Source organism: Suillus subalutaceus, assembly GCF_016647625.1.
Source record: "Suillus subalutaceus strain FC151 chromosome Unknown DFJ58scaffold_151, whole genome shotgun sequence".
Lineage (NCBI taxonomy): Eukaryota > Fungi > Basidiomycota > Agaricomycetes > Boletales > Suillaceae > Suillus > Suillus subalutaceus.
In genome coordinates this window covers 1-127780 of record NW_024540400.1, presented here as the reverse complement: position 1 = coordinate 127780, position 127780 = coordinate 1, and the positions used below count along the sequence as shown (strand labels likewise).

Sequence of the window (127780 nt, the reverse complement as noted above, 5' to 3'; positions counted from 1 at the left end):
TTAAGAATGGTGTAATTGACCAATTCTCTGTGAGTCGTCGATAAGGATGCTGAGTCGTACTGGAATCAGGCGCTGAAATTGTACACAACGCTTCAAGCGTTCCCGCAGCCGCGACCCTGGCCAAAGCGTCAACATGGAGGCGCTTTCAAATCGACCCCGAATATCGAGGTAGTTGGTCAAACTTGCGTTTCAGTTTCAGTTTATGCGCTGTTTCTGATTTCTGATGTCGCAGGTTCAAAAGAATACCCTTTGCTGAGAAAGAAAATGTTGTTCCTAAATCGATGGCCGTGCAGGATCAAAACACTCTTCCTGATGTGAAAGAAGGCTGTTCCTATTGTGGCATCGCAAGTTCAAATACTCCTGGTGTGAAAGAAAGTGATGTTCCCCCTTCGGCGTCTCGTGTGGTAGATGGCGCTGAACTCCAATCGGCGGATGTGGCACTTCAAGCTGCTCGTGAAGCTACACGTAACCAAGGCACTTGGGGACGTGCGGAAACGTGATCTCCAGAGCCAGAGATGGACCAGCGGACCTCGATACTGCAGACAATTTGCAGAATACGTATCTCAAACCCCTCAGGATATTCGACTTTATCATCGAAGAGATATCACGGATGTACGAGCCCTTCTTCTGCATCGGGACCGGGCTGATCCCATTCCATAGGTGCACCCATATGCAAAGATGGCGTTGGGCGCGTTGTCCTGCGCATCAAAAGTACGTTTGATTTTGCTTTCATTCCTATCCCTTGGTCAACTATTATCGTGCAGATCATTTCGGGCTCAAGTCGTGATAAAGCAGTACTTCCGCCTTGTCGACAAAGTGGCTGAAGTTTACGATTTCATGCTTCAGGACAAAACACTTAGCCAGATTTCGTCGATGCGTAACATCGTTGGGCAGATCTCTCAACAGACCCTTGATTGTGCCCATTTTATTAGAGACTACTCGAGGACCAAGAACTTCTGTAAGTCTTGAACAAGGTATTGCACTTTGCATATGCTGAATTCTCTTACTATATCTAGGGACGAGAGTTGGAAAAACATTTTCTCGGAAACAGACAGCACAATCCAAAAGTACATTGACAATTTGGACACGCTCATGCAAAACTTCCGGGATCAAACTTATCGGAACGTGGCCATCTTCGTTCACCGTACTGGTAAGGATTCGGACATACCTTTGATTCGACAAAACTCATACCTCGTCAGGTGATGAATTGAACCTCATTGGGATGACTTATGCAATTGGCGCAGGGTTAGATACCGGGAAACAATGCCTACCAGGGACGCGCAAGGAGATTATCTCCCAATCACGGAATGGATCTATAAAAGTGGAGATTCTGCTGGACGCGTGCTGTGGCTATCTGGCACTGCTGGGACGGGTAAAACAGCCATTGCTCACACAATTGCTAGCTCATTCATCGGTGTGGGGGGGCTTGGGTCTTGTGACTGTTTCGACCGCTACCGAAGTGCCGACCTCCGCCATCAAAAGGTTTTCTCCACCATCGCGCGCGACCTGGCTGACCGTCATCCGCAGATGAGACGAGTCTTGGCGAGTGCAGTTCAGAACGACATCGCGCTCAAGAATACGGCAGATATCGTTCAGCAATGGGACAAGCTTTTCACGAAACCACTGGGGAAGCTCCCTGAATCAACTGTAGGCCCTGTTGTGATCATTATCGACGCGCTGGACGAAAGCGGCAAAGCAGACACACGGAGCGACCTTCTTCGCATTCTTTCTGGGAAGCTTCAAAACCCGGATGTTTTAGAAATCACGAAGCTCCCAAACAACTTCCGCTTTATCGTTACCTCACGCCCACTGCGCGATATTGATGCTCAATTTGCCGATGCACAGCATATCCAACGAATGTCCATGGACGAAATTCCACCAAAAACTGCGGAGCACAACATCCACACTTACGTGTCGAAGAAGCTGAAAGGGCTGTCGAATTTTGGGGAAAGAGAGTTTGAAATCATCGCTGAGAAAGCTGATGGACTTTTCGAATGGGCGCGTCTTGCTTGCGAAGCCATCCAAGAACCTCCTGCTGGCGTATCTCCAGACGAGTCCTTTGATGCTGTGGCATCCCGTGATCCTGCTGAGCGAGAAAGTCTGCTGTACGATATGTACCGCTTCTTTTTGGAAGGGATCATGCAAAAGGATGGACATAGTACGGCGATTCAGCCCAGACAGCTAACAAGGTTTCGTTCCGTGATGGGACAAATCCTTGGCGCAGCAGATCCCCTCCCTATAGAGTCTCTGAATGCTATGCGGTGCCAATTTCCAGACGAAAAGGAGCATTACAAAGTGGAGTTTATAGTGGAGCATATGGGATCCCTCCTCAGCGGCACCACCAATTCATTAACCCCCGTCCGACCCCTTCACGCAACCTTTCGCGATTTTCTCACGGACAAATCTTGCAGTGGGATTTTTTTCGTCGACATATCCAAGGTGCAATACGACCTTGCTTTTGCATCACTTCGAGTGATGAAACTTGGACTTTCTTTCAATATCTGTGATTTAAAGACATCGTACCTCCCCAATTACAACGACAACCGGGCTACAGGGACGAGTCAAAAAAAGCATTCCCCCGCATTTGTCCTATTCCTGTCGATTTTGGGCTACGCACGTACAAAAAACAGTCTTCGACACGGCTCTCGCAAAGAAAGTGAGAAATTTCCTGCGTCATGAGCAACTGCTCTTTTGGCTCGAAGCACTCAGCCTTATCAACGCACTCAACCGCGCAGGTCCTGCCCTGTCACTCATTGTCCCGTGGCTGAAGGTAAGCACAGTTACTACTAGATGGCGTTAAATGAAACACTGACGCGCGAGCGCAGGGCCATTCCGGATACGAGGATGTTTCGTCGACTGCAATGGATGTGCAGAAATTCATCCAAATCTTTGGCAACATCATTTTGCACAGCACGCCACATCTATATGTATCAGCGCTGCCGTTCTTGCCCGTTAATTCCGTGATATCTGAAATATTCACTGCAAAGTTTCCGAAGACTCTCCGTCTGGCAGCTGGACGTGATGTGAACTGGACAGCTGTTCAGAGTGTGCTCCGTGGACATACGCGAGGAGTTCTGTCAGTCTCGTTCTCGCCGGACGGGACTCGCATTGTGACCGGTTCTGAGGATATGACTGTCCGGTTGTGGGATGCAGCGACAGGGCAGCCAGTTGGGCAGCCCTGGCAGGGACACACTGGTTCAGTTAACTCGGTCGCATTCTCGTCAGATGGAACTCGCGTCGTGACTGGTTCTTCGGACAAGACTGTCCGGCTATGGAATGCAGCGAAGGGACAGCCCATCGGTGAGCCCTGGCAGGGGCACACTGGTTCAGTTAATTCAGTCTCGTTCTCGCCGAAAGACACCCACATCGCAACTGGTTCTTCGGATCACACTATCCGGTTGTGGGATGCAGCTACGGGAAAGCCAGATGGTGAACCCTGGCGGGGGCATAATGGTTCAGTGAACTCAGTCTCATTCTCACCGGATGGGACTCGTATCATGACTGGTTCTTCAGACAACACTATCCGGTTGTGGGATACAGTGACGGGGCAGCCAGTCGGTAAACCCATGGAGGATCACACTGATTCAGTTAACTCAGTCTCATTCTCGCCGGATGGGACTTGCATCGCAACTGGCTCTCGAGATTTCACTGCCCGGCGGTGGGATGCGACGGGGAAGATAGTCGGTCAGCCATTTTTGGGGCATACTCGTTCGGTCAACTCAATCTCGTTCTCACCGGATAGCAGTCGCATTGTGACTGGTTCCTCGGACAACAGCGTTAGGCTGTGGGACGCAAAGACGGGACAGCCAGTTGCTGAACCCTTGCGGGAACACACTAGTCCAGTCCAATCGGTGTCATTCTCACCGGATGGCACTCGCATCGTGACTGGCTCCTCGGATGGGACTGTTTGGCTGTGGGATGTAGCGACGGTACAGCCGGTCTGCCAGTCCTTGTGGGAGCACACTCGTTTTGTTAACTCGGTCTCTCTTCTCTCCTAATGGGGCTTACATCGCCACTGGTTCTTTGGACACCGGAATCGTCCGACTGTGGGATGCAATGACAGGGCAGCTAGTCGGTCTGCCCCTGGAGGGACACACTTCCTCGGTTAGGTCACTCTCATTCTCGCCAGATGGAACCCACATCGTAACCGGTTCTTGGGATAACACCGTTCGGCTGTGGGATGTAGAGACGAGGCGGCAAGTTGGTGACGCCTGGTGTGGGCATGATGGTCCGGTCAACTCGGTCTCCTTCTCGCCAGATGGGATTCGTGTTGTGACAGGTTCTTCAGATAAGACTGTCCGGATGTGGGAAGTAGAGACGGGGAAGCAAGTTGGTGAACCCTGGGAGCACCGTGGTTCAGTTAACGCAGTATCATTCTCGCCGGATGGCACTCACGTCGTGACTGGTTCTTCGGACACGACTGTGCGGTTATGGGATGCAGCTGGGCAGGCAGTTGGTAAACCCTGGTGGGGACATCGTGGTTCAGTTAGTTCAGTATCATTCTCTCCCGATGGCACTCGCGTTGTATCCGGTTCTTTGGACAAGACTGCCCGGTTGTGGGATGTAGCAACTGGGAAACAAATCGGAAAGCACTTGCAGGAGGACACTGATTCCATCAACTCAGTCTCTTTCTCGCCAGATGGAACTCATGTCGTGATTGGTTCTTCGGATCACTCTGTCCGGCTGTTGGATGCAGCAAAGGAACAGCTGATTCAAGTTGGCGAGCCCTTGCGGGGGCACACTGGTGTGGTGAACTCCGTCTCACTCTCGGCAGATGGCACTCGCATCGTGTCTTGCTCGGCAGATGGCACAATCCGGCTCTGGTATGCAGGAGATATCAATATGCCAGAGCGCGCCGTGAATTTCTCCCCCGATTCTACCCATCGCCTCTGCAACACTGCCGAGTTAATCGCAAACACCTCCCATGATGAGCCCAGGTCGACCTCCTTTTTGCTGAGAGATGACGGATGGTTGGTTGGACCAAACAATCGGCTCTTATTTTGGGTACCGCCCGCTTCCCGACAGGCATTTTATAGTCCCTGGAATGCCTTGGTCATACCTAGGGGATTTGTTGAGCTTGATTTGAGCCGCATGGCACATGTATCACGCTGGCAGGATTGCAGAGGTCCGACTCGGAGAAGTACGAAGGAACGACTACCTTCCTTCGATTCGTCTGGCTAAGGGAGATTAGGTCTGACATGAGTGAGTTTTTTACCTTTTCGTCTGTCGCAGTCTCTAAATCAATATTTCTAGCTGCACATCTTATTCCAATGATTGATATGTGAAGATGCCGTATACAATGTGATATTGAGTGTGCAGTAACAGGCGCTTGTGGACTGAGTGAACGACTTCCGGCCAGGTGATACTCGCCATTTCCCTGTTAGTTTTTAGGGCATGTACCGAATTACTGATGGACAACAAATGAAGTTATAAGGGATGTGGTTGCGTGTGGGATGGAGAGAGTCTTACATGGGGCGGGGTTTGTAAACTCCGCCTAGAGTGCCGTTGGCCGCCGTCGTGTCCCAGACTTTGGCCCAGACGTTATCCGACCGGCCAAATCTTTGACATTCTAGATGAATAGGGCGATTGCCCATAGGATGGGCGAAGGGATATTAAAAGGAAAAATCCCGTGGGAACGAGATCATTCAAATTTTATGTTTAGCTTGTTCTCGATACACTAGGCTAGCGAATTCCTGGCCTCTGAGACCGTTGGACGAAAACACTTCATCATGATTGAATCGAGATAATTTTCAATGGTAGTACAGGCATGACAGCTGATTTGCCAAGACCTCATTCTATCTCTAAATCACTCCGGAACCACAACGAAACTACACATCTCCACCAGTCAATGTATCTCGCAGTCAACGCATCTCCACCAGCTGGAAATGAATGGTCGTCATGGCTATTCCCTCCTCGAACCCTGGCCACTAAGCTCAGCGTGATATTCGCGAATGCTAAGGATCAGGCGTGGTCCCAGCACAAACATCTGCAACACCTGGGCAACTTGGAGCACATCGGAATAAAGGGCAGCTCCTACAGACGGTTGAAAACTGTAGAAATGAATGATGATGAGCGGACAGGACACATATTCGCAGGTTGGCGCACCGTGATATTTGGAGACAGTGAGCCTAGGGTGAAGCAAGTTACAAACAGCAAAGCTAACACATGCGAAAACTTCAGCGAAACAAGATAACAACATCCAAACCACCAAACTCACGCTACAAAGTAGTAAAATGCGTGACTTTAATCAACGCCATAAAACAGTCCCCAATGGTCGATCCTGTCGAAGATTGTCGCAGTTCACGGAAGTGTTTTTATTGACAATCCGGACTGCCAGAACGGAGGCGAGGGACTTCCCATATAGCGGTGGATATCACACTCTCATAACCCAGATTCATTTGGTATGTGCCAATTTTTCGAAAAGACAGCATAGGGGAGCCAAAAAGGACGAATTCCTCTGGTATTTGTCCATGAGTCCTATGTGCCTTGAGGGTTTCATCAATAATTAAAACTTACCCACTAAAATACCGGTGTTTGACATTACTGTGGTAATGACGGAGGTGATCGTGGAAGCAAGCAAGACTATAACGAGAAAGATAAGCATCTTTTTGGATCGTCCATACATCGCATGTATCCGAATCAGCATGATGACTTGATGTCACGATTCAATAAACCATTATCTTTCTTAAACACTCAGTAGACACCGCAGGTGAGCTCACCGCCCAGCATAGCATTGACGACGACAGGGTCAATGCCCATATGAAGTAAAGAATAAGGCCTGAAAACGCAGGTTATTGGTGCGCATTGATGGACTCGATGCTTTGAATGAACTTACAGCTGAAAATATAACTCACTCCTGTGTGGAGTGCAGTTAGCAAATGAATGGGAATGGGAGGCATCGGTACAGAACACCCCTACGTCTGTCATTGAGACTGGGATATTCCCTACATGTTATCAGTTAGAAGAAAAAACAGTGTATTTGGGGGGATACATACATAGTATGAGGGTCCTAATTGTAAGACATGGCTTGTTAGTACAGTGCAGTGTCAACTTTTAGCCTCGAAAATTTACACAGAATATAGTATTCCAATGTAGCGGACCTAGAATAGTTGAAGTCGACTCAGCACAACATGTCAACTGCGCTCATGACATAACGTACACAGATATAAAAAACGGTCATGAAGGACCAACGTTGCCTCTGCTCTAAGTCAACCGCATTATCCAGTCTGCTCTATAGGACCTTGCTTACCCAGACCAGTTCGAACTGTCGAAGTGTTCTTAGTGAGACGGCTGCGCCGATGATGACATCAACTTACCTCTTGTCCGAACTGTAAATACTTGCATACCATATAAATATTAATGATACCCTCGGAACGCATTATTGATCACCCCAATCATATACAACAGCGGCCAGAAGATACAACTGCAAAACAAATGAGTGACTGTGAGAAATCACGATCTTCATCCACAATGCTCTCTACGGACCTGAAAAATAGCTGATAAGACTAACAGTACTGATAAACGGCAACCAAGCGGGATCATTTGAGACTGCAGTCATATCTGGATGGGGCGTTATGGCGTAGGTTTTGTGCAGACATATCACATCCAGAGGTTTTATAGCGATCAGTCTGGATATCGGTTCCTCGAGTGAGAATCTTGCTTGGTCGTAGCAACTTCTTGTCAATGAAACGACGAGAACGGGGGAGGACGTTCCATGATCAGGAGCCCTCGATCGAAGCAAAGTAGTACATGATTGCGGGATTTTGGATTTCAATGAAGCGTGCGAAATATTTGAAGGCGCTGAAAATCAGTCGGTAAAGTAATATGTTCCAAATTCAATGCTGTTCGGCACGTTCTGCATCAGTTTCATTCAGCGGTCATCTAATCATCAACCTAACCTAGACTAATTGTAGAGCCTCATTAATATTGCATGGACAGAAAGCATCGGTGAAGGAACGTGTTCCAATATTCTGTTCGGCACGTTCTGCATCAATTCCATCAGTGGTCATCTAATCATTAATCTAACGTGGACTCACTGCAGAGCTTCATTGGAGAGCAACATGACCAGCAACACCAAGAGTCAGACCGCTAGGAACAGCTGAGTTAATGTCGTCTTCGACGCATCGAGACATTGATCATTATTCTGTTGCACCATCCACTCAGAAGGTAGCGACATACCAGCAAGTGCAGCCTAATTCTCGGCAAGACTGTGCTTGGGAGGGCAATTCGTCAGGATTTCATCAAGAAAGGACCTTCAGAAGCAATGTTATAGGTCGCAGATGTGTACACTGGTCATCGACAGACTGGACGCTAGAACTTCTCAGTGGAATCCGCCAAAGGTGTTCCAGCTGCTAGCTCTCGACTGGCTTGATGTCATATGAGTCGCACCGATCATGCAGGGCTTCATCATACGACCACACTGCTGTTCATGGGATGCAGGATAATCGGAAACCTGCGGCATGAGCTCATTCTTCGTGTTCTAATGATCAAGAAAATTCCTTGCCTGAATGGTGTGATATGTATTGTGCTGTTCAAATATATTACTTGCATCAGTGAGACGATGATGTAAGGAGACAGAAATGAATTACACCCGCGTCTCGAGAGCAGAGATAAGAATGGGCAACGTGCCCAATCATCAGCGGCCTGCAAACTGTTAATATCGACAAGGATCTCTCCTGGCGCCATCTGACGGTAACGTAGTGGCGTACCAGAAGGTTTTCGCTTAAACAATGTCATCTTGATGCATGAGATACTGCTGCTTCAAGGGTGGATAAGGGTAAAATATTCCACCCGCTGCTCATCTGTCGTCATCACTTCAGGGCCGAGAACCAGGTTTTCCGGGGAACGTTTCTGACCGTGTCAGCAATGCCCTTCAGAATCAGATACGCGCGAGGTCAAGAATGTACATAGCAAGCTTGAAGTTGATATAAATCGAGAGTTGGGAGAGCATTGAACAGGGTGCGCATGTTCGATTCTACATAGCGAGCTTCCAGAACGCATACATTGGAAAGTGATAGAGCATTGAACAGGCCAGACATTTTCCTCCTGTTCCCAGGGTCATGAGCAACACGTAAATGCAGGAGACGGTGGAAAAAAATGTGGGATAAGGCTGATATATCGATATATTGGACCTTGGTAGACCTTGGTTACTGACACGAGGGATCCAGGAAAGATTGAAACTGTAGAAGAGGGATTAGACTCGTGGTGACAGTCGTTCCTTGTAATAAGCACGAGAGATTTACTGGTACTCTCGGTCTCTGAACTGATAGTGATAGCCGCTACCATTCAGATGCACCGGGTTCGAGTGCAGCGGATTGGTCGTCTGCACGCATAGCCATCAGAAGGTTAAATTTGACGTGTTTGTGATGGCGGCCTGTGTCAGACTCGAGCCTTGTCAGTAACGTCACCTTTTCTTCTTCGACTCGCACACTAAGCGGCGCAAAAAAGGCGAACTATCACGCCGGTGGGTCATTTGGTTAAATCCAGGATGCAAACTACTCACGTAGTTGCCGCAGCACTGGCTACTTTTACGCAAAAGACAGGACAGTTCTTTGTCAAAGCAGCAACGACCTGAGCGAGGACAAAGAAGAAACGCATTGTTTGTGAGGATGTAATAGGGGATCAAATAAATCTGAAGAAGACAGTAGGAAGACACCTTGCTTTATATGCTGAATATATTGGCGAAGGAGGAACCTATCCACCTGGAATTCCCTTTCGAACAGTTGATATCTGCAAAGCCGACGGATTTCCACCACCTTGTGAAGCAAGTTTTGTTGGCGATTTGGCGTGGAATAATATATCATCTTGCGAATGCAATCAGCAGATTGGGTAGATCCTCTGACTTGATCACGTTGGCTTAAACAGCAGTTTGAGTTTCCGGAACTTTGCCTCGAATGCGTGACGCTCGTACTTTATCAGCAGAAAGATCGAGGAATTCCAGGCCCGGTAACTCGTACAAACTATACCGCGATATATGCACCTCCGCAGGGAAGTACCATGAGAATGTCGTGTAAAAGGGTATGCGGGACACCCTAGGCCACGACAGTCAGGAACATTTTCGATGACCGGGGTATCTTGGCCATCCGCCGCGTGGTCCATTTCAGCACAAATTGAACTTCAGTAGAAGGTCGCCTCCACATGAGAAGACACTGCAGGATGGTAATATGGTATGGCCATGCAGATTCATCTTACTATCAAAATATTAATTTCAATTTCCTCTGACCTTGTGATGATGGTGGTTTCAAGAGTCGGCCATCTCCGGCATCCGCGGCAATTCGGAACACTGCACAGTGCACAGCGAGCAACTCAGCCTTGGCCCTTGGCCAAGTGGTCACTGGTAAACTTTGGCATGGCTGGTGCATTTAGGTGGGCACAGTTCGATTCTCGAAGAGTTGAGCATCTTGATGTTATGTAGTATCATGTGAGTACATCATATTCAGGAATTCACACCCAAGACTTCGGCTGACTTTTCGAAGTGACTGAATTCGGGCTATGTCCATCACAACCCGAGTTATCGATGGCCGTGTCGGCACTGCTCTTTTCTCATCACCATATGATCACCTGTCATCTGTGTAGACCGGTCTTCTTTATATGCGTGCGGTTTTCTGATCCCGCGGCAACGAACAGGAAGTAGCACTTAGTATCATATACCGTCATACTTATGCTCGTTCATGCTGGGCCGCCATGATTAATCACCCATACGGCGCCCCGTCGAGTTACTTGTTTGCTAATGTGGTGAGTTTTCATGTTGTTCGAGTAGAGTGTTCTCAGTCTTACGTTTCGGGAATTCTTTCAGAACGATAGTTATAGTCAAGTCTCTTATGTGTCGCCTCCCCCGGATCGCCTCTATAGCTTCATCCCGGTAGGCTGTCTCACGGTCTTGTTTAACCAATGTTGAAATTGCAAATTCGAAGAGGTTGTCAGTCGATTCCATGCCCTGGTACGGGGCAACTGAGTACTCAGGTACAACTTCAAACAGAGACTATGACCAACGAGATTCTTTGCCAATTCGATGGACACCTCGGGTATGTCTCTAGAGAACTTTATAGGACCTGTTTGGAATACTGTCTCCCCTAGGAACGTGCTTGTCGGTTTTTTAAAGGAGTGCAGTCGAAAGTGAGGAGTAGATGGCGACCGCTTCATTTACGATCCCTACTTTTACGCCCTTGTCACAATGACGTCCGTGATGACCCAGGTGAGTTTATGCTAGGTATATTTGGCTCTATATCTCATTGGAGGCAGATATATATATCTAGTTATTTAACGATGTACTCGAACTTCTACACTCAACTGTACTAGTAAAACATATCTTTATTGTTTTGCCCTGCTATACATCGCCGCTCAGGGCTTTCTTCCTGTTTACCGGACGTCGGTCCCTTCGAAGTCCCAATACTGTTCTAGGTATTTCCCAAACGACAAATGCTTCAGCTAGAGGTTTAGTCGATAGTCGTTGAACTATTTCTCACCGTTCTTGCAAGTTGTACATGCCATCCTAGAAAGAAAAAAAGGTGTAGGTGCAGACAGGCATGTCATTGTGATCGACAATGTTCATGTCGGCTAGCCTCGACTTAGCACATGCATACTTCTGAGTCAGACCTTGAGCTCTTCAAGTTGGACCTAGTAGTTACGTACAGGACATGCATAGGCTTGTATGACGTAATAATATTCTTTCGATTCTGATCTCCGTTCTTTCGTGCCTGCTCGTGCCAATGCCTACAACACTCATCGAAGACCTGCATGCCTCAGTCGAGGCTCATAATGATACCTTCGAGGCTTTACTAAACTTGATACCCGCCAAGTACTACCTGGCGAAAGATGATCATGATGCAGACAACGTGCGTTATTGAAAATTTCAGTCGTCTATTGATGAATCTGAATAGCATGATGCGCGTCGAACAGATTCCGTCCAAGTATCAAAAAACACAGCAAAAACCAAAAGGCACCCAAACAAGCTGCGAAGGAGGCATCAAAAAAGGCTCGCAGGGATAAGGTCTTCTACTATCATCACTGCTTGATGTTCCCTTCTAAGTCTGAGTTCTTATTTTCCTAGCTGGACCCAGCCAATCAAAAGTCGGTCATTGACCTTCAGAATGAAGCTGCTCTTGAGCTGGAAAAAACCAACTCGAAAGTCAAGGGGAAACGGAAAGCTGCGGTGATCGGGTCCGATTCTGATGCCGACGACGACGATATGCAAGTGGATGATGTGGATCTCAGCGATGCCGTTGTGACTGCCCCACTCGACTCCATAGTGCCCATGGCTACACCAGAGAGCATCGCTGCTCTCCGAGATAAACTGCATTTGCGCATGGCAGCTCTCCGACGTGGTGGACAAAGTGGCGGAGAACCGGGAGACAAAGATGAGCTTTTGGAGGAACGGAGAAGGCAACGTGCCGCGCTTCGTGAAAAAAGACGAAAAGAGACAAGAGAGAGGCGCAAGGCAGAGGCTGAAGGCAAAAAGGGAAGCAAGAAGGAAGCGACGAAGGGTCTTCCTGTCAAGGTATTTTACATCTTGCAAGGTTCCAGCTTGAGTTCATCCCTTTGTGCTTGACCAACAGAATCAGCTACTTGTTCCGGACTTGCCGGTCGCTTCAAAAGGAACTGCGGCATCTCGTCTTAACGACGGACCCTTGACTAATGTATCTTTTTCTGTGGTGGCTGGGAGTTCGAGCAAAAAGGCCGCATCACTCAAGACGTCTTCCAATCCCAATCAAGCTTTGTCGCAGCTCGCTGCGCGGAAGGAAAAATTGGATTCGATGCCGGAGGACAAACGCAAAGCTATAGAAGATAAGAGTCGCTGGGCAAAAGCGGAGGCGCGTCTTGAAGGCGTCAAGGTCAAGGATGATGAAGTGCGCCTCAAGAAAGCAGTAAAACGGAAAGAAAAGGAGAAAGCGAAGAGTAAGAAGTCCTGGTAAGCCGTTAATGATACATCCAAGTTCTTATTGATACTCACCTCGTTGCAGGGAGGAGAGGAAAGACCAACTCACAGCTTCCATGGCTGCAAAGCAGAAGAAACGTTCAGATAACATCGCGATGCGAAACGAGCGACGGAGCGATAAACGAAAGTCTTCGTCGTCAAAGGGGAAAGCTAAAGCTCGACCTGGTTTTGAGGGCAAGACTTTCCATAAGGGTAAAGGGAAAGCTACGGGCAAGCACAAGTAGCGTAGGTATTGTAGCCTTGATGTATGGTTAGGGTTAATTTCATTTCAAGTGGGTCATTCAACTGGACACTTCAGTCGATGCGTGAGTCCTAGGATTCGGGGTGAATGGAAACATGACAAGGCCAGCTTAATCTCTACAACAGTGTAGATTCTCTTAATCGGCGGCCTTGCGCTTTCAGGTGACAGACTATTTGTCACTGTTCTGCACAGGCGAAAATATTTGTGTGGCTGTATTGAAAGGGGCCAATTGCCCTGTGCCCCAAGCGTTGTGAGTACAACTACTAAGCAACTCTACCAGAAAGGCAGTTCCAGCTTACAGTTCAAATTGGCCAATTCAGTAAAAAGTCAAAGAGGGGACGTTGTTGGCTTGGCCAATACAGTACTGACTTCCGAATTCAAAGAGGAGACGGTTATGACGTCTTCGAACCACGACAGTTTATATACCGCTTACCTCGAGTCTCCTCTCTAGTCTTCCCCGACTGTTCAACAACCATCTACACTCGCACTCAAAGCTTATCCACCACAAAATTCACCATGTCTTCACCTTTGACCATCGATTTTTCGGGTATGTCGCCTGGGCCATCAGTGTCGGTCGTCTGACTCGTCCTAATTCTGCCTGCAGGAAAATGCGTCATTGTAACTGGGGGTAACCGCGGAATTGGACTCGCGTATAGCCGCGCTCTCGCTAAGGCTGGTGCCCGAGTGGCAATCGTCTACAGGTTAAGCTTAGCTGCTTTGATGCTACAATCGCTAATTTTTGGCATGAATGTATGTTAGGAGTAACCCAGATGCCCCTAAAGTCGCTAAAGAGCTTCAAGAGGAATACAAAGTCAAAGTCCAGGTATGTAAACATTCTAGTAGAAATGCCGTACTTCATCTAGACCCCTATCCTCCCACGCAGGCTTACAAGTGTGACGTCACCAACGCTGAGCAGACAGTTAACACTTTTGCTCGCATCGACAAAGAACTTGGCCCCGTCACAGGTCTTGTTGCAGTGAGTAGAACCGTTTCCCGCCAGATGATGTCTCAATACGATCGGTTTGATCACAGAATGCTGGGGTTTTCTGCCGTGAAGCCTGCTTTCGATCTGACTACGGAGGATTTCAATAAAGTGTACGGTGTCAATGTCCTCGGCGTAGTTCAACAGCGCCGTGGCTGCTGCAAAGTAAGCTCCACCATGTATTTTGTGGAAGGTATGACCTGACGAATATGGCAGGCTTTGGAAAGGCAAGGACTTGAAGAACCTTTCGATCGTGATCACGTCCTCCATGAGCTCGCAGATCATTAACCAAGCTTCGACAAACGAACCCTTGACACAGGTCTTCTACAACTCCTCCAAGGCCGCCGTCTCCAACCTCACAAAGGGGTTGGCTGCTGAGTGGGCTAAACACAACATTAGAGTCAACGCAGTGTCTCCCGGCTATGGTCAGTGTTTTTTTCTATCTCCCTCTCCCGAGCACGACGTCCTGAAAATACGTATCAGTGGAAACGGATCAAACTCGTGATTTGCCCAGAGACGTCATCGACTATGAAAGGCAACACATTCCCTTGGGAAAATTCGGTCGTGTATGTACCGTGTGTTCTATTTGGCTTTCACTGATTCACTTCATTTTATAAACCATAGCCCGATCAGATCTCAGGCCAGGCACTTTTCCTCTTGTCTGAGCATGCCAGTTACATGACTGGCGGGGAGCATTTCGTTGACGGGTATGTCTGCCTGTTTCGCACTGGTCAACATACTGAGCCCTTTGCATTTGTATAGCGGCCAGCTTATCTGGTAGATTCACTTGCCATCGTAAGGGAGTCGTGATCAATGGCGCGGCTTAAGAGGGAGTGGTTCATTACAATGTATGGATGTAATGTGTGTACAATAATCTCAGAGAAAGTCGACGTTGCTGCACCGAATGAGAAAGGATTGCGACGAAGTCGACTCTGTCCGCTCAATCATTCATGTCTATATTAAGACAAATGTGTACTGAGATCTATAGCTATAATCTCAGCAAGCGAGGCTAATCAAGCTGTGTTGGACGACTGGATTGTTAGTGGTGCAATTAATCGACGGGTCTCTTCGAGTCTGGGCGCCCGCGCTCGTCCTTGTCAAGCTCAACAAACTTTCTGTGCGACATGGTCACGGCGAATAGGCAGATGAAATAAAAATTACAGATCGGTTTCATCAGCGGGTGCAAAGTCGTGCCGCCTTGCTCACACCGATGCTCTCTTATGCTGGTGAGGGGGGAAGGGTCAAACAAGTAAAACCATCATTGCTTCTTGGACCTACACCAAGTGGCACCCCGACTAGGACCCCGGAAACCAAATTTTCAACATCGCGCCCAACAGCGCTAAAACGCCTCCAGGCGTTTAAGTATCTCTCTGTATACCCCATAAAACTCACAAAAACATACAAATAGATATCCAAAACAGACTAACATGCCCGCACCAAAGGGGGCGAAGGGTGGGCCCACCGGCTCAACCATTACCTCTCCTTCTGCAGGCCCAGCTACTCGACAGTCTACCAAAACTCCATTATCGCAAAGTGAAATCGAAGCAGTCTCTAATGCAGTGTCTAACTACACCTCAGCAACGAAGTATCTCAACAAAAATCTCCTCAGCCTCCCTGATGAACCATATACCCTAACGCACGTGATTTCCATTCTTTTTCAGATCACCCAGATGCGCGACAATACTCCTCTCCCGGTCACTACTGCAATACGAGCAGCTGCTTTCGTTCTCAAGAAGCACGTAGCGTGCGAGATGGCCACTGAGGTAGCCCAACAACTCACAGACACACTTACTCCGCGCATTATTGAGCACGTTGTGGGAGCCATAGCCCCTCAGATGGCTAAGTTGTTATCTACTTCTGACCAGCTCTCAGACACCCTAGCTCAGACTGAAGTGGTTCGCAAGGCCATGGCAAACGACAGGGACGAGATGGATGACGGCCTGCAATCTCAGCATCGTGCATAGAAACAGTGGCAGATGAGCTTCATGCGTCAGTTGAAGACTGCCAGAATGCCATAAAGCTTCTATCCCCATCCCTCGACACCACTCAAGAACGCCTCAACACCCTATCAACCCAGCTGCTGACTCAATTCATGCCTACCCCTTGCGGCGGGGATACCGAGGACACCAACATCAACATCGACAAACACCAATGACAAACCTACAGTTCCATTGTGACCTCTAACCTATCCCCCTCAATTGATAAGGCCATCGGACGGGCAGCCATCCGTGCACGCCAAATCCTCCTGGACCCCACACCGGGCAACACTCTGTTCCCACCAGGCACCTCACATGGTGACATGGTACAGAAGGCGAAATCAGCTCTCGCCAACATTCGTGAGGTCGACACCCCAGTTGGCGATGTCAAATCCATCACAGCACTACATAATGGCGGATTCATAATCGAGCTCGAGTCAGAGACACTGGCGGAATGGCTCCGCAAACCTGCAAGCAAGGAAGCTATGAAAGGACAATTTGATAATGCTATATCGTTTCGCACCCACACCTTCCCTATCGTCGCTAAATACCTCCCCATCCAGCTCCAGATCCAGGACGAGGCATTCCTCAGGTCAGTAGAGCAGGACAACAGTCTCCCGACCAACTCGATCACATCCGTCTGGTGGATCAAGCCTCCTCTACGTAGATCTGCAAACCAACGCAAGGCCTTCGCACTATTCCATATTGCAGACCCTCACATGGTGAATCTCATTCTCAAGGAAGGTATATGCATTAACAACGAACAGATAGCGGTCCCACAAAGACAAGCGTGAGCCTATCCGATGCGCCAAGTGCCAGAAATACGGACATATAGCATGAAACTGTCTTGTGGACGTCGATGTATGCGGCACATGCAGTGGCCAACATCGCACCACCGAATGCGCATCCTCACGCATCACCATCTGTGTCAACTGCTGGAGTCACCACCACACCAGCTGGAACCGTTCTTGTCCCGACTTCATCCAATGCTGCCAACTCATTAATGAGAAATATCCGGAGAACTCCATGCCATACTTTCCGACAGAACTATCCTGGACGCATGCTAATCAACCGCCACGCTCTCTCCCGACCTCATATCCTGCGCCTCGAAGGGCTCAAACTCCTCAACAACGAATCTCCAAGCAAACCACCATCCCCTTCCATCCACACACTGCACCTCACCCATGCACTCCTCAAGGCCCACAAACCCCAGCTCTCACAGACCTCATCAACCGTCTTGCATCCGTTCCTCCTCCCAATTCCTCTGACTCTGACTCTACTAACCTCACTAACCCTTCTTCCCCCCCAGACAGCTCCACCCACCCCGTGTCTAATGTCTGAACACTGGAATGAACCCACTGTCCATCTGCGTATTTGGCAACAGAATCTTAACACATCCATGACCGCCCAGGCCTCCCTTCTCAACAGCCCAGAAGCATCCAACTGGGACGTCATCCTTATTCAAGAACCGCACATCAACTTCCTCCGCAACACCTCTGCCAACCACCACTGGCATGTGATATACCCTACGCAACACTTCACCCATCCTCGCCAACGAACTCGCGCCATCACATTAGTCAGCGCATCTCTTGACACTAACCTATGGAAGCAGATCCCCTTCCCCTCCTCCGATATCACGCTCCTTCAATTATCCGGTCCATACGGCAAATGTACAATTTTCAATATCTACAATGACTGCCACTCTCAATCGACACTCGAAACCCTCAACACCTTTATTGAACGCAACATCACGACTCTACGCCCCACTATAGACGACCATATGCTCTGGATGGGAGACTTTAATCGCCATCACCCGCTCTGGGAAGAAATGTGCAACCGGCACCTATTTAACTATACTACTGCTAACCCTCTCATAGACTTAATCACTGACTTCGGAATGATACAGCTGCTACCCTGCAACCTCCCAACACTCCAATCCTCCAGTACTGGTAACTGGACTCGCCCCGACAATGTTTTTGGCACGGTGTCCTGCATGATTTGGGAATCATGCATGGACATGACTACTAGGTATCCCCTAAAAGACAAAGTCTGTTAGCTTAGTCCTCAGACTAGTCAACCCATACCTTGGTATCAAACCTTGGTCCAATAGTTTCAGTTTTCCCTCAGTGATTCATGAATCCACCATGTTTTGAAGAAAAGTCATATGTGAGATGGGAATCACATAATGACCTAGTTGATATGAGAAGCAAAATGAAGGTCAATGTATTGCCTTTCATTTGGCTTATTCACTTTGGCTAGAGAAACCCATAGAGAAAAGTTCAAAGCCTAACAAAAACCTATCTAAAAAGCCCGCGTATTGTGTACTATTATTTGTTCCATTATTTCTGAGTTGTTTTCTCTAGTGTTTCTTTACTTTACTTTTCTATTAGGATGCTCTGACTAATCAGATGCTTCATAAAATTGTACCTACAGGGTATGATGTCATAATGATGTCATAGGACTTCACCTACACTCCTGCAGGTATTTTGGTTGAAAGATATGATATCATAGTGATGTCATAATGATGTCATGTTCCATGGAATTTGCTAGAACATTCCAATGACTCATAATGACTCAGAATGATGTCATTATCCCACCATGAATATTCTGGAATGTTCTTTTGCACCTGCTAGAACATTCTGCTCCAGTTTTTGGAATATTCTTCTCACATTCTGAAGTCATTACATCACCTTTTTACTTACATAATATTCCCACACAAAATGTATATAAGGAGAGCCCATTCTCCCCCAAAAAATAGATCTCCCACTTGTTGCATTCAAGAACTCCCACTTGAGCAAATTGAACTCTCACCTAAGAAGCTTCAGTCTGAACAAATTGCTGCTTACAAAGCCCATTTCCTTTGTAAGAACTGTCCAGACAAGTGCAGGGAAAGTGTTTCCCTTGAGATTACGTAAGTTTCTCGCGATAGAAACCCAGTTTTGTGAGACCAGTGTTCTCACCACGTAGTGTTTACTGACCAACACAAGCTTTGGTCACCGTTGTTATTTGTGAGACCAGCGTTCTCACCAGGTATTTGTATACTGACCAACACGAGCTTTGGTCATTGTTGTTATTTGTCATTGTTTTCTATTTGTCATTTATTGTTATTTGTGAGACCAGCATTCTCACCAGGTATTTGTATATTGACCAACACGAGCTTTGGTCAACGTAGTCACATTTGAGACCAGCTTCTCAACAGTTAATCGTATATTCAGGAAACCAGTTCAAGTGTCTAGACGGTATATCCTAGACAATCCCATAGTTTCAATCAGAGATAATAAAGCTCCGGCTAAGTTAATCTAACTGATTGGTTTAGCGAGCCTCCCAAGAACTCACACATTATCTACCACGAAAGAAGAAAAGTCATAGACCGTGTTAATTGAGGACTGGCAAGAAGTCTTATCCAGTGTAATTGTGGTGTTATTACATTCTTACACGTATTTATATAAGACCCTCGGTTATTAAGACAACGGAGCAAATCCTCGATGCAATCATCACCTGCACCACAGCGCCAGAACTAAGAGGCCCGAAGACCGACCATGTCCCCATACACCTTGTCCTCCAACTAGAGACCCCACGTGTCAACATCACGCCACAGAGGAATTGGAGAGAAGTAGACTGGGAACAATTCGATAAGCACCTTCAAGACCTTCTAACTCCCCATCCTCCTCAACTGCTAGCCACTAATGATGGATTTCAGCTTGCCACTCGTCGTTTAATGGAGGCCATCACCTCCACCATCGGCGTCCATGTACCGATCTTGAAACCCTGTCCCCACTCCAAGAGGTGGTGGACCCGGGAGCTCACTGTCCTGCGGAAGAAGGTAAAAAGTCTCAGTCGCCTCTCATACCAAATGCGCGCCCTGCCTCTCCATGAGTGTCACGAGGAGCTGAAGGCCCTCAAAACTCAATACGCGGACTCCATTGCCTCAACCAAGCAACAACACTGGACAGACTGGCTCGAAGACTTGGAAGGCAATGACATCTGGACCACAAACCGCTATGTAACGTCCGACCCTAAGGACGGGGGTAAGACTCGAGTTCCAACTCTCTCCATCACGCGTCCAGACGACTCCTCTGTTGAAGCGTCAACTAACCACAAGAAAAGCCTACTGATTGCAGAGACTTTCTTTCCTCCTCCGCCTATCATTGACCATGTACCACCAGACTGTATCTACCCCGACCCGGTTACCCCGCACACCCCTTTCACTGCAGACCAACTCTCCCGTGCTATTACTAACCTTAGTGGCTACAAAGCTCCAGGCCCTGACGGCATCTGTAATATTGTTTTCAAGCGCTGCGTGCCCACCTTGATTCCACACCTCTTACATATATTCAACGCCATCTTCACTCACAAGACCTACTATGAACCATGGCACCGCTTCACAACTGTGGTCCTACACAAACCTGGGAAGCCCAGTTATGTGGCCCCAAAGGCATATAGGCCCATAGCGCTTCTCAACACAACCTGTAAACTCCTGACGGCAGTCGCCGCTGAACAACTGACCTACACTCTAGAACACCACCAACTCCTGCCAAATACGCACTTTGGAGGTAGGCCAGGTCGCTCAACTTCTGACTCCCTTCATCTCCTAGAAGCTACCATTAAGGACGCCTGGCGCTCTCACCGGGTGGCCTCTGTTCTTTTCCTGGATATCGAAGGGGCATTCCCCAACGCAGTCACGAGCCGCCTCCTCCACAATATGCGGATGCGTCGCATCCCTCGCGAGATGGTAGAGCTCACGGAGCGAGTACTAAAAGACAGATTCACTCAACTGCACTTCGACGGATACACATCGGACTGGATCCCAATTACTAACAGTATAGGACAGGGGCAGGGGGATCCCCTGTCCATGATTCTCTATATTATTTATAACTCTGATTTGGTAGAAGTCGCGAAGCAACGGCGAGGGAGAGAGACTCTGAAGGAGTTGACTCTGGCATTCGTGGATGACGCAGCATTTATTGCAATAGCAGATGACTTCGAAACAGCACATGCCATGCTAACTGACATGCTCGAATGCCCCGGAGGTGGATTTGAATGGTCATGCGATCACAACTCACGCTTCGAAACCAATAAATTTGCACTGATGGACTTCTCTATGAACAAACGCAGATCACGCCCCGACATGATCATCCAAGGATCGACCATCCATCCCACTGCATCCCATCGCTTCCTTGGTATCATCCTGGATCAAGAGCTTCGATGGTCCGCTCAAGTCGATAACGCAGTGGCCAAGGGCACAGCATATGTCTGCCAGATCCGTCGTCTCTCCACAATGGCCAAGGGAATCCCACTGTCTCTCATGCGTCAACTATATCAAGCTATCGCCATACCGAAGATGATGTATGCGGCCGACCTCTGGTATACACCCTCATTCAAGGGAGGCTCTGATGTCCCTCAGCGAGGCTCGTTGGGGGTCGCCAAAAGACTCACATCTGTGCAGAGACTCGCTACCCTAGCCATCACTGGAGCCATGCGGACCACCGCAGGAGACGTCCTCGAAGCTCATGCTAACATCCTCCCTATCACGCTTGCCCTTCATAACATCTGTCATAGAGCCATCGTTCGTATCACCGCTCACCCAGCAACACACCCTCTATACCTCCCAGTTAGGCGCGCTGCCAAGCGCTATGTATCATCTCACCACTCCTCACTGCACAAACTCACCCGTCTTTTCTCCATTATACCAGATGAAATCGAAACCCTAATCCCCGCAAGACGCCCACCAACCACAAAGAACCCCTTCAAGACCAACATTGCACCCTCACGAGAAGAAGCCACGACACTGCACGAACAAATGACAGAACCAATTCAGGTCTATTGTGATGGCTCGGGCCACGATGATAAAATTGGAGCATCCGCAGTGTTATTTCGTGCAGGCGCAGTACCACGAGTACTACGTTACTACTTAGGCACCAAGGACGAGCACACCGTCTTCGAAGCTGAGGAGGTAGGACTAACATTAGCAGCAAAACTAATATCCACAGAACGCAACATTCAATTCCCTGTATCCATATCCATCGACAACCAAGCGGCAATCCAATGCGGTAACAGTTTTCACACTCGTCCCGGCTCATACCTGGCAGACCGTTTTCGGCGCATGATGCAGACACTAGCTAACGATCGCGATGATTTTAACGTTACAGTATATTGGGTACCAGGCCACTCCGACATTCATGGCAACGAGGAAGCAGATAAACAGGCAAAGAAAGCCGCGGAGGGCAGTCAGAACAACAGCCCTCGTGCCAGGCTACCTCATTACCTTCGTCAAGATTCACTTCCTCTGAGTATCTCGGCCCTCAAGCAAGCACACCGTAACTCCACTCAAGCCCGGTGGTCAAGAATCTGGGCTAAATCTCCCCGTTATGCACGCACGCATAGTATCGATCCTAATATCCTACATCGTTCCTTCATTAAGCTAACCAAATCTTACCCTAAACGCCTCACAGGACTCTTAATGTGCCTCCGCACCCACCACGCTCCCTTGAACCAGCACCTTCACCGCATCAGCAAATCTCCCAACTCCTCCTGCCCTCACTGTCCACATATCGACGAGAACATCCATCACTACTTGTTCACATGCCCTAAGTATAGCCAGGAACGTCACACCCTGATCTGCGCACTGGGCCGCAAGGCCACATCCATCCAATATGTCCTGACAAGTGAAGAAGCCATCCCGCACCTCGTAAGATACATCAACGCCACTGGTAGAATGAAAACCACATTTGGTGAAGTGTCCATGCTATCGAAGCGTCCGAATTGACAAACACCTCTCAGCTACAGATCGAACCACTTGTACACATCATCAACTGCCAATCAACGCTGTACCTTATCCTACCCCATCCATATAACACGACCTCTACCCCGGCATCTCCCCCCCGTTACCATTACCGCTACGACTCAATTAATCCTCAAATAACCCAAACCTATAATCTCACAATCCAACCATATTCACTCGCCTATACGGAATCACGGCCTCCACTGAAATCAGTCAAATCCATCAGAACCTTCCTCTCCGTCGCTAGAGGAACCATTCTTTTACCATACTTTGCATTCAACCAGATTCCTATACCAGTCGCTTCGGCGGCCGAGAACGCGTCCAGACGATCCTTATCTGTCCAGTTACTTACCTGCGCGATCTTCTTAAAGTCACCTTTCCTTCGTTAGATTGCATGTCTAAAACGCGCGGCGGGAACGGCGGACCGGTGGAGGCAAGCCTCACACCGGGGCATTCATGAATCTAGAGGTGCGGGGGGGGCACAGGGGCCCCCAAGACTAGATAGTATTGTCTTACATAGAGTTACACTCTCAAAGACACAAATTTGGATTTAAAAAAAAAAAAAAAAAAAGTAAAACCATCAGTAACAGAACACTTGAGCTGCACATGTGCGTCAACAACTCCGCCGCGCATCTGACTGGCGAGTCTGTCTAGGGCAGAGCAGGAGATACTGCACTCACTCGCAGAGGGCAGAGGTATCACTCAGTATGACGGTATTGGGTTGCTGGAGTCATAGAGTCTGGGGTCTTTTCATTGTGAATGACGTGAGGGCGTCCGGACTTTGTTTGCTCCGGGTTTGAACTTGAAGTCGTTCAAAGGAACCGAGAAAGATCCGAATAATAACAGGTTACCAGATACCACAAATCATCTACAAGCAGTCTTAAGATACATCTCAAACCTCACTGAACCTTGTCATTCACATTCCTAGCCCTCAGCAGGCCTGACCCTTAGCATTCCTGACCCTTTTCCTGCCCTTTTCCATGGTGTATATCATATGACATTAGTATGTTCGTGAATATCATCTAATCATATCTCTCACTCAAAAGGGAAGCATGCGAGTGCAGGGAAGGCTGTAACATCGTAAGCGAATGTGTCTGGGGAAGCTTCCATACTATGGAAGCCAGGACCACCGCGCTCGTTAGTCAGCGCCACACTGATCGGATCCACAGTAGGCAGCCAGGCTTCATGCACACCCATGATGTTATTATGTCTTAACACCGAACGTGCGACAGTCTGTCTGTTATATGATTTGTCACGGTGAGTACCAGAGTGCGGTGCTCCTGGCTTCCATACTTGAATGCCGTGAGGGTATTCGAAGGAGCCGAGTGAAGCCTGAATGATCATCCTAGGGTACCGTGAACTCGCCGCTCGCTTCAAGCAAATTCTTAATATTATGATCAACCTAACCAAACAACTTGCTCTCCCTATATAATGTGCAGTGTTCCAGCGACTCATTTCAACCCAAACACAATCAACAAATCATCTCTCCTATTGAACGTGCAATCATGGTTTTCTACGCATATGTAAAACAGGTACGCACAAAATCCGTTCTTCAATGTCTGCAATGTCGCGCTAAATCACCATTCAGGTCACCGACAACTCGACCTATCGATACGTGATTGTCTTCGCTAGCCGTGCAGTTGCGGATGACTGGTGGCGCGCCGTATCCACAAGCTCCGTCGTTAAGTTCACGGAGAGTATTCGGCGTGTCAATGCCCAGTTCTACACCCATGACGTGAACCTGGCCAACGCTGCCAACTCCCTCACCACGACTGGGGTTGCGACCCAATTCCTCGGCAAGGTGTTTTTCACGTTGCAGTACGACCTAGGTGGTCGCATATTGAGCATCATCCCGCCGCTTGATAATAATTTTGTGGACCACATTAGTGGGAACTCGTGAGTTAGTTCCTTGCCGGATGGTCCACATTTCGCTGATGGCGCCCCTACCAAAGTTTCTTCATTCGCTCTAAAGCCTCTCCTAACGAGCACTGGTACTGTCCCCTCCAAGGGACGAAATCGGTCTATGTTTCCAACACCGAACGCACTCGTTTCCGTATTAGTCGCACCAGCAGCAGTACTGCAGGGACCGTCATGGTTGGCTCTGACGAGATCGTTATCACGTTGACCGCCGTCAATCTGTCCATTAACGTCCTCCCTGAAAACGGTCAAGTGATAGTTTCAAATGCTCCTAGGACGGGGTTGAAGTTTAGTGACTTTTTGGGCAAATTCAGCACCGGAGCTATCTTGTATAAGGACGGTAAGAGCTTGGGCTCGAGGGAGCTCTTCTACATGGAAGACGGGGAAGAGTGGGAACTCGTTTGAACTGTTGTCATTTGACATTAGCAAAGGGCTTGCATTTGACACAAAGTTGTCTTGTACTGTTAGTGATACCGAAGCAATTGCATTTTTGTTGAACGCCTGCAACCACGTGTACCTGCCACTGACGGTCCATGTCAAGTTCGGCAGACTTCCCGTGCAACATGTTCATAGCAAATAGGAAGATGAAATAAAAATTACAGACCAGTTATTTCCATTAGTGGGGGGGAAAGCCATGCCACCTTGCTCACATTAGTTTTCTCTTACACTGGTGAGGGCACGAGAGAAATTGTCAAACAAGTAAAAACGTCAGTAACAGAACACTTACGCGGGCTTCAACAATTACGCTGCCGATGGTCATGACGGCTGCGCTCGTCATGAATCCGATAATGACCGGTACAAGCGAAAGCAGCATAAACTGAGGGTTGCCACGAGAATTCTCAATAATGTAATCGACGATGCCAACAGCAAAAAGAATAGATGACCAGAGGGCGAATATGACAGGGCTAGCGACCGCAATCGTAAGCAAAGCTGAGTTGATATAATTACCATCTTTCACTAGCTCTCCCATGTCCTCGTCCGAAATAGAGAACGCCTGGATAGGGAAGTACTGAACGATGAAAAGACCGCAGGCGCTCAACCCAGCTGCTCCCAGCCAAACAGAGAAAGCGAGAGGGGGAGTGGGTGGTGAAATCGCGAGCACTCATAGTGGCAAGAAACGCGAGCTGCACAAGCATGGATTTCATGTGATATATTAGTGAAAGTTGATGATTCGTTTGAGCATATAGCTTACCGGATTTGACAGTGTCAGATCCCACTCTGCTTGCTGTTCCATGCATGATGCACCGGCACTCGACTGCCTGTAGGCTGTCTATTTCAGCGGCCTCGGTAAATTCATGAAATCGGGCGAGATAAGTGCGACCCATCTAGAGCAAGAAAACATGTTCCAATATTTGGAGATACAGCAGATGGGATTTGGAGAGGGAGCGAGACATTCGAAGCACTGCTGGTATGAGGCGCTCAATCATTTCACCTCAGATTTGAGGCAGAATCGAACCGCTCGAGGGCTCGTTTCAGCCATGTTTATATGGAACGTGAGGAAGGGTATATGCGGCTGTACATCACACAGGAGCCGTCAAGGCTGTGAGCGAACATGAGGTATTAATTGTGAGCAGGGCTTGCTACATATATAACGCATGGAGCGACAGCTTCCAGAGCATGCCACCATGACTAGCACTACCTTATTCGATATTGAGTCAGTCGATGAATTGTGTAAAATGGTCTTGGGAAATTCAGAGTATCAGCAGGCGGGGAGTAGTGGTGAGTCCACAACAAAACTTTGATTTCAAGTACTTGGACGTCATGTTAACAAGTTGACAAGTCACCACCATAAAATATGAGACTCCTGGCACCGCGCCTACTGTCAAAACCAGCACCTCGAAATATGGCAAGGCACTGATACACAAATTGGAATTGCTCAAGGATACTCGACTCTCCCACTGGCGTCACGAATTCATCGTCCTTACTCTGACTTACGGAAATGAAAGGCGTCTGCTTTACTTGGAACATTCTTGGCATGGCACAGGATTAGGAGAACGGATACCTGTGACTCTTAGTAGTCTTATTGGCAGCCAGAAAGATAGCGCAGATGAAGCAATGTTCTACAAACCAAATGATCCTCACGAAGAGCACCGGAGGAGATGCACCATGACCGTCTTCGAAATCCAGTTTTTCTGCTCATCCCAGCTCATAGCCCTGTCACTCTTCACTCCATTGCCCGGATTTTAAGGCAGATGGGAACAAAACATGATGCCTATGCGTTGTTCAGTGCCAACTGTTGGGCTTGGTCTCGAGGCATTGCTATGGCCATTGCCTTCGAGTCTGGTAGCAACGTCGAGACAGTGACTATGGCAGGGAGGGATATAACATTGCTCCAGCTCAAACATTACCTGGTGACCGAGTATGGTGCGTTTGGGGGTCTGCTCTTGCATTGCATAGGTACGTCTTATACATCTCAACGCACTGTCCTGGCTGATAGCCTGAAATCTCAGAGAAGGGGAGGCATGACCTACGTTGGTACGGAGTATTGCACCCTGCGATGTGTTTACTTCCTTTATGCCTTTATTGGCCTCGGACTTTGGTTCAATCATATCATTTTCGGTCCTCTCAACTGGACACTACGCAACAGGGAACTATGCATTCACGAGGACCGGACAGTCAACACGGATGGTCAAGACCACACATACACTATCCTGCCGCCCGACTTTACAGATTTAATCCCCACATTTCCGGGTATTTCCACCCACATTCTGGGATCCAATTTCTGCGGACCAAGTAAATATCTATATATCCTGGCTCCCCCAATTGCAACCTCTGGGGCAAGAGTGACGTCGGTTCACATATTTATCTATGGCACTGTGGAGTTGGAACCAGGCCAGGAACAGTCTGTCTGTATTAACGAGAGCATTCTTAACAGAATGGAATGGTTTCGATGCGCTATTCTTCGCCAAACGCAGGACGGAAGACTCATCGAGGTCTCTGAACCCGTTTGTTTTGCACTCAGTGTGCAGTTCCGTGGCGGATTGGGGAGGAGATCGTATGGCGCTGTACATGTCATGGAACGCCATCACCCATTGACTCTAGGGCTACGCCAAGGGGATTTGATAGCAATATGGGCCCTCGGAAGAGCTGGCTATGTCCACAAACCAGCAGGCGCTTGGATCAAGGTAGGTTGCTTCATATGTCATAACTACTCGCATGAACCAGAGGACACACATTTAGGTCGTGACGAATCACCGGCTCGGATTTTTGGATTGGGTTGTTGCGATGGACGTGGCGAGGACGATCGCGGGACTGATCATATACCCTCGTGGTCATACTTGGCCAGAGATAGTCGGAAAATATTGCCATAAGCTGATGTTCCTGTTTTTCGAGATTCCATGGTGCTTGAACAGCTTGTGAGTCAAGCTCCTTCACGATTTCTTGTCCAATGAATCGTTTCCCAACGAAATCTAGGTGTAATGATTGGCCTTGGTCAAGAATCAGCATGGTAGCATCACACATGCTTTCCACTGTCACGCCGCTCCAGCTACCTGAAGATGGCAGTGACGAGCAGCCAGTCGAAGTAGCACTGTCCAACTTCATAGAACAACTTCTCTCACCGAACGGCGGAAAAGGGTCGCCATTCTGTAGAGCTACAATACGCTCCATCTCCCTCGGACAAGCCGAAATTGATCTCTTCAAGATCATCGTTCTGCTAGTCACCCTCGATAACGTGGAGTATTATGTGCATATACGTCACCCCAAAGACGAGGAATCTCTCTGGCCCCATTTTATCACTTGCTTTTTGGGCTATCATGGGCTCGTGAAAGATATAGTGGTAATATATCGGCCAGGAATAATGCAGAGAGCCGCTTGGGAAGCCTTGGATGTCGATTTCACAGTCGAGCTGCCTAGTGGCGATACCGCAGCATCGCAGAATATTCGCTCGGTTGCCTTGCATTTACGCGACTTACGGAACAGATACTGGTTGTCTTTCTGGCTGAATGAAAATTGGCAGTGGCCTATATCTATCGTGAAGGCGATACTGAAATCCGCCAGCCAGACTGTCCGTGTCCAGCTGCAATGCGACGAAGAGCCGCTGCAGATTGACAAGTGGGAGCAAACTAACGAAATGCTGGGAGACAAGGTAGAAGGGTGGAAACATGCAGAGGGGAGAACTTATGGTGAGAGTTCCCATTGTCAGTGATATCGTGCTGACCGCAGAGATAGGGAACGGAATGAAGGAGGATGTAGTTTTCTTGTTTACGCATGCACGGGGGCGCTTCTTGATATGGTCAATTGTACTGATCTCTTTCATTCTCCATGTTTACTATCACTTCTAGTCTTATACCAGGCTTTTGCTGTAATCATATGTTGAAGCGTCGATGATATTAGTTGCCAGTTTGTGACGATACTCTTCTTGTCAAATAAAATATTGATTTTGGGGATTGGGGGTTCCTCAGCACACCGGGGGTTTTGACATTTTACCACATTTTGCCACTAGTGAAATCACATTCTAAATGCAATCTAGAGCGCTCCAGAGCGTTCCAGGCTGGGTCTATTAATGCTCTAGCTAGGTCTAGATCTGCTTTTGATTGAACTTTTGCATAAGGTAAAATGTCCAAACTTCCGATGTCAGCTCCACAGATTGAGGTAGTATATATATAATCATCCTTTACCTGGTCAGCAACTTACATCTCCAACTGCGTATATTATACAAATACATGTCAGCCTACCAAACGCTTGCGCTGCGTGCGCGCTCGCTATCCTTGATCAACGTGAGTACCTGTGACTCAGTACCTACGAGAAACGCAATTTCACCGAGGTGATTATGACGTCAGTTCTTGAAGCTCGGCAGAATAAAAGTTCGGGATCTCGGACCTCTTAGGCCTTACCCCTCTCTTTTTTCAACACTACAAACATCTCGAATCAAAGACGCTAAACCTCGTAGACTTACGCAACGTACCATGGCTTCGAAAGGTTTCACCATCGACTTCTCTGGTGCGTCTACTGCGATCGTGCATGCATCACTTTTCACTTAACATTGTTTGCTTCGCTGTAGACAAATGCATCATCATTACAGGGGGCAACCGCGGGATCGGATACGCTTATAGTCGCGCTGTTGCTCAGGCTGGTGCACGAGTGGCCATTATTTACAGGTTGGCTCCGAGTCGGGCATCTATATTCTATGACTATATGCTGATATTTCTGGTGTCTTTCAGGAGTTCCAAGAACGCGCATGAAGTAGCTGAGAAGCTTGGAAAAGAATTCGGCGTGCAAGTCAAGGTTTGTGAAATGTTTGGTAGTTGACTTATTGGCTTCACCCTCCTGTCTTTGTACGCAGGCTTATCAATGTGATGTATCCGATGAAAAGAAGACAGCTGAGACGTTTTCTCTCATCGACAAAGATCTCGGTCCGGTGACGGGACTTATAGCAGTGAGTGGAACGTTCTTCGGTCATGTCATTTTTCGAAACGAGCGGCTTGGTATCACAGAATGCCGGTGTCTCCGTGGTGAAGCCTGCACTCGAGCTGACCAGCGAAGATTTCTATAAAGTGTATGGTGTCAATGTCCTTGGTGTATTCAACAGCACCAAGGCTGCGGCAAAGTGAGTTCCATCATGAAGTAGTATTTGGAAAGCGTGACCCAGACGGATATGACAGGCTGTGGATCGACAAGAAGTCTGGCGGTTCGATCGTCATTACATCCTCCATGAGCTCGCGGATCATTAACCAAGTCGCGCCAAATAAGCCATTGACCCAGGTCTTCTACAATTCATCCAAGGGTGCTGTGTCCACTCTCATGAAAGGGTTGGCTGCGGAGTGGGCCACTCATGGGATTAGAGTGAATGCGCTATCCCCCGGTTATGGTCAGCATCTTGCAATAATCCCGTTGGTCCTAACTTGTTGAACATTTGACATCAGTGAACACGGATCAAACCTCGGGTATGGAAACCAGCGTCCTCGAGAATCAGGCAAAGACCGTACCGCTCGGACGCTTCGCCGAGGTATGTACTAAATAATTTTGATTCGATAGGCACTCACCACCTCAAAAGCCGCATGAGATGACAGGTCAAGCACTGTTGCTTCTGTCTGATAATGCCAGTTACATGACAGGCGGAGAATATTTTGTTGACGGGTACGTGTGGCATGATCGTCTGATGCTCATTATCAGATTTTGACGCCTTTTTGAACATTAGTGGTCACCTCATTTGGTGAACTATGATATTCTCAACGAGCGATGTATTTGATTGTACGTAGTGTTGGGACTCGGATAGAACTTCAAGTTGCCGCGAGACAGGAAGACGCGGAAGAACTGACATGGACAATTGAATTGTAACTGTAGCAGCATTGAATAAGCGATCGTTTCGTGAACCTGTGTGATCAGCATGCATAACTAGTGGTGCCGTGCGTCCAACCCCAACTTTTCTGGCTCACAAAAATAAGACATCTCCTACGTGGACGAGTGGTAGCGGTTAAGCATCTCAAATAGAGATCTGATAAAGCTTGTCAGTATGCTATCTTGACGATAGACCTACAAGAATCTGTCATGCTTGTGACAAGGCGTGAATTCTAGTGATGGTTGCGATTCAAGGAAACACGCCCACACTTTGATGGACCGTCAGTGCGCCCGATCGCGATAGGACTATTGTAACTGGTATAAGCAGCAACCTTTACTTTAGTACATCATTACATGCAATGACTTACATCGCTCTGGGACACGCAGAGTTTTTCTGCCTGCTATTCTATGCACCAACATTCGAGTCTATTGCCATCGTTTTAAGCCGATGATCTACTTTAGCGGTCTAAGCAAATGCACGAAATCGGTCAAGATAACTGAGACTCATCTGAAGCAAGACAATATCGTCAGGGATTTAGGAACAGAACATGGATCTTGGAGAGGAAACAATAAACCTGAGGAACCGCGGGTATGAGGACCTCAGACTTTGAGGTAGAATTCGAGGCCACACTGCATGCAGCCATATTAATATCAGTGGGACATGGATGAAGACAACTGCGGCTGTAAGTCAACATCACAAGTCAAAGAGCCTCGGGGGCGTTCAAACTTCAAGCTTCAAGTGTTAGCTTCAGGCATTTATGGAACGGTTGCCACGGGGTGTCACTGCATGACTTGCACTACATCACTCGTCTTGATGGACTTTGGAGAGAATCAGTAGGCTGCGGTAGTAGCGAGCCTGACGTTAGCCTAAAGAGCAAACTCTGACCTGCAAAGTCTCCATAAGAGTGATTGATCAACTTGATCAAGAACTTCGGCGCGAAATTAAATTTGCGTGATCGGATTATGATCAGATTCTAGACCGAATTGCATCTTCGATTCAATGAAGCCTTTAGGGAATGGACGGAGATCATCTTACTCAATCAAGAAACAATGAAGACCATTATTTAGGAATCCCGACGGTTATAGTACGGTCTCATCGTCTTACGGGTATGCTGTATGGGCATTGGGTACATTATATGCCCGGAGTCCCTCCAAAGCCCTCACCCCCGGAGAATCGGTGATGGTGGGTACAACGTTCATCCATTATATCCAACGATGTCTCGCTAGGTCCGGGACCACATGCGTGGATCGAAACCGTCTATAAACTACAACTCAACTCAACAGACGACCATTATTTTTGCTGCATTCTTGGCTGTATTAATAATGTGGAAATAAATAAATGACGGACACACGTTTTCTCTATCTCCGTTACATCACACGGAAAGAGCCGGATTTGTGCTCTGAATGTGACTTTGAGATGTCATTCTCGACGTCGTCCGGTAAGCCGTCGGTATGAGTATGTACAGATTGCTCCAGCGAGACCTGAACACTTCCATACTGGAATGGCGGAGAATAAATCGGCTGTTCGCTATTGGGTAGCCTGGAACTCGCACGCGTCATCCACTGAATGTTCCGCGAGGAAGACAGTGTGCCATTGGCGCGATGGGAATCGCCGTGAGATAGACCCAGACCGACGCGGACAATAACGGAAGAGAACTAGAGGAACGGTCACATGAGAAAGGGCGGAAGAAACAGTCAGAGGGAGTCGACATACCACGATACCCTGTGTCGGACGTAGGGTGAGCAAATCGAGAAAATAAAATACACAGAACTCACGATGATTGGTGACATCTTGATTAATGTGCTGTTAGTTAAGTCTTTTTGGAAAGAATGGCTAGACATACTGAATTCAAAATGATGAACATGGCTGGGGAGTTAGAAGTATATGTTCCAATCATAACCACGAGTAAGGCTGAATACGCAGAACCTATCGGTACATGAACACATGAACACATCAGAGAAGGTATTGCTAGAATTTTTACCAGATTCAACTATGATTGGTACCAAACGAGAGATTTGGTCATCGTTACCCTTTTTGAAGGGTGCAACTACTTTTTGGATTTTCAAAATCTTGAAGGCAATCAGCACTGAAATGCAAATTCAGTCTGGGCCCCGAATGTAGAGTAAAAAAACAAACATGTGCAGATAACATTCATGGCCAGAGTAATTGAGTAAAATGTCTTGACGCGGACGGAGAGGGCATCTGCGAAGACGTCTTCACCCGGAACAACAAGGCTCAGAGTGTACACCCAGAAAACACCGATAGCTATATTATGTGTTAGCCGAAGCAGTGGGATGGCAGAAGGAAACAAACCAATATCCGCGATAAATAACAAGAAAGGGAATGTAGCAATGAGGTAATTCCTACCCCATAGAATGAAGGAGCGGTATAACTGCAGAGATGCTCAGATTTGGATAACGGCAAGTTCAGGATGCGTACAATGAATGCGTCGGACACCAGTGTAACAGCGACATACAGACTACTCTTTAGAATGTTTTGCCAAGTGTCAAATGTGCCATAATATATGGATGGATAATTTGGCTCTGCCTCGTCTGTGGTGAAAGCCTGCATATTGCGCAGGATATCAACGACAAGGTGCTAGAGAGTTATTCATAAGATATGTGGACATTGTTAAGTAGAGGAGACCCGTACTGCCGTAATGAGGATGAAGAGTGAAACTGCAGTCCCAACCAAGTAATCACTTGGTCGCGAATGTCTCTTCCTGAGTACAGACATGCATTGATTAAACACCATCAGATATATACCTAGGCAAGGATCAGCATTGGACAGGTATGGAGATGGGTGACCAAACCATATGCCAACGACTCCACAAACACGCCAATGAGCTCGGCCATAGGGATTGTCAACGTCATGATAACTCAGGTTGCCTGCAAGTCGACATGCAATAAGTGAGACTTCGGAGGAACGTAAAATGGATACTCTCGTGCTGGCGTGTCTAGTAATAAGCGATCGCTGAGTCTGTCGCACGCGCTCCAAATTGTTACCACGATGAGTGATCCTTTGTGGACACACGAAACAGTAAGATGAATTTACTCTGTATTAAGGTATTTGATCAAAATAAACATACAAGCACCGGCCCATAGCTTGACCGGCGGCTCCAAGATGTTGATTTGGGTCTAAAGTGGGAAAAGCAGATTACGCTTCTCAAACACGCCTTAGGAAACATCCGGCAGGTACTGACCTTGCCGACACAGGCACTTGAACAAGGTTATTATGATTGTCGGTTATCGCTATCAAGCAGACACGGTGGCCTACGCTGAGCGTCAGCTTGTGTGCCAGCAGATAACAAATACTTACCCCATGACGTGAAAACGTATGTACCTTGATGTTGCAGGTGTGCTGTACGAGGGATGAAGCTCTCAGGGGGCAGGACCTGCTCTCACACCGTTGCTGTTCTCCGCACCATTGAGCTGGCGCGATTTCAGATTTAGGACATCCAATGGTAATTGAGGTACATACTATTCGATGGGGAGAGCCGATACCAACAAACAAGTTGAAACAACCGTGTGTCAGGACTCAAGAAGCCCAACTGCGCCGCGCCAGGGCAAGTACTCAATTGGTCCATGAATGTATGACGCATGATGGATGATGAATTGATGGCCACAATGAATCAGCGATCACGTGTTCTGTTGATCACACGAGTCTGTTGTTGGCGGCGACTATCATCTATGTGACAACCTGAGAAGAAGTTCAACCTTGCCGTAGGTGAAAAACTTTAATGATGTCCCTGATACAGCAATTCTAGCATGTGGCGGCCGGGGCCGCATCACCATTGACCAATATCAGTACTATTATTGATGTCAAGTTCGAGTCTGCTCCCAGTGACTCCCGAGACGCTCCCATAATGTATGCCGTACCACGGAGTTATCGTTAACGTTCTGCGGAATGCCTTATGGCGGCCTCGCTGCCTCGGCCAACCTCTGGTGCACACTTTGCACATCAAGTGACAGTTAGTGGTCACGGTAGGTACGCCACTCCTTGCCACTCCCGCAACTAATTATAACTCGGTTTCAGATACCACTTGTTGGAACGCCTGATGCAGAAGGATGGATATACTGCTGTGCAGATATTTTGACCTTGGCGGGACCGCAAGTTTTGAATTGCAGCTGAAGCATGAATAGCTGGCATGCCACAAGGATAGGGCTGCTTCTCAATAAAGGTCTACTTCTACTTCCCATGACTGGTTTAGTATTGACAATGGGTGGTCTGACGCGGGTGGCCAAGCTTGACGACAAAGCTGTCACGCTTTGGCGAAGTATTCGCTGAACACTTTTATTCCGCGGTGTTTATGCGCCATTCGCCATTTTTGCTCTATACCTTCGGTAATCTCCGACCCTGCAATCTATCAGGATTCAGCTATGTAGGTATCATGCATCAGTTTTGGCTGACCACTTAATTACCTTTTGGGCAACTTTTTCGTCGCTAACTGTCCAGTCACAGGCACAATATACCATGCTTCGGCTTTCGAGACATGCAATATGAATTGCGTAATATCCTGCTGCAAAACAGAATACTTCCCTGCTTGAAATCAGTCACTCCAGAGCCCATCGATGTCCTGGATGCCCAATAATCAGTTCAAGTCACTGCAATCATGTTCTTCGTCCACTCTGAGCTGCAGTCACTGAAGCCTGGGCTCCTTGCGAAAATGCTTCTTGATAGGCTGACATAATTTTTGGTGGCAGTTGTCATCCGTTCTGCTGCTCTTTCTCACCATCGTCTCCATTCTTCGGCGCCGCTATTTCAATTCACCGCGTGCAGCTTCTGCACAGATACCATTTTCTTGATGCTTGGTGCCATGATAAACTAGTGGGTTTTATGCAGTCTGCTACTCCACGGGTTCATGCTGATACAGTTCGACTGGGTGTGGGCCTGTCGTGTGGTGGGCAATATACATTAGTACTCAGATCGCCGAAGTACTTGATAAGAGAATCCGGAAAGAATTTTGAATGGTTGCTCAGATTATACACCGTGAAAAGACTTGTAGCTATAGCCGTCCTTAAATGAGCTTCAGTTGGTTGATCAGATCCAATTTCTGAATTCAAAACTTTTGGGCCATTCATACGTAGTCGCCTCGGGTAAATCCGACATTAGTATGGGATCTTCCTTGACTTGGTACTACGATGTCGATTACCTTCGAGATTCCAGGCAAGCGTGTCTTGTCTAGTGCTCAGTTGACTGCGTTTCAATCATCTGCTACTTACAATACCATCACATCATACATCGAAATTCTGAATGCTTCTGTAGTGGGTGCGAGGCTCACCGACGCGTGCTCGGAATCTCTAGTGCGTTTCCTCCTCGAATTCCATCCTTACATCTAATCCATTCTTCTTGCGTAAGCTCAGGGGATAAACGCCATCCTCCACTTGTTGGATCGAATAGAGCAACTAGCTCATGAGACTCCCCCGATTGAGAACAAGGCATCAAGATTCGGCAACCCTGCTTTCAGGTCGTTCTACGACAAAGTTGAAAGTGTTGGTCTTGCAATTCGTCTCCCTTCTTGTCTCATACTTACTTCTGCCGTATTCAAGCTGGCACCGTCGTTGCATGCTGACCTTCCCGGCCTAGATCAAAATGCTACGCCCGAATTAACTACCTATTTCTCACAGGCTTGGGGGAATCGAGAGCGCATTGACTATGGGAGCGGTATGGAACTGAATTTTCTCTGCTGGCTGTAAGTCTTTTTGAATTTTCGATTCACTTGGTTCTCATGTCACATCTCACAGGATATGCCTAGATCGCCTGCAGGTTGTTACGGCAAGTGATCATACCGCCCTTGTTACTCGTGTATTTTGGAGGTGCATTTTCAAGACGATTATTTTGTACATTGCTCATTCCTCCCAGATATATTCAAATCATGCGCGTACTTCAGTCAACGTATTGGCTAGAACCCGCTGGATCTCATGGCGTCTGGGGTCTCGACGATTATCATTTTTTGCCTTTCCTCTTTGGTTCTGCACAGCTACGAGGCACGTCGCAATTAGTTAGTGCAACGAGTCCTGACATTTTCTACTGCAGGACACAAGTTTGTAAGACCGAAGGCAATACATGATCCAGAGATTGTAGATGAACTGTCGAAGGATTATATGTACTTCTCTTGCATAAAGTTCATCAACTCCGTTCGTATCTTCTGCATCGCATGCCTGGTTTCCATCTTAAGATCTGGACATAGATCAAGACAGCCTCACTTAGATGGCACTCACCAATGCTGGATGACATATCGGCAGTGCGTATTGCGGCCCTCAATAAATTGACCTGCCTGACCTCTTGTGTAGGTGAAAACTTGGGAAAAAGTTAACTCCGGAATGATCAAGATGTATCAAGCAGAAGTTTTGGGGAAGCTCCCTGTCATTCAACATTTCCTGTTCGGATCTATTCTTCCATACGAAGGACCACCGCCTCCATCTTCCGATGAATCGCATCACGGAGATGGTCATGTACACGAAGGTTGGGGTGACTGTTGTGGTATACCCGTACCCAGTGCCTTTGCAGCAGCCCAAAAGGAGCGAGAGCCGGGAAATAGGATCGAGGGTCCAGGCATCCGTCCTGTGCCGTTTGATTGAAACGAAATTCGCGAAGGTGGTTTCCAAGTCATGACAGTGCCTCCGGGAATCATAAACATCAGTAGGTTCAGTACTACATAAATGTGATAGCAGTACTCACAGACAACTTGATTGACGCGCGTGATCAGAGGTCGTAACTTTCTATCATTTTCCAAGTTGCCAAAGCGATTTCAATGGATGCGACATCACGGTTGACTTGATTTTGTTGTCTCCACCGCCATATGGTATCTGATCTCATCAGATTCATCTGAATATCCTACTTGCGATCCTGTGATTACTTTTTCTGAACCGGCTGACTCAAAGACCTCCAAAGAGAACTACTTACGGATTAGAGCAGGCTGCAATAATCCATGAATGTCATTGACCTTTGAAAGACTAGTTAACCTGTCACGATCTGCCTTGTTGAACTGGCGCGGTTGGTAATGTGCCTGCCTCTGGCAGACGGAAACTGGTGTGGCAGCAACCTAATGATGAATCCTATCTGCGACAACGCCGATGGCTTTTACCCCTACTGCCAACTAAGCTATGCAACTAGAGTGGCGAATACCCACCTGGGTCCTGCATCACCGGTCACCCCCCGCTGGAGGGGTACTCACTCCACCGTCTGTCGGAAGTATATATAATTTGCCTGGAAAGGCCTAACCAACTCGTATCCGCCCACCAACTCGTATCCGCCCACCAACTCGTATCCGCCCACCAACTCAGAATTCGGTCACGACTTTGGGGAAGTTCGCATCCTTCAACCTCGAGTCCTTCCAACTCGATAGCTGGCCTGTCCGACCTACGTATAAAAGAAGATCATGGGCATTCTCCGAGGTTCAGGACTTCACGCTACTATGCAAAAGTTCATGTTCCTCTCCCTGACATGTGTCGCCTTAGTGCGCGTCACAAATGCACAACACGTTTTTGCCCATTTCATGGATAGTCTTCAAGACACTCTCCGACTGTATGTCCTGTTGACAACATCGTTGTACAGGCACAAAACTCGTATTCGTATGCTGAAAGTGATTGGACGAATGATATGACAACTGCTCAGAATATTGGCATCGATGGCTTCGGTATGTCTTTCTCATGTCTCTCGTTCAAGCTTTCAAACACTCATACACGGCTCATGCTTAGCATTAAACATTGCCGCAAATGACTATGAAGTCGACAGGATCGTCGATGCATATGCAGCCGCAGAAGCCTTAGGTTTCAAGCTCTTCTATTCCTTTGACATGTCATACACTTGGCAGCAGAGCGACATGGTCAATATCGTCGGCAATCACTCGTCAAGTCCAAGTACATTTCTGTGGAATAATACTATACTTGTATCGACATACTCAGGGGAGAGTTATGGAGAGGACTTCTGGGCTAGCTTCAAGAGCGCACTTCAGAGCCAAGGCATCAACATCATATTTGCACCCGCATTTCACAACTTACCGTGACCCTTCGGACGCTGCTTCACTCGTGTCTACGTTCCCCTCGATTGATGGATTCTTCAATTGGTGGTCTTGGTGAGTGAGGTCGTAAAGAGCATGGTGATCCTCTCTACCAAATGTATCGCTAGGCCTGCCGATGTTGATGCAAACTTAACGACAGCCACTGATTTGGCCTACAAAGCAGCTGTCTCGTCGCTCAGTGGACCGTATATTATGTGTGAGTAGTTTGGTCCGAATCTCCGTAGCTTTTATTGATATTCAATCGAGCTGTCTCGCCTTGGCAGTTTAAGAACCTTGATGGCGCTGGCGATTGGGTAGAATACAGTGACACTCTCTGGAACTACCGCTGGCAGCAAGCCGTGAATGACGTGAAGCCTGATATTATTGAAATCGGTACTTGTAGCTTTATTATTGTGTTGGTCGGTAGCTCATCGTGCTCTAGCAACTTGGAACGACTATGGCGAGTCCCATTACATTGGTGATATCAATCCAAATGTAACCCCTCATACCGTCACCGAAGTTATGGCTCAGAGTTAACATGCGATCATGTAGGTGTACCTTGGGACGCAAGCCCCACTTTACGTCGATGGTTTCACACATGCTGCTTGGCGAGATGTAGCTCAGTACTATATTTCATGGTTCAAGACTGGTTCTGCACCGACCATTACGGTGAGTCCATTTGTAAATTGCTCTTCAATTCGATAATCTTGACTTTCTTTTATCGCATAGAAAGATGAGGTTGTCTTCTGGTATCGTGCATGGCCGAAGGCCGTCAATTGTAGTACTGGATCCCTACCACGCAATGCTGCATACCCCGAGGACGCCGTTTTTGCACTCGCGATGCTAAAAGACACTGCAACTATCACACTTGCCATGGGTAGCAACACGGTAAATTTCACCGCTGGTGCGGGTGTGACTATGGGTTCTGTACCGTTCCCTTCAGAGGATTCACAAGTCCCCTATATCGCGATCAGCAGAGATGGGACAACGGTTGTCGACACCCATGGCTCGATGTATGTGAATCAAAGTGGATGTACGTACTACAATTTCAATCCTTTCGTTGGGAACATCAGCCGAGTGATGTATTGTAGTTATTATAATGTAAGATGTTGCAGACCACTGAGGCATGAGACGCATCGACGAATGGTCACCACGCCTTTTTGAGACTTGCAAATATTTTGAGCTTAGCGCATGCACTAGATAAGTCGGCCGTGCACGTTGTCTGTTTCCCGTCCGGAGGGAATCCTAGGGAGTCGTGTTTGCTGTCTGGACCGCCGGACCTCACCGACTAATAACACACGTGTCGATGTCGTGCACAGCTGATGAAGCTCGTATCCCGTTCTAGAGCCCTTTGCTCCGATTTGAAGGATGCTATCAAGGTTACGATGGATCCATGGATGATATGGATCATGACATTGACGCTCCTCGTTTATGGAGAACGTGATTGACCATTTAACGAGTAGATCAAGGTGAACACGCCTCTGTGCCTTAGCAATACCATCACCAGTATGGACATCTTGTCTCCTAACTGTGGTTGAACACTGCGACTGTTACTAATGGAGTTACTCTGAAGTTATTTGGCGTCTAAAAGGGCGTCTCAGACTCTATTCCTATCCTAAACACCGGACAAGTCAAGTAGTAACAAGCTCATCTTAGTATCTTAAAAAGAAACGTAGTGCAGAACTGGTTAGGCCCAATGTGTCTGACTCAAGACCTTGTGCCAGGTGACGCCGTGCGGGTCAATATTACGTCCAATGCTCTATGCAATTTCGTAACTAAAACACATGCGGATTATAATTATGCAACGTCCAATGAGAGGAATGGAATATGAACCCAACAGCAGAGCAAGTAAAGAACGTCCTATGGTATTTAAAAGAAAGTCAAAAGAAAAAAGGAATCGTCCCAAAGGCATTCCCTGTCACATAAGTTTAGGTTCATGATTAGATCCACCATCGAAACATAGAGTTCTGATCGCGTTCTGGTACTATGTAGGAGTCCGTCCGTCCGTCTCGTGTCTAAATACCACCGTCCCATTTCATGCTTGCCTCAGTAATACCCGGTCAATCGAGGCATTGATCGTCCCCTTTCGTGACGCCAAGTCCATCCCAAATTGATTCTTCAAGCTGACGCCGTATCTCGCGCTTTGTCACAGAGTTAAGGTCGGCAGTGCGGAGGACCTCATGGACGGCATGATCAAGGTCAGCATCACTAGGAACACCTGGTGCCAAGTCCATATCCTCATGACTGCGCGTGGTCGGTAGAGGCATTTCGAGATAGTTCGTTGGCGGCCGCGACGGCATGGGTTGGTACAACATGCCAGCATCGCTCATGGGCCGCAACTGTGACATCGGCGTGTTGCGACCTGATTGGTATCCAGGGGGTGGCATCATGCCAAATTGTGATGGCGCAGGGGAATGGCCGCGTGGCTCGTAGTAGGTCTCGCGGCCGTACAACGATGCAGTAGCTGATGCCGCATATGCTTCCTTCTGGAACTGATTGGGAGGTGCCCAAGAGCCAATACTGTGGTTCGACTCCTTGTCCCAAAGCTCGTTCTCCTATAAACCAGGTAAGTAACATGTCTATAAAGAAGCAAAATCACGCACGTAATCATTCCAAGACTTGAGAGGAATCGCACGCGGGTCAAATTTGCCTTCGTCCTAAAGAAACTTCATCAACATCGATCCAAATAACAAGAACCAGAAAACACCTACATGAACAATAATCTTCTTGCCAGATTCACCCAACACGACACGGGTAGCACCCCAAGAGAAGTCATCCATACGCCAGAACGAATAGAGTGGGAGCATGAGAGAGAAGATCGGGATAGCCAAAATGTAGAAGACCATCCATCCAACCATGTCCCACTTGCGCCGGAGGATAAACACGGCGGCTTGTAAACCATACACGGCGCCAATCATGACGAGCGAGATGATAGGAAGAGTCTCCTGATTGGTGGTGACCTCCACGATGAGATACACGATCTATAACTTCAAATCAGAACCCGAAGAAAACCCAAGAGAAACCAGACGCACGTAACCGACAGTGATAGGCTGGACGATAGTCGAAACCAAATCAATCATGACGATAAACCGCATGGAGAAACAACAGAAACCACAAAGCTGCTCCAAGAACATCAGCTCTCCAAGGTTGTGAACTGTCGAGTTAATCCAGCGACGACGCTGAGAGAGTAGAATCTGCCAGTCATCAGGCGCTACGGTAAATGCATGGGCGTCGCGAACGAATTGGGTCTTGTACATCGGGAAGTGCTGCAGGAGGAGCGTGGTCAGGTATCGATCTTCTCCGAGATGCAACAAGTTCTTCATGTGCAGGGTATCGACGCGGTTCTGCGAGTAGTCCTGGACCATCTGGTTGGATATCAAAAGTGGTTTATGGGTATCGGGAGTCCGCAAACGATATAGGGTGAAACAACCAGGCAAACAGGTAACAGATCCGAACAAACTCTCGAAAGCCTTGGCCATGTGGTGCGAGATGAAGTATTCATAGACCTAGACATCTATTAGAATTTCCAACCACTTCACAAATATAAAACAAACTTGCCTGCATCATGGTGATAATTGACTGCTTCGCGTTTGCTAGCTCAGTCTCACCACAAACACCAAGCACCTTCTTGTCATGAACACACCTACAGAAAAAACATCAACTCCAATTCCCATAGTGACGGACACCGACTTACGCAGAGATCAACCGGTTGACAGAATAAGGCTCCACCGTCGTATCAGCATCGACCGTAAACAGGTACTCAAAGAACGTCGGGTTGACACCAATCACATTTTTGATCTGGTGGTACATCTCCAGTTCGAGCGGGTTCATAGGCGTACTGAAATGAACCTACGCAGCTCAAGTGTAAGCGCCATTTCCCATCATTTTACGAAAGACCATCACCTTGTTCAAGAAATGCATGATCACCATCTGAGAATCACGCTTGCCACGGTTACCAGGCCGCGAACGCTCAGACGGCTTGCCTATTTTCACCACGACCAAGTAAGGAACGACATGCCCAGCGCACTCGTACAGACCAGAGTAGACCTTGCCCATGTTATGCTGCCTCGCACCCTCGCCCAACGAGACGAAACTGAGCGGCTCAGGGTCGAGATTAGGATCAGCTCCAAGGATGTCAAGCACGATGCGCGGCTGTGGGACGGTCATTCCCAGAACCAACGATATTCCCATCACAGATAACAAGAATGAGTTTCCGCTTGTCGTCATATTTGAGCTGCGCCAGCGAGTCGATGGTCTTCCGCAATGAAGTCTCGCCCTCTGTATAACAAGGAACCTGGCAAATAACGAACTTGTCATGGTCTTCAGGCGCACGAGGAGAAGCAAAGTTGATGGAAGCGATGAACTTGAATCCGATGATGCTGACCATCAAAATCGACAGTGCGAGCAAGATACCCTCCGCGAACTGGCACTGTGGCGAATCACGGTTGTCCACCATACCGTACAAAAACAAGTTGCGGAGACAGGTACGTTGACTCTCCAGCGTAGCACTATCAAGATTGAGAGAATCGAATTGCTTTGTCAGATCCTGCCCTGAGTTGTACTTGAAAAGGTCGACGACGGATGTGTCCATGAATTGATCGTTGGTGCCCGCAGGAACCTGCTCGCCATATGGAGCTTCGACGGCAGGTCCGTAGTTGACGTAGGACGTGAGGTCGTAAATCAAACCGTTGTAGATACCGAGTGAATTGCCAGAGCTGGCCAAGTTGCTGATTTCCTGTGGCGTGTAACCCATGTATCCGACGCGATTGTTCCATCGCATGATGGTCATACTCTCAAAGTACCAATCTGGACGGGAATCATTGGTGAAGGCGCGGAAGTCGTGATAAACAGCATTCGGATCGGTGTCGTTGGCAGAGCTAAGAGTCACGTAGGGGCTGACGGAGCCACTCACGCCGTTACACAATGCAGAGACCTGAAGACTGGTTAGAAAGAATCAACTCGTGAACAAATCCTACTGACCTGAACAGGGAAGATTGCATCTGATGCAGTACCGCCATACGTCTGAAGGATCGTCTTGACAGGCACAACACTAACAACGCGCTGATGCGTGGACGCAACAGTCGTAAGATCAAACACCTCCCCCCGAATCGACGTATACACATTATTTGGTGAAGCCGTATACGAATGCGACGCCAATTCCGAAGTGCTGAAAACATGCTCCGTGGGGCAAATAATCTCGCCCAGGAAGACGATGACGAAAACAGCGCATGAACAGAAGAACCAAATGATGAAATTGATTGCGAGCTTTTCTCTCCATGCTTGTCGGACATCTTCACGCTTCATTCGGCCAATCCATTTAAGGAAGATAGAGGGCATCCACCATGTCAAAGCCCAGCACATCCCGACCCAACGACGACGCGCAGAAGATTCCTTAAGCACTTCAGTCGTCTCGCCATCTCCGATCTCACCAGGCAGTGCTTCTTTCACCATGAGACCCTCCTTGTCCGCGTTCTGGAACATGTTGCGAGAGGGCGCATAGGACTCAGTACCGTAGTTGGAGTTTGACTCGTCTCGGTTACTCGTGAGGCGGCTGCGATTGTCAAAGTCGTCGCTGCGGAAAGACTTGCGCTCGTCGTACTCGTCATCGTACAGTTCAGCGCGGTGGAAGGGGGACGCGTTGGAGACAAGAGGAAGAGCAGGGTCCGAGAAGGCATTGACGAACGGCGACTCCTCGCCATTATTAGCACCAGGCGAAGAGTAGGGAGCATAGGGGTCGCCGAAGCCACGGGCATCAAGTCCAGCCTCAGCCTCAGCATCACGAACACGGTTGCGCTTCTGTTCCTCAACATCCGATGCACGAATACGGTCCTCGAGCGAGTGGAACGCCATTTGTGATAGGAAGACCTACAAAGACGTTTAACACGTCTCAGCTACGTTTTCAATTCACTTGCCTTGTATTGCCCAAGGACAACGTCTCGCTCCTTCAACGATAGCGCAGTCCGCGTCTGCTCAACACGCTCCCTCGGACTTCCCTCCGAAATGCCCAAAGCTGAAATCGGATCCCTATACCGCTGACAAAACTCCTCTGGTGTCATCCCCACCTCAAACACATTCGCGTTGCGCTTCGCAACCTCCGTCATGCCCAGACTTCGCACCTGGCCCTTGACAGAACGACCCTCAAGCTGGTTGGGCAGCTGCGAATCATTCGGGTTGATGCAGAACACGTACCAGTTCTGCGTGTCCCCTAGAGTCTCGAAGAGGGTGTCGAGCGCGGAACGGAACTCGCCTGCGACGCAGGGTGTGCCGCTTCCGGCAGATGCCGTGATATCGTCGTCGTCTCGATCCTGTTCTTCAACACCGTTTTCCCGCAGGGTGGGCATGCGCTTGATTGTGCCCTTGCGGCGGGTAGAAGGGGCACGCATAGGTTTGACAGGCTGCTGGGCAGCGACAATGGTGTCTTCATTTTTGGGGTGGGCTTGTGTTGCAATAGCCTTGCCCGAGAAGAGGCCTTTGACGAAGGGGTTCATTGACCCAGCACCCTCTGCGCCATCAGATATCCCCAAAGCTGAGCCACGAAGAAGAGAGACGAAATCAGGGTTAAGAGCATCGAGGTTACGGTCCAAGAAGCCCTCAGCGGAGTAGGTAACAGGGCCGTTGAAGTGATTGACGGTGAAGGTGGGGAAACCAGAACGATCTATGGCACCGACTTTGAACGACGAGTGGTTGCCCCAACGCTTGCCAAAGGCTTCCACCATCGAGTGATCAGTCTTCTTATGCGAGCGGCGAGCCTGGTCATCCATGATGTGGATAAGACCACCCGGCTTGTTTTGAAGCAGCCGCACGCACTCAGCGTTGTCGAAGTAGGCGACAGTGGGGATGAAACGTGAGATACCCTCGTTCTGGTATTCATCTACGTGAGCCTCGAAGATACGTCTCTGGACGAAGTTTTGCAGGCGCTCATTGGCAAAGTTGACACAGAACTGATCAAGGGAGTTGGGGCGACTGGTCATGTTCTGTGGCCCGGGGAGATCAAAAAGGCCGATGAATGTGTCAAAGTCTTCGCGGCACAGCCGCTGGTTGATATGCTCGTTCAACCATGCGAAGAGAAGGGAATATAGCGTTTTTGCGAGGTCGTCTCGGTTATCAGATGCACCATCGGGGTCAAGGAAAACAGTGCAGAGCTCCTTCTTCACAAGCTTGGTCTTGTAGGACATTGCCCCCTCCAAAGCGCCCACTTGGACACCCAAGAATTCGGCAACAATGCCAAGAACGTCTGTGTTGCGCACGACAGCAGCGTCAACGTCACGACCACGGTCAATGGTGAACTCAAGGTTGCCAAGGTGAAGAATGGCAGCGAGAAGCTGGCAAGTCTGAGCGACGTGTCGCTTGGACAAGCCGATTGTCTTGAGAGCGACCTTCAGCTGCTCAAAGCGGTTGGCGTCATCATCCCGAACGCCGTTTTGGCGTGCTGGGATAGCACCACGCTGACCAAGATAACGGTACTGAATTTTATCCAAGAGGTGGAGGTGCTGGCGCTCTTCCTGAGTTGCACCTGCCACGAGGTAGTAGAAGATGTGGAAGTTACGCTCTCCGGATGGCACGGAAGATACGCGGTTGCGCTCGAGGTAATAGTCGAGGGTCTTTACACCGGAGAGGCGGCCACGGTCAGTGAACTGCAACTCTGTGTATTTACCGAAGCGAGAAGCATTCGGATTGAACAAAGTGCGGGCGTTACCAAAGGACTCGATGACAAACTCTGCGGCGGGTAATTGGGTAGCGAGTTTGGAGCCTTTCTTTCCTGGATTGGAGACGGAAAGTTCAAGAATGGTCTTTATGGCGAGTCTGCGGTTCTCTGATTTTCCGCTGCCAGTCTCGCCACTAGAATGAAAGCGGTGTTATTTTAGATGATGCAACGCATGTATTGATTGGGGTTACTGACCTGATGAGAATAGACTGGTCCTGGGTAGTTCGTTTCATGTGGTAATAGGCATTATTTGCAAGCTGAAAAATATGAGGAGACATTGGAGACTTGTTTTCCGATGTGTCACGATAGTCTGAGGCATATTTTTGGAGGACAGAGTCGGCGTTGGAAGAGACATACTTGTGGGGGTTCACGGCGACGAGGGAATTGGTACCGATATTGGTATAAATTGATTCAGACATGAAACGCTCACGAAGACATGAGACAATGAGATCGTCTGATATGGAAGACAAGCCAGAGAGGTCGTTGGCGGCCTCAAGCCTCTGGTGGACTGACATGCCAGCAGACTGGCGGCTCATGGCGAGTGCGTTGTTAGCCAATTACCCTGCTAAAGAAGAAAGTGAGAAGAATTGGGTAGGAAGGAAAGGAAAGAGATGCTCTGGCAGACGCAGAGAAGACGATGATGGATGGAGCAGGGAAAGAAGCGAGTGAGACCCGTTGAACGGTTGTAACTGAGCAAAAGGGAAACTGTCCTAATTTCAGCTAGCCTATGGTTTCCGGTTTTCTCACGACGGGCATCGCTCGACACCTGGCATCACACAGACTAGAATAATTGCTTCAAAGTCGTCGTCGTGGGTAGTGAACTAATAATCGTCGCAGCAGGTAAGCCTAAAGCATGAAAATATTTGATTGAAGTCTTCGTTAAACCAAGTTTGTGTAACAGATACCAGGTCAAGAGGAACTCGGAGACAAACAGCAGTGACTAATACTTAGCAGATCCTCGCCATTCCATCCTCAGTCTCCGTACTAGCCCTCTGCAGAACACTGGGCTTCCTCCCTTTTCCAGCTCTCGCAGCTGCAGCACGCATGCGCTTATGTTCCTGTTCAACGCGCAGTGCATGGGACTTTGTCACATCTCGAGCCAGTGCAGGAGGAATCCCACCCCTCGGCGGTTGCGCGTACCCACAAGACACCCGCGACTTGGCTTTACGGTCTCTGCTCTTGCTCTTCGCTCCTGTGCGTTGAGTTGAGGCGAGTACGACTCGTGTTCGTGGAGGCTGCGCAGGGGGATGTGCCGATGACTTTGATGTGGCTCTCACGTCTGTAGGCCGTGTGGCTGGGTATGTTTGGACATGCACCGGTTCATCAGATGCCCGGGGAACGCGGTGTAAAACTGAATTTGAAATTGGTGAAGAGCACAGATCCTCATGACCGACTTCGATGTCTTCGCAACCACTGGGAGGTATCCATCCAAGCATCGGAGAGGCATTCGACTGCACGGGTGAATGTGGCTGAGTGATCTCTTCCTCATGTTCATCAAAGTAGTTGAGGTAAACATCCATATCCTCGAAGGACGCTAGCGGTGGCTTCTTGATAAGCGTTTCCTTCACGATGTACAAAACACTTACCTGCAGGCTCATCCCAGCTTGACACCTCTCTCCCAGTGCAGTCCCACGATGGTGCAGAAACATTGTCCTTGCTCTCTTCTACCGTTGCTTGGCCCGGAACAACTCCAGGATTGGGGCACAAGATGTGCGCGAGGGACATCACGTTCGGCCGACGCAAGGGTATAGGCTGTACGATTGCATGCGCTACATCTTCTGTCATGGCCTTCCTCTCGTTGGCCTCATACTCTCTCACGATCTCTACCAGTTCATCGAAGCTCGAGGAGGAAGCGGGATGCGTTGGCGGAAGTGTAGTATGAAACGGTCTCGAAGCTAAAAGAGTGGAAGGGTTTAAGGAGTGCATGGTATAGAAGTGCTAATCGCTGAAGAGAAGAATACTGGAACCAAAGCCCAATACGATAGACTTTAGCATAACTCGTCAATGTCAGCCCAACGTCAGCCGAACGATATCACAGTGTTGCCCTTGCTGAACAATATTATATATGGTCATATCTGGGTCTACATCAAGGCCTTGTAGTCTAGAGGTACGATACTTGCTTTGGGTGATCACAAGTGCAAGTGGCCTGGGTTCGATTCCCAGCAAGGCCCAGATCTTTTTCACATTTTGTTCTCCATGCTCAGCCGCATAACTAGGTGTCGGCGTTGCCGACTTAATACCTTGCGAAGCATTTTTTCCGGGATAACTGTTTACATACACTTGTTTCTGCTGTCTTTTCCTTGTATTGTGTTTTTCTCTCTCTTTCTGTTGTCAAATGACGCAGTTCGCAGATTCTGGAAGTCTATATTCGCATCAGTCCTTGTAATTTGTTTTGGACCAATAAATCACGTGTATATTTTGTCTTATTTAGTACCACTCCATCGAAGATAGAACCTTGCTCTGCAAGGTAATCAACAAGGCAAAACAAGATCGTAACCTGTGTCGAGTTTGTCGCTATCTCGTTTCTCAGCTGGGTTCTGTTTCGTCGTTTCGGCAGACATATTTGTATTTATATATCTCGGAGTGTCGATGTATTTTTATTTTTATTGATTTCAAGGCTGGTAAATTTGATTGGGTTTCAATTGGGAAAAGATTACGTGTTTGTTTGGTCTCGCTTGCCATTACATATTATATCACGCTCCTTGCTCCGCAAGGTAATTAATTAGGTGGGTGGTATGCAGTTGCTTTTAGATAGTTCACTGTTTACTATTTCTATCCAGCCTATGTTTTCCCATTTTGTTAGGTGCTCACGATGTTCTACTAGCGTATGCCATGAAGGTTCCCAGAAACTTTGTCAAGCAAGATAACTATAACTTGATAAAGTCTTTTTTTTCATTGGCCGGAGGTCAGGTCATTAAGTATTGTCCTGAGAATCCGCTCGGCATCCGAGTCCAGTTCTATCGACGGCTTGCCTCATAGACGGGTTGGTCACGAGTCCAGAGGACCCGTGTTACCGTATGAATTGGGTGTTGGATAACTAGTAGAGTGCCAGACATCATAAGACGTTGGACACTCCCACACGCACGGCTCATAAGACCAATTCAGACACATGTTCTACGTCGATGACGCATCTAATTTTCATTCCTACTATCTTGTTCCAGCCCACTTGACATCATGATGGAAACCTTCATCACGAACGCCAACTATGCCGCTGGTGTCGTCGCAGTTATAGTGTTACTTGTCGTGTTATACAACACATCCCCCTTAGCAGGTAGGAAGGGCATCCGTCTTCCACCTGGACCTCCCGCTCGTTGGTTCTGGAGCAACGCTTTGCCTGCTGTGAAGTGAGTTTTGGCATCCTTATTAGAGATATCAGAAGCTGATGCAGATCATCCGCTCAGCATTGCCCATGCACTGGCCGATTTAGTTCGAGAGTATGGGCCGATTGTGTCGTTCCGACAAGGTAGCCAAGTGATAATTGTAATTGGCGGCATTGAGGTATACTGCCCATACCTTGAGCTTCCTCCGACAATGACCAGACCTCGGCCCCTTTACCAGGCAGCCACAGACATCATGGAGAAAGAGGGTGGGTCACTGGTAGATCGACCTCGGTCCATTGCTGCGGGTGAGATGCTCTCAAATGGAATGCGCATAGTCCTGGCTCGTTCCGGAGTTCAATTCCGGCGCCTTCGAAAAGCAGCACATACCCATTTACAGCCAAAGGCAGCAGAGGCATACAAAGATATACAGCGCAAGCACGCGATGGATTTTATACTGGACATGCTGAATGACCCGAAGAACCACCAGGAGCACGCACATCGGTACGTCACTACCAAGGCCTTTTGTGATCATTTTATACGTAGGGTATCTCAAGGTATGCAGCATCAGTCATTCTTCGGGTGACTTATGGAAAGTCTGCGCCTACTGCCAACACCGATCCCGAAGTTGTCCGTATCCGCAGAGCTGTTGAACATTTTCAGGCTACAATTCGCCCAGGAGCTAATCTCGTCGATCGTGTGCCCCTTTTGCGCTACTTGCCTGGTTACGGAAAACAACTGGATGAGTGGCATCGTGAGGAGCTAGAGCTATACAGGCATCAACTAAGACGCGTCAAGAGTGAATTGGTGAGGAGCTCTATTTCGAAAAACGTATGTCACTTATGTCATGTTGTACCCAGGATCAAAACATAGCTGGCTCCTCTTTCGTCAAGACACTGTTGGAGAACATAGAAGGACACCAACTCTCTACAGACGAGATGTCGTATCTCGCTGGATCAATCTTTATGGCGGGATCTGATACGGCAAGTCATGCAACTTATTAATCTCCGCGACCTTACTCATTTTTGGTCCAGACTGCTGTTGGAATAACCGCTATTATCATGGCTGCGGCGTGTCATCCACTGGCTCAGGCAAAGGTGCATGAAGAGCTCGATATGGTCATCGGGTCAGACAGAGGTAAAGGGTTACAAAGAGTTTGATTTCTCGATTCATTTTCCATGGTAGCGCCGACATTTCAAGACTCAAGCTCGCTCCCTCAATTGCACGCGTTCTTGTTGGAAGCTTTGAGATGGAGACCTATCGTTCGTATAGGTAAGTTTTAAATTCGGCCCCCTCCTGCACGATGCTGACATGCATCTCAGGATTTCCCCACCGTGCAACTAAGGATATTTTTTGGGTTAGTGTGTTAATTTCATTGTGATCCACGTTGTCATTCTAGTCTGTGCGATCAGAAAGGATACTGCATCCCCGAGGGTGCAATAGTCTATGGGTGCCATTGGTAAGGTGTTGTTTCACAATGTACATCGCTTCATTAAGCGCACGTTTTCAGGGCTCTTTCTCGCGATCCTATCGCCTTCCCAGATCCCGATATATTCAATCCCCAGCGTTGGCTTGATTCAGAAGGACGCCTTCAGGACAGTATGAAGTTCATCGTATATGGCTTTGGTAGACGGTAAGTCGCCTACATCGTTTTTTGACATCGATCAATCAGGTTCACGTGTCATTGAAAGTGTATGTCCCGGCCTGCACCTAGCAAACCACTCATTGTACATTACCCTCGCACTTCTCTTGTGGTCTTTCCGCATTGCTCAACGACCTGACGCCCCGATCAACACGCACGCTTTCAGTGACGTGATTATTTCCCATTCAGCGCCATTTGAAATTGATGTTATTCCCCGGATGGAAGTTGCGAAGCTGAGAGAAATGATGACGACCAATGGGCGTATGGATTGAAGATATCATGTAGGAATTTGTCTCCGATGCCCCCACTTTTTTTGAGGACCCCGTCTCCAGGAAATTTACTCCTTCAAAAATCTATAACCATTGTTCATCAATCTGCTCGGCATCATCATTTCATGACCCAGGGCTTGCAGTAGGAATCAAGTAGGAATTCCTTCGGTCTATCTATGTACCATGTCTTCAATAGTCTACCATATGTAAGGAAACGGTGGGAAGCAACTCCCATGTGCGAACCGCACCTGCAGAGCGAACATCCACACACATGTAACTTAAATATCTTGAGTGTATGCGGCACTTGAATTAGCGCTCAGGCCTCCTCCACTAACGTGGGAGTAGTTAGCCTCTTGGTAATGTGGGGATCCCGTTTACAGGGGCTTGTCTGAACTTCGAGCACGTACGGATGAATTGACTGTTGAATTTAGTGGGGAAAGCGCAGCATGCGCTCGAATGTGCTGGGCATCTTCAAGATCATCATTATCAAGATCAAGTCATCAACTCACTAAGAGAAATCAGCGACGGTTGAGAATATCAGTTGACATATTGATGAACATAATCATGATGGACATTATGAGTGATGTGCAGCCCGGCTTCAAGCTGTGAGCCGGCCCAAGCCCATTCCCTACCGTCCTGCACCATGACTCTGCTCTTTTATCCAGCGTAACAATCCTTTCGTCGAATAAATTCACGATCTTTACAATCATCGCCGAGTGGTCATATGTATTCCTTCGTCTATGATATGTCCCAACTTCAGCAAGGCGGAGGGAATAGACACTGCACATGGCTGCACATCTTGGTGAGATCCATACAATTATAATGTCACCATGATGCCAGTGATCTCTCAAGTTATTCCATGCCACAGAAGACGAGTATTCTTTTTCAAGGCCTTGCCTCAACGATGCGATCTCGACTATAACGGTAAATAGGGTCTACATTATCTGAACGTGAATGTAGGACTACCTTGTGTTACCACGACTAGGCGTCTAGAATTCCAAGGATAAATTTTTGACCTGCATGTCAATTTCTTTCGGTGATTTAGCAACACAACTTACTCTCAACACCATCGCTACTTCGAACGATGGGGACGAATCAAAATCCAGTCTAGTTCCGGTTCATGCATTAGCCTAGGATGATATCCGCGGCTTTCCGAAATCCTTTCGACATCGAGGCATCCTGCAAGCGTCTCCGAAGACCCTGTACCTCCCTCCTTATGTATTTTCATTCGCTAGGAACGCGAGAGCAACGACAGAGGTAGGAAGGAGGGTGAGTGATGCAAGAGGAAGATGGGACAATATTACTGGAGATGAGGGGATGGAGGATAACGGGGGCGGGGAGGAGGACAACAGGAGGGGAGGGGAGGGCCTGATTGTAAGGACTGCTTGAGTTGCTAAGTGAAATATGATTGTCCTGTTGATTAAGATTTCGAAGAAGGCGCATGATAGCAAAGAAAGAATAATCGAATTATATCTCGACTTTCATCTCAAATAGCAGGTCGATAGAGAGATAACTTGAGACGCCGAAAGTAGAAGTTCTAGGTGATATAGGGCACGGCCTATAATCATCGACAGAAGATGAAATAATGTTTACTAGAGTATTTGCTGGAAGCCTTATGTAACAAATTAATGTTGGTGTCTACGCATGATCCTACCCTACTTGTTTCCCACTCATCGTTACAGTATATCATAGCGGTCCTGGTCTGCTTGCTGAGGATGGACACGCTAGTGGTCAATAACAATGGTGGGCAAGATCAACAACCGATGCGGAAATGAGCCCACTTTCCATTCCACGGGATCACCTTCACTTCAAGTTGTAGTAAAAATGACAGCAGTAGCGCCCAAACTATTTACTTTCCCATCCATCCATTGCTTCTTCCTCCACCTATGTCCACTACAGCACGTAGCATGCACAGCACATCCCCACGATCCAGTCCCGCACATGCCGATACCGACCTCCCGACCAACGAGTGAGTGGAAAGTTAAACTGAGCTGACCATAAATTTATGGACGCACAGGAATGCGATCGATGCGAATGCAGTGACCGAGAAACCTGATATGTCCATCAAGACGGTCGACTTTCATGAGAATATGTGAATGTCGAATGATCAGCACGATCATCATATACTTGACTGACTCTATTGTCTCAAAGGTCAAGCACGTCGGAGCAGGCCCCGGACAATGGGATCGAGCCGAATAACACGAACGAGAATCCAGCGGTGTCCATCGAAGGAAGCCTGGCTAAGAATATGTGAATGTCAACTCATCAGCACAGTACACTTGACGTCTAACCATATTTTCTCAAAGGTCAGACACGCTGGGGCACATTCTCGATGTCCTTAAAGGGTCAACGATCGCTGAAGAACGCGGAAAAGATGACAATTCAAAGTTTTGGGCGACGTACAAGAAAGTTTCGACTGAGTACGACGACGACTTCCTCGGGCGGGCCAATGACGATATGGGCATTATTCTGACATTTGTGCGTTTCTTTCTACGTCTCTCAGTGCAAGTCTCACGGTCGTATTAGGCTGGTCTATTCTCCGCTGTCAACTCCACCTTCATCGTCGGGATGCAGCCTGATCCAGGCGACACTACCAATGTCCTCCTCCTCTATCTAATTCAGATGACTGTCAACGGCCCAAATTCCGTACCTGACATCAGCACTCTTTCCTCATCTACGGGATATTCCTCTTCGACTGTGTGGGTACAAACACTTGCCTACGCTAGTCTCTCATTTAGCGTCTTGGCCGCGTTCGGGGCTGTCTTGGGCAAACAATGGCTGAACTCCTACAAGTCAGCTCGAGGACGAGGGACGCTCGAAGAGCGCGGAATAAAGAGGCAGATGAAGCTAGACGGAGTAGAATATTTTCACCTGCAGACCGTCTTGCAAGCATTTCTGGTACTACTCCAGATTTCGCTCCTACTCTTCGGCCTCTCGCTAAGCGCCAACATGTGGGCCCGGCAAACCACGATATCCAGCATCATCATCTGCACTACAGCTTTCGGCGTCCTCTTCTACGTGGGCACTATCCTCGTGTCGGCATTGCATTCGGACGGTCCTTTCCAGGTACCAGGGCCAGGGTTATTTACGGCTATCTGCAAAAAAATTCTTCCAAACAAATCTCGTCTCACATTCGGCAAATCGTCTGCCATTCGCTGGATACTAGAGACATCGACGAACCCGGAAATCGTTGAGGCTGCGGCTGCGATTGTACCTTGCGTGCAATGGTCCCCGAATCTTGATGCTTCAGCGGCCTTCGCACGTTTACGGGATAATTTTCAGGCGTGTCAGGACAGAGATGAGCTATATGTGAAGTATGGCAAAGCCATGGCCCATCTTTGCATCCAGCCGGTGAAAATCGATTGGATTCTTCATTCTTTTGGGAATGATAAATTTCGGTCAACCCGAAGTCGTTTCATTCGTGATGCGTTCATGGCTGGACGTGCCGCCTACGATCAGCTCAAGAATACTGAGAAGAATACGCAGAAGGACACGCAGAAACAAAACGCTCTACAGAATTATCGGGCCAGTGCACGCACTGCTCTGAGAACAATCGTTGTCCACGGACGGTACGATCGACTTTCACGTCCGGACGATGCATGTTTGATTTGGGAAGCTAATCTGCGCTGGTATCACGGCGACAAGCGTGAGCCCAGCTGTGAAGAATTTGATTGGCTCGTTGATTACGTGAGGGATGCAGAGGACAGCAAAGACGATGAAACGAAAGGTGACGCTTTGCTCGCACTGAGCGCTATGCGTGGACTAGGGAGCTCTGCCAAACGATGGTCCTACGTTAGCTCGCTTATCCGCTGTATACACTCCACCAGACGTCTCCGAGTCCAGCATGCCGCGCTTAGAGCTGCTTTTGAAGCTCGAGAAGAACTAGCTTCTATAGCCGGTGCCTCAATGCCGCATGATGTCGATGCGCAGCTTCTGAACAAACTTTCCCGCGCTCTTTTAACTGCTGTAACAAATGGCGACCAGCTTGACACTGGACCCAGCGCTACTACTCTCTACCAAAATCGAGACTATTATTACCTCCGCCTCATCTATGCCCTGACAAAGAACGACGAGTGGTGTCAACGTCTGACCCGTGATGGTCATCGCGAGCAGTGCATTTCTCTAATCAAAGGACCCAGTTATGATCATGCGGTAGATGTATTCTACCTTCTTGTGATCTTCGGGCGCATCAAGTTCTCAGGCGAGGATTTTCTTTTCGATCCTGCCAATGAGAGGTGGCGGCTGCTCCTCACAGAAACATGGGAGTTCGTACAATATAACACAATAGGCGACGACGATGTCGATGGAATACCAGTCATTGTGACAGCGACGAGGTTGAATTTTCCAGCCTCGGATAATAGTATTCCGGTGAAGTGGTTGGTAGATCTCGCTGCAAAAGTGCATCAAGCTTCGGTCAGATTGCAGCAGAACCAAGCGTACTATATAGATCGTGGTATAGCTCAGGCTGCAATTGACGTTGCACTATCCTCTACGCAGGGCTTGGACGACGAACTGAGTCGTATGGTCGAGCAACGGAATACATCGCAAAGGGACGATAGAGCTTCCGGATCATGAAGGACATACCAGCGTCAGTAGTCAAGTATTTTGGTACACACGTTGCAGTTCATTCCTATGCATAGATCGGCGCCTGAAGGCCTGATCCATGAGATGGATGACATTTACATAACTGTAGTAATTTTTTACTTACTTTGTGCATACCATGATTGTAGTCCTGCTCTGTCTGTCAAGAAGTCGGCGACTTGCGTTTTAATCTTCTCCAGCGGCAAATCGAGTTGAACTACACGTCGAGGGGAGGGCAGACTTCCATTCGGGTGTCAGAAATATCATGGACAAATACACCTCAGTTTCTCACTACTCAACACGGACTTTCTTCCTACACTCTGGCTATGACGAAGGACAGTGTGTATGTATGGTTGTTGTAACATGACTTGGTCAGGACTGGGTCGGGTAGTAATCATCTGAGTTAAATAGCCCACGACTTGCTACTGGGTCTGGGCGGTACAGAGCAATAAAATGTCCAAGTGTTGGCAGTATGAACAGTATGACAACACCCATCAATACTCGTAGTTAAAGTCAATCCACGCTGGTGTACCAGCAAACACTGACTCCAATGTGAAGTTTTCATTCACCTGCGCGTCGTTCAAGATAAATTCTTGGGGTACACGTTTTGACGTGTCCCCTCCAGGACCTGCGAGTGACATAAGGATCCGATACTGGCAGCATAAGGCACGAGGCTTACCAAACGAATTATACTCTGCGAAATATGTGGTTTTTGGAACAGACGTTCTGTCATAAGCAAGTTAGCGATTGGTATCATTATTTTGCAATGGTGCTTACTCTCTGGACCAGGGTCTGAAACCCGCAGGATGAATGCTCTCATCCATGTATGTACGCAAATATACGGCGACAGCCAGGGTATTCCACGGGCGTCCTACATAGAAAAGAAAGTGAAGCTTAGTGTTATAATTAAAGTGTGTTCTCCATTTCTAGCTTACCGAGGTAGCATCTACCATCAGTCACGGTGGTGATATTTGCTTCTGGGGACTGAATAGTGAAGTTAAATCAAGTAATCACCAGAAAAATTTCTGACCCGAATGATTTTCGAATCGGCGATGAATGCCCCATTCCTGGTGCCTTCTGTGCTTGACCATGCTGTGATACCACCACCACAAGCTCGATTGGCCAAAGTCACGTTTTGGAACCAGCTATTCCAATTAGTTACTCAGGGAATTTATACATACATTGATGCATCCTTACGCAGTGCCAAATCCGAAAAGATCTTGCCAAGATGTCAGCAACCGCAACCCACATGAATCGAGGCCACATGACTCACAATCAGTTTGACCGTATATTATGCTGTCAGTAGCATATGAATATGCGCCGGGGCCGGTGTACCACGTATCCTGCCAGCTAGCAAAAGTACAGCCATAGAAGGAAGCATTTGCAGAGCTGAAGGAGACGGCGAGAGCTTGAGAAATCGAGTAATTGGCCTGAATCGCTGAGATTGTACGGATGTGAGTAAGAAAGACGTCGAAACTTACAGCACGATTTTCGAAGTTGATATTATACGCTTTGAAGTCAGTGTTACCGAACATCTGCCCATGGGGTGCGACAGTGAGAGTTGCAGTCTCCTCGTCGGTCATCCCACCGTGGACATATAAATTGTTCCAAATGTGAACAAGGTTGCGCTGAGAAGCATTCCCCGCTGGGTCGCGAGCAGTGTCAGAATCAAGTTGACCCTATACAAAGATGTCTCGGCAATTGAACTTCACGGATAAAATGACAAATACCAGAAGAGTGAGCGGCGCGGATCGCGCAACATTGACCATCTCAAAGTATTCTCCCGCTCCAATCAGGATTATTGCGTCGCCCGTCTCTGGCCTGTGCGAATATCAAGACATGAGACAAAGGAGAAATTCTGGCTGCTACCCACAGGGACTCCACAGCAGCCTGGACGGTCTTGAAACTTGCTCTGCTATCTATGGGCGACACAAATAGCGTTCCGTCTGGGCACCCAGTCAAGGGGGAGGTTTCTGCATTCTGTTGTAACTGGCATGCAGAATAGTCCGGGGAGAGGGCATGGACTTGCACACCCAAGCTAGCCAGAAATGCGTACAGCACTGCAAAGCGTGTCAAATATTGCCCCATCGGTGTGACACCTATGGGGGAGTAATGTTATATGCCTACCATCGCCCATCGCACTTATAAACTCTCATCAAGAAAATACCCACATCCATTTCCAAACCATGGGATGAGAAAAAGGCGGATCCTAGATGGTGATCATGCGAGGTAGACATGCCGAATCCAAGAAATTTAATAGACATTTGTCCGACAGAATCCCTACGCCGATGCAGCGTGGGAGAGCATCGAAGTCAAGATCTAAGCAGACTCATCACGAATGAATTGTTAACGAACTGGTCTCCCCAAGCCAAACCAACTGCGAATAGTCATTCCTTCGCATTAAGCCAACCCTGATGGCTTGAAGGACTGCCGTTACTTGGGCAGTGGAAATTTTGATGATGAGGTAGGACTCGTGATGGGGCGTGTGGATCGACCATCATGATCGCCGTCATGACAATGTATACTAACTTGAACACTGGACCATGCTTGCCATACCGCGGCATATGCTAAAAAGTGGGAAAACGTGATGGTACATCCAGCGTGATTTATTGTGACCGAATCGTTGACAACTGCTATCCCCGCCACCTACCGTGACGGTGGTACTGAGATCGGCGGCGACGAAGTTCGGATGTTCGAAAACACATGAGGATATCGGCAACGGAACGACCATAGAGCCATCCGTGATAATGTAAGCACTTTATGGTGCCTTCCTGTCGTGAAGGTGCTGTCACCTCATATATCATGGCAGGCTACGCCAACAAGAGTCAACCTCCTCACTCACAACTGTCTCCACACAGACTCGTGTACCATCAGTCTCTGAGCTGCAAAGCTCTTTCTTTTGCTCTATTGATACACCACAACAATGTCTCTTCCGAGATCGCGCCGCCCGACTCAGTAATGCTGATAAGTTCCCCTCGGTCATCTACGATAACCGTCAGCGTCACGTCCATCAGAGGCTCTTCGAATGCAGTGAGATCTGAGAGAATGTGCGATCTAGAAGTAGAGGATGGGTGCATAAATAACACGTATTTGATAAAGCGAGCAGAGAACGTACGTGTCTAACACTCCAAAAGACGTCGAAGCAAAATTTCGAGTCAATTGTACCGGCGATCGAGTTTTCCGCGCACACGTCGTGCGCCCAGTTTCTTCGTTGTGGGTGGCTTTAGGCAGCGTAGCTAGCTCGTGTCATCAATTATGCGGCATCCATCTAGCATGTTGAACTCACTATTTCTAAGCGCGCCCAACATGGCAAGCAGTGCAGCGTCAAACGCATTGCCATCATACGTGCAGTCCACATAAAGCGCCCAAACAGCTTTTCCGGGGTGAATGCACAATGAAGATAATGAAAGCGCGCCCGAGCTGTGTCGAGGAAGAAGAAAAGACATGAGTTCAAAGTTGAACAAACACATAGCAGCGATGACTTACGCGACGAGAGCTTCGTTCAGTCTATCAGATAGGACTTGGGCTTCTTCTGTTGGAGGACCTGGTTTGAATTTTGGAGAGCAGATTGCGGGCAAATCGATGTTGGGTACTGCGCAAATTCCGAACTAATTAGCTCCTACCGTTATGTGTAGAAGGAAGGAATGAAAGAATCACCTAAAAACCCTTGTTCAGGACGATCGAGCTCGGGCTCTGCAATTTCTGCCTTGACGCCGCAAACAATCGTAGTATCTCCCATGCGTACAAGAGCAGAGCCATCAGCCGTTGATATCGATCCTGCAGCGAGCATATCATGGCGTAAGCACTGAAAAGCCGGACAAATCGCGTACCGACATTCACAGAAACGTGACGGTGCGCCATTCATCAAACGTCCGTCCATTTGGTCTGATTTTCTCGGCGATAAACCTTTCAAGATAAACGCGAGGGTGTAATCTCTGGAAAATTTGAGCGCGGAGAGTTTCATCCTCTACGGAGGGATTCAGTGGGCCGGCATCAGGAAAACGTAATTCGTTACAGAGTGCTACAGAGCGCTCTGTAGCACAATTGAACCCGCTGACTCGGATGTGAGACGGATGAAGACATGAAGGAGTGCTACATACTATATCGATTTGGAAATTCCGGAACAGGTTACTGCGAGAACGTCTGAGAAATGGCCACTAGCTGGGGCTAGTCTAGGGCTTTGGCGGCTGACTTCGAACGGAATTTAAACGCTGCTCGACGGAGCTGATCCAAAAATTTAGCGCGCACTCATCGTGATGAGTGGTGTGTAGTTACGGTCTTATCATATCAATAAATTCTCAAATTTTGTCTGCTTAAGTCACTTGGTACGAAATATACAAATATATTATTACTTCTCCATGTATGAACTAATTTAAATCATGAATGTCACGATAGAGGACAGGCGAGGAGCACCGAGGAGCTCACATGCACATCAATGGGCGGGAGATATCGGGACACAAGATAGTTAGACATGGGTGTGCAAGAGTGCAGATCATGGCGGCAGGTACAAGGTGTAGGAGGGCTCATGTAAGACGAGACAAGAGCACGCGAGAGGTACTCGATGGTTCCATTAGTTATAAGGGGAAAATATTTGCAAGTACTTGAGAGGACGGGAGGTGCAGGAGAGCGGTAGCATGTGACAACAGGCGCGAGAAGTTGGCGAGAGGTGTTAGAAAATGGCAGGAGGGTGCAGCGGAAGTACCGTCCACTGAAATTAATATTAATGCAACGAAACAGCAGAAGAAACAAAAATAAAAAATAAATGTCATGGTTGGTGGCGGGTACAAAAACAGGGGTAGCCTGCGTTGACTAGTGTGGACAGTGCTAGTGAGAGTGGAGGGTGTACAATATTCGGAGCCGTAGGATAGTGGCTGTAACAGGTTGGGGGTCTTATTCAGATGTGGCGAATCCTGCGCAGATGTCGAACATAGTATTCGCTGAGTAACAATAAACTAGTTTTTTTTTTAAAAAAAAAGCAGGCGGGAGGGCGGGAAGCCAGTAAAAGCACGGCTGGCGGGAGGCGCGATGATGATGAGCACATCAATATTACAACTCCGCTCGAATGCAGCCAGCCCATTAGCTAACTAAAATCTATAACCATTGTTCATCAATCTGCTCGGCATCATCATTACATGACCCAGGGCTTGCAGTAGGAATGAAGTAGGAATTCTTTTCGTTCTATCTATGTACCATGTCTTCAATAGTCTACCCTATGTAAGGAAACGGTGGGAAGCAACTCCCACGTGGGAACCGCACCTGCAGAGCGAACATCCACACACATGTAACTTTTTTTGTTCTTTTTAAAACCCTGTTTTTTGTCCATTGAGAGTGATATTCTATGTAGGAGAGTGCTATCCAGTCTTCGAGCCCCGTGCTCCTATGCTCTCCACATGTAACTTAAATATCAGAAGAGCTCTCGAGTGTATGCGGCACCTGAATTGACGCTCAGTGGTGCAGGCTGTAATATGTATGGGTTTGGGCGCTCGAATAGGCAAATGCGCTTATGCAGCCATTATTCTGAGGCTAATATTGCAGTCAGCCTCTTGGTCATTGGTACTGTGAGGATCCCGTCCGCAAGGGGCTTTTCTGAACCTCGAGCACGTACAGACGAATTGACTGTTGGCTTTAGCGGGGAAATTACATCACTCACTCGAATGAGTTGGGCATCTTCAAGATCATGTATCGACATGAAACCATCAGCTCACCAAGAGAAATCAGTGACGGTCGATAATATTACTCGACATATTGATGAACAAATATACCTGGGTTTCTTACCACTCAACTATGGCCTTTCCTCCTGCACTCTGGCTGCGACGAAGAAGGACAGTGCACATGGACGGCTGTTGCAACATGACTGGGTCGGCCAATCATCTGAGTTAAATAGCTCACGACTCACGACTGAGTCTGGGTAGTACAGAGTAATAAAACGTTCAAGCGTCGGCAGTATGAACGGTATGAAACACCCATCAATACTCGTAGTTAAAGTCAATCCACGCTGGTGTACCAGCAAACACTGACTCCAATGTGAAGTTTGCGTTCACCTGCGCGGCGTTCAAGATAAATTCTTGGAGTACACGTTTCGACGTGTCCCCACCAGGACCTGCGAGCGACATAAGGATCCGACACTGGCAGCATAAGGCACGAGGCTTACCAAACGAATCATACTCTGCGAAATATGTGGTTTTTGGAATAGACGTTCTGTCATAAGCAAGTTAGCGATTGGAATCATTATTTTGCAATCGTGCTTACTCTCTGGACCAGGGTGTGAAACCCGCAGGGTGAATGCTCTCATCCATGTATGTACGCAAATATACGGCGACAGCCAGGGTATTCCACGGGCGTCCTACTATAAAGAAGAAAGGGCGAGCTTAGTATTATAGTCAAAGCATGTTTTCCATTTCTCGCTTACCGAGGTAGCATCGGCCATCAGTCACGGTAGTGATATTTGCGTCTGGAGACTGAGTAGCGAAAGAAAATAACAATTAAATCAAGGAATCACCAGAAAAAACACTGACCCGAATGATTTTCGAATCGGCGATGAATGCTCCATTCCTGGTGCCTTCTTTGCCCTGCCATGCTGTGATACCACCACCACAAGCTCGATTGGCCAAAATCACGTTTTGGAACCAGCTATTCCATTAGTTACTCAGGGAATTTATACATACATTGATGCATCCTTACGCAGTGCCAAATCCGAAAAGATCTTGCCAAGATGTCAGCAACCGCAACCCACATGAATCGAGGCCACATGGCTCACAATCAGTTTGACCGTATATTATGCTGTCAACAGCATATGAATATGCGCCGTGACCGGTGTACCACGTATCCTGCCAGCTTGCAAAGGTACACCCATAGAAGGAAACATTTGCAGAGCTGAAGGACCCGGCGAGAGCTTGAGAAATCGAGTAATTGGCCTGAATCACTGAGATTGTACGGATGTGAGCGTAAGAAAGACGTCGAAACTTACAGCGCGATTTTCGAAGTTGATATTATACGCTTTGAAGTCGGTGTTACCGAACTGCTGTCCGCGAGGACGTGCAACGGTAAGAGTCGCAGTCTCCTCGTCGGACATTCCGCCGTGGGCATGTAAATTGTTCCAAATGTGAACAAGGTTGCGCTGAGAAGCATTCCCCGCCGGGTCGTAAGCAGTGTCAGGATGAAGCTGGCCCTATACAAAAATGTCTCGGCAATTGAACTTCACGGATAAATTGACAAATACCAGAAGAGTGAGCGGCGCGGATCGCGTAACATTGACCATCTCAAAGTATTCTCCCGCTCCAATCAGGATTATTGCGTCGCCCGTCTCTGGTCTGTGCGAATATCAAGACATGAGACAAAGGAGAAATTCTGGCTGCTACCCACAGGGACTCCACAGCAGCCTGGACAGTTTTAAAACTTGCTCTGCTATCTGTGGGCGACACAAACAGCGTTCCATCTGGGCACCCAGTCAAGGGAGAGGTTTCCGCATTCTGTTGTAATTGGCATGCAGAATAGTCCGGGGAGAGGGCATGAATTTGCACACTCAAGCTAGCCAGAAATGCGTAAAGCACTGTAAAGTGTGCTAGATATTGCCCCATTGGTGTGATACCTAGGGGGGAGTAATGTTATGGACCTACCATCGCCCATCGCACTTATAAACTCTCATCAAGAAAATACCCACATTGATTTCCAAACCATGGGATGAGAAAAAGGCGGTGATCATGTGAGGTGGACATGCCGAATCCAAGAAATTCGATAGACAATTTGACGCCAAGCCGACTGACGGATAGTCATCTCTTGGTATTAATCCAAGCCTGATGTCTTGAAGGATCGCCGTTACTCGGGCGACGGAAAATTTGATGATGAGGTCGGACTCGTGGTGGACCGTGTGGATCGACCATCATGATCGCCGTTATGACAATGTATACTAACACTAGACCATGCCTGCCATACCGCGGTATATGCTAAAAAGCGGGAAAACGTTGTAGTAAGTGATGGTACATCCAGCGTGATGTATTGTGACCGAATCGTGAACAACTACTATCACCGCCAGGTACTGAGAATGCGGTGACGAAGTTCGGATGTTCGAAAACGCATGAGAATGTCGGCAATGGAACGACTATACATCCATAACAATTTAAGCGCTTTATGGTACCTTCCTGTTGTGAAGGTGCTGTTGCCTCATATATCATAGCAGGCTACGCCAACAAGAGTCAACCTCTTCACTCACAACTGTCTCTACACGGACTCGTGCACCATCAGTCTTTGAGCTGCAAGGCTCTTTCTTTCGCTCTATTGATACACCGCAACAACGTCTCTTCCGAGATCGCGCCGCCCGACTCAGTAGTGCTGATAAGCTCCCCTCGGTCATCTACGATAACCGTCAGCGTCACGTCCATCAGGGGCTCTTCGAACGCAGTGGGATCTGAGAGAACGTGTGATCTAGGAGTAGAGAATCAGTGCATAAATAACACGTCTTTGAAAGAGCCAGAAGAGAACGTACGTGTCTAACACTCCAAAAGACGTCGAAGCAAAATTTCGAGTCAATGGTACCGGCGATTGAGTTTTCCGCGAACACGTCGTGCGCCCAGTTTCTTCATTGTAGGTGGCTTTAGGCAGCGTAGCTAGCTCGCGTCATCAAATATGCGGTATCCCTCTAGCACGTTGAACTCACTATTTCTAAGCGCGCCCAACATGGCTAGCAGTGCCGCGTCGAACGCATTCCCATCATAATTTATACACGTGCAGTCCACATAAAGCGTCCAAACAGCTTTTCCGGGGTGAATGCACAATGAAGATAATGAAATCGCGCCCGAGCTGTGTCGAGGAAGAAGAAAAGACATGAGTTCAAAGTCGAACAAACACATAGCGCAATGACTTACGCGACGAGAGCTTCGTTCAGTCTATCAGATAGGACTTGGGCTTCTTCTGTTGGAGGACCTGGTTTGAATTTTGGAGAGCAGATTGCGGGCAAATCGATATTGGGTACTATGCAAATTCCGAACTAATTAGCTCCTACTGTTATGTGTAGAAGGAAGGAATGAAAGAATCACCTAAAAACCCTTGTTCAGGACGATCGAGCTCGGGCTCTGCGATTTCTGCCTTGACGCCGCAAACGATCGTAGTATCTCCCATGCGTACAAGAGCAGAGCCATCAGCCGTTGATATCGATCCTGCAGCGAGCACATCATGGCGTAAGCACTGAAAAGCCGGACAAATCGCGTACCGACATTCACAGAAACGGTGCGCCATTCATCAAACGTCCGTCCATCTGGTCTGATTTTCTCGGCGATAAACCTTTCGAGATAAACGCGAGGGTGTAATCTCTGGAAAATTTGAGCACGGAGAGTTTCATCCGTTATGGAGGAATTTGTGACGGATGAAGAAGACATGAAGGGGAGCTACATGTATCGATTTGGAAATTCCGGAACAGCCCACTACGTCTCGAGAACGTCTGGGAAATGGCCACTCTGGACTTAATATACGATTCTACGTAGACTCTGGCCCAGGGCCAGTCTGAGGCTTTGGCGGCTGGCTTCGAACGGAGTTTAAACGCTGCTCGACGGTGGTCCAAAACAGCGCGCGCTCGAGCTCGTCGTGACGCAAAGTTGATGAGTGGTGTGTAGTACGGTCTTATCATATCAATAAATTCTCAAATTCTGTCTGCTCAAGTCACGAAGAAATCTACAGATACAATGAATTTGAACTGCACTACGTATGGACTAATTTAAATCATGTATGTCATGATAGAGACAGGCGCGGGAGCACCGAGCTCACATGAGTGGGCGGGAGATGTCGGGGAACAAGACAGTTGAGAAATGAGCACGCGTACATGAGTGCAGATCATGTACAAGGCGTAGGAGGGCTCATATGCATGATGCATGCAAGACAGTACACTGGCAAGAACACGTGAGAGGAGGCGCTCGATGGTTCCATTAGTTATAGAAGGAAAAAGAAAAATACTTGATGCAAGTGAGAGGACGGCAAGGGGAGCAGTAGCATGTGACTCGGACAACGGGCGGACGCGAGGAATAGAGCTCGAGTGAGCTGCTCGGCTCGGAGCGGTGGGCGGGAGGCGTGAGGCGCGATGGTGATGTGCACATCGATATTGCAACTCCGCTCGAAGGCAGCCGCCCAATTCATTAGCTAGCGCCTATAGCAGTGGCTGACTTTCATGTCACTGCAGCTTCATTCTATTGCAATTGTACAACATGTAAATTCTTTGATAGTAACTACAGTACAAATGAGTAAATGAATGATTGTGGTAGTACTACAAATGCGTAGTCGTGAAATGTCATTTGCGCCCAGTCAAAAAGCAGAGAAAGAAAGAACAAACCACAGAATATAGAGCGAAAGTCGAAAATATAGTTATCACGGCAGTAAGTTATATCCGTTAGAAAATAAGAAAATCCAATGATAAAAAGAAACAAACACAGCAGCCAGCAAGCCTTTACTCGCTAACCCACTCTCCACCATTTGCAAGCCTGGCAAAAAGACCCTTGCCCTCCACGAGACTCTCATACGTGCCTTGCTCGCGCACCTGGCCATCCTCGATGACAAGGATACGATCGCACATCTTCATTACGGGCACCTTGTGTGTCACCATGATAGTAGTCCTCCCAACCTTCGCAGCCCGTATCGTCTCAAGGACAGCCGTCTGGTTGGCAGGATCAAGCGCTGAAGTACATTCGTCCAAAATCAGAATCTTGGCAGGTCGTCCAAGTGCGCGTGCGACTTGCAAACGCTGAGCTTGTCCACCTGAGATGAGAGATGCATTCTCGCCGATGAGTGTGTCATAGCCCTGTGGCAGTGACATCACGAATTCGTGGACGTTCGCTGCACGAGCGGCGCGCTCGACGTCTGCGTCGCTCATTCCGTTATCCTCGCCGACTCGTCCGTAGGCAATGTTTTCTCGGATGCTTGCGTCGAAGAGGTTGGGCGTTTGGCTGACGACGGCAACATGGTCGCGAAGATATTCGATATCCGTTGCACGGAGTTCATTGAGGCCCACTGAAATGGTGCCCGAAGTAGGCTCATAGAGACGTTGGAGGAGCGACGCTACAGTCGACTTGCCACATCCAGAAGTGCCTACAATCGCTACGCACTCTCCATCTGCAATGCGCACCGACATCTTGTTCAAGACAGAGACATCAGGGTTGGTGGGGTAAGAGAATGACACATCTTTGAAGACAAGATCGCCCTCGATCCTTGGACGGAGGATACCCTGAGACTCGGAGCTAGTCGTGTCTAGCTTGATGAGCTCATGGAGATCGTGCGTGGCCAGAACAGACTTGGCAATCTTTTGAGTGAAGGACATGAGTTGGGAGCCGATGGAGACGGTGAACACGACGAGGTTGAGGACTTGACACATCTGGAGGTATGTGTACGTGCCTTTGGCGATGAGCACAGCGCCAACATAGAAAAGAAGGGCCTCTGCCAAGTAGATGAGAGCGCTGGCAACACCATAAGAGCACCCCTCGACGAAGGCGCCGCGGATACCAGTGGATAGGCACTGCGAAGCAGCCTTGTCGAACTGAGCCTGAAGAACAGGCTCAAGAGACATAGCACGAATGCCACAGATATTGAGAATAGACTAGGAACAGATCAGGACGAGAGAGTATCAGGCAATGACAAAAACTTACCTCGTAGTACACCCTGGCAACCTCCTCGCGAGCCCGCTTATTGCGTACCTCGCATTTTCCCATAAGGTTGGTCTGAAGACCCATGACTCCAACAAACACAGGCCCAATAGCCAGCCCAACGAGTGTTAATTGCCACCCCCACGTCATCGCCCAGATAAAGCCGATCGTCATCATCGCGCCAACAGCAACAATCTGGGCTACCACGACAGCAATCAACGTACGAGCGTCATCGCCATCCTTCACAATGACTTGGGTGAGTCTAGCTGCGCCATTCTCGGGACGGTCAAACCAGCTCTTGTCCTGACTGAGAACACGGGAGAAAGCGATGTCGCGGAGGCGAGTGACCCAGCGCATAGCGGAGGTTTCCATAAAGAAGAATTTGGAACCAAGAAGAAGCCCATCTAGGGCTGCAATTCCGAGGACGAGACCACCGTAGGAGTTGATCCTGCTGGCATCTGAGCCACCAGCTGAAACTAGGACGATGAGTCTGGAAAGGAGGAATGAAAATATGGGTGTCATCGCCCCGCTTAGTAGGCAGATAATGAGTCCGACGAAAACGATTGGCTTAGCGGGGACGGTGGGATACACGGCACGGAGGAGGGCGAAAAGGCCGGGGGTTGGAGAAAGGTTGGATTGGTCTTGGGTGTCTACATTTCCAGATGGAGGCACGACGACACTCTGTAGGGCGCCATGGTGCTTGCGCTCTCTGCGTTCTCTCCTGTTCGCAGCTTCCTCAGCGCTGCGCTTCAATGTTTCCTTCTCAGTCTCGAATTCCTCATCAACTTCGACCATGCATACCGGCTCCGGCAGAGGGAAGCTCGGGCGTGAAAATGTCGGGGAGGTAGGGGTGAACTGTAAGCTGAAACGATGGCCGCCGTATGTGCGGGGGGGAACCGTGATCTCGGGAACGAATATTGACATGCTGCTCGGTCTCCGTTGTCTCCCTGATGCACCACCCTTGAACTCCGGTATTTCTTCTATGGTTAACGTACTAGGGGGGATAAATCGACTCATCCGCCAATCCTTGTCTTTCTCTGCTGCGGTGGGAAGAGGTGGTGGTGCTGTACCCGATTTCGTAAGCTCCGCAACAACATCGAACATCCAATTGCCAAGTGTTGCCGTGACGGGGCGCATACCGCCCAATGTGGGGGCTACACTCATGTGTCGTTCGTGCACTGGGAGCTCTTCTTCTTCTTCTTCCTCCCCTGCAAGGATTGCTGCGACCGCATCGTACCCAGGAAGGTCGTCTTCAACTGCAAGCCCGCCAGTACGAAGCATGCGGGCGAACTCGTCATCGGCCTGCTCGAGGTCTGATCGGAAGCCTTGTTCGACTACAGAACCCTCCCGCATGACGTAGACGAAGTCATTCTCTTCAATTGCAGCAACATCGTGCGTAATGATGATTGTCGTGCGGTCCCGCCGCCATCTTCGAATAGCCGCCAAAATGAGGGCACGAGTCGGGGGGTCCAATGCCGATGTTGCTTCATCTGAAACGAAAGGTCATGATTAAGAGATCAGATATACGAAGGAGAAATGCGAAACTTACCGAGAATCAATATCTCAGGGTCACGTATCCGCGCCCGCGCGATCGCAAGCCTCTGGCGCTGTCCACCGCTCAACTGAATGCCTTCCGCACCAATACCGCTCAATAGCGTCTCGTAACCTTGATCTAAACCGACCACCCAAGACTCGAGCATCGCAACTCTACACGCCTCTTCTACTTCTGCTCTAGTAACGTCCTCCGGTCGCTTGCCTTTTCCTACTGCGCCAAGAGCCACGTTCTCGTGGAGGCTTCCTGGAAAGACAGGTGCAGATGATGTACCCTGCGCTACGCCGGCTATACGACCCGACACGTACGCGGCGTCAATGTATCGCACATCCTGCTCGTCCAGACAAACATAGCCAGAGTTCGGATTGTAAATGCCCATCAAGATTGCACCAAGCGTGGACTTGCCGGAACCGCTTGATCCAACGATGAATGTCGTCTCACGTGCAGGGAGGTACATGGTTACGTTGTGGAGTACTTGGACGTCTGGTCGTGCGGGATATGCGAAGCACACACCAGTCAGGCTCAGTTCGCCATAAAACGACTTCGGTTCGATTTTCCGAAGTTCTTGTAGACGACGCTTTGAGGATGGTTGACGTGCTTCGGAGATCATGCCTGCGAGTTCTGCAGCAGCGACCTTGCCCTTCATGAAGGTGATGAGAAGAGGTACGGCCATTTGAAGGTTGCTCGTTGCGATAAGGCATGCCCAGAAAACGCTCATGACTTGGCCGGGCGTATTTTTTCCTTCCCGGACAAGGTGAGCCCCGAACCAGAACCCTTGTACGAACATTGCCATTGTGACGAACTGGCTCAATCCGCATGTAACGCCCCAGATACTCGCAAGTCCATTCGCAGCTGCCCTTACGCGTCCGAGCACGCGCGAAAGTACCCGAGTCTCGTGTGTAGCTGCATTGAATGCTTTGACGGTGGCAATTGCAGAAACCGCGCGTTCTACGACGGTAGCAGCACTCGCGGTGAAGGCACGCTCACGAGCAAGGATAGGACCCGCTAGGACTTGGGAGAATGCCTGAATGATAATTAATGCCGGAGCGGCTGAAAGAATGACAAGGGTGAGAAGCGGCGACCAAATGAATGCGAGCACAAGGCTCGTGATGGTGGTGGTTAAATATTGAAGCAACTGGCCTGCTGCCAACGACGAGGCTGCGCGTACTTCATCGGTTTCTCTGTTGGATTTATGAAAAGATGATCAGAATGAAGTGCTCAGACGGATAAGAAAAATAGCTAACCTGGCAAACTTGGCCATGAGACCGCCAGCGCCCACGGGGGAATCTTCGGACGTGTCCTGCACTTGGCCTGCAGGTGCAGACCCGTCAACCCCCATGCGAAGATCGAACCATGACATCTCCTTGTTCACGACAGACTGGTACACGAGCCGTCTAAGCTCCACGACATTGTGCTCCCCAGTCGAAATCCACAAGCTACTCGTGATGCTACTCATGACTAGCGCACTAATACCGAGTGCTACAAGCTCAATTGCTGAAATCCCCACACCATGAAGCAGCGCATCCTTGGCAGATTGCGGTGGGTTGGGTGTCAATGGGAAAGCGGCGAAGGCGTTGAATGACTGCCCGACAGCATAAGTCATAAGGGGAGCAATAGCACCGGTAGCGACAGAAGACATAATGGCTGGTGTTAGAAGAACCAGCTTCCTTCGCGGAGTGAGGAATGAAAACAGCAGTTTTCATTGATGGTACAGGTGCTGCATGAGTGTTAGAAATCTCATGGATGGACGTTGTCTCAGAGACATTGGTGTGATTTTTGATATCAAGTGTCGACGAAGAGGCCGAATGAATCGTTGACCGAATTGAAGGATCCGATGTTGGGTCATGGTTCTTCATCGTTGTTCTACGCGATGAGCTCGCCTCTGCGATCGTCTGAATGGTATAAGGGAGAGAAACGTCGAAAGCCAGTCTGCCATTCCCGCATTTTTGTTGTTTCAATTGTGGCTTTAGTTTCGCTTCACTATTGTCTTCCCACGTGGGAACATAATCAGACAATGGACGTTGAAACAATAAAGACAGTTATGTAATCAGGTACAAAGCCTTTGCACAACAATAGACAACAATGGTCTGTGCATTTCTAACCTTTTCTACCATGCTGCGCTCTTTGCCCCCGTCCGCAGACTCCCACTCATTGTGTTTCAAGTATGCGATTATATTGCAGGTGAGGACTTCGCGCCAGTATCATCTATTATTGCGAGTGGCAGATCGCTCAAACAGGAAGCCTTTCTACTCTGCGCCATGACAGCAGTGAAACGTCGTGGTACGATTCGTACGAACCGACGGTCTATATAAAAAAGTCACCGAGTGGGTACTCCTAGCTAGAATGGAATGCACACCTTGAAGGCTCTATGACGTTCAACTAAAACCCCGACCGGGCGGTTGGTTCAACAGGACTATATCTTGGATATAACTTGTTCTCATTGCACAATTCATCACGTGACGACAGTGACTTGGGTGTCACCGTGCGCCTTTAATTGATTGAACTCTTGACTTGTGAACCACCGCGAGGCTTCGTGCTACACGCATCATTTCCTCGAACGGTGGGGGTGGATCGAACTCTCGAGTCTGGTTGCAGCTCTGATTTTCTGTAGATGATATTCGTGACTATCAAATATCCTCTCGATGGCGAAGCATCGTGCGGGCGTCTCCGAAGGTTCTCTATCGCCTTCCTCGTGTATGTGCTTGACTGTCGTTGCCTCTACTAGCACTGGCTTGTAAACTTCTCACGATGGAGAACCGCGCGCTAATCTTCATTCTTTGGAAGGCAGCGCAGATGGTTCTGCCTCAAAAATGTATGTTCTGTAGGACCTCGTGTCCCACTGCCCCGGGACCATCAGCTATATATGCAGCAAGCTTTGGCGCCAAATAAGAGCATGCTTCTGTGTCAAAATTGACGCTAGGACAGCGACTAAGCAAGCCATTTCCTTCCCAAGTTCCGATCACTATTTCTCCCTCGCTTCCTCCAGGCCCCGGTCTAGTACTTCTGCATATTCTTAAGAATCAAGAATAGGGTGGCAAGCTCATCGCTCAAGATGGGCGTCTCGGCGGATTCAAAACGCCTGCCTCGAGGACTTGATTCTGCGGCACCGCGTGTTCCGGGGCAATCGGTTATAGGGCTTTGGCGTCAGATAAGAATGTGCTTCTTGATGTCCCGAGTGCCAGCTATATATTTTTACCATTTCTCCCTCCTCACTTTCCTACCTCTCCCCCAACCCAAAACATGGTAAGCGCATCACCACTGCCCAGTCTCCCACCTGTCAGTACCGACCTCTCGACCAACGAGTAAGTGGCAGGCTAGACTGAGTTGTGTAACACCCATGGACACATAATAGGAATGCGATCGAGGCCGACCTTGTTGAGAATATGTGAATGTCAACCAGTCGGCATGGTATAATTGATGCCTGACTGTATTGTCTCAAAGGTCAAACACCCTGGAGCAGATGCGGGATGGTATCAAGACGAATGCCGTGAGCCAGGAGCCTGCGGTGTCCATCGAGGGCGGTTTTGCTAAAAATATGTAAATATCAATCAGTCAGCACGCTACACTCCATGTCTAATTATATTGTCTTAAAGGTCAGACACCCTGGAGCAGATTCTCGATGTCCTGAAAGGATCGACTATTGCAGAAGAACGCGGAAAAGATGTGAGTTCAAAGTTCTGGGCGACATACAAGAAAGTTTCGAATGAGTACGACGACGACTTCCTCGGGCGCGCGAATGACGATATGGGTATTATCCTGACTTTCGTGCGTTTCTTTTTACATCTGTCAATGCAAGTCTCACAGGTGTATTAGGCTGGCCTATTTTCAGCCGTCAACTCTACGTTTATCGTCGGAATGCAGCCTGATCCGGGCGAAACTACCAATGCCCTCCTCGTCCAGCTAATCCAAATAACTGTTAACGGCCCCAATTCTGCACCTGACATCAGCGATCTTTCCTCATCTACACAATATTCCTCTTCGAATGTCTGGGTGCAAACGCTCGCATATGCTAGCCTCGCGTTCAGTGTCTTGGCAGCTTTCGGGGCTGTCATGGGAAAGCAATGGCTTAACTCGTACAAAGCAGCTCGAGGACGAGGGACTCTGGAGGAGCGTGGCATACAGAGACAGATGAAGCTGAATGGACTAGAATATTTCCACCTGCAGACCGTCTTGCAGGCATTCCTTGTACTCCTCCAGATGTCGCTCCTGCTCTTCGGCCTCTCGCTAAGCGCCAACGTGTGGACGCAGCAAACAACGATATCTAGCGTCATTATCTGCACCACAGCTTTTGGCCTGCTCTTCTACGCAGGTACTACCCTCGTGTCAGCATTGCGTCCGGACAGTCCTTTCCAGACACCAGCTTCGGAGCTAATTGTTGCCATTGGCAAAAGAATTTTTCCAGACAAATTCACACCGTCCCCTAACATATTCGGCAAATCATACGCCATTCGCTGGATACTAGAGACATCGACGAACCCGGAAATTGTCGAGGCTGCGGCTGCAATGGTACCCTTCGTGCAATGGCCGTCGAACCATGATGCTTCAGCAGTTTACGCACGCTTACGTGATAACTTCCGGGCATGTAGTGACAGGGAGGAGCCATTTCTGAAGTATGGCAAGGCCATGGCCCATCTTCGCACTCAGATGGTGAAAATCAACCCAAAACTTCTTTCGAAAGACTTTGATACTCTTCGTTGTTGGGGAGGTAAAAGTCATTTCATCAGCGATGCGTTCATGGGTGGTCATGACGCCTACCGTCTGCTTGAAGGGCAAGGCAGCGCCTCTGGTCCGCAAGCTCAGCGGAACCATCACTTGGCAGACGTACGCACCGCTCTAAGAACAATGGTTGCACACGGACGGTATTATCAACTTTCACCTCCAGACGATGAAAATCTGATTTGGGAAGGTGACCTACGCTGGTGTCACAGTAATGGGTGTGCACCCAGTTGTGAAGAATTTGACTGGCTCATCGATTACCTGACGGGCACACCGGGGACAGCTACAGACGATGAATCGGAAGGCGATGCCCTGCTTGCACTGAGCGCCATGCGTGGACTAGGGAGCCCTGCCAAACGACCTGCGTACATCAGGTCGCTTGTCCGTTGTATGGACTCCACCAAACCTCCCCGAGTTCGGCATGCCGCGCTGAGAGCTGTTTTTGAAGCTCGAAAAGAACTAGCTTCTCTGACAAGTGGCTCGATGCCACAGGGTGTCGACGCTCATCTCCTGGATGCGCTTTCTCGCGCTCTTTTAACTGCTGTACGCCCATATCACAACAAGACAATCCACGACAAAACAGTCCACCAAGTAGCTTCTATGATGAGTGGCTCTATGCTGCAGGATGTTGCCCCCGATCTCGTGGTTAAGCTCCATGAGCTCTCTCGCACTTTACGTCCAGACCACGATAAGGCAATCTACGACAAGACAATCCACGAACTAGCTTCTATGACAAGTAATTCTATGCCACATGGTGTCAATGCCCACCTCGTGCATCAACTTTCTCACGCTCTTTTAACTGCTGTACATCCAGACTACGACAAAGCAACCTACGACAGCGGACCCGACACCCCTTTTCACAATGATCGGGACTATTGCTATGTCCGCCTCATCTATACCCTGACAAAGAACGACGAGTGGTGTCAGCGTCTAGCCCGTGATGACCATCTCGAGCGGTGCACCTTTCTAGTTCATCATACGGACCAATCAAGGTCGCTGTTTCTCAGATCATACCTTCCTGCAATTTTTGGGCGCATCGACCCTGAGGGAAAATATCTTCGTTTCAGTCCTGCCCAGGAGGGGTGGCGGCTACTCATCTCAAGCACATGGCAGTATGCACGCTATTACATAAAGGATGGCGAGTACGTTGATGGACTACCAGCCGTCGTGACAGCAACGAGGCTGAATTTGCCAGGCTCGGATAATAGTGTTCAGAGAGATTGGTTAGGGGTCCTCGCTAAAAAGGTGAATGGAGCTTTGGACGATTTGCAGCAGAGACGAGCAATCTTTGTGGATCATGGTGTACCTCAGGATGCAGTTGACGCTGCAATATCCTCTATGCAGGGCATGTATGATGATTTACGTCGTATGATCGAGGACCGGATCTGGAACACATCCTATAGGGACAATGGCCGATCTTCGGGGTCATGATGAACATGTATCCGATTACTTTTACACATTTGTTTCGCATATCCCTATGCTTAGATCGGCGGCCGGTTCTTGAGATAGATCTAGTTTAACAGAACGTTTACAGTACTTTTGATTCTTACCTTGTGATCGTTATTACAATACACGGAGATGAAATCAATCATGCTCGTGTGACGGAGGGAGACATTGGAATATATGTTCTGCGTCTTGGCTGTAGTAAGACTGGGTTTGTATCAGTGAGCATAAATCCAGCGTAGTATGATATAGTAGGAGATACTCACATGTCCCGCTTACTCGTCAAAATGAGTCCTTCCTTAGATCAGGTTCTTATCTAGTATTTTCCTTACAGGCCTTTCTCTCAACCATGACATGCACGGGCAAATTGACAAACAATCTTTTGATACCGTGCTGGCAGCTGCCCACACCTGGCACAAGGTGCAGAGCTATCAAAGGCTCCAGTTTTGTAGTGACTTTGCCAGCAATGAGTTCGATAACAATGAACAGCTACAATGAACACGTAACTTTTCTCAGCCGTGTTCTAATGTCGGCACAAGTCCTTTCCAGTAGATCACCCCAATTCAATATTCTCAAGAACTACTGGAGCAAGTATCGTGTAATCGATCAAGAATCCAAGATATCCTCTGAGAATATATGATGCAAAGTGCAGACCTTTACAGGTTGAGTGAGTCAGACGATGATGGGGCACTTAGCAAGGCTTCAACTCGCAGTCAAGGACCGCATATGGGCTTTCATCAGATCGGACGCACAAGGGACACCCTCGCCGTCTTACACCTAGCACATGCACCTGTTGTGAACGTGCAGGATCAATGAGAGTAAAGACACAGCGGAGTCCTCGGAGGCGCCAAACGATATTTTGAGCACCTCCCAGAATCTCTATATTACATCAATGACTTCAAGCTGGCCTGCATTATCCTGGACAAAAATGAGTATGTCGGGTTTCATTGAAAAAACAGAGAGCCTACGCTGTTGGGGTCCTCGATATTCGGCTTGGGCAGATAAATTCTGTCATTATCAATCCATAAGGCCATTAACTGATCTGCACCAAATGTTCTGTCGAACACGACCACGACATAAGGCAGGAACGTTGTCAACTTCCCTGCCGACTCGGTGATTTCTATCGTGGATGGCTCGGTTACCACTTTTCCTAGACCTTGCCGGCGCTCGACAGCTAACGGGCTGAAGTCCATCAAATATAACTTATAATCCCTGTCATCCGGGGAACCTTCATCACCCGCTGTCCCACTCGTCGCAGGAAATATGCGCAGAACTCGATTCCCGCTAACACCAACTCTGCATTGCGAGTCGTGCGGGAAAATACGAGAATTTAGAGGACCCCAACATTCCCATGGGATTGTTGCCATTCCTCCAAAGATGCCAACTTGAAGATCGAAGAAAATCCTGGTAGAAATAATGAATGTGAATGAGTTTGGTGTGTCACTCCGGATGCCTGCGACAAGGGATATTAATCGATTTTTAGGGTCCGGGGTCCACATTGTTCGTCGGGCTCGCGTCTGCAGGTGTGAGCTAAGGGTAATGTTGTCATCCATCGAAAAGAACCACTCTATCGACATCACTGATACAGGCATCAGGAAGCACGCCAGCAATTGTGGCGCCTGGGACAGATTCTCGATTGAATAGAGCTTTAAGTCCTTGCTGACAATCAGCAGTCTATCGTTTCCGAGGAAACGAAAATCAGGTGATTCCTGGCCCTCTGGATCACTGAGCACGCACTAGATCGAGCGTCAATTGTCAATCATTAATTACTTCTGACCAACACTCACATTGGACGTTGTCGAGTGTTTCCAGTCCCAAATCTGCAACCACCACATCTGATTCTCCTCGTCGGGTTCATCGTGCATAGTTGGGCATTGGGTGTGCCAAAAAGCAACATACCTCCCATAAATCTCGACCTCCAACTCATCCGATGCAAGGATGTCGCCCTGGAATACAGTATCCGACAGAAAAAGTGTTCGTCCAGCAGCTTCGGGGTGGGCTCCATCTCCATCCAGGACTCCAAGATCGATATATATATTGTCCTTGCTGTCAGGCCAGCCGATTTTAGCATATACGATGGCAATCAAGTTTTCTCCTGGCACCAATCGCGCTCAATTATTTGTTGGTCAGGTTTTGGCAGTATTGGAAAAATCTTAGCCAGCTGTTGAACTTCATTGAAGAGGCGAAGATGGCCATGGACGAGGAATGTATTTGTATACCTTCGGAATGGTTCTGGTATGAAGACAGTTTTGGAAGAATGGATGTCCAACTTGAACCATGCATGGGCTTTGTCCCTCAGAAGCTGCAGGCACTTGAAATTAGAAGTGTTGTTGTCAAGGTCCATGCCGGGAACAAAGAGCAGCTGCTGGCCACCGAGCTCAGTGACGTACTGAAGCTCGGAGGAGGACATGTACGTCTGGCGAAGTGCCTTGCATACCTGCAAGACAATCTTGCGTCAGGAATAATGGATCCACAGCTGGTTGACCAACACTCAAGTACTCACGGATGAACAACGCAAAATATCTTTGCAAGGAAGGAAACTCAGAATATACGACTGGAGTTCTTCAGCAAGAGACAGGAACTCAGCTCTGGGCCTCAAGAGCATCTCTGGGTTACATTCGCGATTTGAGACGGCTAGCCGGTATTTCAAATGTCGGTATGTGTCGTTGGCGAAATTTCAACTTATCATGTGATGTCTAGATTCGGTAATTCTGGTGGCGTTCTGCGGCCTGCCTCATACCTGCGCAGACGTTTTTCACTCATTGTACAGATATAGCTCGAAGTCGATTTTGAAGCACTAGTCCGCTTGATGCCCGACCATCTCACATTGTGAAGCAGTCAATCTCTGAAACCATAGATCGCCTCCATCATGTACCGTATACTATCCTGCACCAGCACTTTGCTCTTTTATCCAGCAGAGCAGCGGAACAAGTGACAGAGGGACGTAACAGAGATAATTCTTCTACGCTAAGCTGAACGTTACAAAAAAGTGGAAGGGACAGGTTTCCACTTTTTTTTAACGTGGAAGAGCGTATGATGGTATGGAAAGAGATACAAATGTATTATATGCGTCGATCTATATATAAGGATCAGCGTCGTCGGTCCAAACACTGGACAAATAAGGGCGCGGTCGCGAAGTAAGCAGGCCGCTAAGTGATTCGCACCATAGCAAGCACAACAATCATCAACAAATTAATATTGGCGTCTGGCACCCTACGTCCATGATTCGAATATTCAACCTTCAACTTGCTAACCTCATCGTGTGGCAACAGGGACTTGCTTTGAGCTCAATTGCAGACCCAGGCGAAATTCAGTTGAACTTGACGGAGGAGGAAGCGATCAATCATTTTTAGGCTTTGCTGAATGACTCAGAATGAGACGTCGTATTTCACTGTTGGATTCATGATCTAGCGCAGAGTTTAGCTCGCTGGTAGTGAGGCCAAGGACAGCCACGTCGAAGATGATATTGTCGTGGTGCGTTTTTCATGTTCCGCATACCATGCACCATCTGACTCACTTACATTATCATAGAAGTCGAAAGCATCTTCGACAGATAGCTTTTTGTAGTCTCTGCTGCTCACCGTACATGACCCCGTGAGGTGTATCGGATTTGGGCAGTGCTGCTGCACCCATCAGCTCCATATGTAGTTCCAAATATCTATTCAGCTATTGAATGATGAAACTCTCCTAAACTCATTAAATTCTTGACTACGAACCACCGTGAGGCTTCATGCTACACGGATCGAACCTTCGACTCTTTGAAGTCCGATATATATTGTATTCATGACTATATAAAATCTCTTCGATAGCGAAGCGTGGTAGGTGCGTCTCAGAAGATCATCTACTTTCCTCCTTGCGTATGTGCCTGACCGTCATTGCCTAGTTATGAACTTCTTGCAATTAATATTGACGGAGAACTGCGTACTCATCTACATACTTTGGAAGACAGCGCAGATGGTTCTGCCTTATTCTGTAGGACCTCGTGTCCCACTGCCCATGGGACCATCAGCCACATATGCAGCAGGCTTTGGCGCCAGATAAGAGCATGCTTCTGTGTCAAAATTGACGTCTGCGCAGCGACTACTAAGCAAGTCATATCTTCCGAAGTTCCTGACCTCATTTCTCCTTCGCCTCCTCTAGGTATTGGTCCGATACTTCCGTGGGCTCTTGAGACTCAAGAATAGCACAGTAAGTTCATTTCTCAAGATGAGCGTCTCGGCAAATTTCAAACGCCTGCCTTGAGGGCCTGATTCTGTAGCGCCTCGTGTTCCGGCGTAATCGGCTACGGGGCTTTGGCGTCAGATAAGAACGTGCCTCTTTGATGTGCAGAGCACCAACTATATATTTCCACCATTTCTCCCTTCCTACTTTCCTATGCCCCCCAGCCCAAAACATGGCAAGCGCATCCCCACGATCCAGTCCCGCACCTGCCGATACCGACCTCCCGACCAATGAGTAAGTGACAAGTTGGACTGGGTTGTCCACAATACTCATGGACGCAGGAATTCGATCGATACGAATGCAGTGACCGAGGAACCTATCGAGGTCGACCTTCATAAGAATAAGTGAATGTCGAATGATCAGTATGGCATATTCGACATCTGACTCCACTGTCTCAAAGGTCGAGCACCCCGGAGCAGATCCGTGATCAAGTAAAGCTGAAGAACGCGAGCGAGGAACATGTGGTATCCATTGATGGAGGCCTGGGCCGCCTGGCCAGGAACATGTGAATATTAACCAACCGGCACGGCACACTTGATGTCTAACTATATTGTCTCAAAGGTCGAACAACCCGGAGCAGACCGCAGACAATGGGCTCGAGCCGAATAACACGAATGAGAATCCTGCGGTGTCCGTTGAAGGACGCCTTACTGAGATGTGAATGTCAACTCATCAGCATGGTGCACTTGACGTCTAATTATATTTTCTCAAAGGTCAGACACGCTGGGCCAGATTCTCGAAGTCCTCAAAGGATCAAAGATCGCAGAAGAACTCGGGAAAGATGACAATTCAAAGTTTTGGGCGACGTACAAGAAATTTTCGACCGAGTACGACAATGACTTCCTCAGGCGGGCTAATGATGATATGGGCATTGTTCTGACTTTTGTGCGTTCTTTTCTATGTTCGTGAACGTAAATCTAACAGGTGAATCAGGCTGGTCTACTCTCAACCGTCATCGCTGCATTCATCGTCGGAATGCAGCCTAATCCGGGAGACACCACAAATTCCCTCCTCCTCTATCTAATTCAGATCAATGTTAATGGCCCGAATTCTGTACCTGACATCAGCAATCTCTCTTCATCCACAGAATTTCCCCCTTCGACTGTCTGGATACAAATGCTTGCGTATGTTAGTCTCGTGCTCAGCCTCTTGGCCGCATTCGGGGCCACCTTGTGCAAGCAATGGCTTAACTCTTACACAAGAGAGGTACGAGGGACTCTGGAAGAGCGCGGCATATATAGGCAGATAAAACTGGATGGGTTAGAGAATTTTCGCATGCAGAGTGTCGTGCAGGCACTACTTGTGCTCCTCCAGGCTTCGGTCATGCTCTTCGCCCTCTCGCTAAGCGCCAACATGTGGGCCAAGCAAATCGAAATATCCACCGGCATCATCTGCACCACAGCTTTTGGCCTTCTCTTCTACGTGAGCACTATTCTAGTGTCTGTGTTACGTCCAGACAGTCCTTTCCCGACACCAGCCTCGGAGCTAATGAAAGCGATCTGTCAACATTATCTTCCACGCAATTTCAACCTCATTCCTCCCATTTCCCGGAAATCATCCGCCATTCGCTGGATACTGGAGACATTGACAGACCCTGAATTTGTTGATGCCGCGGCTGCGATGGTACCTCGTGTGCAATGGCCCGCGACCTTTGATACTTCAGCAGCCTTCAAATCCTTACGGAATATTTTCGTGGCATGTCGTGACAGGGAAGAGCTATATGTACAGTATGGCAAAGCCATGGCCCATCTTTGCATCCAGCCGGTGAAAATCAGCAAGCACCTTCTGATGTTTTTTCCGGATGTCAAATTTTCGGTCACCCGAAGTCGTTTCATTTACGATGCGTTCATGGCTGGACGTGCTGCCTACGAACAGCTCAAGAATCCACAGGAAGAAGACGCTCAATGCAAGCATCGGGCTAGTGCACGCACTGCTCTGAGAACCATGCTTGTCTACGGACTGGACAATCAACTTTCACGCCCGGACGATGAAGAGTTGATTTGGAAAGGTGATCTGTGCTGGTATCACGGCGACAAGCATGAGCCCAGATGTGAAGAATTTGATTGGCTCATCGATTACCTGGCGGATAGTACAAAGCATGGCATAGACGATGAAACAGAAGGTGACGCTTTGCTTGCACTGAGCGGCATGCGTGGACTAGGGAGCTCTACCAAGCAAGCATCCTACATTAGCTCGCTTATCCACAGTTTGGAGTCCACCAGACCTCCCCGAGTCCGGTATACCGCACTTAGAGCTGTTTTTGAAGCTCGAGAAAAACTGGCTTCTATGGCAAGTCCCTCGATGTCAGAAGTCGACGCACAACTCCTGGATCAGCTTTCTCTCCAAGTCGCTTCTTTAATTACTGTACCCCAAAATAACAACCCCGCGATCGAAGACAATGGACCCGACGCCTCTTCGCACAACGCTCGAGATTCTTGCTACCTCCGCCTTATCTATGCCCTGACAAAGAACAACGAGTGGCATGAACGTCTGACCCGTGATGGCCATCTCAACCGGTGCGTTGACGGTGTCTCTCCTGAGAGTTATTCGCAAGTTGGATTCTACCCTCTTGTGATCTTCGGGCGCATCAAGTCTTCGGGCAAGGACCTTCAAGTCAGTCCTGCTGATGAGAGGTGGCGACTGCTCATCGCACGGACATGGGACGCACTGCAACGTGCCGTAAAGGACGACACCGACATCGATGAAATACCAACCATCGTGACAGCGACGAGGCTGAATTGGCCAGCCTCAGATGATGGTGTTCAGAGGGAGTGGTTTGCAGATCTCGCTGCAAAGGTGCATGGTACTTTGGTCAAAATTGCAGGAGAGACAGGCGAGGCTTGTGAATGATGGTGTAGCTCGGGCCAACGTTGACGCTGCAATAACTCATGTGCAGAACCTGTACAACGCTCTGAGTCGTACGGTTGAGTAACGGAAAACATCGCAACAGGACGATGGAGTCTCGGGATTGTGAAACACATGCATCCTTTCCATAGTTCTTTTACATATTTGTTAGACACGTCGCAGTTCATTCGTATGCATAGATTGGCGCCTGGTTCAGGAAATGGATGTTATTTACTCACAAAATGGCTACAGTAATTATTTATGCTCACTGCAATTGTAGTTCTGCTCTGTCTATCAAAAACTTGTCGGCGACTAGCATATTGGTGCTGCTATCACGTTAGGTACTAAGTGCCACTTAGACAGCTTATCCAGCAGCAAATCGATTTGAACCACACGTTGAGCAGAAGGCAGACCTCTGTTCAGGTATTACATACACAGGGTGACTATGGGTACAGGAGTCAATGTATACAACTGTCGAAGAAAAACAGATATAATGAGATACATCACGCTCGTGTGATCGTGACAGAGGGAGACATAGAGATACTTTATATGTTCTGTGTCTTCGCCCTCGTAAGCCTACAGTTCCAGAGTTCATATGAGCAGGCGCATCGCAGCATATAAAGGTCTGCTTACTCTTCAAATAGGACGCCTCTCCTTGGATCGGCTCGTCTCTTGGCAAGTACTTTCCTGACCTTTCTCTCCTGGTGGATGACGATGAGGAGTACAAAATATTTGAGAGTCAAGCTAGTAATGAGTTCTACAATGATATATAGCTATGATGCACGCAGTGAACAGATATTATGCCGCAAACGTGACGACCACGTACCTTGCGCTCTGGACCATACTAGGTGGGTTTCTCCTGCATAACTTCAAGGGCGTCTGCGCGAATCATGATCCTTTTCTAAGTCGCGATTTAGCATTCACAGAAGGCCAGACAGTACTAGCCACCTACCTAAATCCTCTGGACCACCACATCCAAATACGATCAACAGATCCCCTCCTGTGCCAAATTTCGCATCCGCTTTCATCTGGACTCGATGCACAAGAAACACCCTCGTCGATCAGTTTCCAATGTATTCATCTGGTTGTGATTACATGTGCTGGGTAGACGAGAAAAAGGACGCAATGGGGATTTTGATGGTATTGAATGACATTTTGGGCATGTAACTTGCCCAGCTGCAGATTGGGCTAATGCACTACTGCATGATCACTGACGGAGAGTGATATCAAAGAGGATGAGAGCAACGAAGGAGGGGAATGGGACAATGCTGGGGGTTAAGGCATGGATGATAATGGGAGCAGGGACTCGAGCCAGACTACAAAGCTTGCGTAGTGCCAAGTGTAACGTGTCTGGGATATGGATGTGCTGTAATTAACGTTCACTGGCGAATGATGAATAAATGATTGTGAGTATACTGGGCAGCCAAACTTTCGCCTCAAAGCAGGCGCTGCAATGCGGCTGCATCACTATAACTTGAATTACGCAGTAGAGAGATAGCACGCGGCGTAAAACAGCAGCGTGGGAGACAGAGGGACGTAACCTTCTACGCTCAGCTGAGCGTTACAGAAAAGTGGAAGGGTCGGGCATTAACTCCTATGACGTACTAAGTATCTCTTGGTTCTTCTCTTTCATCATGCCACATGATATCGCTGGCTCATGCGGACTTAGTGATGTAGTCCATACGATCAGAGATGAATTTGAGGCGCGCAAAACCAAATTGTTAGTTTAGCTCGCTGGTAGTGAGGCCAAGGACAGCCATATCGAAGATGATATTGTCGTGGTGCGTTTTTCATGTTCCGCATACCATGCACCGTCTGACTCACTTACATTATCATAGAATTCGAAAGCATCTTCGACAGATAGCTTTTTTGTAGTCTCTGCTGCTCACCATACATGGCCCCGTGAGGTGTATCGGATTTGGGCAGTGCTGCACTCATCAGCTCCGTATGTAGTTTCAAATATTTATTCAGCTATTGAATAATGAAACTTCCCTAAACTCATTAAATTCTTGACCACGAACCACCGTGAGGCTTCATGCTACCGTCGGATCGAACCTTCAACTCTTTGAATTTCTAGATATTATATTCATGACTATAAAAAATCGTTTCGATAGCGAAGCATTGTAGGTCGTCTACTTCCCTCCTCACGTATGTGCCTGACCGTCATTGCCTAGTTATGAACTTCTTACAATTAACATTGACGGAGAACTGCGTGCCCATCCACATACTTTGGAAGACAGCACAGATGGTTCTGCCTTGTTCTGTGAGACCTTGTGTTCCACTGCCCATGGGACCATCGGCCACATATGCAGCAGGCTTTGGCGCCAGATAAGAGCATGCTTCTGTGTCAAAATTGACGCCAGCGCAGCGATTAAGCAAGTCATATCTTCCGAAGTTCCTAACCTCATTTCTCCTTCGCCTCCGCTAGGTATTGGTCCGATGCTTTCGTGGGCTCTTGAGACTCAAGAATAGCATAGTAAGTTCCTTTCTCAAGATGAGCGTCTCGGCAAATTTCAAACGCCTGCCTTGAGGGCCTGATGAGGGCCTGATTTATAGCACCTCGTGTTCCGGCGCAATCGGCTACAGGGCTTTGGCGCCAGATAAGAACGTACCTCTTTGATGTGCAGAGCGCCAACTATATATTTCCACCATTTCTCCCTTCCTACTTTCCTATGCCCCCCAGCCCAAAACATGGCAAGCGCATCCCCACGATCCCCTCCTGTACTTGCTGGATACCGACCTCCCGAGCATTGAGTAAGTGGCAACTTGGACTGGGTTGTCTTTGATACTTTATGGACACAGGGATGCGATCTATGCAAATGCGGTGACCGAGGAACTGGCCATTGAGGTCGACCCTCATAAGAATAAGTGAATGTCGAACGATCAGTATGATATGCTTGACGTCTGACTGTATTTTCTCAAAGGTCAAGCGCCCCCGAGCAGATCCGGGATGAAATAATGCCGAACAGCGCGAGCGAGGCAAGTGTGTCCATTCAGGGAGGCCTAGCCAGGAATATGTAAATATCACCAACCAGCTCGGCACACCTGATATCTAACTATATTGTCTCAAAGGTCAAATACCCTGGATGCAGATTCTCGATATCCTCAGAGGAAAACCTATCGCAGAAGAATCCGGAAAAGATGACAATTTAAAGTTTTGGGCGGCGTACAAGACAGCTTCTCATGAGTACGATTGCGACTTCGTCGGGCGGGCCTACTGACGATATGGGCAATATTCTGACTTTTGTGGGTTTCTTTCTATGTCCGTCAATGCAAGTCTCACAGGCGTATTAGGCTGGTATATTCGCAGTCGTTAACTCGACCTTCATCGTCGGGATGCAGCCTGATCCAGGAGACACTACCAATGTCCTCCTCCTCCATCTAATTCAGATAACTGTCAATGGCCCAAATTCTGTACCTGACATCAACACTCTTACATCATCTACGGGATATTCTCCTTCGATGATCTGGATTCAAACACTTGCGTATGCTAGCCTCGCGTTCAGCGTCTTGGCCGCATTCGGGGCTGTCTTGGGAAAGCAATGGTTGCACTATTACATGACAAATCGAGGACGAGGGACTCTCGAAGAGCGTGGTGTAGACAGGCAGATGAAGCTAGATGGAATAAAATGTTTCCGTCTAAAGATTGTCTTGCAGACATTCCTGGTGCTGCTCCAGATTTCGCTCCTGCTCTTCGGCCTCTCGCTAAGCGCCAACATGTGGGTCAAACAAACCACGATATCCAGCGTCATCATTTGCACCACAGCTTTCGGCATTCTGTTCTATGCGGGCACTATCCTCGTGTCGGCGTTGCGTCCAGACAGCCCTTTCCAGACACCAGGATCGGAGCTATTTGTAGCCATTTGCAAAAGAATGCTTCCAAAGAAATTCACACTCACTCCTAATAAATTCGTCAAATCGTCCGCCGTTCGCTGGATACTAGAGACACCGATGAACCTGGAAGTTGTCGAGGCTGCAGCTGCGATTGTACCTCACGTGCAATGGCCACCGAACCTTGATGCTTCAACAGCCTTCGCACGCTTACGCCAGATTTTCGTGGCATGTTGTGACAGGGAAGAGCTATATGTAATGTTTGGCAAAGCCATGGCCCATCTTTGCATCCAGTCGGTGAAAATCCGCGAGGAACTTCTGGCGTTTTGGGATGATAAATTCCAGTCAACCCGAAATCGTTTCATTCGCGATGCGTTCATGGCTGGACGTGCCGCCTATCTTCGGCTCAAGAATCCATGGGAGGGGGACGCTAAACCGAAGCTTCGGGCCAATGCACGTACTGCTCTGAGAACAATGCTTGTCCATGGACTGTCCTCTAGACTTTCACGTCCGAACGAAGAAGAGTTGATTTGGAGAGGTGACCTACAGTGGCGTCACAGCGACGAGCGTGAGCCCAGCTGTGAAGAATTTGATTGGCTCATCGATTACCTGGCGGATGGCCGTCACGATGCAGATAGCACAGACGATGAAACAGAAGGTGATGCTTTGCTAGCACTGAGCGCCATGCATGGACTAGGGAGCTCTACCAAGCGACGGTCCTACATCAAGTCACTTATCCGCTGTATGGGCTCCACCAGACCTCCCCGAGTCCGGCATAGCGCGCTTAGAGCTGTTTTTGAAGCTCAAGAAGATTTGATTTCTATGACCAGTGTCTCGATGCCACGGGATAGTCGACTCACCACTGCTGAATCAGCTTTCTCGGGCTCTTTTAACTGCTGTATGTCCAAATGATAATCCGACAACCCACGACGCTGGACCCGACGCCTCTTTCCACGAAGATCGAGACTCTTACTACATCCGCCTCATCTGTGCCCTGACGAAGGATGACGACTGGTGTCGACGTCTGACCCGTGATGGCCATCTCGACCGGTGTATTTCTCTAGTTGGTGGAGTCCATTTTCAGTCTGATGCGAATGTTAGATTCTGTGTCCTTGTGATATTGGGGAAAATCAAGTCCTCAGGCAAGGATCTTCCTTTCAGTCCTACCGAGGAGAGGTGGCGGTTACTCATCGCAAACGCATGGGACTTTGCGAGATATTTCATAGAGGATGACGACTACGTTGATGGAATGCCAGCCTTGGTGACAGCGACGAGGCTATATCTGTATGGTGTTCCGAGGGGGTGGCTTGCAGGTCTCCCTGCAAAGGTGCAAAAAGCGTTGGTCGATTTGCAGGAGAGACAAGCGATCCTTGTGAACGATGGTGTAGCTCAGGCTGCCGTGGATGCTGCATTATCCTCTATGCAAAGCTTGTACGGCGCTCTGTGTCGTATGACTGAGGACCAGAACGCCCAGCAAAGGGATGGTAGAGAAGCAACTGCTAGCAGGAGCTCGGTGCGTACCCTCATGAAATTACTATCAACGAGTGCTGATGACATCGTCGCTGCCTCTGACACACCCTTTATCCAGAGCCAGCCCCGTAGCGGATTCCGTTTGGCCCTGCGGAAATTTAAGAAGAATATGAGTAAAAAAGTTTATGTACGTCGACGTGAATGCTGGCGGAGCTGGAATATGGCTGATATTATGCGGAAACCTTCAAGCATTCCCGTCACAAAATCCTTGCTGTTCCGAACGCAGATAATGAAGGTGCTTCAATGAGTCAGAATATTGGGGTAGGTGGTCGTTATTTTGATCTTGAACTTGTCTGAGGTCCACCAAGGATGCGTCACATGGCTGTGCGAATCAAGGAGCATCTGGAGAACCTGCTTCGAAGGTAATCACACCAAACGATTTTGTTTTTCGTCTCTAAATTCTGGTGGGCGCACAGGTTCAGGCTCCTTGGTCTGGCGTGGAAGAAGGTCCTACTCTCCAATTAGTTGATGCTGAACTTCGGGGTGCCCGTGAGGATAAGGAAAGTATGAGACTACTCGAGGGACATGTCACTCCTGTGGCACCCGCAGCGAACAATGGCCCAGCAGGTCTCGCTGTGGCGGACGATTTCCAGACCCCATATCTTCAATCACTCAAAATTTTCAACACTCTCAGTCCGATTCTGGCAAATGTACGGGCCACTCTCCTATGTCGGAAGTGAGCTAATTAAGTTGCATAGGCATATCCTGACGCAAAGATGGCGCTAGGTGCGCTGCATACCGCATCTGAAGTATGTTTAGTTTCGCCCTCTTGTTCAGCAGTCGTTGACTCTATATAGATCATTCTCGATCAAACAGAACGCGACCAATTGGTACAATCTCTTCTCGATAAATTAGAAGAAGTTTACTGCTTCATGTCACGAGACGACACTCTTGGCCAGATTTCATCCAAGCTCAGTATCGTCGAACAGATCGCCCAGCAGACTCTAGAGTGTACGTGTTTCATCAGGGACTACTCGGAGAAAAAGAGCTCTTGTAAGTCATCGAGCTATTGCATTCCGTATATTGTGAATCTTATACCATTATCACAGGGATGATACTCGGGAAAAATGTTGTCTCGGAAACGGATGATCTGATTACACGGTACAACGATGCTTTGGATAGGCTTATGCAACAATTGCATCAGGAATAAATACCCTCCAATGCATAGCTAGACTAAACCAGCCTATACTGCTGTATTGATATATCTATTCTGTACTATTAGCCAGAAACCCTGATACATCATCCCGTTTCCTCGTCTGATAACACTAGCAGACTCGGAGGCTAGTGTACACGAGTCAGTACAAGACGGTACGAAATATGACGGACGTAGTACACACCTCAGCAAGGTTGCAAGAACAATGCTGAGGTGGTCGAGAGGCGAAGCGCGCAGTACAAAAATTTAAATTTTGGTGCTGCCTCGGTCCGGTCCAGAACCGTGACCGTGGCTCGAACTTAGTTACTTGCCTATGTTGGACGAGTGATCGCCATCTCAACCAGCGCATTTCTCTAGTTAACGGACCCCCGAAAATCGGAACTTCGCTTATCGACTTCTGCCTACTTGTGATCTTCGGGTGCGTCAAGTCCTCAGGCAAGGATGTTCCTTTCAGTCCTGCCGAGGAGAGGTAGTGCCTAATCATCACAAACGCATGGCTCATCACTCTCTTATCGCATGGCAACTCAGAGCACGTCGATGGAGTACCAGCCATCGAGACAACGACGAGACTGAATTTGACAGCCTCGGCCCTTGGATAAGTGGCGTGCAAATCTCGCTGCAGAGGTGCATGGAGCTTTGGTCAATACCAAGCGGATTATGAGGATGCTACCGTGGACGCTCTATGCAGGGCTTGTACGACTGAGGACCAGAACGCCCTGCAAAGGGACGGGTGGAACATCGGGGCATTGAAGGACAGCATCAGCAGCGAAGTATTACCCTCGTCGCAGGTCGATTGTAGTCCTGCTTTGTCTGTCAAGAAGTCGCCGACTTGCGTTTTGGCGCTGCTATCACGTTACGTACTCAGTATCACTTTTCCAGCGGTTGAACCACACGTTGAGCAGAAGGCAGACTTCCATTCAGGCGTTAGAAATACAGGGTGACTGTGGGTACAGTGTCAATGTGTACAACTGTCGCAGAAAAACAGACAAATGAAATCCATCACACTCGTGTGACAGAGGGAGACATAGGAACACTCTGTATATTCTGCGTCTTCGCCCTCGTGAGCCTGCAATTCGAGGGATCGTATGAGCAGGCGCATGGCAGCATATAAAGGTCTGCTTACTCGTCAAAATGGGTACCTCTCTTTGGATCGGTTCTTCTCTTGGCTAGTACTTTCCTGACCTTTCTCTCCGGGCGAACGACAATGATGGGCACGGGAGAATTCGAGAGACAATACTTTGATACGCTGCCGAACGCCGCACCCCAGGCTTGCATCATGCCGCGCTGGCCTCTCGTGCCCACCACTATTGAGTCTGGGCGGTGCAGAGCGGTTAACCGCTCGAGCGTTGTAGTGACTTTGCCAGCAATAAGCTCGACGATGATAGAGAGCTACGATAAACACAATGAGAAGTTATGCCGTAATGATAGAACCGCCTACCTTCCGCTCGGGATCTCATGATCCTTCTCGTTGTGATTTAACATTCACACAAGTCCAGATAGTATGAGCCACCTACCTAAATCCTCTGTATCGACGCCTCTGAAGACGACCAACTCATCTCCGTCCTGCGCCAAGTCAAGGGTGTAACGTCCGCTCTCATCTGGACTCGATGTACAAAGAAATACCCTCGTCGCCCTGTTCCTAGTGTATCCATCTGATTGCACGTGCAGGGTAAACGAGAACATGGAAGCAGCGGGATTTTCGAATGTGTCGAACGACTTTTGGCGTATAACCTTGTCAGGCGACAGATTGAGTGGTGTTCTACTGCATGTTCGCTGACGGTGACCGCGAGAGTGATGTTGAAGAGAACAAGAGGGGTGGCAGTCACGATGACGATGCTGGTAGGGTGATGAATGAAGAAGCAAGAGGGGACAACTGTGGCAAAGAGGGCATATAGGATAACGGGAGTAAGCAGGGCGAGCCCGGTTGGGACGACTGCTTCAGTACCGGATTGGAATATGAGTGTGTTGTTCAGATATGGCTTGCTTGTCACATAGTATTCTTACTGGAAGAGGTGAGAACTTGATGTAGGACTACATATAGGATGCGGGTGGGGGTGGAGATGTAGACTGGAACATGTCGGCCCTCGGGAGTACTTAAGTAGGCTAGGCTACTTCACAGCTGAGAATGCAAAAATGGGTATTATATAATCAGGTACAAAGCCTTTGCACAACAATGAACAACAATCGCCGATAGAAGAATGAAGATACTAACTCATTTATAATCACTCGTCCTGCGGTAAACGCCTTATTTAGTTCGAGTATGCTGAGGCCTGAGATCATGTGCACGCATGAGGTAATAGCTCTTTGTTCTTGTTATCTTTCATCATGGCCAGGGACAACTTTACTTTTTTGCAAAGCTCTCAGTACTCAGTAATGATTTCAAGCTTTGGCACTGTCGCTTTTCAGCATGTACTCACCACTAGTCCTGTTGCGGTCCACCTGCCCACACTCGCCACCATAGTTCTCAGTTAGAGGGAACCGTCTGTTCTTATTGCAAAGCCACGTATTTAGTCACTGCACCAGCACTTTTCATTAGGCAAACACTGTTTGTTGCTCCCACTGTCAGCAGGTCGAGAAGCAGACGCCTCCACACAGACCGAAGACTCCCAGTACACTTGGTAGCAGGAATAATTAGAGAAGGTAGGCAGTACAATTACTTTCGGATATGTTCGCTCATTCGTTAACTTCTCAGCTCGGAGTCGCGAAGAAATACGAATGTGGCAACTTGCCAAAGTCAGATTGGTGGTATAATATTGTTTTCAGAAAGATGGGGGAGATACATGTCGCACGTAAGTCTTGTACAATAAAATATGAAGAGGACTGAGGGCGGAGATAGAGAAGTCAGAGAACTCTATCGACCTTCCACCTTTCGACTTTTCCGTGATATTTTGCGAACCTGTCAGCGTCAGGAGTCCCGCAATCAGGCGACGATACCACTCGCACCTCCTGCAGTAGTCCAGATACCTATCTTCCAAATTATTTGTCCACAGATCCACAGCTCTGGGCCATCCTTGACCCCGAGATTACATGCGAAAACCCTATGGAAGACATACATCGCTGGCTCATGCAGAGTCGCCGATGTAGTCTGTACGACAGCCATTGCCAAGATCAGAGATGAATTTGTGGTGCGCAAGACCAAATCGTTATTGGCCCGATGCCTTCCTCACGTGTCGTTTGTAGGCTATGGTTATTCATGCACCCTCCAAGGCTCTCAACTCCAAGGAGGAAGACCTCTGGAAGTTTCGTTTCTACCAAATGCGCTAAACCTGTTTCTGAACTTGGTGATGCTTGAGGTGGACGCGAATATTCCAGACACCACGCACCGTGACGTGCATGAGCAGATCCAGGAGAAGTTCCAGTTGAATTTGACTGAGGAGGAGGCAATCGGTCATTTTTAGGCGTTGTTGAATGAGACGTCATATTTCACTGTTGTACTGGATCGGATTCATGATTTGGTGCAGAGTTGAGTGTATGGGCGGTGAAACTGAGGATAGTCATATCGAAGATGATATTGTCGTGGTGCGTTTCGCATGCTCCGCATACCATATACCGTCTGACTCACTTATATTATTATAGAGGTCGAAAGCATCTTTGACAGATAGCTTTTCTGTAGTCTCGGCTACTCCGTGAGGTGTATTGGATTTGGGCAGTGCTACTGCACCCGACAGCTCCGTGTGTAATTTCAAATATCGATTCGGCTATTGAATAATGAAACTCCCTTTAAACTCACTGAATCTGTGACTACGAACCACCGTGAGGCTTCATGCTACACGGGTCGCTATCACGAACAGTGGGGGCGGATCGAACCTTTGACTCTGGTCAAGGCTTTGAATCTCTGTATATTATATTCATGACTGTCGAAAATCAGTTCGATAGCGAAGCATCGATGCATCATGGGTGCATCTCCGAATATCCTCTACTTCCCTCCTCGCGTATGTGCCTGACTGTTATCGCCTAGTTGTGAACTTCTCACAATTAATACTGACAGAGAACTGCGCGCTGATCCACATACTTCGGAGGACAGCGCAGATGGTCCTGCCTCAAATATACTTGTTCTGTAGGACCTCGTGTCCCGCTGCCCATGGGACCATCAGCCATATATGCAGTGGCTTCGGCGCCAGATAAGAGCATGCTTCTGTGTCAAAATTGACGCCAGCGCAGCGACTAAGCAAGAGTCACACTTCTGATGTTCCTGACACCATTTCTCCCTCGCTTCCTCTAGGTATTGGTCCGTACTAGTGTGGTAAACTCATTTCTCAAGATGAGCGTCTCGGCAAATTTCAAACACCTGCCTTGAGGGTTTCATTCTGTGGCACCTCGTGTTCCGGCGCAATCGGCTACAGGCTTTGGCGTCAGATAAGAACGTGCTTCTTTGATGTGCAGAGCGCCAACTACATATTTCCACCATTTATCCCTCCCTACCTTCCTATGTCCCCCGCAACCCAAAACATGGCAAGCGCATCCCCACGATCCAGTCCCTCACCTGCTGATACCGACCCCCCCACCAACAAGTAAGTGGCAAGTTGGACTGGGTTATTCATAATACTCATGGATACAGGAATGCGATCGATGCGAATGCAGTGCCCGAGGAACCGGCTGTGTCCATCGAGGGCGACCTTCATAAGAATATGTGAATTTCGAACGATCAGTATGGCATACTTGATGTCTGACTGTATTGTCTCAAAGGTCAAGCACTCCAGAGCAGATCCAGGATGAAATCGAGCCGAGCAACGCAAGTGAGGAGCACTTGTTGTCCATTGAGGGAGGCCAGGCCAAGAATGTGTAAATATTAACCAACCGGCACGGCACACTTGACGTCTAACTATATCGTCTCAAAGGTCAATCAACCCGGAGCAGACCCCTGACAATGGACTCGAGCCGAATAACGCGAACGAGAATCCTGCGGTGTTCATTGAACTTACTAAGATGTGAATGTCAACTCATCGACACGGTGCACTTGAAGTCTAAACATATTTTCTCAAAGGTCGGTCACGTTGGGGCAGATTCTCGATGTCCTCAAAGGATCAACAATCGCAGAAGAACTCGGAAAAGATGACAATTCAAAGTTTTGGGCGACGTACAAGAAAATTTCGGCTGAACACGACAACGACTTCCTCGAGCAGGCTAATGACGATATGGGCATTATTCTAACTTTTGTGCGTTTACTTCTACTAGACTCTCGATGCAAGTCTCACGGCTGTATTAGGCTGCTATATTCGCAGCCGTCAACTCCACCTTCATCGTTGGCATGCAGCCTAATCCAGGAGACACTACAAATGCCCTCCTCCTCTATTTAATTCAGATGTCTGTCAATGGCCCAAATTCCGTACCTGACATCAACACTCTTTCATCATCTACGGGATTTCCCTCTTCAACGGTCTGGATGCAATCACTCGCCTATGCTAGCCTCGCATTTAGCGTCTTGGCCGCGTTCGGAGCTGTCTTGGGCAAACAATGGCTGAACTCTTACAAGTTAGTTCGAGGACGAGGGACTCTCGAGGAGCGTGGCATGCAGAGGCAGAGGAAACTAAACGGACTAGAATATCTCCGCCTAAAGACCATCTTACAGGCATTCCTGGTACTCCTCCAGATTTCGCTCCTGCTCTTCGGCCTGTCGCTAAGCGCAAACATGTGGGTCAAGCAAACCACGATATCCAGCGTCATCATCTCCACCACAGCTTTCGGCATCCTCTTCTACGTGGGCACTATCCTCGTGTCGGCGTTGCATTCGGACAGTCCTTTCCAGGTACCTGGGCCAGGGTTATTTACGGCCATCTGCCAAAAAATTCTTAAAATTCTTCAATACGATTTCACAATCATTCCTAACGCATCCGTCAAATTGTCCGCTATTCGCTGGATACTAGAAACATCGACGAACCCGGAAATTCTTGAGGCTGCGGCTGCGGTTGTACATTGCGTGCAATGGCCCCCGAACCTTGATGTTTCAACAGCCTTCGCACATCTACGGGATAATTTAATCGCGTATCGCGACAGAAAAGACCTATATGTGAAAGCCATGGTCCATCTTTGCATTCAGCCGGTGGAAATCGATCGGAGACTTCTGGAGTTTTATCACCATGAACTTCGTTCGACCCGAAATCGTTACATTCGCAATGCGTTCATGGCTGGATGTGCCGCCTACGATCGGCTCAAGTTTGCAAGGAGATCGAACAGTTGGGACGATAGAAAGGTGGATTGGGACACTGAACTGAAGGATCGGGCCAGTGTACGCACTGCTCTGAGAACGATGCTTGTTCACGCCAGAAAATTTGACCAATTTTCACGTCCGGATGATGAACACTTGATTTGGCATGGTAATCTGGACTGGAATCACAGTGATGAGAGTCAGCTCTCGTATCGGAGGGATGAGCCCTTCTCGGATGGAGAGGGGAAGTACCCCCGCTGGAATGACCAAGAGAGCTATGGGCACGGGCATGTGTCCTCCCTGGATCGCAGCAGCGGGTGTGAGCCCTCCTTGGATCGCAGCAGCAGGCATGAGCCCTCTTTAGATCGCAGCAGCAGGCATGAGCCCTCTTTGAATCGCAGCAACAGGCATGAGCCTTCCTTGGATCACAGCAGCAGGCGTGAGCCCTCCTTGGATCGCAGCAGCAGGCATGAGCCCTCTTTGAATCGCAGCAACAGGCATGAGCCTTCCTTGGATCGCAGCAGCAGGTATGAGTCCCTCTTGGATTGCAGGAGGGATCGCTAAAGGAGGCGTGGGCCCAGCTGTGAAGAATTTAACTGGATTATTGATTACTTTGTGGATGATGCAATGCATCGCACAGACGATGAATCAAAAGGTGACGCTTTGCTTGCACTGAGCGCCATGCATGGACTAGGGAACTCTGTCAAGCGACCATTCTACATCGAGTCGCTTATCCGATGTATGCACCCTACCAGACCTCACCGAGTCCGGCATACCGCGCTTAGAGCTGTTTGTGAAGTTCGAGAGGAACTGGCTTCTATGACCAGTGCTTCGCCACGGAATCTCGATGCACGGCTCCTGAATGGGCTTTCCCGTGCTCTTTTAACTGCTGTACGTCCAAATGTGCACCAGACAACCTACACTGGACCCGACACCACTTTCTACGTTAATCGAGACTCTTGCTATATCCTCCTCCTCTATGCCCTGACAAAGAATGATGAGTGGTGTCAACGTCTGACCCGTCATGGCCATCTCGACCAGTGCACGGCTCTACTTGGCGGATTTTCATATAGCTCAGTAATTGTAATGAGAATCGAAACGCCATGGAACAGTACCGGTCATGGTGTTACTGTCGAATTCTACTTCCTCGTAATCTTCGGGCGCATCAAGTCCTTGGCCAAGGATATTCCTTTCAGTCCTGCTGAGAACCTGGAATGGTTGCTGCTCATCGCACGCACATGGGACAACGCTTCACTTCGGATAAAGGATGACGACTATGTCGATGGAATACCAGCAGTCGTGACAGCAACGAAGCTGGATTTGACAGCATCGGATGATGGTGTTCCAAGGGAGTGGTTAGTAGATGTTGCTGCAAAGGTGCATGTAGCTTTGGTCAACTTACGAGAGAGACAAGGGGAGCTTGTGAATAAAGGTATAGCTCAAGCTGCAATTGACGATGCACTATCCTCTATGGAGCGCTTGCACACCGAGTTCAGTCATATGGTCAAGCAACGGAGCACACTAGGAAATCGTGGGAGCCTTAGTGACAAGTATACGGAGATCAGGAGGTCCCTGGACGGGTTTTAGACCGGTGATGACATGTGACACTGAATCGATGATCACATAGTCATGAAGAATATGGTACATCTTCGTTCGTTGGAAGAAAGGGAGCGGAAGAGATCCTGCATGCGAAGGAGAAATGCGGAAGTCGCGCTTGCGTGTTTTGGGTGCGGATAGACTATGAGATAGACTAGTGTATGCGTATGCTACGAGGGAAATCAGTACTAGAGCCCGCCGCCACTCACATCATTCCAAAACCAAGGTTTGAAGGTGCACCGGTGAACCGTGAGGAGGCCACAAAGGCCGCCCTTAGCAGCTTGACAAATGAACAGCGTACGATGATCTGCATCGTATGAGGGACGGTGGAACTTCGGGGCACTCAAGGATAGCATCAGTAGCGAGGTACTTTTACGCATTTGTTACGCACGTAGCAGCTCATGCCTGTGCTTAGCGTCTAGTTCATGAGATGGATGTCATTTACTCACAAAACCGCTGAAGCAAATTTCTACCTACTTTGTGCACAATACGATTGTAGTCCCACTTTGTCTGTCAAAATGTCGGCGACTTGCGTTTTGGCGCTGCAATCACATTAGGTACTGAGTATCACCTGAATAGCATCTCCAGCGGTAAACCGAGTTGTACTACACGTTGAGCAGAAGGCAGACTTCCATTCAGGCGTTAGAAATACAGGGTGACTATGGGTACACTGTCAATGTGTACAACTGTCGCAGAAAAACAGACAAATGAAATATATCACACTCGTGTGACAGAGGGAGACATAGGAATACTCTGTATATTCTGCGTCTTCGCCCTCGTAAGCCTGCAATTCAAGGGATCATATAAGCGGGCGCATGGCAGCATATGAAGGTCTGCTTACTCGTCAAAATGGGTGCCTCTCTTTGGATCGGCTCGTCTCTTAGCAAGTACTTTCCTGACCTTTCTCTCCGGGCGAACGACGATGATGGGCACGGGGGAATTTGAGAGGCAATACTTCGACACGCTGCCCACACCTGGCGCGCCGAACGCTGCACCCCATGCTTGCATCATGCCGCGCTGGCCCCTCGTTCCCACTACTATTGAGTCTGGGCGGTACAGGGCAATTAACCGCTCGAGCGTTGTAGTGACTTTGCCAGCAATAAGCTCGACGATGATAGAGAGCTACGACAAACACAATGAGAAGGTATGCCGTAATGATAGCGACCGCCTACCTTCCGCTCTGGATCGTACTCGATACATTTCTCCTGAATCTGGCGCATAAGTTCACGGGCTTCTTCTCGAACGACTTCATGATCCTTCTCTAAGTTGTGATTTAACATTCACAGGAGTCCACATAGTATGAGCCACCTACCCAAATCCTCTGGATCAACGCCTCTGAAGACGATCAACTCATCCCCGTCCTGCACCAAACTTTCCAGCGCCCAGTCAAGGGCGTAACGCCCGCTCTCATCTGGACTCGACGCACAAAGAAATACCCTCGTCGCTCTGTTCCTAGCGTATCCATCTGATTGCACGTGCAGGGTAAATGAGAACATGGAAGCAGCGGGGTTTTCGAATGTGTCGAACGACACTTTTGGCGTGTAACCTTGTCCGGCGACAGATTGAGCCATGTTCTGCTGCATGTTCACTGACGGGGACCGCGAGAGCGATGCTGAAGAGGACAAGAGGGGCGGCAGTCGCGATGTGGATGCTGGTGGGGTGAGGAACGAAGAAGGAAGAGGGGTTAATAGTGGCGACGACGGCGTGGAGGATAACGGGAGCAAACAGGGTGAGTTCGGCTGCGACGATTGCTTTAGTGCCGAGCGTAAGCACATGATTGGAATGTGGGTGTGCTGTTCAGACATGGCGGTGTGATAAAGGATTATTTATTAATTTTATTGATAAGATGTTACATAGCCAACGTACCCTAAATAATAATCACATTATTAACTCTTACCTAACTTTGATCTCCAACTCTCATGTCGGCTTCCCGTTCAGCTAGTCCTACGGAGGAGAAAGATGAAGAGCGGGTCGAGCAGCACACGGAGGTGACACCCGAGTCCACTGGCGAGTCAACCTCCCCAGAGGAGTCTGCTGAACCTTCAGATACAGACCAGGACACCACAAACGCTCATGCTCACCTCCCAACAGCGGGATCATGGCAAGCCATATGGTCTCCTCAGCACAACACCTATTATTTCTACAACTCAGAAACCAAAGAAACGACTTGGGTAAACCCCCTTCAACCCGCCACCTCTGAATCAGAACCTTCCTCGTCTTCCACCTCCCAATCTGGCCCTTCCACAACAATAGACTCTCACTACGCGGCGTTGCAAGCGAACGCGATGGCGCAGGGTATTGATCCATCCTTAGCCCATCTTGATCCGTCGCTTGCTTCCTCGTCTGGTGTTCCTAGCAATTTTATGTACACCGCAAAGTTCAACGCGAGGACTGGCGCTTTTGCGAAAGCGGATAGTCGCGATCCTACTCACTTGTCAGAGTATGAGCGTGCCAAGCGCATGAGCGAGTTCTACTTTGACGTTGGTGCTTGGGAGAGGGATGTCGATGCTCGCAACAAGGCTGAGATTGAGGCCGAGGCCGAGGGAGAGGGCAAGAAGAGAAAACGTCCGACAAAGAAAGATCTGGTAAGATCCGACATATCGGTTCTGTTCATATCGGGTGTTGAATTCAATTTTACAGGAGCGGTTCAAGGAACAAAAGAGATTAAAGAAGATCGCGAAGACGGCATGGCTTCGAACATAGACACCTACTTACTGTCGTATTAGAAACACCAATTCAAAGCAGTCTGGCATCAATGATTTCCTTAGTTATATATAAAGAAAGCGGATTGTCAGTATTCAAGCGTACAATCATCTTGAGGTCTACGATGATAAGTAACTGCTCATAGTTACCACATGGTGATATCAGCATTAGCGTCCATAGGTATGTCCATTGTTATGCCTCATTTTTGACGATACCCTACGTCGCGAATACGCCGATGATTTTGAAAGGAGGAACACTTTGCCCCTCGTCTCCAAGTACTACACAGTCGACAAAGTGCGATCCTCTCGTGACAAATTGATCAATCACCGCAAGACTTGATGATCCGTCAATGACCGCACAAACGAAAATAAAACAAGACACTCACGTCGGTACCCCATCACTAACGTCTCCTGCATTCTCTATAATCATCCCACCTGCAAAATTATCATCCACCCAACATTCAATCTCACTTCCCTCCCCAATCTGGCTTATAGGCTCCTTCAAGTAATAAATCCCGACATCTCCAGCGCCTACTTTGATAGGTACGCGCAACCTGCTTGTGGGCTGCGTGCTATACCAATAATATCCAGTCGTAAGCAAAGGAGAGGACCCTGTCGGAGGATGTGCCGCTGCCCAACCAGACCCGTAGAAAAGCGACGGAGGTACGGGGTTCACGAGGTCATTAGCAGATGCGCAAAACGGTGCGACTTCTTCGAATGGCCGCGACTCTCTGGGGCGCGTATTAATTCGAACAGGTGGAATTCGTAGTTCAGGGTAGATGGGTACAGGCTGAGATTCTGCTTGAGCAAGAGCTAGTGCGTGTCTCTTCGCGGCTTCTGCACCGTCGTCTACAGGACGTGGTGGTTCAGGCACCGCAGCACCTTTCCTTGCGCCGATACCACCAAAGAGATGCGTATCTGCACCTGGGAGGTAGCCATGTGACATCATGATAGGAATGGTCTCGTACGAATGGCCACCCGCCGTTGACCACGCGGCACATATCTGAGATTGGAAGTATGACACGAGAACGTCGGTGAGAAGTTCATGACCTGTCGGAGTCGCAAGGATGGGGTCCGCAAAGTAAGGCTTGATGAGGTCGGGGTTTGACATGTAAGACGGATATAGTATGGGTTTGACGCTTTACATGTGCGTCAGAAAATATTCATTTGGCAAGTGACGAAATTGTACCTGATATGCGGCACGTCATAGAATTGTGCGACAACATTGTGCCAGTGGTCAGGTCCTGCAAATCCATATGCCTGGTGTATTTGTGAACTAAAATGCCCCAGAATGATGACCGCAGGTTGATCAGGGCGGTCCAATATTGAGCGAACCAGCAACTCGAATTGTTCCATCGCACGCCGGGTGCTGGTAGAATTTAGACACTACATAACATTTCAGCTGGCAATCTGTGCTTACCCTTCATCGTCGACGTCAAATTCGAGTATCACCAAGTCGGTGTTCTCTGGGATATGATGCGAGCTACAGAATCCAAAGTACCCTGAGTTTGTCCGCCTCATAGCACCGTTGGTAAGTTCTGAAGCAGGGTGAGGGAAAACGCTCGACCACCACTGGAAAAAGCGTGAAGGATAGCAGGTAGAAGACAATGGATCATCTCCTGCTGCATGACATGCAGACACTACACAATTGCACTATCAAGATAAGTTCTTTTACGAGATAAAGAACACGCACCAGAACCACCAAGCACACTGATAGTCACAGGTTGACCCAAAAGCGCTTTATGAATAACCCGATGTACCCTCCCCCCCACTCCCCAAATGCAACCTACTCTGCGCCAACGGAACCACTCCGTACTTATTCGCAATCTCATCCTTGGGCCCAAAGACGGGACAAAAGTCAAATGGGTTTGCAGCCTCGGATGAATTGCCGATAAGGTAGTTTGCATCATGCAAGTAATTCTTTGGTACGAGGCCTTCTGTCGTAAATGACCCAGCGCGCGTACGGTTTGAAGAGGATATATACCGCGATACCATGACGAGTAGGACGAACCCGAGGATGATAGCCCATATTCTATTGTTGACGCCTAGCCGCCTTTGATTCCACATGTTAGCGCCTTTAGCAGGATCTGAGCCCATGCCCGTCAATCGGTGTGGATTGGGAGGGGAGATGCGTGCCTTTCCAGAGCCTGGGCGTCGTTGCATAAAACCTTTGAGACAAAAGAGAAAAAATACCGTATAGGCTGCCGAAATACGAAGCAAAGGCAAGATGAGTCAATATTGCTTAACTCCACGTTGAGGTTGTTAGGAACGGAAGATAAAATAATGGACACTGTGGGAGTTGAACCCACGACCTCACGCAATCTAGTAATGCGAAGCGTGCGCGCTACCAACTGTGCCAAGTGCCCTTTACGACACGGGAGCTTGTGTAACATTTCGAAAAGGTTACTCTCTCTAGGGCCCTGCCAGCTGGAATCTGCCTTGCGTGCCCACCAGTTCACCGTCTGACGATGAGGTGACTATAAAGGTACGCGTGATCGAGCCATACTCCTGGATCACTCATTCTTTCAATCACCACAATGACTGAACATTGACTGAAGCTAATCTTATGGGTGACGTCTGGTGTATCAGAAAAGTCGTAGTAAGCCAACTGCAGTGGAGAGGAGGCACCTTCAAAATTCCGCAGAATCGTATTGCGTCTCTAGCGCTACGCACACTGCCTCCGTAGGGATACATGTAAACCAAATAAGCTCGACGCAATTAACAAATTATGTTATCCAGATTTTTGTCCATGTCATGTCCGAATGTCCGAACGCATCATAACTCGGTCATCTCCCTCTGATGCTTCACCTTCACAGAATCTGCATTCTGCGCACGGTCAGGCATGCGCTCCCAGATTGGATCTACATCGGGACCATCTATATCACCTGCGCCGTCCCAGCCCCAACACCATACTGTATGACTCATGAGTCAAGGAATAGAATATAGAGTTAGGACGTACCATGCGAAGGCCCGGGCACAAAATCTATCTCTTCGCTTTCCTCATGGCGTGAACAAACGGTCATGAGGACCAAACCACGACCGGTCCTGTGGGTCTGTCCGTGGATTGTCTGGAAGTCCCCCAAGACGCATATAACCTCGGATGGCAGTGAGGTTCCGTCTTGAAGGATGTATGATATCGAATACTCTCTGCAAAAAAATCAATCAGTCAATCAGATATCGAATTCCATTTCAACCGAAAACATACTTTATCATACGCAAGCTTCACCCGCGGCACCATCAAAATACGTCCATATCCAGCCTCCCAGTAATCATTGCAGATCAAACTGCACTCTGAAGCAGAACACTCATCGTCTGTGAGTCGAGCCATGCGGAATTTGATATATGGGGGTGTATAAAATGGAGCAGAATCCAGGACTGCAACGCCATTCCAACACGACTGAACCTGTATGGGAAGGTGCATCTGGAAACGTTCGGAGGAGTAGGGATCATGGAAGACGCTTTCGAATGGAGCATTTTCCAGCGCTGTTCCGTTGATATCGCGAGCGACCCAGTTATCATAAAACACGGGGGAGGCCTATATACAAAAGTAGGTATGAGCTCAGGCTGTGAGTGCAATGATGGGACTTGCCAGTTCTTGATGATACATGTAATCCGAAGCGCAAGTTATACCTGCATTATTCCGCCGACTCTGCCAGATAAGCTCAAGCAGGTCGTCCACGCATGGGAGGATATCATTCATAAATATGATGGTGTCGAAGTACTCGTTATGCGAGTCGCGGAGCTCGTGGAGTGGGTTAAAGGCCTGGTTGCGGACCTCTGCAAGGTACTCTATACGATGGTTGAAGGCACCTCGTGTACGTGTAGAAGTTCGAATGGTGACACGTAGGCCTACGCTACGAGTCAGCGCGTCGAATATCCGTAGCAGTGCCTTCGTCTGGTCTGTCGAACCATTTTCGTATATGGAGACATAGACGTTGTGATATCCTAAAATAGCAGAGACTCGAAAAAGAGTCGCAAATAAGTCGGGAATGACATCGAAGGAGTTGTACAAGTTGATGGCGAAGAAATATTTGTGCTCTTTCTTTGGAACGTTGTGTACGTGTTGCGAGTCGGAAAATCCCCAAGAAGAGAACCAGGTGGATTCAGAAGGAGTTTTGTGTCCTATGAGAGAATCATAACGGTCTCGGACCTGTTGAACGTAAAGCGGCTGGGAATTTCGTGTGCACTCTGTGGTATGGTGTGGGGACAGCGTGGAGAGCAGGTCTAGGACACGACGGCGTTGATCAATGCTGGGAAGGGTTATTTGTTTGCGAGCGGACAAGCGAGACACAAATATGGGGTTGTTCCCGCCTGTTGACAAGAGCTACAAAACAATCAAACCTTGTCATGATAGTAAGACGGTCAAAGTATAGACAGACATACGCTCGTTGGAAGTGTCTTGCCAATTAGCAAGCCCAGTAACAGCCCAACCACGAGTACCAAAGGAGTTGGCACTCCTTTTAACCAAGATGTGTTTGGTTGCATGGTGGATGTAGGAGGTAGACGGTGAAGCGCGACCCTGGAATATTAGATGCAGTGCTCAATTGTCGATGCAGCCCATGAAAGGGGCGTAGGCTTGGCGGCAATTTCTTGTGATCTGCAGAAGAAGGCCAACCTTGGAGCTTGGTGAGTGACGAATCGATAACGGTCTGAAGTACGCAAGTTCAACTTCAAATTGAGTCGGAGGCGAGTAAGACTCGGGCGCTTGTGCACACAAATTCAAATAAATTGCCTAACATGGCGTCCAAGTGGATCTATGAATGACGAGGTTCAACTACAATAAGATGGCTATATAAACCCATAAATCCCTCCTCTAATCGAATCGTATGCAAGAAATCAATCAGGCAAGTGAGTTAATGCTCAACCTCAACCTCCAAAACGCCGTGACAAGGACTATCAAGTCCTAAGGCGCAAAGAATGCGAAAGAATAATGATAGTGAGATGACTTTATAATGATGCAGCCAGGATGGCAAAGGCTGCTGCACCAGTGAGTATGTTAATGCTATGCGATGATGCAGCGTTGGTGGACCTGGTTTTCGTTGAGTTTTTTAATCGCAGAAAATTAAAATGAAAGAAAAACTGACGAAGGCTTGGCCGTGGTAGCGGTACCGTTGGATGCTGTGGTAGCCGTTGCAGTAGCACTACTAACAGTCAAGGTGACGCCCTATATTATACACTTCAGCACACATTCAAGAAACAAGGATATCTACAACATACCACTGCAGCACAAAGCGATTGGGAAGCAGCTTCGGCATTTGTGAGGTCAGACCCCGTACACGATGCCTGAATACAGGACGTGGTGCTGTTGACGAAAGCCTGGCTGTGACAAAGACAACTATCGTCCGTGGAAGAACAGTTGCCAAAGTCAGCATCCGTCAGACACGGGACAGCGCAATCTGACAATGAGAAAGCTATCAGATACCGTGGTAAGACGGCAAAGAAACAATAAGACATACTGGGCAGACTTTGACGTGTGAGCAATGCCGTAAACGCAGACTCGACCACGAAGGAGAGAGCAAGAACGATGACAGCAAAGCGCATTGTGATTAAGTGAAAGAGTATGAAGGAAAAAGACAAGATGAACAAGGAGAAGTCGAAAAGACCTTATATAAAGCTACAGAATAATGTATATGCATGGCAATAAAACAGACAATGGAAACAAAGGCTAAAGCAACTTGCAAGGATAATGCTTATCCTATTTTTAGCGCTAAACCAATATTTGGTTCCGCATTGTTGTACATATCACGTGTTTCGGGTATAACCGAGGAACTATCAAGTACCTCAGCCACTCAAACCTTATGTCATCACTACAGTAGCCAAACACAACCAAAGTTAGCGCGACATCTGCAGTTCCAGTTAGACGAGCTCGTCACACTATACATCCTCAAGACATGGTAAGTTACATCCTTGCTCTACCATTCAAATAAACTGATTCCAACCCTATGTAGGCCAGGACAAAAAGCGGCAAAGTATGTTGTATCATGACCTTCACCCGTGATAGATCTTTACATCTTATCATAGACTGGCGGCAAGCGCTCCGCTCTTCAAGACGTTGTAACTCGTGAATACACCATCCATCTTCACAAGCTCGTGCATGGCCGCTCCTTCAAAAAGCGTGCCCCTTGGGCCGTAAAATCCGTCGTCGATTTCGCCCGCAAGTCGATGGGCACAACCGATGTTCGCTTGGACCCCAAGCTCAATCAGGCATTGTGGGCTCGGGGTGTCAAGAGCGTCCCCCACCGGATAAGAGTAAAACTTGAGCGTACGTGCTGTATTTTCAAACTGATTACAATACTAACGGTCCATTTTTACAGGCAAGCGTAATGATGAGGAGGGCGCAAAGGAGAAGCTTTACACGTATGCCAGCCATGTAGTTGTGACCTCGTTCAAGGTGTGTAATCTCCCTCTGCTATTTCTTCTGTCCTCGACAACAACCTTCTTTTACCTAGGGCCTCCAAACCGCTGTTGTAGACGCAGAGTAAGGGCTGTCGCCAGAAGGTCCTGTGTAATCCTTTTTCACATATTTCATGCCGCCATGCATCATCACATCCAGCACTATGCTACTCCGTCAAAACTTTCGCGCATCTTGATGCTGTCCATGAATTTGAGTTTCTCTGAAACATCTCAAGCTAGTGTTCTTGCCCGCCCAGCCAGGATCCTGTGTTGGCCTCGAAAAGCACAACCCGAGATGTACTGGTTTATCTGAAGCAGATGGGTGATTCACATTGATCTGTCGTGGAACCACCTTTGTGACAATGCGAATATGAATATGAATATTTCATTTGGCCATCTACGCTCACAGGTATCTAAGTACCGATGGGATATCCGTAGTCACGTGATTAAACACTGCCAGGCAGGAGATCGATCTATTCTGATTCTTGAATTTCTGTTAAGTGACTCCTGTCTGATCAAGCGAAAGTGTCGGTCGATGCGCCATCATTCGCTCTTTCGCTCATTCAAACGTCTCTCGTATCAATCTGGCAACTGATCTGACCCTGGACTAGTGACATATCCAGCCATTATGCATCGGCTGCCAGTAGAACTTCTACAGGCGGTATTCTTACTCCTCGTGAACGACATACCAAATTGTCCTAGTATCTTCTCAACTGGGACAACCACCATGTCAGCAAATTTCGCTAGCCCGCCCCTACTCTTCACTCGAGTGTGCCGCCATTGGCGAGACGTTGCACATTCAACGCCAGGGATCTGGTCGCGCATCAAGGTCGAGCTTCCCGGAGCACTCGTCCAGCCACTTAAGCCGTTCTTTCCCTCTCTACTCCAGTATTGGCTAGCCCGGTCTGGAAATCTGCCTCTTACCATACGCATAGAAGAAATTCTCCCCTCAAACCTCTTATATGCACGGGCCCCCAATGATGGGAATTCTCGACTGCTCAAGATTATTTATGATGAGATGAGGCGTTGGGAAACAGTGTTTGGCTGCCCAGCTGAACTCGGGTTGAGTGATAACTTCAATACGCCCCAGCTGCGAACGCTAGAGCAGCTCTGGGACATATCAGATCTCACCAAATTTAATGCACCAAATCTCCGTCACCTACGTGTGATGTATTCACTGTCGGTTAGCATCCGATCATTCAGACCCAATGCTGCCTGCGGAAGCATCCGTCATCTGTACCTCCATCAAGTTTTACCCAGTAGGATACGCTACTTTCCAGCCATATTCCCTCGTTTGGAAACCCTCGATGTGCATGTACTTACACCTCATATACAGGGTATGGATATGGGGAGTCATTCGGACACGTATTCTTGCCTTGAATCGATGACCCTCCCCTTCGACCGTCTTTCTCGGGACACGTTTACCATAATATTCCGTGGACTTCATCTTCCCGTGTTGCAGAAATTGACTTTGGTGTTGGGTCCAGGCAAACCAAGAGTTGAGAAGATTACGGAGGCGCTTGCAGTTGCTGGGTCTTGCAATATCAAAGTGGTAGATTTTCGGCTGCACGAGTCGGGGAATGATCTTGATGTACATACCCTTGAGCCATTGCTCTCAGTAGTGCAGGAGGTTGCGGTTTGTGGGGAAGTAATGGTATAGGAACAGGCCGGTACATGAATTGAGGCTCTTGGGGGAAAAGAATTGGACTACGAGTTCGTCTACGCGTCGAGTCTGTGCAGAGGCATCTACTAGACTCTAGTCAGTAGCGACCAAGCCCAACATGCAAAAATTGTACATCGCCTTATGCAGCGTGATTGAAGCGTTCTATCACAATATTAGCTCCAATTGGTAGTTAGTGAACTGGGAGTTCGGCGAGGATATAATTCACCAACTACCAAGAGAGAAGATTACAGCCGTTTGCATATGTAATGGTACTGGCGCCTCGATGTAAAACAGATGATAACATAGACCGAAAAAGGACTTAGCGATATTTAACGAGTTGTAGTACTGTGATATCTTAGCTTCCGAGTCTACTGTGGCAACATGGGTCGTAACCCGAAGACATTCAAAAGCGCAGAGTTCATCGACGACTCTGATAGCTCGGATGACGATGGCAGCGTCCTTGACATCTCGTCGACATCTTCCGATTCCGATAGCTCAGGGTCATCGACAGCATTTGTATCCGACGCAAGCATTTTCAATTTCGATACTCGAGACAGTATAGATCGTGAACTAGATGCCATGGCTGCTCCGCCTCCAGCTGTAGAGCCTATTCCAGTTGCAGAGCCTCTTCAAGCACCTAAAGTCAAGTCAAAAAAGAAAAAATGTTGCGCATATATTCTGTTTGTGGCCGAATGACTGATGTGATCACACAGCTAAGCAACCTCGACCTGCAACTCCCCCTCCCAATGAGCCAGAGGTTATACCTGCTCAAGTGGCTCCACTGCGTATCGAGGCAACATACAGCATCACAATTCTGCCACACAGTGAGCTCAAGAAAAGTGACATCAAGAAACGTGTCGGCACAGCAACCATTCTCAGCCTTTATCTTGATGAGCCTTTTGACACATTCAAAGCACAAGTTCTTCGAAAGATCGAAAAAGAGACCAATCCAACCATTTTGTCCTTCGAAAACTACAAGACTTTCTTTACCATTGTTCACATCGCTCCGCAGCCAACCTCACTCGCAGATGAAGATGATTATCAAGAGCTCATCAAACGTCTGCAGCGAACGAGCACACCTGCTGCCACTATTTATATCCAAGAGCTTTTGGCCGTGAAAAAGGTGCTAACTGCGTGTGATTTCTTTATGAGCTAATTTGAGTCTGATAGCGCAAGGACCGGCCATCAGACAAGGAGAACAGTAGAGAAACAAATGAGGATAACAATCATAGCAGCTCAGAATCGAGTGACGACGGTAAGAAGAGGAGCAAGAAGAAGAAGAAAACAAAGGTAACACATCATTCTATACTATCTCAATGTTGGTTGACGAAAAGTTTAGGCACCAAAGGCTGCTGACATAGACGAAGAGATGAAACCAATCAACAAGAACATCAAGGCATTATCAGATCGGTGGGTTTGCCACAAAAAGCCAGGCTGCTCGAGCGACTACTACTGCTACCTAAACCCTGGCGACAATGGATCTCATGTCCGTCTGACATTTCCCCTTCTCGAATGCTGGGCAGCTGCAATGGTTGGTATTCGTTTTTGAATGTTTTATTGACCGTTTCACTTTGAACACTGCACAGGAAAAAGGGCCAGAGTATGCCACTCTTGAGATGCCTCCTAACCATTCTTCCTTCAGCATGATTTCTTCCGACTCTCTTGGGCAGCCCTCACTTCTTTCCGTCCGCTGCCAACAGCTCGACGAACAATCCAAGAAAGCCACTCAGGCTGAGGCTGTACCTGTCGCACCCCGCACCAGCACAAGCTATGCCCGTTATCAACGTCAATTTTCCTCCTGAAATGTTCTAAGCTATACGCGCAGCATCTGGCTCACAACCTGTCCATCATGCACTAGCCCCTGCCTTGCTTCCACCTGCTGTATTACCACCTGCTGTTCCAGCCTCTCTCAGCTCTTTGCTCTCGTCGACGCAACTTGCTTCCCTTGGACCGAGAATGAACCTAATGGACTTTTGCTCTGCTTACAAACTTTCACAAATTCTTCAGTCAAAACTTTCCGATCATGGTTTCACGTCATCACATGCCCTTCGTTATGTCACCGTTGATGATTTGCAAAAGGTGGGCTTGCTTTGTGGAGAGCTTGCTGAGCTCAAGGATGCAGTTGCCTGTTGGTGTGGTGAATAGTTGTTACACGTTACATTTTTTACCATTACTTTTGCTCTGCATGTTCTGTTGTCTCTCACTGCTCTCACTCTGCATGTTCTGTTGTTTCTCACTGCTCTCACTCTGCATGTTCTGTTGTTTCTTGCTACTGTTACTTCATACACTGCTGTCGATTATTGATAATGTTTGTATTCTAGAAGTACCCTGAATGACGAATGTATCCCTGTGCATCCTCCACCGTAATGATCTCCAGGGCCTCTTGTAGGTCATACATAATCCCATCATTGTCTGCTGCTGCAGAAAACAGGTCATAGTTACGACGAATCCATGCCTTGAACTTTGAAAAGGCTTCCTCAATCGGGTTGAGGTCAGGGGAGTAGGGAGGTAAAAATATGATTTGTACACCTGCTCTGAGTCAGCATCACTGAGTACATAGATACCATGTAACATAGGCCTACCAAATCTGTCTGCGAGCTCACGAATTTCTTCGCCATGGTGGATCCGAGCATTATCCATGATCCACACACTGTTCTTGCCAGGATAAGCCTCACAGTCGGGCAGCTATCAATGAACATGAATTGACGAAAAAAGTCAAGTGTGATGAGTCCCGACTCACAACAGAATGTTTGAGGAAGTGAAGGTACCCATTGCGACGCAAAGATCCTTCAAGAACATGTCCTGCAATGATTCCATCTATAGTCAAAGCAGCAACAACTGTGAAGCATCGTCCGCGAACAAATGCACCCTTCATGCTTGCATATCGGCTCCTCTTTGCTCGTCCATACCTCCGAATTTGTGTGTGTTCATCTTTCGATGTCTCATCAATGAACAACAGTTGATCTGGTGTATACTGCGCCACCCGTCGCTTGAAGTCTGCATGAACATCTTCGTTGCACTCCTTAGCAATCTTGCGGAGTTTTTTGAGTGAGATGCCAGCCCGTGCAAGCTCTCGGTGAATTGTGGAATAATGGACGGCGATGTAGTGATTGTGTCACATAAGTGTTGTCAGCTCATCAAGAAACCAATCAGGACGGTGATGGATAAGTTCTAGAAGGTAATGGAGGTCTTCGAGATTGAAAATGCATGGACGACCAGTGTATTGGCTCCTTGGCTTGACAATGTTACCAGTGTCATTGTGGAGCTTCTTGATTCTATAGAATGTCATGCGGGAGAAGCCAACACAGTCGAGGATCTTGCTGAGTCTAAGAATCCCTTGTTCATGCAGGCGAATAGCTGCAAACTTCAAATCAGCTGAAATCTTTCTGTTGCCCATGATATTGATGATTGTGGTATGCAGGTCTTGTAAAAATATCGCTAAGTCCTTTTTCAGTCTATGTTATCATTTGTTTTACATCGAGGCACCAGTACCATTACATATGCAAACGGCTGTAAATTGAGGTACATTTTGTGATTACTTGCAGGAAGAACGGAGGGAGGCGCAGTAGAATGAAGAACTTGAAATGACGAAATTTGCAACGAACAATCACAAACTGGAGGGCATCGTAGGAAAGGAACTTCCACCCCCGGCCTTGGGACATCTCCATTAATCCCCATTTGAAGCGTTCAGCCAGGAAGGTGGACACACCAGATCTATCATGCAAGACTGGCAACATGTGTGAGTCCTCTACAGGGCCAGCGAAGCGGCGGGCCGCGCTGCAATGGACTGTCACGGTGACAATCCATTGCAGCGCTTCGCCAACTCGATCTTCGCAGACAAATCGGAATTGACCTACGTGGCACGAGTGTGAGAGGTTTAAAGGCAGGACTTAACGTCAGGACATGATAAAGTGCGTGATCAATGGGTAGACGATTCAGCCTACTGTCACTGTGCAAACAGACAGTACGACTATGTAGGCGGCCCGGCATTTTCCATTAATATGTCTCCGCTTCCCACCTTCGAATTTGTGCATCTTCCAAACATCTTTCATAACAAGGCTTGCGACTCTTCTGGCAGCCGACGGACACCTCCGAGTCAACCCTTGATTCTCAGGATGGAGAATTAATTGTGAGATGTGTGCAATTCCAGCAGAATGCCAACGGACCTCAGATTTGACTTACTCTTGTGCCATAGTCCCTGATACTCTATTGGCGGTTCTGATGTGTCCATATACCAGCCTAGTACCTACGTTATGCGGCACGAGAATCCCCGAAACTGAGTCCACGTGTCTCATCGTGTGTCGGGGAACGCGAAACCGGATTCCGGGAGATCAACAGCTAAGGCTCAGGAGATCCAAATTCCAAAGGAGAGTGCTCCCTAAAATGTTATTTTCTGTATCACTGTACAGTTTGCCATTCTGTTAGACAACTTGGATGTTTACGACGTGCATCTGGCAGATTTGCTCTGGGGCTGCACTTCACCATAGCTTTCGCTGCTGCATATGGCTAACCATGAATCAACATTGACAACTTCATTAGCAGAGCCTCGCTCGATGTTGAGTCTCTGTTGATGACTTACCTTAGTTGGGTTCGTCCTCAGGAACCCAGCTCACAACTGCAATCCTTTCGGAGCTCGGCTGACATGTCTTCAGTCCGACTGTGTATGGCGTCATGTCATCATGTGAGGCTTTTATAAGTATTCTACAAGCTTGCAACGAGGATAAACCGTAAGTACATCAGTAACGTCATGCATTCAAATGTTGGAGATATTCCTCTACTCCAAGATCTTCATTGCTTGAGCAGCAGTAAAATTTGTTCAGAGGTAAGCACTACACATTGCCCAATGAACTACTTATGTGCGCTGTGATTAACAACACTGCACCAGTGAGAAAGCAGAAACACGAACTCACTGTAGCTCATTTGAACTCAATCGGCACACATCTTTTTTCGTCGAGATGCTACCATGCTGGTGAGTCAATAAATCTTGGATGAAACTACTCATGCTCACCACTGACATGCATCCATACAGAGGGCAGCAATCTGCATCTGAGTCGCAAACGTGGTAACTTGTATAGCATTCGCTATCAGTGCTGACAGCCATAGACACCATCAAAGCAGCAACAACAGCAAGGACGACTCTGAAAGAGAGGCGCATTATATGTGAGATGTAATATGGGATCTCGAAAATAAATCTGAAGGGGGCCGGTGGGAAGATGGACGGCTTGCTTTTATGTTCTGTGCAGACCCTATCCACGTAAGTTCACTTGGAACAGATGGAATTTGCAATGCCAGCGGATTGCCAACGACCTCAAATTTGGCTTGCACTGTCCCGGGTATTCTATTGTGAAGGTGAAAGAACTCAAGGACGTGTGTCACGAATTCCAAATACAAACCATTATTCTTTCTTAAACACTCGTAAGACACCCGCTAAGCGCTCGTCACAAGCGCCTGTTGTTAGCGCTCAATCAGCGTCTGTACCTATAACCTTTACAAACCCTAACCCGAACTTCTCTATTCTGTTAGCGCCCACTACTTCTATTTCCGATGTTCCTGATTTTGACTTTCTTACTCAAGCGATTAAGTCACGTGACTCCAGAACCTTCGAGAACCCTTGCACAGCCATCACACGTTCCATGACATCATAGTGTAGTTATATTTAGAATATCGTACGATTCCCTTTTCTATTTAATGATTGGCTAGTTAGTTCAGACTCAGATTCATTCTCCGTTTCAATGTATGTATATAGGAAGCTCGTTGTAGTCAGTAGTTCTCCAGTTCAAACCTCTTTTGTATTAGCTTATTGCTAGCAATCCTAAGACGTCCCTGCTATCCTCTTCTCTCTTGTTGTGACAACCTTGTTTGAGTCCTAGTCTCTGCCCCTGCGTTAATTCGTTATAAGGGTTGTGACATTAGGTTTGAACTATAGGGGACTCCGACTCCACGCACTACCGCTTGCATACCTTTTCTCCTTGATCTGAGCATCTTGCGAATACCCGCGATCCTCATTCAAACAGAACCATTACACGTTTTACCTTGCCCGGCTTAACAGCTGCGACCTTTGATTTCATCACTCTCCCCTTTGCTCACTTGAGCGCATTCATACCTATCCTTTCGTAGTTAGTAGTCCTATACCAGGCCCTGCCTTACATTGCAGCCGCCAGTATACGGAGGTGTTCACGACATTAGGCGTGTCACTACAACTTTGAGTGCTGGCCCAAAACCCTGCCTGCTCAACGTTACTATAATTTCCTTTTTACCTATCACTTTTCTTCGTACGATACGTAGGCTACTCTACCCGAGTATTTAGCGGAATTTCCTAGTCCAGACTCGGTCGCTTGTAAGCTTCGGCTGGAAGAGCACCTTGGCGTTCTAGTTTTCCCACTTGGCGAGTATAGTTGTTACGTACACATCCTTTTAGTCAGTATCTAGGGAAGAGTCAGTTGGGTTTTACCAGGACCCTTTGACCCTGAAGTACGAGGTAGATCCGATTAGATATCGGGGACCGCTTCAGTTTTCCAGATTACGTATCTCTTTCCATCTTCCCTTTCATCATCTTTCCTTTCCGGAAGAGCCGTTACGACTAGCTCTTCACAGACATCAGTAAATCGGGTTCCAGAAAACAACTGGTACTATGTCTGAACCAACCGCACCAAGAATGCCGAGTAGCAGCGAAGAGTTTGTACAATATGTACAAGAACAGATCGCCGCAAACAACGCACTGTGGCAAAACCAAGTCACGGCTTTACAGAACAAGAATGACGAGCTACAAACCAAGAACGAAGATCTAGCTCTACGGATTCAAATGCAACAAGCCGAGATCGACAAACTCACCGCTTCTCCATCCCTCGGATCATCCGCCGTTTCCACCACAGCCTCAATCAAGATGGCTAAACCCACGGAATTCACAGGTGACAAAGATTCCATCGACGCCAAGATGTGGGCAACTCAGATAGCGCTCTATATGACGCAGTGGCCCAGCATCACGGAAAGGCAAAGAATTTCGATCATGCTTTCGTTCATGAAAGGATCTGCTGCTAAATGGGCGCAGTCCTACATTGAAGAACATGCGACTGGAACTCTCACCATGAAGAAGTTAGATGAAGACTTCACAGATATGTGGGCACAAGAAGACCTTGAAGGCAAGGCAGTTCGGGAATTGGATTCCTTAAGACAAGGATCCTCTACCGTCCCAGAGTATACAGCTACTTTCAAACAAAAAGCTGCACACACCAAATTCTCCGACTACGATCTACGCCAGAAATATAGGGCAGGATTGCAAGATCGCGTCAAATTACAACTCGCTCATGTCGCCTACAAAGACAAGGACAACATGCAGAAATTGATAGAGCATGCGATCCAGATAGGACGAAACTTCGAGGAGTTAGATGCGGAGAAGAAGAAGACTTCTTTCTGGACCCCCAGAGCTGCAAGAAACTTCGAACCAAGGGCTGGTCCCAATAGAGACAGTAACGCCATGGACGTCGACGCCAACAAGCAGAGAGGAGCTCCCAAACCTCAAGGAAAGACTGGTTCTTTCAACTGCTACCGTTGTGGCGAAGAAGGCCATATGGCAAGAAACTGCAAGGGCGCTCCCAAAGCACAAGTGAAGGCTACTGAAGTGCCAAAAGAAGACTCGATGCCCCAATGGTTTAAAGACTATGTCAAAGCCAAAGGAGATAAGGGTTTTTAGAGAGGTCTGAGTTAGAGTCTGCGGACTTGGACCCGAACAATCGTTTCTCAATCTTATCTACGTTCTCGGATGTAACAGAAGTATATTTGCGATCGAAATCAGAGCATTTTTACATTCCGATTACCCTGAAAGGAAAGAATCGACAAGCAGACGTGAAAGCACTTGTGGACTGTGGTGCATCAACATTATTTATCAATGAGAAGTTTGTGAAGAAGAACGATGTAATATGCCGTAAATTATTAAGGCCTATTCCGGTAAAGAACATAGATGGTTCTTTAAATGCCGCTGGATCAATGACTCATTTCGCGGAACTAAGTCTAAAGATCGGTGATCATGTAGAAGACAAAGCAGCCTTCATGATTACAGACTTAGGAAACGATGATGTTATTATCGGCATCGACTGGTTAAGATATCATAATCCAGAAATAGACTGGAATGCAGGACAATTTTCGCTATCCAGATGTCCGCTTAAATGTATTACGAAAAAAGAACAAAGACAAAAAAATAGAGAAAACAGAAAAGCACAAAAACAGACAGATGTGATTCCAGATCTGATTCCCACTGAAGAGGATGACGATGAAGACATGGAAATGAAGAAGGCAACCTGTGAAGAGGTAGAAGACGAAGATAGTCCTGAAAGATGGATTAGATATAAAGCCTCGGTTGCCACGGAGCAGAAGGTAGCAGAAGAAGCTACGAAGAAAAAGAAGTCTGTAGAAGAAATGGTTCCAGACTGGCTTCACGATTACCTGGGAGTGTTCTCAGAAGAAGAGTCTAAACGATTCCCTGAAAGAAAGAAATGGGATCATGCTGTAGACCTTAAAGACGACAATGATCTTCCACCGAATGCGAAACCATATCCCTTGTCACCGAAAGAGATGGACACTTTGAAAGATTGGTTAAAAGCCGAGACTGCACTAGGACGTATTAGAGATTCACAATCTCCAGTTGCAGCACCTTTCTTCTTTGTGGCCAAAAAGGATGGCAAATTGAGGCCCGTAATGGACTATAGAAGGCTTAATGAGAAAACGGTTAAAAATGCGTACCCGTTACCGAGATCTCAAGACCTGATTGATGCCCTTACCGGTGCTACGATGTACTCCAAAATGGATGTACGATGGGGATACAATAATATTCGGATGAAAGAAGGAGATGAATGGAAGGCAGCTTTTAAAACGCCTTTTGGTCACCATGAACCAACCGTAATGTATTTTGGGTTGACGAACTCTCCAGCAACTTTCCAAACCATGATGAATGAGATATTCAGAGATTTAATAGACGGCAAAACAGTGGTCATTTATATCGATGACATCTTGGTTTTTACGAATGGAAATAGAGAGCAACACCAGAAAGTCGTGCGAGAAGTACTCAAACGATTAAAAGAGAACGACCTGTTCTTGAAGCCTGAGAAATGTAGCTTCGAACAGTCTAAAGTCGAGTTCCTTGGGTTGATTGTGGAAAAGGGCAGTGTATCTATGGACCCCGTCAAGGTAGAAGGAGTATTGAAATGGCCTGTTCCCAAATGCGTAAAAGAAATACAAGCATTCATGGGTTTTGCCAACTTCTATCGAAGATTTATACTTGGGTTCTCAGACATCGCCAGACCAATGAATGATTTGCTGAGAAAAGATGCCAAATGGGATTGGACAGAGAGACAGCAAAACGCTTTTGATGAGTTAAAGAAGCGTTTTACAGAAGCTCCCGTCTTAGTAATGCCAGATGTTGAGAAGAAAATGAAAATAGAAACCGATGCTTCCGATTATGCAACAGGAGCAGTTCTATCTCAACTGATGGAAGATGGCCTATGGCACCCAGTGGCTTATTACTCAAAGTCGATGAATGATCGCAGAAAGAAATTATGATATTCACGACAAAGAGTTATTAGCAATCATTCGCGCGTTGGAAGAGTGGAGGCACTATGTGCAGGGGAAACCCCAACATGTGGAGATCTGGACAGATCATAAGAATCTCGAGTACTTTATGACGAGTCAGAAGTTGACAAGAAGGCAAGCCAGATGGAGTCTGTTCCTGGCGGAGTACGAATTTACGCTCCAACATAAGCCTGGTGTAGTCAATGACAAAGCCGACCGTCTATCTCGGAGAGAAGACCACAGAGGGGGGGTAGAAAACGATAATTCTGACCGCAGTTTGTGAAAACCGGAATTTTTCAAGATCAAAGCTGCTAAACGAGGCCAAATTCTCATAGAAGGAGAAAGTTCGCTCATGAAAAAGATAAGGAAAGAGCACAGAACGAGAGCCCGAAGTAATGAAAGCGCTAGAAACGCTAAAAGCAGCACCGGTACAATTGCGCAGAGGAATCGAAGAATGGAATGTTGAGGACGGATTGGTGTTATTCCGAGGACTGGTATACGTTCCAAATGATAAAGAAATCCGCCGAGAGATATTGGAGTTGTTTCATGACTCTCCACCGGCTGGACATCCTGGACGTGCCAAAACCTTAGAATTGATTTCCAGAAACTATTGGTGGCCTTCAATGACGAAGTATGTCCATGATTACGTAGACGGTTGCGATCGATGCAAACAAACGAAAGTGTTCCCCAGTAGACCAACGGGACCTTTACAGCCGAATGAAGTTCCAGAAGGACCTTGGCAAACGATCTCATGCGACCTGATAGTGGACTTACCGAAGAGTGAAGGATGTGACAGTATATTCATTGTCGTTGATCGATTTTCGAAACAATCACATTTCATTCCTACCACCAAAGATGTAGACTCGAAAGGAATTGCTGAGCTATTTCTAAAGAACGTATGGAAACATCATGGTACACCAAAGAAAGTGATTTCGGATAGAGGAACACAGTTTATCTCGAAGTTTATGGGACAAGTATCGAAAAGATTAGGAACGAAATGGTCTGCCTCGACCTCCTATCATCCCAGAACAGACGGACAAACAGAACGCGTAAATCAAGAAGTTGAACAATATTTGCGCATGTTCACCTCGTATAGACAAAATGATTGGGTATCTTGGCTGCCAATAGCAGAGTTTTCACATAACAATGCAGTCACAGTAACCGGTCATAGTCCGTTCAAAGTCCTTTATGGATATAATCCTGAATTCACCGTATCTCCGAACTCCAAATCCCTTATTCCCGCCGCCGATGAGAGAGCAGAACAAATGAAGGAAGCAAGAGATGATGCGGAAAATACTCTAAAGATGGTTAATGAACGTATGAAACGCTTCTATGACCGAGGAGTTAAAGACGCACCTCAGTATCAAAAGGGAGACAAGGTCTGGCTGGACGCAAAGAACATTAAACAACGTCGTCCAAGTCAAAAGTTGTCAGATCGTCGTCTTGGGCCCTTTGAAATACTAGAGAAGACCGGCGAAGTGAACTATAAATTGAAATTGCCAGAAAGCTATAAGATTCACCCGGTTTTCCATGTAGAATTGCTTACTCCATATTACGCATCTCAAATGATCCCTCATTCTCAACCCATCCGACCACCTCCAGACATTGTTGACGATCAGGAAGAATTTGTCGTAGAAGAAGTACTAGATAGCCGACAATTCCGAGGAAAAGTGCAAGTACCGAGTAAAGTGGGAAGGATATCCGATAGAAGAATCGACATGGGAGCCAGAAGAAAACGTTAAAAACTCCCCAATTCTAATTGCAGAATTCCATAAGAAAAATCCCACGGCTGCCAAATCCAAACGAATCCTTGGGTCTATTTTGGATACAGATGCATTCAAACAGTGGAGAGAGAAAAACATTCGACCATCCTACATTCGCGATGACGCTCATCCTAGAGAGGGGGTAATGTCACGAATTCCAAATACAAACCATTATTCTTTCTTAAACACTCGTAAGACACCCGCTAAGCGCTCGTCACAAGCGCCTGTTGTTAGCGCTCAATCAGCGTCTGTACCTATAACCTTTACAAACCCTAACCCGAACTTCTCTATTCTGTTAGCGCCCACTACTTCTATTTCCGATGTTCCTGATTTGACTTTCTTACTCAAGCGATTAAGTCACGTGACTCCAGAACCTTCGAGAACCCTTGCACAGCCATCACACGTTCCATGACATCATAGTGTAGTTATATTTAGAATATCGTACGATTCCCTTTTCTATTTAATGATTGGCTAGTTAGTTCAGACTCAGATTCATTCTCCGTTTCAATGTATGTATATAGGAAGCTCGTTGTAGTCAGTAGTTCTCCAGTTCAAACCTCTTTTGTATTAGCTTATTGCTAGCAATCCTAAGACGTCCCTGCTATCCTCTTCTCTCTTGTTGTGACAACCTTGTTTGAGTCCTAGTCTCTGCCCCTGCGTTAATTCGTTATAAGGGTTGTGACAACGTGATGATGACATGTAATTCCAAACCGTTGTTGTATACGACCTAGTATGTCAGCGACACGCAGATTCCAGAACCTGAGGCATCTCATGGATGCTGAGAACTTCGGAGATTCGTCATCATTCATACATCGGGGAACGTGAAACCAGATACCAGCAGCTGAGAGATCCAAATACTACAGCCCAGCTTTCACCCTCATCAATAGTCTATTCAGCATCACAGAAGACCACTGCAAAATTTGGATCACCAAAACTGGGTGAAATCCGGAAAAGCTTGGGCATCTATTCAATGGCAGTTCACCTGAGTGTCACCATTTAATTTACTAATTAGTAATTACATCAGGTACCTATTCCTGTTACTAGTTAGTAATGTTTATTTACCACCCGTTATACCAGCGATAATATCAGCATATCAGCAGTGACTTGGAGAGATTTTCGAGCCCAACATCCCCTGCCATATTGGGTACTTCCAGCCGGGTAATCCCGCCGCCTTACTCACTGATACCGAATCTTTACAAACACTCCCACACACCTTCTCCGTCATTCTCATGGTTGATTCCCTCTCGAGCTCATCATCTCCAATGGTGAGCTCACTATTTCCTCCATCCTGTGGCCAATTTTTCGCTTATTTTTGGTGGACCCTTCTCTTTATTAAAGCATACTCTCCCCCAGAGCATTACTTCCACCATCAGGCCTTCCACGGAGTCATTCCTTGGCTGTTGTAGGCTCCTTGTTGGTTCTAAGTGCCATCTCCGTCACTGAAGGTGGGTACAAGGTGCTCGTTGTTGACTGCCGTCTCCTGCTAACCGCCACACATAGCCAAGACGATGCGATATTGTTGATTCATTCAGAGCCATCGTGTGTTCAGAGTCGTCATGTGTTCAGAGTCATGCGTTCAGAATCGCGTGTTCAGAGTCGTGTGTCTGGTGAGGAGTGCAATGCCCGCGATCACCATCACTAAAGGTGAGTACATGCTGCTCATTTTCTACTGTCTTTGCTAATCGCCTCATCATTATCAAGCAGGTCAACTCCCACATGTCCTGCTGCTTGTAGGACCACTCTAGCGTGATCTCCGCCACTCAGGTGAGTGCAAGGTTCTTATTGTTAACTGCCGACCTTGCTAATCGCTACACAAAAGGGAGAAATAGACAGGACAATACAATCTCGTCAGTGCATTCAGAGTCGTGCGTTCAGGGCCGTGCGTTCAGGGTTGTGCGTTCAGAGTCATGCGTCAGGTAAGGAGTGCAATGCCTGCGATCTCCATCACTGAAGGTGAGCACACGCTGCTCATTATCTGTTGTCTTTGCTAATTGTCCCACCATTATTAAATGGGTGAACTCCCATGCGCCCTTTTGTTTACTTCAACCATCCACTTCGTTCTACATGCTATGAGGCCCAAACGCAAATTCCACTCGATGTTTGGTTCCGTCCAAGAGACAGTAATCCTGGATTCGGGCACAAGCAAAACGATCAGGGCCAACCTTACCAGGATCCGTGAAGACCGCATCAGGTTCGAACAAGAAAACCGTGACCTTTGTGAAGGTGTGTATTCCACGTCTGTTTAACGCCTGTCCTACAGACTATCTTACTATCAACAGAAATCAATATGAAAGCTCGACAAGTTCTTGCTGAAGCTGCGATCCATGCACAACCCTCCAACCATGCAGAAGACCTAGCTGTATCATTCGACTATGGAGATGCAAGTATTGGCCAGATGGAAGTTGACGAATCTCCAGAGACTACTAGTTCTGATGAAGAAGACGATGGGGATGAAGACGCGCCTATGGCCAGTCGCGATGGGCAAGCAGTCACCGCTGCCAGAGCACATGTCATAGCATGGTATGTATATCTTTAACTACAGTATCGTTACTGACTTGCACGTTCAACATCTCAGCATACGAGGCAGTCGTCGTCGCCAGCGTGCACCTCGGAGTCGACTTCAGCAGCAACCGCCAAATGCATGCAGCATGGCATTCGCAAATGTCTTACCTCACGGATACTTATTTACAGTGGAAGCATGATAAGCCTGATGAGGTGCACTGCTGATCAGCCGCACACCCCTGCCTCCACAGTTTCATGTTTCAACCATTGATATCACATGTAAGGTTTGCAAGTTGTGATTTCGAGAGCACTGCTAACTTCAAGTTGAGGTTACATGCATGTCAAGCCCATTGTTCAGGCCCACGAAGAACTGGCCAACATCTCACTCTTGAAGCTGGGCTTCCTCGGCTGTTCACCACTTCAACCCACGGTCGCTGTTTCATTGCACTGCCTCGAGTTGTATCATCAAATCCGCCGTCAAAAACCTTCATTTAGTGTTCAAGCAATGGTGAAGGTTTTGTGTGCCCTCCACAACGTAATCTGCGTTCTATCTTTCCTTATCATTGTTTTCACATTACAGTAGCAGACATATTTTCAATCGCTTCGAGACCAATTTGCCATTGCATTTGATGTGTATCTTGGCATTTTACGTTCCGTCAAATGCCTTGTGGATGAGGCTCTTCAACGTGACTCTGTGAATTGGAGCATGTTGCATGCATGCCCACCATGTAACTACAAGGTTAGGTGTTTGTAATTTTTAGTTACCGCACAATTAATTTGAAGAGTAGCAACTGGATGAACCACCGCTTTATTCCTGCTCGCCTTGATTCCTTTGATGGTAACAACTCGCTGAAATGTGTTGATGGCTCTGGTCATGCTGATGAACGACTCTTTGAATCTTCATACTTCATACATCCAGGCCGACGTCGAGCTATTCAAAGATGATGTCCGACTTCGCCCAGGCACACGTCTTCCTCCTGAAAACATGCAGACAAACGATTTGGAAGCTTCGCACGACTCATTGTGCACTGAAAACTGGAAAGCTGCGAATGCTGTCACTGAAAATATGATCGATGTGTTTGATCAAACCGGTGTCTTCATTAGTGCATGCCGCCATGGTATTATTCAGACTGTTGTTGAGATGAGACGGAGCGGTGAACTGTACGTGCACTGTCATTTGATTATCACTCTGTCTGAATTTTGAAGTGCAAAATATGCCCTAGCAACGGCGAACAAGCTGATAGATGTTTATGGTTCTGATGGAGTCACAGGTTATGACATTGGATGTTCATTCACCAAAACTGCGGCTGCCAGCTCGATAGCAATGAAGGTCAAGAATCACAATCATCATTTTGTCGTCAACTCCTTCCATGGTCACGCACATAATCACCGCTGTCAACTCCAATTCCATACACTTTACCAACAAGGTCTTGGGATAGAGGACCTTGAAACTTGCGAACGAGTATTCTCCGGATCAAATGCTGTGGCCCCGGTGATACAGCATGCATCGTACTTTCACTGGCTTCAATTCATCGATTTACACTTCAACCAATGGGATCAAGATTGGTACCAGGAACTGAGTAATGCGTGTTTTCAATAATTAACTTCAGCACATTAATTTTCTGTTCTAGGCCAATTTATGTATCAAAATTACAAGCAAGCGCTCAATATCATCAATAACTTGACACCCGTCGTTGAAGAACTCAAAACACAACTGAAGATCACTGACACTGACTTCGAGCGTTGGAATATCGAAGAGTTAGAGTATCTTCAACGCCTCTCAATTGAACAGGAGTATGATCCTCAAAAGATCGCATATGTGGAAGCTCTCCAGTTACTTTCTAAGGCCGAGTATGTGTTCTATAATATAAGATTTCTCCCAGCTGATAAGGTTTCAGGGCTGTGTATGGAGGCGTCACTTCGGTCCAGTTTCTATCATACATTCCTACAGATTTCACACGATACTCTGGTCTTCGGAAAGAAGCTCAAGTCATGACAAAGGCACAGGAAGCCGAACGTCAAGCGGCACACAATAAGCTCCTACTTGCGATGAATGTCGTATCTGATCTAGAGCGACAGTTGAGTATTGAAACACGATGGACTGTAAATGACGCAGAATACAAACAAGCATCAGCATATCTAACAAATTGGCGGTTTATTCGGGCAGTTGAACAGTTAGAAGGACTAGTCGTGCAGCGGCTATTTGAGCTTGCAAAAGCCAATCTTGCTGGTACAGGTACGTGCACTATCAGATAACTCTGCAGTGCTAATAGCTATGCTAGGATACAAAATGCAGCAACAGATATCAAATGCCATTACCCGTCGTTCAACTGCAATTCGAAAGGCGCTTGAACGATACAACCACCTTGCCCCTCTTCAAACCCCTCCCCATGATATGTTGAAGTTTAGTGAAGTCGCTTCATATGCATGGCTAGGAGAATTTGAAATGCTCAAACACTCACGTTGCGAAATCCTCAGCAAACCTTGGGCGTTGAAGGCTAACAGAGAAGTTGCAGGGAAATTTTTTAGGATTGTTCGGGCACTGTTAAGACCGTACTCAAGTAGTATCGGATCCGAAGGGCTTCGGCCTCAGCTCATGCGCTGTGCCCCTTTCCCGAGTCTTGCCCCTTATTTCAGAGAGCTAAAGTATCGCGTCTAGTGAGACGGTTAAGTATTGTAACGGATAAGTCTTGTATCGCAACGGATAAGTATTGCAACGGATCCGTTAAGACTTCCGGATATTGAACGTATAGAGTAACGGCTAATCCGGATCGGATCCGGACTAGAAACTAACAGGTGAGGACTGTCCGAAGACAGAGGCGGATATATAGACTATAGGAACCTATCCTAAGTCTTGGAGTAGACAAGAGTAGCGTACTCAAGTCCGGACGGATAACGGAGGGACTTTAGAGTCCAGACGGAATGAGTGCAATCTAAGATGATATTCGAACTGATCTACTACAGCGCATATACAAAGGTTTATATACTACGGATAGCTAACGGAATGATCAATAAGCAAAGGTGCGAGGCTATGTATGAAAGTATAAGCAAAGTCTAAGTGGAGCGTATTGGTAAGTTGGATGGATCACGAATCATGAACCGGGAATGAAGTACAAGTAAAAGCGGATTCGTAAGTGTAGCGGATCAGTAAGCAAAGCGGAAGTAAAGGATAACCGGTATACTGGTGTACAGGAATACCGAAAGGAGATGAACGATAGTTAGAGTTATATGAACAGGAAATGAAATAAGAATCAAAGTGGATCTGTGGACCGGACGACGGATATGTTCATCGGATCTGGATCGGATCTGAGATCCGGATCATCGGATCTGTAACCGGATATATGGTATATGACAGGGCACACAAAGAGATTCATAGGCTTAATATTGAGATCAGCCGTCTTCAGACATGGGTGGACACTGAAGACGCCCATTTGCTCGAAATCTCAACTGCACTGACAATGACAAACACTGTTCTTGCCAGTGAGATCCGGATGCGGTACGAGGAGCATAGGCGCATGAACAATCTTCATCGTATTTGGCTTCAAGCAATCTACGATCTACATGGGTATTGTGGAGATAGTGTCGAACAAGGGAATGGGGTGGACAAGGATCAATCTGCAGTACTTGAGGAGCTGAGGGGCGCTGACTTGATCGAAGTCAATGAAGATGATACCTTGTGTGATGAATCGGATCGTTTACAGTCTTGTATATCATAGTATTAATATTATCATTCTATGGATGGTGAAGTGGAATAAACAAGAGATGCGGAAAGGGAGGTGAACGATTACAATGAAGAGGGAGTTGATTACAGTAGATAAAGCACCGATACACAATGGAGATAAGTTGCGTGAAATTGGAATGACTCTATGAGTCTAAGGGAGATAAATATGAGAGATGCAGAAAGGGAGGTGAACGATTACAATGAAAAGGGAATCGATTACAGTAGAGATAGCACTGATACACAATGGAGATAAGTTGCATGAAATTGGAATGACTCTATGAGTCTAAGGGAGATAAGTTGCGTGAAATTGGAATGACTCTATGAGTCTAGGGAGATAAGTTGCGTGAAATTGGAATGACTCTATGAGTCTAAGCTGCACGAGAGAGATGCCACTGAGGCTGATAGTAGTATCTCTCATCTATTCTCGACCTCGGTGGCATCTCTCATTTATACAATAAATGAGAGATGACATGGAGAATATATGAGAGATGCCACTGAGGCCGATAATAGCATCTCACATCCATTCTTAGCCTCAGTGGCATTTCTCATTTATAGAATAGACAAAAGATGTCCACTGAGACTGATAGTAACATCTCTTGTCTATTCTCCAGTAGTATCTCTCATTTATATAATAAACCAGAGATGCCACTGAGGTTGAGAATAGAGATATACACACCTGTTTACCCAGGAAACCACGCTCACTCAAGGCACTCATGCAGCTTAGACTCATAGAGCCATTCCAATTTCACGCAACTTATCTCCCTTAGACTCATAGAGTCATTCCAATTTCATGCAACTCATTTTACCTATCTACACTCCAGCACTGCTCGCTCAAGGCACTCAGTGCAGCTTAGACCCATAGAGTCATTCCAATTTCGTGCAACTCATCTCCCTTAGACTCATAGAGTCATTCCAATTTCACGCAACTCATCTCCATTGTGTATTGGTGCTTTCTCTACTGTAATCGACTCTACACACTGAGTCTCGTTAGCTCCGTTCATGCCTTGGGATAAGGGTTCACCAGTGAATCTGTTTCATTGTACCATGTACTCTCCTTCCTTGTACTCTCCGTTTCCTTACATTCCTTTCTTTTACCCGCTTCATCATTGTACTCCTTCACCTCCCTTTCCCTACCTCTATGATCCTGAATATTGCTACCATGTATGTCACTCTTCCAAACTCACCACATTTCTTTCCCCTCACGCCCATCCATGTATATTTTTGGAAGATAACTCGTCATTTAGCAGATTCATCAAGCGTTTTACCTCAGGCTAGTACTGTTACTATGATGTGCGGCCATTATTAAATGTGTGTATGGCACCACGCTATTGTCTCAACAAGTTAAGTTTCTCGCTCCCCTCACTACCTCACTCTTTCATGAAAAAACTTACTGTTCATTTTCTGTCTGTTCAATGTCTACTGCCTCCATCAATAGTATGCAGTGGTTGGATCTAGCCACAAACATCAAGAACACCGTGAGTCCAACACATTCTCGTCTGAATTTTGCTGTTCATCAACTTTCAACATTCAGACAACCATCTCTTTCACTCTCGAAGCACAATTTGTGTTTCAGAAAAGTGTTAGTAGCAGTACCTTGTGCACATCCAAGTCCACTACTCAGCAAATAATACCGGGAGATGGAATCAGCGAGCCAGCAATTATCATCACCACTGAAAAATCACCCTACTTGCGAGATCCACGTCGTGAACTCGAAGACGCTACCATGTCCCATATGATCAAACTTCTTGAAGAAATATTTGCCTCAGGACTTGCAGATCATGTTCACAAGAAGGCCTTTACTCGAGGCTGGACTAAACTAGTTGTTCCTGCGGCATGTCACACTCAAAATTCGGCCGGTGAGTGCTTGTATTATTCCTCTACTAATTTAACGAGTGTTTTCTATTCAGATAACAGGAATATTTTCCAGCTTGGAAGCTGTGCTTCTCTTCCCTTTCCACCTCCATCCTCTGTCACTGTTCCACGCGGCGCTGCTGCAAGTCACTCTGTAAGGAGTTGTCATGGAAATCCTCCCTCAGCAACTACTTGGAATCCTCCATCAGCAACTACTCGGCACGGCGCTACTACTAGTACAACAAGGAGTCGCCATGGAAATCCTCCCAGCACTACATCAATATCCCATCGCAATCGTCGACCTGCCATCTCCACACATGTTACCCCCCGAAGACTGGTACTTTGGAA

General features: G+C 47.9%; 43 protein-coding genes and 2 non-coding genes across 45 annotated transcripts; 25 read left to right on the top strand and 20 right to left on the bottom strand.

The window, feature by feature from the left end:
• Positions 1 to 6245: 6245 nt before the first annotated feature.
• Positions 6246 to 7198, bottom strand: DFJ58DRAFT_813355 (uncharacterized protein; the record flags this gene model as incomplete). Its single annotated transcript, XM_041391602.1, has 7 exons — positions 7160 to 7198; positions 6996 to 7100; positions 6913 to 6944; positions 6836 to 6853; positions 6720 to 6778; positions 6517 to 6651; positions 6246 to 6457 (listed from the first exon to the last, which is right to left on the bottom strand). Coding segments are annotated over exons 5-7 (251 nt in total), but the record flags the coding sequence as incomplete, so codon positions are not given.
• A 2319-nt stretch (positions 7199 to 9517) lies between these two features.
• On the bottom strand, positions 9518 to 10251 carry DFJ58DRAFT_121449 (uncharacterized protein). The gene is made up of 3 exons (XM_041378731.1): positions 10223 to 10251; positions 9911 to 10148; positions 9518 to 9855 (listed from the first exon to the last, which is right to left on the bottom strand). Exons 2-3 carry the CDS (start codon positions 10096 to 10098, stop codon positions 9555 to 9557), a joined length of 489 nt encoding a protein of 162 aa, XP_041238396.1. The 5' UTR covers positions 10099 to 10148; positions 10223 to 10251; the 3' UTR covers positions 9518 to 9554.
• Positions 10252 to 11653: 1402 nt separating this feature from the next.
• Positions 11654 to 13224, top strand: DFJ58DRAFT_813349 (surfeit locus protein 6-domain-containing protein). Its single transcript, XM_041391601.1, has 5 exons — positions 11654 to 11834; positions 11880 to 11924; positions 12050 to 12496; positions 12555 to 12907; positions 12960 to 13224. Exons 1-5 carry the CDS (start codon positions 11709 to 11711, stop codon positions 13156 to 13158), a joined length of 1170 nt encoding a protein of 389 aa, XP_041238395.1. The 5' UTR covers positions 11654 to 11708; the 3' UTR covers positions 13159 to 13224.
• Positions 13225 to 13691: 467 nt separating this feature from the next.
• DFJ58DRAFT_860758 (NADP-dependent mannitol dehydrogenase) lies at positions 13692 to 15018 on the top strand (the record flags this gene model as incomplete). Its single annotated transcript, XM_041394015.1, has 8 exons — positions 13692 to 13722; positions 13780 to 13876; positions 13935 to 13998; positions 14059 to 14336; positions 14374 to 14582; positions 14641 to 14723; positions 14782 to 14864; positions 14920 to 15018. The coding sequence occupies 8 exons, from the start codon at positions 13692 to 13694 to the stop codon at positions 14936 to 14938; spliced, it is 864 nt and encodes a 287-aa protein (XP_041238394.1). The 3' UTR covers positions 14939 to 15018.
• Positions 15019 to 24102: 9084 nt separating this feature from the next.
• DFJ58DRAFT_749168 (uncharacterized protein) lies at positions 24103 to 25338 on the top strand. Its single transcript, XM_041387635.1, has 3 exons — positions 24103 to 24446; positions 24503 to 24810; positions 24867 to 25338. The coding sequence occupies exons 1-3, from the start codon at positions 24420 to 24422 to the stop codon at positions 25234 to 25236; spliced, it is 705 nt and encodes a 234-aa protein (XP_041238393.1). The 5' UTR covers positions 24103 to 24419; the 3' UTR covers positions 25237 to 25338.
• An 18-nt stretch (positions 25339 to 25356) lies between these two features.
• On the bottom strand, positions 25357 to 25929 carry DFJ58DRAFT_121365 (uncharacterized protein). The gene is made up of 2 exons (XM_041378730.1): positions 25559 to 25929; positions 25357 to 25498 (listed from the first exon to the last, which is right to left on the bottom strand). The coding sequence occupies exons 1-2, from the start codon at positions 25799 to 25801 to the stop codon at positions 25478 to 25480; spliced, it is 264 nt and encodes an 87-aa protein (XP_041238392.1). The 5' UTR covers positions 25802 to 25929; the 3' UTR covers positions 25357 to 25477.
• Positions 25930 to 27129: 1200 nt separating this feature from the next.
• DFJ58DRAFT_121339 (uncharacterized protein) lies at positions 27130 to 29032 on the top strand. The gene is made up of 4 exons (XM_041378729.1): positions 27130 to 27228; positions 27282 to 27956; positions 28012 to 28187; positions 28246 to 29032. The coding sequence occupies exons 2-4, from the start codon at positions 27294 to 27296 to the stop codon at positions 28976 to 28978; spliced, it is 1572 nt and encodes a 523-aa protein (XP_041238391.1). The 5' UTR covers positions 27130 to 27228; positions 27282 to 27293; the 3' UTR covers positions 28979 to 29032.
• A 706-nt stretch (positions 29033 to 29738) lies between these two features.
• DFJ58DRAFT_733576 (uncharacterized protein) lies at positions 29739 to 30989 on the top strand (the record flags this gene model as incomplete). The annotated part of the gene is made up of 9 exons (XM_041386310.1): positions 29739 to 29772; positions 29834 to 29930; positions 29994 to 30057; positions 30116 to 30208; positions 30267 to 30379; positions 30435 to 30640; positions 30696 to 30778; positions 30827 to 30909; positions 30971 to 30989. 9 exons carry the CDS (start codon positions 29739 to 29741, stop codon positions 30987 to 30989), a joined length of 792 nt encoding a protein of 263 aa, XP_041238390.1.
• A 1373-nt stretch (positions 30990 to 32362) lies between these two features.
• Positions 32363 to 34174, bottom strand: DFJ58DRAFT_121297 (uncharacterized protein). The gene is made up of 11 exons (XM_041378728.1): positions 33924 to 34174; positions 33764 to 33876; positions 33551 to 33709; positions 33425 to 33503; positions 33248 to 33376; positions 33093 to 33197; positions 32955 to 33037; positions 32887 to 32901; positions 32825 to 32833; positions 32463 to 32766; positions 32363 to 32417 (listed from the first exon to the last, which is right to left on the bottom strand). The coding sequence occupies exons 1-10, from the start codon at positions 33982 to 33984 to the stop codon at positions 32479 to 32481; spliced, it is 1041 nt and encodes a 346-aa protein (XP_041238389.1). The 5' UTR covers positions 33985 to 34174; the 3' UTR covers positions 32363 to 32417; positions 32463 to 32478.
• Positions 34175 to 36252: 2078 nt separating this feature from the next.
• Positions 36253 to 37692, top strand: DFJ58DRAFT_845887 (Phosphotyrosyl phosphatase activator; the record flags this gene model as incomplete). Its single annotated transcript, XM_041393209.1, has 7 exons — positions 36253 to 36414; positions 36475 to 36803; positions 36856 to 36927; positions 36974 to 37116; positions 37148 to 37248; positions 37302 to 37355; positions 37405 to 37692. 7 exons carry the CDS (start codon positions 36253 to 36255, stop codon positions 37690 to 37692), a joined length of 1149 nt encoding a protein of 382 aa, XP_041238388.1.
• Positions 37693 to 38528: 836 nt separating this feature from the next.
• DFJ58DRAFT_908129 (glycoside hydrolase family 71 protein) lies at positions 38529 to 40561 on the top strand (the record flags this gene model as incomplete). The annotated part of the gene is made up of 10 exons (XM_041395092.1): positions 38529 to 38642; positions 38669 to 38750; positions 38812 to 39024; positions 39071 to 39188; positions 39242 to 39330; positions 39381 to 39506; positions 39556 to 39608; positions 39666 to 39782; positions 39843 to 40190; positions 40433 to 40561. The coding sequence occupies 10 exons, from the start codon at positions 38529 to 38531 to the stop codon at positions 40559 to 40561; spliced, it is 1389 nt and encodes a 462-aa protein (XP_041238387.1).
• A 251-nt stretch (positions 40562 to 40812) lies between these two features.
• Positions 40813 to 47503, bottom strand: DFJ58DRAFT_813307 (glycosyltransferase family 2 protein). Its single transcript, XM_041391600.1, has 12 exons — positions 47014 to 47503; positions 45026 to 46952; positions 44094 to 44978; positions 43294 to 44046; positions 43017 to 43265; positions 42808 to 42962; positions 42672 to 42756; positions 42146 to 42619; positions 41825 to 42094; positions 41717 to 41770; positions 41264 to 41668; positions 40813 to 41229 (listed from the first exon to the last, which is right to left on the bottom strand). Exons 1-12 carry the CDS (start codon positions 47352 to 47354, stop codon positions 41149 to 41151), a joined length of 5679 nt encoding a protein of 1892 aa, XP_041238386.1. The 5' UTR covers positions 47355 to 47503; the 3' UTR covers positions 40813 to 41148.
• Positions 47504 to 47565: 62 nt separating this feature from the next.
• On the bottom strand, positions 47566 to 48851 carry DFJ58DRAFT_813306 (uncharacterized protein). The gene is made up of 2 exons (XM_041391599.1): positions 47770 to 48851; positions 47566 to 47662 (listed from the first exon to the last, which is right to left on the bottom strand). Exons 1-2 carry the CDS (start codon positions 48465 to 48467, stop codon positions 47614 to 47616), a joined length of 747 nt encoding a protein of 248 aa, XP_041238385.1. The 5' UTR covers positions 48468 to 48851; the 3' UTR covers positions 47566 to 47613.
• A 57-nt stretch (positions 48852 to 48908) lies between these two features.
• Positions 48909 to 48989, top strand: DFJ58DRAFT_t133. The gene has a single exon. It is a non-coding gene; the product is annotated as a tRNA-Pro (tRNA).
• A 774-nt stretch (positions 48990 to 49763) lies between these two features.
• Positions 49764 to 52272, top strand: DFJ58DRAFT_908127 (cytochrome P450). The gene is made up of 12 exons (XM_041395091.1): positions 49764 to 50162; positions 50220 to 50316; positions 50377 to 50639; positions 50693 to 50942; positions 50996 to 51118; positions 51170 to 51272; positions 51321 to 51407; positions 51458 to 51492; positions 51548 to 51594; positions 51646 to 51768; positions 51827 to 52058; positions 52110 to 52272. Exons 1-11 carry the CDS (start codon positions 49993 to 49995, stop codon positions 52047 to 52049), a joined length of 1521 nt encoding a protein of 506 aa, XP_041238384.1. The 5' UTR covers positions 49764 to 49992; the 3' UTR covers positions 52050 to 52058; positions 52110 to 52272.
• A 1717-nt stretch (positions 52273 to 53989) lies between these two features.
• DFJ58DRAFT_813299 (uncharacterized protein) lies at positions 53990 to 55224 on the top strand (the record flags this gene model as incomplete). Its single annotated transcript, XM_041391598.1, has 4 exons — positions 53990 to 54015; positions 54064 to 54296; positions 54353 to 54524; positions 54573 to 55224. Coding segments are annotated over exons 2-4 (447 nt in total), but the record flags the coding sequence as incomplete, so codon positions are not given.
• DFJ58DRAFT_813298 (uncharacterized protein) lies at positions 55204 to 56907 on the top strand. The gene has a single exon (XM_041391597.1). It carries the CDS (start codon positions 55374 to 55376, stop codon positions 56619 to 56621), a length of 1248 nt encoding a protein of 415 aa, XP_041238382.1. The 5' UTR covers positions 55204 to 55373; the 3' UTR covers positions 56622 to 56907.
• A 214-nt stretch (positions 56908 to 57121) lies between these two features.
• Positions 57122 to 58715, bottom strand: DFJ58DRAFT_668106 (carbohydrate esterase family 8 protein; the record flags this gene model as incomplete). The annotated part of the gene is made up of 10 exons (XM_041382664.1): positions 57122 to 57255; positions 57307 to 57353; positions 57405 to 57498; positions 57563 to 57611; positions 57658 to 57772; positions 57825 to 57846; positions 57901 to 58057; positions 58109 to 58306; positions 58358 to 58448; positions 58501 to 58715. 10 exons carry the CDS (start codon positions 58713 to 58715, stop codon positions 57122 to 57124), a joined length of 1122 nt encoding a protein of 373 aa, XP_041238381.1.
• A 782-nt stretch (positions 58716 to 59497) lies between these two features.
• On the bottom strand, positions 59498 to 60625 carry DFJ58DRAFT_668121 (ribosomal protein S5 domain 2-type protein; the record flags this gene model as incomplete). The annotated part of the gene is made up of 6 exons (XM_041382667.1): positions 59498 to 59681; positions 59743 to 59863; positions 59914 to 60047; positions 60114 to 60219; positions 60285 to 60432; positions 60479 to 60625. Coding segments are annotated over 6 exons (840 nt in total), but the record flags the coding sequence as incomplete, so codon positions are not given.
• A 1968-nt stretch (positions 60626 to 62593) lies between these two features.
• DFJ58DRAFT_668110 (carbohydrate esterase family 8 protein) lies at positions 62594 to 64204 on the bottom strand (the record flags this gene model as incomplete). The annotated part of the gene is made up of 10 exons (XM_041382665.1): positions 62594 to 62727; positions 62779 to 62825; positions 62877 to 62973; positions 63037 to 63085; positions 63143 to 63257; positions 63309 to 63330; positions 63385 to 63541; positions 63595 to 63795; positions 63847 to 63937; positions 63990 to 64204. The coding sequence occupies 10 exons, from the start codon at positions 64202 to 64204 to the stop codon at positions 62594 to 62596; spliced, it is 1128 nt and encodes a 375-aa protein (XP_041238379.1).
• A 330-nt stretch (positions 64205 to 64534) lies between these two features.
• DFJ58DRAFT_120945 (ribosomal protein S5 domain 2-type protein) lies at positions 64535 to 66189 on the bottom strand. The gene is made up of 6 exons (XM_041378726.1): positions 65833 to 66189; positions 65660 to 65779; positions 65489 to 65594; positions 65281 to 65423; positions 65110 to 65230; positions 64535 to 65048 (listed from the first exon to the last, which is right to left on the bottom strand). The coding sequence occupies exons 1-6, from the start codon at positions 65996 to 65998 to the stop codon at positions 64865 to 64867; spliced, it is 840 nt and encodes a 279-aa protein (XP_041238378.1). The 5' UTR covers positions 65999 to 66189; the 3' UTR covers positions 64535 to 64864.
• A 617-nt stretch (positions 66190 to 66806) lies between these two features.
• On the bottom strand, positions 66807 to 71825 carry DFJ58DRAFT_709083 (P-loop containing nucleoside triphosphate hydrolase protein). Its single transcript, XM_041383798.1, has 4 exons — positions 71042 to 71825; positions 69795 to 70978; positions 68249 to 69735; positions 66807 to 68199 (listed from the first exon to the last, which is right to left on the bottom strand). The coding sequence occupies exons 1-4, from the start codon at positions 71434 to 71436 to the stop codon at positions 67057 to 67059; spliced, it is 4209 nt and encodes a 1402-aa protein (XP_041238377.1). The 5' UTR covers positions 71437 to 71825; the 3' UTR covers positions 66807 to 67056.
• A 1629-nt stretch (positions 71826 to 73454) lies between these two features.
• DFJ58DRAFT_622235 (uncharacterized protein) lies at positions 73455 to 73862 on the top strand (the record flags this gene model as incomplete). Its single annotated transcript, XM_041381052.1, has 2 exons — positions 73455 to 73562; positions 73611 to 73862. Coding segments are annotated over 2 exons (360 nt in total), but the record flags the coding sequence as incomplete, so codon positions are not given.
• A 3038-nt stretch (positions 73863 to 76900) lies between these two features.
• On the bottom strand, positions 76901 to 77821 carry DFJ58DRAFT_845875 (uncharacterized protein; the record flags this gene model as incomplete). The annotated part of the gene is made up of 2 exons (XM_041393208.1): positions 76901 to 77692; positions 77744 to 77821. 2 exons carry the CDS (start codon positions 77819 to 77821, stop codon positions 76901 to 76903), a joined length of 870 nt encoding a protein of 289 aa, XP_041238375.1.
• Positions 77822 to 77930: 109 nt separating this feature from the next.
• Positions 77931 to 78622, bottom strand: DFJ58DRAFT_120895 (uncharacterized protein). Its single transcript, XM_041378725.1, has 2 exons — positions 78460 to 78622; positions 77931 to 78393 (listed from the first exon to the last, which is right to left on the bottom strand). The coding sequence occupies exons 1-2, from the start codon at positions 78559 to 78561 to the stop codon at positions 78040 to 78042; spliced, it is 456 nt and encodes a 151-aa protein (XP_041238374.1). The 5' UTR covers positions 78562 to 78622; the 3' UTR covers positions 77931 to 78039.
• Positions 78623 to 80177: 1555 nt separating this feature from the next.
• On the top strand, positions 80178 to 83204 carry DFJ58DRAFT_120881 (uncharacterized protein). Its single transcript, XM_041378724.1, has 6 exons — positions 80178 to 80411; positions 80459 to 80521; positions 80578 to 80682; positions 80739 to 80834; positions 80891 to 81062; positions 81111 to 83204. The coding sequence occupies exons 1-6, from the start codon at positions 80278 to 80280 to the stop codon at positions 83025 to 83027; spliced, it is 2487 nt and encodes an 828-aa protein (XP_041238373.1). The 5' UTR covers positions 80178 to 80277; the 3' UTR covers positions 83028 to 83204.
• A 3035-nt stretch (positions 83205 to 86239) lies between these two features.
• On the top strand, positions 86240 to 87135 carry DFJ58DRAFT_860689 (uncharacterized protein; the record flags this gene model as incomplete). The annotated part of the gene is made up of 2 exons (XM_041394014.1): positions 86240 to 86267; positions 86316 to 87135. Coding segments are annotated over exons 1-2 (841 nt in total), but the record flags the coding sequence as incomplete, so codon positions are not given.
• A 29-nt stretch (positions 87136 to 87164) lies between these two features.
• Positions 87165 to 88227, top strand: DFJ58DRAFT_120860 (uncharacterized protein). Its single transcript, XM_041378723.1, has one exon. It carries the CDS (start codon positions 87231 to 87233, stop codon positions 87762 to 87764), a length of 534 nt encoding a protein of 177 aa, XP_041238371.1. The 5' UTR covers positions 87165 to 87230; the 3' UTR covers positions 87765 to 88227.
• Positions 88228 to 88314: 87 nt separating this feature from the next.
• Positions 88315 to 89868, top strand: DFJ58DRAFT_749153 (uncharacterized protein). Its single transcript, XM_041387634.1, has 8 exons — positions 88315 to 88365; positions 88441 to 88509; positions 88572 to 88643; positions 88691 to 88744; positions 88799 to 89032; positions 89081 to 89131; positions 89180 to 89375; positions 89432 to 89868. Exons 2-8 carry the CDS (start codon positions 88492 to 88494, stop codon positions 89530 to 89532), a joined length of 726 nt encoding a protein of 241 aa, XP_041238370.1. The 5' UTR covers positions 88315 to 88365; positions 88441 to 88491; the 3' UTR covers positions 89533 to 89868.
• A 666-nt stretch (positions 89869 to 90534) lies between these two features.
• DFJ58DRAFT_668122 (uncharacterized protein) lies at positions 90535 to 91251 on the bottom strand (the record flags this gene model as incomplete). Its single annotated transcript, XM_041382668.1, has 3 exons — positions 90535 to 90601; positions 90659 to 90924; positions 91024 to 91251. Coding segments are annotated over 3 exons (561 nt in total), but the record flags the coding sequence as incomplete, so codon positions are not given.
• A 1094-nt stretch (positions 91252 to 92345) lies between these two features.
• DFJ58DRAFT_733558 (uncharacterized protein) lies at positions 92346 to 92799 on the top strand (the record flags this gene model as incomplete). The annotated part of the gene is made up of 2 exons (XM_041386309.1): positions 92346 to 92660; positions 92716 to 92799. The coding sequence occupies 2 exons, from the start codon at positions 92346 to 92348 to the stop codon at positions 92797 to 92799; spliced, it is 399 nt and encodes a 132-aa protein (XP_041238368.1).
• A 1784-nt stretch (positions 92800 to 94583) lies between these two features.
• DFJ58DRAFT_626619 (uncharacterized protein) lies at positions 94584 to 94993 on the top strand (the record flags this gene model as incomplete). The annotated part of the gene is made up of 2 exons (XM_041381121.1): positions 94584 to 94691; positions 94742 to 94993. Coding segments are annotated over 2 exons (360 nt in total), but the record flags the coding sequence as incomplete, so codon positions are not given.
• Positions 94994 to 96039: 1046 nt separating this feature from the next.
• Positions 96040 to 97565, top strand: DFJ58DRAFT_120818 (uncharacterized protein). Its single transcript, XM_041378722.1, has one exon. It carries the CDS (start codon positions 96308 to 96310, stop codon positions 97265 to 97267), a length of 960 nt encoding a protein of 319 aa, XP_041238366.1. The 5' UTR covers positions 96040 to 96307; the 3' UTR covers positions 97268 to 97565.
• Positions 97566 to 97888: 323 nt separating this feature from the next.
• On the bottom strand, positions 97889 to 99090 carry DFJ58DRAFT_813259 (uncharacterized protein). The gene is made up of 4 exons (XM_041391596.1): positions 98589 to 99090; positions 98449 to 98537; positions 98118 to 98398; positions 97889 to 98060 (listed from the first exon to the last, which is right to left on the bottom strand). The coding sequence occupies exons 1-4, from the start codon at positions 99079 to 99081 to the stop codon at positions 97994 to 97996; spliced, it is 930 nt and encodes a 309-aa protein (XP_041238365.1). The 5' UTR covers positions 99082 to 99090; the 3' UTR covers positions 97889 to 97993.
• Positions 99091 to 99133: 43 nt separating this feature from the next.
• Positions 99134 to 100036, top strand: DFJ58DRAFT_813258 (uncharacterized protein). The gene is made up of 2 exons (XM_041391595.1): positions 99134 to 99861; positions 99917 to 100036. Exons 1-2 carry the CDS (start codon positions 99196 to 99198, stop codon positions 99977 to 99979), a joined length of 729 nt encoding a protein of 242 aa, XP_041238364.1. The 5' UTR covers positions 99134 to 99195; the 3' UTR covers positions 99980 to 100036.
• DFJ58DRAFT_813256 (uncharacterized protein) lies at positions 100037 to 102242 on the bottom strand. The gene is made up of 6 exons (XM_041391594.1): positions 101739 to 102242; positions 101672 to 101716; positions 101399 to 101618; positions 101168 to 101347; positions 100365 to 101117; positions 100037 to 100313 (listed from the first exon to the last, which is right to left on the bottom strand). Exons 1-6 carry the CDS (start codon positions 102139 to 102141, stop codon positions 100196 to 100198), a joined length of 1719 nt encoding a protein of 572 aa, XP_041238363.1. The 5' UTR covers positions 102142 to 102242; the 3' UTR covers positions 100037 to 100195.
• Positions 102243 to 102262: 20 nt separating this feature from the next.
• DFJ58DRAFT_t132 lies at positions 102263 to 102344 on the bottom strand. The gene has a single exon. It is a non-coding gene; the product is annotated as a tRNA-Ala (tRNA).
• Positions 102345 to 102592: 248 nt separating this feature from the next.
• On the bottom strand, positions 102593 to 104670 carry DFJ58DRAFT_813254 (glycosyltransferase family 69 protein). Its single transcript, XM_041391593.1, is given in 6 exon segments — positions 102593 to 102890; positions 102938 to 102972; positions 102992 to 103125; positions 103184 to 103513; positions 103568 to 104302; positions 104362 to 104670. 6 exon segments carry the CDS (start codon positions 104461 to 104463, stop codon positions 102754 to 102756), a joined length of 1473 nt encoding a protein of 490 aa, XP_041238362.1. The 5' UTR covers positions 104464 to 104670; the 3' UTR covers positions 102593 to 102753.
• A 16-nt stretch (positions 104671 to 104686) lies between these two features.
• DFJ58DRAFT_813253 (uncharacterized protein) lies at positions 104687 to 105670 on the bottom strand. The gene is made up of 4 exons (XM_041391592.1): positions 105435 to 105670; positions 105196 to 105374; positions 105063 to 105142; positions 104687 to 105007 (listed from the first exon to the last, which is right to left on the bottom strand). The coding sequence occupies exons 1-4, from the start codon at positions 105517 to 105519 to the stop codon at positions 104926 to 104928; spliced, it is 426 nt and encodes a 141-aa protein (XP_041238361.1). The 5' UTR covers positions 105520 to 105670; the 3' UTR covers positions 104687 to 104925.
• A 127-nt stretch (positions 105671 to 105797) lies between these two features.
• On the top strand, positions 105798 to 106823 carry DFJ58DRAFT_813252 (60S ribosomal protein L31). The gene is made up of 5 exons (XM_041391591.1): positions 105798 to 105872; positions 105927 to 105947; positions 106000 to 106240; positions 106293 to 106369; positions 106428 to 106823. Exons 1-5 carry the CDS (start codon positions 105870 to 105872, stop codon positions 106458 to 106460), a joined length of 375 nt encoding a protein of 124 aa, XP_041238360.1. The 5' UTR covers positions 105798 to 105869; the 3' UTR covers positions 106461 to 106823.
• A 56-nt stretch (positions 106824 to 106879) lies between these two features.
• DFJ58DRAFT_813251 (uncharacterized protein) lies at positions 106880 to 108299 on the top strand. Its single transcript, XM_041391590.1, has one exon. The coding sequence runs from the start codon at positions 107000 to 107002 to the stop codon at positions 108029 to 108031; it is 1032 nt and encodes a 343-aa protein (XP_041238359.1). The 5' UTR covers positions 106880 to 106999; the 3' UTR covers positions 108032 to 108299.
• Positions 108300 to 108415: 116 nt separating this feature from the next.
• On the top strand, positions 108416 to 110179 carry DFJ58DRAFT_733549 (uncharacterized protein; the record flags this gene model as incomplete). Its single annotated transcript, XM_041386308.1, has 6 exons — positions 108416 to 108698; positions 108748 to 109157; positions 109205 to 109324; positions 109374 to 109565; positions 109621 to 109810; positions 109860 to 110179. The coding sequence occupies 6 exons, from the start codon at positions 108416 to 108418 to the stop codon at positions 110177 to 110179; spliced, it is 1515 nt and encodes a 504-aa protein (XP_041238358.1).
• Positions 110180 to 110526: 347 nt separating this feature from the next.
• DFJ58DRAFT_718646 (uncharacterized protein) lies at positions 110527 to 111431 on the bottom strand (the record flags this gene model as incomplete). The annotated part of the gene is made up of 4 exons (XM_041384503.1): positions 110527 to 110612; positions 110732 to 110821; positions 110903 to 111106; positions 111191 to 111431. 4 exons carry the CDS (start codon positions 111429 to 111431, stop codon positions 110527 to 110529), a joined length of 621 nt encoding a protein of 206 aa, XP_041238357.1.
• An 11639-nt stretch (positions 111432 to 123070) lies between these two features.
• DFJ58DRAFT_668114 (uncharacterized protein) lies at positions 123071 to 123856 on the top strand (the record flags this gene model as incomplete). Its single annotated transcript, XM_041382666.1, has 2 exons — positions 123071 to 123440; positions 123492 to 123856. Coding segments are annotated over 2 exons (735 nt in total), but the record flags the coding sequence as incomplete, so codon positions are not given.
• A 3137-nt stretch (positions 123857 to 126993) lies between these two features.
• Positions 126994 to 127769, top strand: DFJ58DRAFT_845861 (uncharacterized protein; the record flags this gene model as incomplete). Its single annotated transcript, XM_041393207.1, has 4 exons — positions 126994 to 127056; positions 127113 to 127437; positions 127489 to 127586; positions 127642 to 127769. Coding segments are annotated over 4 exons (614 nt in total), but the record flags the coding sequence as incomplete, so codon positions are not given.
• Between the last annotated feature and the right edge of the window lie 11 nt (positions 127770 to 127780).

Coding starts and splice junctions, on each gene's coding strand:
- DFJ58DRAFT_121449 (XM_041378731.1), bottom strand. CDS start 10,098: ATGGACCACGCGGCGGATGGCCAAGATACCCCGGTCATCGAAAATGTT. Junction 9,856..9,910: donor TCGATCTTTCTGCTGATAAA/GTACGAGCGTCA, acceptor CTGCTGTTTAAG/CCAACGTGATCAAGTCAGAG.
- DFJ58DRAFT_813349 (XM_041391601.1), top strand. CDS start 11,709: ATGCCTACAACACTCATCGAAGACCTGCATGCCTCAGTCGAGGCTCAT. Junction 11,925..12,049: donor TCCAAGTATCAAAAAACACA/GCAAAAACCAAA, acceptor TTATTTTCCTAG/CTGGACCCAGCCAATCAAAA. Junction 12,908..12,959: donor GCGAAGAGTAAGAAGTCCTG/GTAAGCCGTTAA, acceptor ACCTCGTTGCAG/GGAGGAGAGGAAAGACCAAC.
- DFJ58DRAFT_749168 (XM_041387635.1), top strand. CDS start 24,420: ATGGTTTTCTACGCATATGTAAAACAG. Junction 24,447..24,502: donor TCTACGCATATGTAAAACAG/GTACGCACAAAA, acceptor ATCACCATTCAG/GTCACCGACAACTCGACCTA. Junction 24,811..24,866: donor GACCACATTAGTGGGAACTC/GTGAGTTAGTTC, acceptor CCCCTACCAAAG/TTTCTTCATTCGCTCTAAAG.
- DFJ58DRAFT_121365 (XM_041378730.1), bottom strand. CDS start 25,801: ATGGGAGAGCTAGTGAAAGATGGTAATTATATCAACTCAGCTTTGCTT. Junction 25,499..25,558: donor GCGTAATTGTTGAAGCCCGC/GTAAGTGTTCTG, acceptor TGCCCTCACCAG/TGTAAGAGAAAACTAATGTG.
- DFJ58DRAFT_121339 (XM_041378729.1), top strand. CDS start 27,294: ATGACCTACGTTGGTACGGAGTATTGCACCCTGCGATGTGTTTACTTC. Junction 27,957..28,011: donor CAGCAGGCGCTTGGATCAAG/GTAGGTTGCTTC, acceptor ACACACATTTAG/GTCGTGACGAATCACCGGCT. Junction 28,188..28,245: donor CCATGGTGCTTGAACAGCTT/GTGAGTCAAGCT, acceptor AACGAAATCTAG/GTGTAATGATTGGCCTTGGT.
- DFJ58DRAFT_121297 (XM_041378728.1), bottom strand. CDS start 33,984: ATGACGTTGACAATCCCTATGGCCGAGCTCATTGGCGTGTTTGTGGAG. Junction 33,710..33,763: donor TCTTCATCCTCATTACGGCA/GTACGGGTCTCC, acceptor ATAACTCTCTAG/CACCTTGTCGTTGATATCCT. Junction 33,038..33,092: donor ACCAATCATAGTTGAATCTG/GTAAAAATTCTA, acceptor ATGTACCGATAG/GTTCTGCGTATTCAGCCTTA.
- DFJ58DRAFT_813307 (XM_041391600.1), bottom strand. CDS start 47,354: ATGAGCCGCCAGTCTGCTGGCATGTCAGTCCACCAGAGGCTTGAGGCC. Junction 42,095..42,145: donor AGCCTATCACTGTCGGTTAC/GTGCGTCTGGTT, acceptor TTGAAGTTATAG/ATCGTGTATCTCATCGTGGA. Junction 41,230..41,263: donor GCACTGCCGACCTTAACTCT/GTGACAAAGCGC, acceptor GTCAGCTTGAAG/AATCAATTTGGGATGGACTT.
- DFJ58DRAFT_813306 (XM_041391599.1), bottom strand. CDS start 48,467: ATGTTTCTGCACCATCGTGGGACTGCACTGGGAGAGAGGTGTCAAGCT. Junction 47,663..47,769: donor GATGGAATGGCGAGGATCTG/CTAAGTATTAGT, acceptor CATGCTTTAGGC/TTACCTGCTGCGACGATTAT.
- DFJ58DRAFT_908127 (XM_041395091.1), top strand. CDS start 49,993: ATGATGGAAACCTTCATCACGAACGCCAACTATGCCGCTGGTGTCGTC. Junction 50,317..50,376: donor TTGTAATTGGCGGCATTGAG/GTATACTGCCCA, acceptor CCCCTTTACCAG/GCAGCCACAGACATCATGGA. Junction 51,595..51,645: donor ATAGTCTATGGGTGCCATTG/GTAAGGTGTTGT, acceptor GCACGTTTTCAG/GGCTCTTTCTCGCGATCCTA.
- DFJ58DRAFT_813298 (XM_041391597.1), top strand. CDS start 55,374: ATGGCCCATCTTTGCATCCAGCCGGTGAAAATCGATTGGATTCTTCAT.
- DFJ58DRAFT_120945 (XM_041378726.1), bottom strand. CDS start 65,998: ATGTCTTCTTCATCCGTCACAAATTCCTCCATAACGGATGAAACTCTC. Junction 65,595..65,659: donor TCCTGAACAAGGGTTTTTAG/GTGATTCTTTCA, acceptor GAATTTGCATAG/TACCCAATATCGATTTGCCC. Junction 65,231..65,280: donor GTTGGGCGCGCTTAGAAATA/GTGAGTTCAACG, acceptor GACGCGAGCTAG/CTACGCTGCCTAAAGCCACC.
- DFJ58DRAFT_709083 (XM_041383798.1), bottom strand. CDS start 71,436: ATGTCTTCTGTCGCTACCGGTGCTATTGCTCCCCTTATGACTTATGCT. Junction 70,979..71,041: donor CTCATGGCCAAGTTTGCCAG/GTTAGCTATTTT, acceptor TAAATCCAACAG/AGAAACCGATGAAGTACGCG. Junction 69,736..69,794: donor CCCTGAGATATTGATTCTCG/GTAAGTTTCGCA, acceptor CTTTCGTTTCAG/ATGAAGCAACATCGGCATTG.
- DFJ58DRAFT_120895 (XM_041378725.1), bottom strand. CDS start 78,561: ATGCTCTTGAGGCCCAGAGCTGAGTTCCTGTCTCTTGCTGAAGAACTC. Junction 78,394..78,459: donor ATATTTTGCGTTGTTCATCC/GTGAGTACTTGA, acceptor ATTGTCTTGCAG/GTATGCAAGGCACTTCGCCA.
- DFJ58DRAFT_120881 (XM_041378724.1), top strand. CDS start 80,278: ATGTGCAGAGCACCAACTATATATTTCCACCATTTCTCCCTTCCTACT. Junction 80,412..80,458: donor ACCGACCTCCCGACCAATGA/GTAAGTGACAAG, acceptor TCATGGACGCAG/GAATTCGATCGATACGAATG. Junction 81,063..81,110: donor TGGGCATTGTTCTGACTTTT/GTGCGTTCTTTT, acceptor CAGGTGAATCAG/GCTGGTCTACTCTCAACCGT.
- DFJ58DRAFT_120860 (XM_041378723.1), top strand. CDS start 87,231: ATGGCTGGACGTGCCGCCTATCTTCGGCTCAAGAATCCATGGGAGGGG.
- DFJ58DRAFT_749153 (XM_041387634.1), top strand. Junction 89,033..89,080: donor TCAGTCCGATTCTGGCAAAT/GTACGGGCCACT, acceptor TAAGTTGCATAG/GCATATCCTGACGCAAAGAT. Junction 89,132..89,179: donor CGCTGCATACCGCATCTGAA/GTATGTTTAGTT, acceptor GACTCTATATAG/ATCATTCTCGATCAAACAGA.
- DFJ58DRAFT_120818 (XM_041378722.1), top strand. CDS start 96,308: ATGCATCGCACAGACGATGAATCAAAAGGTGACGCTTTGCTTGCACTG.
- DFJ58DRAFT_813259 (XM_041391596.1), bottom strand. CDS start 99,081: ATGTCTGAACAGCACACCCACATTCCAATCATGTGCTTACGCTCGGCA. Junction 98,538..98,588: donor CGTTGATCCAGAGGATTTGG/GTAGGTGGCTCA, acceptor ATCACAACTTAG/AGAAGGATCATGAAGTCGTT. Junction 98,061..98,117: donor AGAGGCACCCATTTTGACGA/GTAAGCAGACCT, acceptor CTTGAATTGCAG/GCTTACGAGGGCGAAGACGC.
- DFJ58DRAFT_813258 (XM_041391595.1), top strand. CDS start 99,196: ATGTCGGCTTCCCGTTCAGCTAGTCCTACGGAGGAGAAAGATGAAGAG. Junction 99,862..99,916: donor GTCCGACAAAGAAAGATCTG/GTAAGATCCGAC, acceptor TCAATTTTACAG/GAGCGGTTCAAGGAACAAAA.
- DFJ58DRAFT_813256 (XM_041391594.1), bottom strand. CDS start 102,141: ATGCAACGACGCCCAGGCTCTGGAAAGGCACGCATCTCCCCTCCCAAT. Junction 101,118..101,167: donor TATGACGTGCCGCATATCAG/GTACAATTTCGT, acceptor GCACATGTAAAG/CGTCAAACCCATACTATATC. Junction 100,314..100,364: donor GTTAGTGATGGGGTACCGAC/GTGAGTGTCTTG, acceptor CGGATCATCAAG/TCTTGCGGTGATTGATCAAT.
- DFJ58DRAFT_813254 (XM_041391593.1), bottom strand. CDS start 104,463: ATGCAACCAAACACATCTTGGTTAAAAGGAGTGCCAACTCCTTTGGTA. Junction 103,514..103,567: donor ACATGTATCATCAAGAACTG/GCAAGTCCCATC, acceptor TTTTGTATATAG/GCCTCCCCCGTGTTTTATGA. Junction 103,126..103,183: donor TGAAGCTTGCGTATGATAAA/GTATGTTTTCGG, acceptor ATTTTTTTGCAG/AGAGTATTCGATATCATACA.
- DFJ58DRAFT_813253 (XM_041391592.1), bottom strand. CDS start 105,519: ATGCGCTTTGCTGTCATCGTTCTTGCTCTCTCCTTCGTGGTCGAGTCT. Junction 105,143..105,195: donor AATCGCTTTGTGCTGCAGTG/GTATGTTGTAGA, acceptor TGTATAATATAG/GGCGTCACCTTGACTGTTAG. Junction 105,008..105,062: donor GCTACCACGGCCAAGCCTTC/GTCAGTTTTTCT, acceptor AACGAAAACCAG/GTCCACCAACGCTGCATCAT.
- DFJ58DRAFT_813252 (XM_041391591.1), top strand. Junction 105,948..105,999: donor CCAGGACAAAAAGCGGCAAA/GTATGTTGTATC, acceptor ATCTTATCATAG/ACTGGCGGCAAGCGCTCCGC. Junction 106,370..106,427: donor TAGTTGTGACCTCGTTCAAG/GTGTGTAATCTC, acceptor TCTTTTACCTAG/GGCCTCCAAACCGCTGTTGT.
- DFJ58DRAFT_813251 (XM_041391590.1), top strand. CDS start 107,000: ATGCATCGGCTGCCAGTAGAACTTCTACAGGCGGTATTCTTACTCCTC.